Source organism: Miniopterus natalensis, chromosome 5, assembly GCF_054644295.1.
Source record: "Miniopterus natalensis isolate mMinNat1 chromosome 5, mMinNat1.hap1, whole genome shotgun sequence".
Lineage (NCBI taxonomy): Eukaryota > Metazoa > Chordata > Mammalia > Chiroptera > Miniopteridae > Miniopterus > Miniopterus natalensis.
The window spans coordinates 54,152,331-54,296,509 of NC_142085.1; the positions used below are offsets into that span (position 1 = coordinate 54,152,331).

A 144,179-nucleotide genomic window follows, 5' to 3' on the forward strand; every position below is an offset into this window, starting at 1 on the left:
GTTAAACTCATCTCTGTGATTTAGCCTTTAAGGCTAACTGTTTATATATTATAAATAATGAAAAATAAATAATGTATTATAATTTAATTCATAAATTTAAAAATGCAGTTTTGAAGTATTTTTCTTAAGTAATATAAATATTTTCATTCTCTCAAGAAAATGTTCAAAATATTTCACCAAATGTGAAGTTTGCAGTTTTAACACTCCAATACCTATGATTTTTCAACCGTATAAAGTCCCATGTAAATATTTAAAGTAGATCTTTTTAAAAAATTGTTTGTTCCTGTATATACTTGAAGGTACAGTATTTCCAGTTCTGGGTAAAATTACAATAGTATGTCCAGTTGAATTGCAACAATCATTTATACCAATTTTGCTTGTACAGAATTTGAATTGTTGACTAATTTGCAGAAAATAATTGCAGTGAAGGGTGTTAATACAAAGTAAACATTTCTTTAGGGGACAGTGTAGGAAAACATTCATTTCAATATTGAACTTCAACATTTAATATTTTACTTAACATGTGTTTTATGTTATATTTGTTATAGTAAATCTAAGTAAGTATTGTGCTTTAGGTTTCAATCTGGTGTTTGTATAGGATGTTTTCTATATGATTTTAAGTAGAGTCATTCAAAAACTTTACACCAAATATTCTAGGAAGGAAAAGTCACATTGTTGTCTACTTTACTTTTCAAGTAATGTATTTATTTCAATCATAGTTGAGTCATATTGTAAATAGACTATAATTTTTCTTATAAACCATAATGTGAATGTTTTTTGTAGTAATGTATTTTACTTACATTATTTTAGAAAATACCAACAATGAGAAACAAAAAATTTGTTTTCTATAGTATTTTTTTAATGTTGAGAAATTATAGTGATGAGAATAAGTAATGAAATAATTTCCTTTTTATTTTGGTAAATATTCTTGATTGCTAAATCATTTTTTAAGAACTTAAAGTAACTTGCATATTATTAATATTAGAGAGAAACGAACATAATGTAAACTGATGAAATAAAAATCTGAGTTGTACGTTATGGTAATATTTTTACTTATTACTCAGTTCTCTGGGCTTGACAACTTAATTGGAAATTTTTTTAAAATGAGTGTATAATGGGTAGTAGTAATCATTTTCCTTTGCATTGAACAGTTACAATAGTGGATTAACAACAATATGTAAAGTACTTGAGAAGGATATTGTTATATATTTTAACATGAGGAAGTATGAACTCTAAGAGTGTTTGTAATGGATAATGTTCATAAGTTAGGCAATTTTATAGCAGGAAGTACATATATTTTAAATAAAATTATTGAATCACTTTATATGCAGATAGATATTTTGCATTTAAAATAGTCAAATGGTTAATTGCCTATAACATTCTCTCTTTTTTGGAAAAGATAAATTGTAAGAAAACTTTGTATACAAATTCATTTATTTCATAAAAGACATTCTACAGATGGTTTAGCTAGGTTCAGAAATTCATTAAGTCATTGATTCATTTTAAAAATGTATATTAAAGTCCTGGCTGGTCTGGCTTAGTGGTTAGAGTGTCAGCCCATGGACTGAAGGGTCCCGGATTCGATTCCAGCCAAGGGCACATACCTCGGTTGCAGCTTGATCCCCAGTCCCGGTCAGGGCGTGTGCTCGAGGCAACCAATTGATGTGTCTCTCTCATATCGATGTTTCTCTCTCTCTCTCTCTCTCCTTCCCTCTCTCTGAAAAGCAATGGAAAAAAATATCCTCCAATGAGGATTAAAAAAAAAAGTATATTAAATACTAAAGAATGCCAGGATTAAAATGATGAGATAAATATATACAATCCCTGCCACCATAGTGCATAGAGTCCGTTTGGGAGATAGAACATTTTCTTGGGCTATTATGGTCAATTACAGTTTATAGTATGGATGGTAGAAGCATTGTACTCAGTGTGTAACAATGCGAAAAAGATCTAAGTGAAGATTAAAGTGATGAATAGGTATTATTCTAGTGAAGGGTCAGGGAAGTATATTCTAGCATATCACAACTTTAATTAAATTTTTGTTTTTTAATATTTGCTCCAAAGTATAGTATTAAATACACCTGTGTATAAAATACAAATAGCTGGTGTTTGATTATTCATGCATTTAAGGAATCATTTTAATTCTTTATTGTTATTTCATTTCAAATAGTCACCTATAGTAAGACTATGAACATTTAGTATTATAAATAATTTATGTAACATTTACCTATCTCATTCCTATCATAGTTCAGTAAACATTGGATGGGTTGTAATCATTTAAACTTAATTCTTTTTCTTTTATTAACTCTTGTTTTTGAAAAATTTTATACCATTACTTAATATCAGTGAAATATATCAATGTCTGTGATATAATTCCATCTTTTCCTTTGAAAAAGGATGATAATATTCAAACTATAACAAAAAAAAAAAAACTATATGTGAGTTTGGATAGTGAAAAATCTGAACATACTTACCTTTCCAAATGATTGGCTCATTTTAAACCCAGAAAGCTCATAGTTAGAGCTCTTAAATAATATTATGCCATTTGATTTCCACATTTAAAGCTACCATTTATAATCTATCATCTGAATTATTTAAAAATTGTTAGCAGACCCCATTGTTTTTCTGTATCTTTACAATATGTTGGTGTGAACTTTTCTGTAAATATAAGCAGAGAAGATTAAGCAGGGCAGTGGGCTATTAGAATAGAAAAACATGAGCTAGGGTTTTGTTGAAATTTTGTGTAATATTTAAATAAAGCCCTACTAAACCAAGTGTACAAAAGAAAATATAGTCTCAATGTAAAGGAAAGCTCTATTTCAAATAAGTTTTAATAAATTTTGTTAACAAGGTCTGTCATCATCATCTGTCTTGGTTGTAAACACAGGATAACTGAAGGATTTAATGTAGAGTTTCACATGCCTTTTGTTCACATTCTTCCTCTATTCTTTTTAAATCTCACTCAGTGGAATTGTCATTCTTTATAAGAAGAATCTCGGGTCAACATTCTCTATAACTCTGCACTTGGAGAAGCCTCCATTTAGGGTTTTTAAAAAAAATCCTCACCCGAGGATATGTTTATTAAATTTAGAGAGAGAGGAAGCGGGGAGAGAGAGAGAAACATTGATATGAGAGTGGAAACATCCATCAGTTGCCTCCTGTCCATGCCCTGACTAGGGATGGAACCCGAAACCAAGGTATGTACCCTGACTGGAATCAAACCCGAAACCTTTTGGTGCATGGGATGACACTCCAGCCAACTGATCCACACCCACCAGGGCCCTACTTAGTTTTAAGAAGAAAATTAAATTGCAACTTAAAGAATTTGCATATAATGGCTTGTTTTGTGTGAGTTGATTTAGTAGATATAGCATATAAAACTTAAGAGAACAAAGACAACCCTGGGTGGTAGCAGGTGAGTGGATACATGTTCAAACAAATCTATTTTCCAAATCTTAATAACTGACCTGAGGATAAAAATGATAATTCAGTGGTCATCAGGAGTTTTTTTCCAATTGCTATACTTCATTACTGGGTGAACTCTTCATTGCAAGTTTTATTGTATTGTGACATTGCTAGGACATATATTAGAAGTGTCAGAACTTACTCATATGTTTTAAACAAGAACTGTTGTTGCTTTTTAAAATCTGGGTTAATGTATATTAGATACTTTTATTTTTAAAATATACTTAATGATTAAATGAATTATTATTAAAGTAATTTTTTCTCAAAGAATATTTGACTGTAACAGACTACTATCAATGTTGTAGTACCATGATTAGATTCTCATGACTTATCTTCTAAAATATATCTGAAGAGAACAGTCAAATAAGTTCATCAGGAAGCACAATATTGTAAGTTAGGTTGATTCTTAACTGTCATTAAAAAAAGAATGGGATTCTTGAATTATAGTATAATATTAAACATTTTCAAAAAATTTAATTGCATCGTTCATGAGATTGGGGTATTTGACTACATCTTAATGGTCTTCTTTAAACCAGAGTCCTTTAATAGGCATGAAAGGCAAGTTTATGCCAATTGGTTATCTATCTAATTTTCTAGGTGAGTCTTAAGTTTGACTTCACAGAGTCAAAACCTAGGCATTTTATTGCTTTCTAATGAGCCATTAAGCTGATGAAGAGGCAATTAAATAGGCAATTAATGTAGTACTAACTTGAGCTTTCTGGTTTTAGGTTCTTCAGAAGATGATGAGGTCATTCAACCAGGTTTCATCAGCCCCAGGTTAGTCTTTTTTTTCTTCCCAGTAAATATTTTACATAAATTTATGTTTGGAAAGATCACTAGAGGCATATGAAAAAACTTGACAATCTTCAAGAATTCACTTTGGCAAGATGGGTACCATATCCTACTGTACTCCAGATCACTCTGTCCTAACCAGAATGCATGGATGAAATCTTGTAATTAACTCTTTTTCCTCCTGATTTTAGCAGCACTGGATTTTGTGATTATTTTTTCCATAACTCAAGAAAAATAGATAATAGATATTTGTATGCTTATGTACCTGAATGAAGAGTATTTGTAGCTTGTTCATTTTTGGAACACCCATAGCAAATAGGCTCTCACAAATATAGGTTGAATTAATTTAAAGATAGAGACTTTGTGCTGTTTTCAAATAACTTAATATAAATAGCACAATATGTTAGATATTTTTCAGAGAATTATGGAATTTCACTAACCTAGGAAAGCTCCATTTATGTTGATTTTCATGAACTTGTATCATGTTTGTTCCTCATTATACTGCAAAAATGAGTCATTTGAACTTTTAATGTATTAAACCTGGACTCTTTTTGGTATATATCCTTTCATTTGTTTAGGTGTATTGTAAAACCTAGATTTTTGATAAATGTTTTCTTAAATTATTGAAACTCACTTAAAACTTATGCTATTTTCAGTATAATTTTATTTGATAATGTAATACTCTGGCTTATGCTCTGATGAATTTAATATTTTGGTTCTGTTGACTGATTTATGAAAACACATTTAAAAGCTGTGGTATCACCAAGTTTATGATCATTAAATAAGTACAAGTAAAAAGATGTTATTCTGTTATTAAGCTTATCAAAATTTAAGATTGGTAGGTAGCAAGAGGAAAATAGTAGGGATCAAAAAGTTTAATGAGGAAACCTCTGATAGGCATTGCCATTTGACAAACGCTTTCCTTTTTTCTAGAGTGAATCCTTTGACATGGAGATGATGCTCTAATGAGTATCATGAAAAAGAAGATTCTGAAAAGTTGCTACAATATTTTAATTTACCAACTAGTTTCTGATAACTATAGATTGTGGTTTTTCTGTGGAGGCAAACTGGAGACAGTCCAGATACCTTTTTCTTTTCTGTTGGGAAATAATGTTAACACCAATGTGTTAAGTGACTGCAATAAAGTTTCATGTCTGTGTTTCCTTGTGATTAAAAAGGGGTTGTTCGGGAGAGGTTCCACTTTCACCCAAAAAGAAAGGTTATTTCCAGGGATTACCTTTAAGCTGAAATACTTGAACATCAACTGGTCTAGTCTCCTCAGTTTGCAGATGAGGTAACAGGTCAGAGAAGCTTAGTGATTAGTAAGGTCAGCAAATGGCACCAGAACTCTGGTTTCTAGTTTCTAGCTGGATGCTCTTTCTCCACAGATTTGCTTCCCACAAAGGCATCTTTAAAACCTGGAGGTTTCTTCCCACTTCCCTCATCTTTTATTCCCCACTGTTCTTTTCCTTCCCATTTTCCACCTACCTACCTGCCCCCTTTCCCAAATAAAGCCAAAGTGGAAATATTAAAGTAAATACCTGGAAAACAATCCACCCTCTTATTTCAGTTGTTTCTTTTGATGAGATTAAGTTATAAATAACCAACTTTCACTCATTGCCTTGGAAGGGAAAGATTACATGTTTACATTACTTAATGTCACTTCTATAGACTCAGAATATTTACTGAAAAAAAGACGTTTAAATTATAAAGCATACATGTTCAACTCATTCAGATGAAAAATACTCATTTTTTTCATATAAAAAAATGAAGCTTCCTTTTGTGCTGTTCTGGCCAAAATAACGTAGTGTTTATTACAAAATGATTTTTCTAACCCATTTCTGTCCTAATTAAAATCATTTAACAAAGTATTTGTTGAGCACAGTTCAGGAGATACTTGGGAATAGTAATAAAAATTTTTATTTTTCCTTTTTGTTGGGGGAGTGTGGTAAAGGAAAAGGATTTTTTTTCCTATTTCAGTTTTTTTTAAAGAAACTCTACAAAATGGTGCTTCTAAAATAATGCCCTTTTTCTGAATTTTATTGCGCTAAATACTTTGCTGAAACATAACTGATCAAAAAGAAGAAAACATTTGCAAATTTTTTTTGAAGTGAAAACAATTTGGAAAATTTGTATACTAATCAGTTCCTGTATTTCCATAATTTTATTTAAGTATACCTGGAGAAATGTGTTAAGATATTTAAAGAAGAAATTTAAAGAGATTTACAACTGTGTAAAAATTCTCAAATGGGAACAATTGTGCCAGAACAAAAATGCCAGAGCATTTTCCTTCCAGATAAGGAAATTAAATGAGAACGGAATTTTACTCTTCGAGAACAAAAACAAAATGCCCCCCTATTCTGAAGTGCTTGTAGTATAAGATCAAGGCACCCAGCCCAGCACTCCTTTCATTTGATTCCGTATTGTAAGAATTTCAAGAAAGTTATTTGCCAAGTAGCTTGCTGAAACCGCAGTGGGAGGGATTGGAGACAGTTTGCCCGACGTGCAGCTTTGGAGCTGGAAACCTCAAGAGACCAGAGAGTGGGTTCCCTAAAATCGCCCCCCGCCGCCCCCCACCCGACCCCCTTGCCGGACTAGGGCTCTTCCTGACCCTCCAAAGACGCGCGGCGATGTTTTCGGGGCTGCCCTAAAGTGCGGGCGCCAGGAGTCTGAAGACCTTTTTATTTTAGGCAAGGCTGAGGCGGGCGAGGGGAGGCAGTGGTCACTTTCTCGGGTTCTCCTGATTCCTTTCCCCTTGACTTTACTTAGCTTGGATTTCCGAGACTGGCATCTCACACACGCAAAGGGATCACACTAAAAACGATTATATCCAAAAATGCAGTAAAAGTAGACTGTGCCAAGTGTCTTCTTCCATCGTGGTGAAGGCCAGGGTTTCCTTTGTTTGGTGTTCGGGGGTGGGGGGTGGGGGGTGGGGGGAGGACAAATGTAAAAATCCATTAATTAGCGAGCAATCATTAGCCTCCTTCGGAAGGGTTCCACTTCTTGAGAGGAGTTGGTGATGTGCCGAATAAAGGGAAGGCGACTGGAGAGAAAAAGGGGAGAGGAAGTGTCGGGGGTGGAGGTTTGAAAGGGCAGCTCGGCTGGCCTGGGGGTCTCGGCGACCCGGGGCGCGAACTGCGCGTGAAATTACAGGGCTTGGAGAGCAGCTCGGGCTGCAGAGCCGCCTCGCCGGCCGGGAGAGCCGGGTGGAGCCGCTCGCCGCGCCGCGCCCCTCCTCCTGGGCTAAGAACCGGAGCATTGTTTCTGCTTTGATAGAAGTTACTCGTTGCTTATAGGAAAACAACCACGGTGGGCTGTGGCACCCCTTTGGGCTCCTTGCATTATGCTGTTGGAATTAAAAACAAAACTAAACAACAACAACAACAAAAACGGCCGAGAACGTGTACTATGCTTTTTAAATGGCGAAACCTTAAGTTTTGATAGCCAATGATAGGTTATTTCCTTGATTTTTACCCCCAGTGAGTTAAAGATCTTTGTAGCTATTTGAACTCATTTTAAAAATATTTTGGAAGAACTATGATTAATCAACCTACTGAAACATTTGGCTTTCACAAATATAAAACATGCGTTTTGAGTCAAGCACAGGTCTTTCTGGCACTAAAAACAAGTAGGAAATGAGAAAAAAATTAAAACCAGAAGACTTCAGGAAGGTGACAAATTGGAAAGCATTCTAGGAGATTCATAGGACCATTTTATGTGAAAGAAGCATTCTATGAGCTTAAAGAGATTATGTTGAGTTTTATAAAAGGATCTTAGGCTCAAAAGATGGGGGTGGGGGACAGAAAAGACGAATCTATGTAAAATACAGTGACATATCCCTGAAATGGTGATACTTTGTTTCTCACTGTGTCTCCTCCCTTCACTTTTCTCCCCAATTTCCTTCCCTCCTCCTCCCTCTCTTCCCTTCTCTCCCCCTTTGCACCCCCCCCCCCAGGTATGTAAACGCAGTTGCCCAAAATTCTTTGTGAATGAACATTAGAGGATTTCTCAGAGTTCCCATTTGGAAAAAGCCTTCTACACAACTTGAAAGGCTGATGTCCCTCTCAGGAAATGAATGAGTCGATAACCTCTGACACCAGTGACCAGTCCAGTGAACCCTACCTTAATTCCACTAATACTGGAGGCCCCCAATCAGGCAAGACTGAATCTCCTAACCAAACCATGCTATGTGGTTCAGTTATGGTATTTCACACTTTACATCTGTATTGATATGTTTGAATTTCATAAAATTTAACAATAAACAAGGATTCAGAATCCACCTATATATTGTTTCTGGTTTTATTAAACTATTTTCTACTTAAACTTACAGATAAAATATCCTGTGCTATAAATACGTGTCAGTGACAAAACTAAACTGCACTGGCCTGTGAATTTTATGACAATTGGTTTTACATGAATAGTAGCTTTCCCCCTCAATTTACATGAATACGCTTTTCCAGGTTATTTTTCTGTTAACCAGATGTTTTTGTGTTTTTTTAAAGTCTTTCATTTAAAGTATTTTTAAACGACACATAATTTATTTTGGTATTTTCTGTGTTGTATTATGTGAAATGTTTAACCTGGAATGAATGCCCTTGTTAAAGTTACTTCATTATAGGTCAATGTAATCAATTGCTTTTTTATTAAAATAAAGCCTAGTAAATGTTTTGTTAACAAATTTTTTGAGAGCGTTGAGCTTTTGTTAACCCTTCAAAATCATTTGGATTTTCAGGCGTTTTCTTTCCTCCCTACCGTAGTTATGCCCCCCAAAGAAAATGAGAAAACTTTGCCCCCTTTCCTGAGAAACAACAAAATAAATAGACAAAAAATCTTTCCAAATTCATCAGTCTTGAGTGAAGCCTTTTACCACAAAAACACCTGAAAATAGCATATATTTATATACATCCACTTATTTCAGATCTGAACTGATGAGTATAAAATGATATTAGTTGTTTAGTATGGGGAGGTGTGCATAGATGCTGTATGTGGATTTTCAGAAGCTCCTGGATTCAGGCTCCCTGCATTTCAGTTGGTGTGAAACAGTGTTCGTTAGGAGTGTTAAGAGTTAGCAGTGTGGACATGTTTGGAGACACCGGAGGGGATTGCGGGTTTGGTGGGGGAGGGTCAACTCGGTAGCTTTGCCTAAGGGAAGTGGTATCTGTACAGTTTCTCCGTAAACTGCTTGTTTAAGAAAATGGGGGTGGGGTGGGGGAAAGAGTCGTGGTGCGTTTAAATGTTTAAAAAACGGGTGATGTTTTATATTTTAAAGGAAATAAGGCATTTCTAGTTGAACTATAGTATTTATTGTAGCATTCGATGAGGGCGGTAACACTGGTGGTGTCAGTATCTAGCAATCTGCAATCATTTGAACCGATTTGAAAGGTAAAGGGAAAGCGTTTTCAAACTCGGGCGGGCCGGGGACCGGGCGATAGGAGCCTAATCCGTTATTAAATTTTCGCTTATTCGACTCTTGTATCCACTGGAAGTTGACTTTTAAAATGTCACGGTCCAGTCGATGTTATATGAATGTACCCTTCTCCCTCCCGCTCGCCTCTCTTCCACCCCTCCCCCACCAGCGCCCTCCCCCCCTCTCCGGCTCTGCAGCCGCCTCTGCTGGCCGCGCTCTTCACCTCCCCGCCTGCGCACCCCTCCCCCCCTGCCCTACCTCGTCTTGCTCTTGGGGAACAATCGCCACTGATTGAGGTTCACTCTATGTTAAGCTGGAAAACTGGGCTGTTATTTAGGAAGTCATTAATCACATCTCCTCCCCCGGAAAGAGATGGCGGAGAAACCTGTGAAGTACAATTTCTTACCAGCCCCCTCCAAAATGTTCCGAAATGATCAACCTAAACACAATTTGACTACGTGAAGGTGGATAGGGCAATTTTTCCAGTAGGATTTTATTTTAAATGTGAAAATTGTTAGGGCACATCCAGGCAATCGTGTGCTTTTGTGTTATTGTAGGTGTTTATTATCATTATATAAACTTTCATGGGGATGTAATTAGATTTGATTAGATCTTTTGTAAATTGTATATTTTCCTCTTAAGAACTGAATTAAATAGGAGACTTGCGTCCAAAGCAGGTTTAGTGCTGTCGAGCCGCTGAATTTTTAAGGGGGGGGGGAGCGTCACCTCGGTTGCTTTATTTAAATGGCTTTTCCCCCTAAATGAGATTATTTGGACAGGCTTGTGTGTCAGGCACGCGTGTGCGCGTATACGGCTGTGCCGTTTTTCCAAACGAATCACAAGGACCCTCCATTGTGTTTAAGTAAAAGCACGAAATCAGCATTCTGATTTATCGTAAAGAAGCGTCCCAAATTGTCTTTAAGATAACGCGTTTGAGGTTTCCCTGTTCATTCATAAATTATTTTGATGTCAGCATAGATGAAATGGCGATTGGTTATCTCTGCCTCTTGCCAGCCCCTTAAGGATCCGAGGTGAAATTAGTAGCAAGAAAGCATGTAATTGACAAAGTCACGTGTGCTCAGGGGGCCAGAAACTGGAGAGAGAAGAGGAAAAAAAAAATCAAAAGAGGGAAAGCACATTAGACCATGCGAGCTAAATTTGTGATCGCACAAAATCAAGATGTTAGACTGATGCAGAAGATCACTCCGTTGCAAAGGGAAAGTTTTCATCTCACGAGTTCGGAGCAGAGGGCCCGTGGGGCAACATGGCCGAAGGTTAATTTTCTTTTCTATTGTTTTACTGTGATTTTCTCTCTTCCTTTCTCTCCCCCCTCCCCCCTCTCCCACCCTTCTTTGCCCGTCTCCCCCTTCCCGGTTACACCCCAATACTGGGCACTACCCCACCCTCCGTCGCGCGAGGGGGCTTTCTGCAACCTATTGTTACCGATCTCCAAAAATGTTTTGTACCGCCCACACTGATTCACAACTTGAAAAGCTTTCAGGGGGCTATTGTTTGAATTGTTTGAGTGTGATTAAGCGCAGTTTCAGTTAGTGAGCCCAGGAAAACTTTGATACACCTGCCCCCTCCCCCATCCCACCCCAACTTTAATGGAAAGTTATGGGGGGAGGGGAGGGCACATTGCAGATCACCCCGGATTCGCTGCCGCCGCGTGGGCACTGAACTAGTTCTAACCATCTTCGCGATTCCTCTTGCCTCCTGGTGCCCGCCCGAGAGAAAGAGTTTTCGCTGAGAATTTCTCTTTGTCAATGGGATCAGTGCTAAATCAGCAATGTGCAAGTAAAGTATCTCATGCTGTACTGTAATGTGTGGCTGAAAAAATGGAGTTTAAGTGAAAAAGTACACGTATGTACAGAACCGTGGAAGTGGATGTGATCAATAGAACAGTGTGGCTCCCCCTCCCCCGCTTCCTCTTGGAACCCTTTTCCCTTTCAATATTTTCTTTAGACGAAGGAATCAACCATTTAATCGCGTTTTTAAAAATTTCCTTCTCTTTCCCTTCCCTCGCCCCCAACTAGTTTTTTTGTGGTTTTGTTCCCCCCCCCCCCTTTCTTTTTCAGTGAACTGTATGGCAATACAGAGTGACTGACTTTTTTTGTCCTGTTCTACTCAGGCGGGGCGAGCAAAGGTGGTGGAGAAGAGCCCGGGAAGCTGCCGGAGCAGGCAGAGGAGGAATCCCAGGTTTTGCACGGAACTGGCCACTGTAAGTGGTTCAACGTGCGAATGGGATTTGGATTCATCTCCATGATAAACCGAGAGGGAAGCCCCTTGGATATTCCAGTCGATGTATTCGTACACCAAGTAAGCCAAAGTTTTTACCCCCCTCCCCCTTCACCTTTTCCACGTGGAGGAGCTGATACAGTAGTTTTGTTAATGGCTATACAATAATGCGTCCTTAGGTGTACAGAAAGACGAAGTTCCTCCTTATAGTCACAAGTTGATACAGTGTTTAGGATATATGCATGGCCCCCTTCCTGGGTATTTTTCCTAAACAAAAAATGAAATCAAATTTGACTGCTTGGGTGCTGGTTGACTTTATTAGCAAGTTCCCTCTCCACTCGACAGCGAAGTTGCAGTGCTGTAGTTTCCGGTGTTATCCGTTACAATGTACTCTGTCGCCTACGCCTGGCGAAGGAGTAGGTAGATGAATGAAGAAACGGTGGCCGTTTTAAGTTTTAAAAAAGCGCAAGTTTGCTGTTAAAAGAAATCTGTAGGTCTTCGTATTTTAGACATCTCTAGTCTACTAGTAGTTTCCCCTGTTGTTTCATCTCTGCCTGCCCGGTGGTCATTTGTAGATGTAAGTCAAAATAATTTGATTTTTTCAGTAAAATAAAGTAGAACACTGTTGGTCTAGTATGGATTTGAGTAAATGTAAGAGTGGATGCTTAGTAATCAAACATTTTAGAAATGTGCTTCGTGTAGGAAGGCATACGTCCAAGGATACTGTCTCTTTAAGAGACTGAACTCAAAAAACATGTGGCCAGAGGCGGCTCTAGCTTGTGTGTTTAAAATGTGCTAGTCTGCTACTTGGGGGTAAATTTCCACCATTGCTTATGGTGTGTTGTAATTTTTTAAGATGCTTAATACCAAGCAGAATGTTATTGCTTCTCATTTTAAAATTTTTACGCAGAAACAAATTAATACCTCATCCCCTTTCAACCCGCTCCTCTCTATTACTTAATCTCTTTATAGTAAAAAAGATATTTACAGTTTGCAAGCTTGATCATTTCATCAAAAGAAGTTAAAGAACTATTAATTCTCTGTAATAATTCTTAGATAGGAGTCAGGGGATTAAAGAATAAAGAGGTTTACTTTGTCTTGACATCTAAGTTAAAAAGAATTCAGTGAATGGCTATCAATATACTACAGGTTGACTGACATAGATACACGCAGGAAATAGTCTGTTTGCGTGAAAATTATATATTTTATTTGATACTATGTTGCATGTTCCTGGTAATATTTACAACCTCCTTTCCCCCTAAGGAATATCATCTCCAAATTAAGTATATAAACAATAGAAACATATGAAACCATTCTGTTTTGATCTGTTGTCCTGTGGTGCTTGGTAGCTTCCTGACCTTGCTGTGTGGTGTGTGTTTTCCTTTCCTAAAGGCCTGGCCATCATTATTGGCTGTTTATATGTGGAAGGATCAGCATAATCTGTGAATTGAAACAGGGTTTAAATACATAAATAGAAGTGCACAGACAGGCTACTGAATTTTATGCCTCCTACTCTATATTGCAAAATGAAGCCACATTTTCTGCTTTTCTCCTTTCTAGACTGAATGACTGAAATCATTGACAGATCCAGTTCTGTCAGGCTCTGGCTTTCCCCCCTTTGAACCTTCTTTAGGTTGTTAAATTGTTCTTTACGATCTCATAAATTTGTTTTATAGATGAATGAAAAAAATAGCCCTTTTCTTCTTTGATCACACCTTGTTATAATTTGGTTTTCTATGTTTACCTTTAATATATTCAAATATTAGACATCTTATTAATCAATATTAATGTTTAGAACCATGAGGCATCTGAATTTAAGCTGTTTAATGGTTACATGTTGATAAACATTCCTATATCCACTAAATTCAGAAATATTATATTGCTGAAAAAGTTTTATAGAGAGCCAACAGTTTCTAGTGTACAATAATTGATTATTAAAGACTTGCTTTAATCTTCCGTTACACATTATGTGTTTACTAAAAAACAATATTAAAATGACGTGATAAAATGCTCTTTAAATATGTGTATTTGTACCCTTTAGAAGAATATATCTAGATACATTCTTAGGAAGAAGTATGTAAAAAGTCAATAAAACTTGAGTATTGGTGTTTTTGTGATGTAAACAGCCAGGCAGTGATAATCTTTAACTTTAAAATTAGAAAGTGATATTTTAGGGAATTTTTTTGGATGATTACAATATTCGGTTTTAAAAATATATCTAAGTGGGGGTTTTACCTCAGGAAAAATGACTTAGGTATCAGTTGCCTTATTTTTTTGCATCTTCACTTTGATTCCTGGGTTTCTGTCTTATATTTTGACTTAATATATAATTATATGAATAATTGTTTAGAAGGCAGGCATCCTACTGATTTTAGCCAAGCAGCTACAAGTTACATTTTAATGGTCATAAATGATGTGTGTAGGTATCATGTGAGCATTGCTTTTGCTTTTACAATCAGAAAAATGATCTTATTTTAAATTCAGGACAAATTTATAAACATCTTTTAAATATTTTTAATTAGTTTTGCTGCCATTTTTACTGTCTGAGCATTTTTGAAAACATACTCAATTTTATGTATAGTTATAAATTAGATTCACTCCATTATGTCTTTATACTCCTATGTTATGAAAGAATAGCCATGGATATTTAGGAGGTTTAAATGTTTTCCTGGACCAATATGTACTCATTATTTTAAATATATGACAGCTGTTTTTTGAGTGCTCAGAAGTGTATGTGTCATTGGAGTTTTAAAAAATACTTGAAAGTGTGCTTTTAATATTATATACTTGGGGAAATAAAAATTAATTTTAGTTTCTTTAAAGTGGTATTTTAAAAAATTCATGCCAAGTCACCCAGGATATATACTTTTTCTTTTGAAAATACTGACTGGAAAGAACTGCACATCAAAAACAATTAAGTTGCTAGGAAATGAAGAAAAAAATATATATATGTAATATATATAAATGAAGAAAATGTATACATATATTTATATATATATTAAGTAGATTTGTTCATTGTTACATAGATCTATTTAAAACTTGTTGACAATAATACTATCAAACTTCTATATCTCTAATGTCACCAACTCCTCCAAAAGAAACCCATAACTTAGGTATTGTACTTCTCTTTAGACTATTTGATAAATGCAGTGAAATTCTGCTGTCTGAAGATGGTGTATGACCATTGGTGGTTTAAAACGACTGTCTCATTTGACTTCCTAAGGTTAACCTGTGATGTGATTTAAATGGTCTTATTTTTATGGACTATTAATGAATATATATGTATTCTGACACATGTCAATACTGAAACATTGATTCCATTCAATAAGGAATATTTTATTTTTACAAACTTAACAGAAATATATAAATATCGTATTTGTGAATTTTGTCACAGTGCACAGTCTTTGAGCTGTTTCTTAAAATATTTAGTATTTGACAATTTTGATGATATAGTTTGTCAATAAGATAAATTTGTAGGAATATCTTAAGAATCCAATAGGAAATAGATTTGTCTCTCAATTGAAGGAAGGGTATACATGGTTATTACAGATTTGTAAGCCTAGGTTTCTGCTAAGGTAATTTCATCAATGAGAGTATAATTATTTTGTAAGTGCTAATAATTAATACTCCTATCAGTTTACTATTATTAATACATTTTTTAAATGTGCATCCACAGTTAGATTGTGGGCTAACATGTTTAAATTATATAGAAAAGTCTCTGTCAACTTCTAGAAATATTATAAGTTTTTAATAGGTCTTTAAATAATGATGGTTCTTTAGACAAATTGCATGGTAATTAAATATTAGAGCTTTTCTGGGGAAGGGCAACATTCCCCAATAACTACCTGTTGATATTTGCTATCCTCTAAGTTTTCCTTACATATATTTTGACATTTATTTCCAAAGTCATTATTTCACCTAATAAGATAAAAGGAGCATTTGAAATTTATTTTGTTTAGGGGAGAAATAGAATCCATTCTCCTTATTGCCCTCTCTTAAGCTTATTTGCATAGTAATATTTCTTCACTTGTTGGTTACATTTGGAATTCTTGGCCATCAAATATGATACAAAGAATTTTTAACATAAATATGTTCCTTTTTTTCACAATGTATGTAAGAATTTTTTTCAAAGACAAGAGTAATTAAAAATGATTGCAATTTACTATTGCTCAGTAGGCTTAAATATTTTTTAATAATTTGGTTTGGAATTTTTCATTTATCTTTCTAGCATTGATGTTTTCTTCCTATGCTCTGTATTTCTGACTTTTAGTTTGATCTTTATGGAGGATACAAATGACCATATTACAAGGATTTTATGTTACTTTTATTACTTTACTTAGAAAACATCTCAAAGAGTAATGGAAATAGAGAAAATAAGAATAATTATTGTAGCTGAGATAAATTTAAAGCAGTTCATTAAGAGTATAAGATATGAAAACATTTGTAGATGACTAAATTTATTTTTTATTTATTTTTAAATTTTTATATTGATTTGAGAGAGAGAGAGAGAAAACATTGATTTGTTCCATTTATTTATGCATTCATTTGTTGATTTTTATGTGTACCCTAACCAGGGATGGAACTCACAACCTTGGTTTATTGGATAACACTAACCAACTGAGCTACCTGGTCAGGGCAGAGATGACTAATTTACATATGTGAAAATTTTAAGTGTTATACACAATTCAGTTGACATATCATGAAGTTCGTATCTCAACGTTTTCAATATTAATTAATTATAGAACTTATGAAAACAGAGTTACTTCAATATGTTCATATTTAAGGGCTTTTCATAGGATTTCATCACTAATTTATTACTATATCTGCTTTTGTCATAATTAGGATTAAAACATTTTTACATGCAGAGTAGATGTGGTTATTATTATTCTCAGGACTGTTGAATATTTTAACTTCAAAAAGCTTATTTAGACAAAGAGAAATATTAGAAATTTTAAAATGTGAATGTATAATGTTATAGTTCATTACTTAGTAAGTTATGCATTTTACTATTTTGAAAATAGTTCCTAAACCTATCAAATTATCATGATGATTTGCCCAGTTGACTAATTTGGAAGAAAGCCAAACAAAATGCCTTAATCACATTTAAAGGCGTTTAAGTCAACGTTTATAAGACTGTAATTGTTTTATAAAAGATATTGTATACTTTCCTTCTGATTTTCAAATACTGGTCTATTTCAAGACCCTGTTTATGTACTTCTAAAGTCTTACTCAATTTTAGCATGAAATGTGAATTGGGTATGTATTTAAAATATAGTCTTCCCTCCTTATTCTAAAGGTTATTGCTGTAACAAATATTTTCCTCTTTTTTATTTTTGAATCTTTTTTTTTCTTTTAAAGATCATTCACAATAAATGAAGGCAATTCAGCATAACATCTTTTAACCTATCTTTGACTCATCTCAGAGTTCTTGGGTTTCATAAGAAGTTAAAAACTTTGTTACCTACACTAAACATGGTAGACTAAAAAGTGTGTCCTTCATTGTAAATTTTGTTACTTTGGGGCAGGAATGGAACCCTTATTATTTGAATTTCGTTGGATTTTTTCTGTTCAGAAATTATGTAAATATGTAAGATAGTTTTGTATATCTTAGTTGAATACTGTGATTAACTTAAAAGTTACCAGTTTAAAATATGGTGTATTGTGTTTTTATTTCTGAGCCACGTATAACCTAAACAAATAAAGTGATATTTCTACTTAATTAAACTGGAAATTTATTACATTAGATGTGATATTCTATAGACTTGATTTGGAATTAAATATGAAATACCTTGAGATATTTCTCAATGAATTTTAAGTAACAAGAAGTTCAGCTTGTTCAATATATAGTTGCTATAGGTTCTGGCATTGTAGCATATACAGTTCATGAGAAACTTAAATGATTCTAATTCTTCTCTAAAATAATTTGATTGTAACATCTAATATCAGAAAAGTTGATAACAATAACATATTCAAGAAAATACCTTGTAGATCAGTGAGGTACATATAGAAATGATCTTTTAATGAGTGTCCTGTCGAATGAGTAACAAGTGTTACCTTGCCTTTTGATACATCTCGATTAATCTTACCTTCTATCTAGCACCAACTGGAAGATAATCTGATGATTCCTCCCCCACCCCACCCATCAGTATCTAAGTAGCTGACAATTTGGAAATGTTAACTAAATAAGATTAATAGATAATTGATAGATTTAGTCTTTCATTTCTTTTTTTAATCAGCTGTACATAGGAGTAATCATAGTTAACTTTTTAGATTGTTGTAAGGAGTAGAGATGTTACATAAACTGCCTTGCAAGTACGTGTTGAATAAATAAACTAAAATGGAAACTAGTCTTTGCCACAATAAATTCATGTTAAGTTATATTCAATGACATATTCATGGTGGAAAATTAAATTGGTATCTTCTTTTATGTGCTCTCTTTAAAATTGGGTAAAATTACATAATATTAATAGCTTAATTTCTCTTGCAGTAAACTACAAAGCTTTTTATTATAATTTTATCATATGTAATATGGTTTAAAGTATCAGGATATAAAATGAGGCTTGGAAATATTTTTGTTTTACAGACATTTTTAATTTTTTGTTGTACCATGACTTTTTACCTGTGTATTCAGGGGTACATATCCAGTTTGTGTATTCTTCAGTATAAGTTAAGGAAAAATTTTGCTCTAAATAGACCTGCTGTGATAATTTAATATCCATTGCTGTATTAATAATTATTTAACCCTTGTGAGATACTATATAATGGTATAGAGTCTGGTTAAATAGATCAATATTCAAATCCTATTTTATTATATGTCTGAAGGGGAAGTAAGTTACTTTGTCAATGTCTCAGTGTCCTATAAATGAAGAGACAAAAATGTATTCACCTATGGAGGGTTGTTATGAGAATTAAGTGTTATTACACATGTAAAACCTTTGACACAGAGTTTGGGAGATAGTAAGTGCACAACAATATTTGTTTACATAGTCATTACAAAGTTGAAGTAGTGTGGTAGAGCGAGGGAGAAAACATTGGAAATTAAGATTTGAGTTTGGCTCTGCTGCTTGGTTGGTAGTCACTATTGGCTAGTCACTTCCTCGGAATTTTAGTGTTTTATGGGTAAAATGTTGTCAATTAATATCTTTCCTCTCTATTTTTGAGGGATAAGCTAAGAATCAAGTGATATAATATACATGAAAGTAATATTAAAACTGTAACAATCACAGGTTTTAGTTTTAATCTTTATTTTGAGCACTATATTTTTATTAATACTTTCATAATGTAAATCATTGTCAGAATTTTTTTTTTCACTTAATTTTAAAAAAGTCCCCAGCTGAGGTTATTTTTTCTATTGATTTTTTTTGTTTGTTTTTTAGAGTGAGTGGAAGGGAGGGAGGCCTCAAGGGAGAGAGAGAGAAACATCTATGTGAGAGAGACACATTGATTGGTTATCTTCCACACCCCCACCCCCCCCAACTGGCCTGGTGATCGAATCTGCAACCCAGGTACATGCCCTTGACAGGGAATCGAACCTGCAACCTTTAGGTGCTCAGGCTGACACTAACCACGGAGTACATGGGCCAGGGCAATTGTCAGAATTTTTATTTTTTTAAATTTTTTAAAATGTTTTTTTTATTGATTTCAGAGAGAGGAAGGGAGAGGGAGAGAGAAATAGAAACATCAATGATGCCCTGCCGGGCTTGGCTCAGGGATTGAGCGTCGACCCAGGATCCAGGCGATCGGGGTTCGATTCCCAGTCAGGGCACATGCCCGGGTTGCGGGCTTGATCAATGACTCTCTCATCACTGATGTTTCTGTCTCTCTCTCTGTCTCCTTTCCTCTCTCTGAAATCAATAAAGATATATTTTTAAAAAAAACGTCAATGATGAGAGTCATTGATCCACTGCCTCCTGCTCGCCCCCTACTGGGGATCAACCTGGCAACCCGGGCATGTGCCCTAACTGGGAATCAAACCGTGACCTCCTGGTTCATAGGTTGAAGTTTAACCACTGAGCTACTCCAGCCAGGCAGAATTTTTAAAAGATAGTGAGCCTGTGTCATTTGTTTTATTTCTTGCCTTGTCAGCTTTGTTGAGGTATTCTGATATAGAATAAAATTCACAGCATTTAGGTATACAGTTAGATGAATTTGACAAGTTCTATAACCAACACCGCAATTGTGATACAGAACATTAAATCACAGAAAGTTCCCTTGTGCCCATGTGTAGTCACCCTTGAAGAGCGAGGCTCAACTGTCCTATATGATTATTGGTATGTTATATTACTGATTAACTGACCTGGTTCCTTTCAACTTCATCTTGTTAGATATGGCTACTATCTAGTATCCTTTATCAAATTCAATTCACATTTATTTTCACGTGTTTTGTTTGTTTCTTTTTAGTTATTTCTGCTTGGAAATTATCTTTACACAAGTAGTTTCTGTGCTTGTGAAAGTGAGATTAATTAGTATGCATTTCACTAATCTTCAATTTTAATTTCATTTATCCTTATGGTACTGTCCATAGAGTATACACTCATTGCTTACCTAACGGGAGGATTTTGGTTTATTGATGTTTATGTTTCTTGTGGGAAATTTAATGAATTTCCGTCTTAAATGAGTTTTTGTATAAATATTCTTAGAGGTGTAAATCATTTGACAAGAGGGCTTATTTTCATATAAAAGTATTACCTTTTTATGTATTCAACTCTTTTATTGATCACACACTAAGTGTGAACTATTGTGTGATTAGATTTGTTTTGCTCTCCAGCTTGCTATATATTTTTCTGTTTTGTTCCTTTTAGCAAATTTATTAATAAAAATTTTCCAATTCTCATTCTTTCCATACAGGGTATGAAAGGAAAGGATCATTTTTCCAATATATATTCACTTTATTTTTATATAACCTCTACACACGTAGTTGGAAATAACTACGATTTTAAAAAAATGTTAGTTTTCAAAGTTTGAGCTAAATACAATGATTTTTCATCAATCTTAAAATATATAGTTTTCAGATTTTATGCATAGAAACTATCTTTACCAATGCTTAAATCATATTATTTTATTATGTTATTAGTAACATACTTAATTTTTATCAGCTGCTTTTACCTTTTGTTATGAGTCCACTTTTAGAAATCAAAACCCACTGAGATTTATTACTTTTGTTCATCTTAAAATTGGCCTATATTTCATAATCTTGTAAGTTTATTTTGATAATAACTTTAAGATTTTTGTTCATTTTTATTGTGCTATATTATATAAAGACTATGTAAATTTAAAATTAATTTTACTTTGGGCATGTTTGTTTATGACCACTTCTTTCCTTAAGCTTTGTAAGCAATTCCCCAGGCCATTACTGATATGTTCCCAGATATTATAATGCCGAAATTCTTTTAACAGTTTTTCATTCAAATGAATTATTTTTATCCTTAGTTGAATCTGTAATAGAAAATTGACTGGTCATTTGTGTCACCTTAAATGATTAATAGATTATTGATATATGTTAAAACTTGGAATGAATTTCACCAACTTTTTACTCAAGGTTTGATTTTAATAATATATCATTTTGCTTATAATATGGAAACACTGGTGCTTGGAAACTAATTCCACTTTTCAGCAACTCCTTTAAATATATTAAATTATATTAGAGACACATACCTAACAGTTCAGTGCATTATATTTAAAAAGATAAACGAATGAAATCTTTTTTAATTTTAGCAAGAAAAAAGCATCTCTTTTTAGAATTGGTTAAACTTTGAGCCAGAAATTTAATCACAGTACTGACCTCATTTTTTTTGCTCTCTAATTAAAATTTTAGTTCAATGCTAAATGTAAGGACAGTTGGATTTGCATGTTCGCTCCTTTCACTGTTTCTTCCCCAAGCCATTGAAGAAATCTGAATGGTGAGGAATTTACGCCCTTTGGCTCAGGTTGCAGACCCACTTGATCAAGCCTGAGAAGCTGGGGTCAGAACTATTCATCGCTTATCTTTTTCTTGGGCCACTTGTAAATCCTGCCTTTCTGCTCTAAAAAAAAAAAAAAAAAAAAAAAAAAAATCTCTTTATATTAGACTTATAATAAAGCCAGGAGTATAAAAAAAAGGTTGATGCTTGATTGTGACTGCACATGGGTTGATTTCACTATTTTTAGAAGTTTTTCATTGCATTGCAGCTTATTTCATGTATACAACTTTATTTAAATGCATGTTATTTCATAAGATATTTTAAAACTATTCTGTTGGTAATGAAAATCTCTCAGGTTGAGATTTTACACCTTTGAGATGTAGTGATTACTTTTAAGTAAATTGAGTTAGTTAATTTTAATCAGATCTATAAAAAGCCCCAAAGTATTTTGTTTTGATGTGGTTAATTTCCAACATTTATGCTGACACTTAAAACTTGTCTGAATCAATTATAGCACAAGTTTATGAACTGTATCAATATGGTGTAAAGAGTTTAAATACAAACCCAGGTTTAAACAAACACAAAACACTTTGTTCTTATCTCAGCATCCTTTAAAAGTATACAGCTCTGGTTCAGGACCTCAGGACCACCCATTACCCTGGACATTGGATACTCCTATTTATTCAAGAAGCTTGTGAAGTATCTGTGTGCCAGTGGGGGATGGTGTGTGTATCTGTGTAGGAAATCATAGTTAGGTGATTTTACCCCAACAAAAGCTGCAACATTGTTTATAAACTGAATTATGTCCCAGTAAAATGTTCTAGTTCTAAAATCTAATTTCAATTAAATGCTTGTTATTTTTTGTAAGCCTTGTTTGCAGTTTTCACATTTTTGATGCTTTCAGAAGGCTAAAGTGGGCCCCCATTAAGATTAACCTCAGTCCATTACAGCTTTTGGCTTGCAGGCCCCACCCATTGGCCTTGGACAGCTAATACCAAGCTTTTGTTTCTTCCTGTAGAAAGGAAAGGAAAGAAAACTGTTCTTTCTCTTTCATTGTGTAAGTCACGTGACTTCCCTTTTAGTTACAGATAGTGCTGAAGTGAATCTCAAAATGAACAGACTATCAAACTTTTATGTTTATATGAATGTTTATTGAAACCTGCCTCTTAAATCATATTTTTTATACATTAAAATATTTGTTTTGAACCACTATACCTTATTTTACGTTCATACTGTTGTTTTTAGGAAGCTAAAAAAGATTACTAAATAGGTTTTTTACATAATACTCATCTTTTTATCTACATTATGTATGTTTCACAGTGTACTTACTTTTCTATCAGTTATCTTTTAGCATCATTTGAGGTTTTTGAACCGTAGCTTATTTCTCAGAACTCAGTGTAAATAAGTAGGGGTGGTGGTTGAGATGATTTTAGAAAGGAAAAATTGCTTGTAGGGTAAAAAGAATCATGTTTTATAGGACTGCATGCAAATATAGGAAAGAATTAATTGAATATATATTTTTGCTCTTCTGTGTTACCTCTCTATAATAATAAGCAGTGTAGCTAGCTGCTAGGGAAAAAATGCTGTCTAACTCTTAGAATATTTTTATCAGACTAATATTTCATTATAAAGTTAGATAACATGAGGATAAATGATATTTATTCCTAATTTGGTGATGTAAACATGATATTATAATTTACTATTAAATATTTACTTTTTAAAATTATCATAATTTGTTCTTTAGCTATTTTTCCAAACATTTAAATTCTATTTTAGTAAACAGTATAGCTGTCCTCATATAATAAGTAAAATATTTGAAACAATGGTAGTTTTAAAAGAAATATCTTCTCAATGATTTTTCTATGTTTTTGGGGAGCATATATTTTCATGCAAATAAGTACTTTTAAAAGACTTAAAGGAAAAATACTATTTTTAAATCTTGCATGCATTTTAATTTAAAATACTGTGTTTCAGTAAAGTGTTGCAGACTTGTTATAGGTCTTAAAGGGCAGTGATATTTAATCCTATGATTTGCTATCGATCCAAGATGACTTGGTTAATTTGATTTGAAAATATGAAAAATTTGTTGAGATATATAGAAAAGCTTCTCCATTTCTATTCATAACAGTGGTTATCAGCTTTTCAGTAACTGGGATCTGGTCATGAAGCCTGGAATGTGCTGGTTCATGCTTTCATTGACATTAAAATTTATAGGAAGTGATTTATTTTGCATATGCTTTACAGTTGAACATTTCAACTTCAGTTTAATTGATTAATTGATGCAAATGTATATTAATATATTAGTTAATATTTATATTGTCACTAAAATTTTGCTTTGGGGAAAGTTTTAGGACACTACATCTTTGAAATATGTGATACTCCATTTACCATTTGGATAGCAAAGTATTCATAAAACATCAACAGTTTATTATTAACTACTGTATTAGAATCTAGTACTGGCAGTATTGTTGAAATAATCCATTTAGGATCTTAGTGTTATTGTGAGTTTAAAATAAAAAGATTAAGAAACATAAACCTAATTGTAAACATTGGTACAAGGTTTTTTTGTGTGCCACATCTTTTTTCTCACCCTAACAAAATCTGATAATTGAAAAGTGAAAAGTTGAGCGTTTTTCACTTTATAACTCTTTTCTTCCTGCAAAAGTTTTCTTTCACTTGTGTGGATAAAAGTAGTTTTTAAAGTGAATTTATATGGCTTTAAGTGTCTTCATGTTTAGTCAAAAGTACAAGTCTCATTTGTGGGAGTAACACCGTTTGGGATATTGCTACTTGTTTTCATGTGGTTTATTGTAAATATACAGTTGATGATTATTTGTTCTCTGGATTTTCTTTCTCTTAAAATAAACTTTATAATAAATGGGAAGTAAATTTTCACATCATTGAAATATATGAAGGGCCAAGTAAATATGGACATTTGTTTCAGTGCATATTCTGTAGTTTAAGGTTGGATATTTATTTTTTAAAGATAGCATGATATAAAAAAAATTTTAACGAAAAATGTTTGGGAAATTGTTTTACTAGGCAGTGACCACTCTTCCATCCGCACTGCTTTTACTTTTAAAAGTATCTGTTCACTATTAAACCACTAATATTCCTGAAGGTAACCAGGATTTCCTATGAGATTCAGTGTTCAACATATATTCAGTTACCCAAGTTTACAAAATTCAAACAATTTTTAGAAGAACCTCAGAAGACAAGAAATAATGTTGTCAGAGTGAGATTTTAACAGAGTAGAATTCACTATTTATATTTTCCAGTTTTTAACTAAATTGGAAAAAGAAATAACCCATGTTATTAAAGCATTAAGCTGTCCCCAGATTATTCCCTGCCCTAACATTATCACTTGATCTGCTCCCAGGAATTATTAAGGCCTAAGTGGTCTCTCTCTTAGTCTCCTTCTCCCCTTCTTTCCCCCTCCCCCACTCCCATTCGGGAAGGAAGCCCGAGGCCCTAGCTCTTAAGAGATACCAGGAAAAAGCAATCATTCAGCAGAAAGTGTCTGTCTTTAGCAGAAGTATCATCATCCCTTGGAGAAGAGTATAGTTGAGAAGAGGTTGTTAATATATATGAAGATAGCAAAGTTTTTCAAATTTATTCTTAATTAATTAGAATTTAGTTTTTGTATAGCTGGATATTGTTGTCATGAAAACGAAGTCTACTTTGTTCAGGTATTCGCAAAGTCAAATCCAGTCCTTCATCACTTTTCTCTCTTTACTTAGCTTTGGTTAAATCTTCTATACTTTTCCTAAAGGCTGTTGCCAGTGATTTTCCTAATATTGAAAAACAGAGTGTGTTCTGAACAAAAGCAACGGACATTTAGGCAATTTTAACATTTTTAAACACTTGTAGTATTTGTAGTATTTACCTAAATTTCCAAAGAAAGTATATATGAAATATTTTACTCTATATCATCTGTCATCTTTGTAAAGATAATGTTTGTGTGTCTAGCATATTTTTGCATAGAGGCTTTTTAAACTACAAACTGACTCATAAAGTAGGCTAACAATGAAAATAAATTGATATTCATAGGTCTGGAAATGTTTTCATAATTCTTTAGAGAGATTGTCATGAAATCTTTTTTTTTTTTTTTGGTATGGTTTCAGGATGAGTAAGAAAATGCAGATTCAGTGAGGAAAACAATATGAACTGAAGGGCCCAAGTTTCTTCCATTGTGCTCACAATGTCTATTTCTGCTAGCATTTTTTCATCTTCAAGGGCAATCCCTTTACTTAGCTCCATATGCATTTGTTCAGGTCTCATGTACTGCTTGACTCTAGTTTGAAAACTAGGACAGAATGGTCATGGAATCTTACAGTTAGCTTAAAGAGGATTTCAGAAATCAATTTATATCTGAAAAATAATAAATGAATATTACATAATACTTATGTTCTATGGAATAAACCAAAGATATTTTGAAATTCTTAAATGTTATTTAAGTCAAGGGTAAATATAAAAATGTAACAGCAAGTATATTTTAGGGAATATAAAAATGGTAAATATAAGTAATCTTTTCAGTGAATAGCTTTAAAAATCATGCTAGCTTGTAATCACATACTCCTTTCTATTGGGCCAACCCCTCACCAGATCAAGAAACATTTATATTTGTTTTAGCTGCTTGCTAATACTAGGTTGCCACCCCTGCCATTCCCTGGGAGAGACCCCAGTTTGCTACTATTTGATCCTATCTCCCGATCATCCAAAGACCCTGGTATAAACTCTCCTCTACCAGGTCTTCTGTTCTGCACACAGTACTGTGTCTTTCCCTTAAGTTTACTTTTGGAAATCCTTGACCTCTTTCAGAATCTAGCCCCAAATTCAGGTCCTTCTTCCTTTTTTTTTTTTAAATCCAGTACTTTTTCTCGTGCTTTTCAGAGAGAGTGGAAAGGAGAAACATCAATTGGTTGCCTCCCGCACGCGCCCCAACCAGGCCCGGGGATCGAACCTGCAATTGAGGTACATGCCCTTGGCCAGATTTGAACCAGGACCCTTTAGTCTATAGTCGGACACTCTAACCACTGAGCAAACCGGCTACGGCTCAGGTCCTTCTTTCCTGAAAGCCTTTCCTTATCATTCTAGCTAGAATTGTTTTCTTCCTTCTTATAAACTCCAAAACTCTTTATAAATGGGTCACTTGTCACAGATAGTCTTATGTTATTTTTTGTTTTCTTGCTGTCCTGCTAAATTGTAAATTCTGAGTGGAATTGTTCTACCAAATTTTGTATTCCCTACAATATGTAGGTCCATTTCTTTTCATATAATCTCATTAAAACTTTAAAAAAATTATTATTTTTAATCCTCACTCAGGGATCTGTTTTTTATTGATTTATTTTTTTAGAGAGAGAGAGAAACATCAATCAGTCGCCTCCTGCATGTGCCTCAACAAGGGATCAAACCTGCAACCTAAGTATGTGCCCTGACCAGGAATTGAACCCTTTTGACGGACAAAGCTCCAAACAGCTGAGCCACCTGGCCAAGGCATCAACTCAAAAACAATTTTTAAACAATAATAAAAGTATAACATTAGGAACATTGTCCCCTATCTGCCATTAGATTAAAAAATATGGATTATAGGGAACTAGCTAGACTTCCGTTGTTCAAGAGAGCATATGTGAATTCTTGTTTAAAAAACCCTAGTGTTCAACTTATACTCAGTTTCATTTTAATTTTACTCATATATGTTCATTATGAATTGAGTTATATATGATAAACGGTATTTGTGGACCAGCAACATTTTTAGGCTTTGTCCCTTTATTACCAGTTTACTACTAAGTCTAAAGTGTCTAGTTTATTGGAGGCGAAGGACTTATCTGTCTAATTCTCATTTTAAATCCAGAGAACATTGACATGAATGTTCAATAATGTTTTAAGTGGCAATATCATTAAGGATATGAGATGGTAATAAATTCAAATAGTGGAGACCTTGAAGTAAGATGGACCTGAGTTTGAATCCCAGCTGCACTGCTCACTAGCTGTTTGAATTTTGCCACATTACCTTAGATAGGAATACTAATTTTTTAAGGTTGTGAGGATTCGAGTTAATGTATTTTTAGTGTCTAACCTAGTGCCTGTAAAGGGAATAAAGGGTATCCTTACTGTAATCTTTTTGTTTTTTTAATTTTTAAAAAATATAGTGCTACGGTTACTATAATGCAGAGAAGGATATCTGGTATAAGGATGACAGAGCCAAGACTTAGATAAATGGGAAACACCACACAATATGAAACTTAATGGAAGAAAGGGTAGCTATCTGCATCTTTGTGAATGACAAAAGCAAGCAGCATAATGGGTAGGGGGGTCTAGTCTTTCTTGATAGCCATTTGTGTGAGAAAGGCCTAGGGTTTTTATACTAGGTACTGGTGGTTGCATACCTGGTATTCCTTCCTTCTTTCTGATCAAAACCCCAATTCTTTCTTCATGTATCCATCTGTCTCCCTGTGTCCCTGGGAAAGATTGACTCCATCCCTAACAAAAAGGGTAGTTCCTGTCAGTCTGAGTACATGGCATTCTCCTCGCAACTATTGTTAAGTTGGCTTATTCAGTCTTGGGGGAATATTTATTTACATTTTACTGCTAACAGACTGTTATTTTACTTATGTGATTCTTACTTTCTCTCTGCCTTTATTCCATTTCCTTGGGCAGCAGAACTGGGACCGGAAAGTTAGGCAATCAGATAAAGAAGCTTTAGAGTTAAAGGCCGGCATATGATAATAATCTGACGTTAGGGTCTTCCAGAGGTGAGCTGCTGCAGGTGGGTCACTTTCTAAAGGGCATCTGGTAGAAGACAGTCTTCATCAAGACTTAGTTCCATCAGTTTACTCAAGAAACAATTATTGAACACTTAATATATGAGATACAGCAATGAGCAAAACAAAATGAATGGAAATGCCTGCCCTTGTGCACCAACTCCCACTCCCCTCATCTCTTACAGACCTCATCTCCTCTGTAAAATTTGGGAACATAGACTAAAAATATTTAGTGTATGAGACAGCATCTTTAATTTTTTTTTTTTATCCTCACCTGAGGATATGTTTAGTGATTTGAGAGAGAGAAAGAGAGAAGCATCGATGTGGAAGAGAAACATTGATCGCTTGCCTCCCACACACTCCCGGCCTGGGGATTGAACCCACAACCTTTTAGTGTATAAGACAGTGCTCCAGCCAGCTGAGCCACCCTGCCAGGGCCATGTTCTCTTTAAATGTCCCTTTCTCAACAGTGATTGATTCATTATCTGCTTGTCCACATGTTTATTAGTTGTCACCCATGTATCTTCTTTATTCCCTGAGATTCTCTCCCCGCACTCAAACTGAATTAACCTTTTCATATCATGTCCACGTACATTGTTGGCCATCCTACTCATTCACTCAACAAAAGAGTAGGCACAGCCCATCCCTAATCTGTTATTAATTTTATTCCTTCCATATATTAAAAGATATGCCTATTGTTATTTTCTGCTATGTTTCGTGCTATAAATTTTTTTCTCTTTTCTCCTGGGTGCTAGGCCCATTCTTAACATGATGCTAATCAGAACTGAGGTTGAAAGCCACAGTGGATTCGGAAACATCTAATTTCAGCTAGCAAAAATACAGCATCACCAAGGATGCAGGACATATCCTTCAACACGATAAAGTCACCTTAGCCTCTGCCTCCTTTGTGCTATTACTTCTCATCTTTTCTACAACACTGCTATTTTAAAATCTTTCACTCATTTTTCTCTTCTCACCACTTTGTGTGTGTGTGTTTTTCTCATCTTTCTCAACTTCCACCCCCACTCCCTCTTCCTGGTGTAAAGAGCTTCTGTAGGAAATTGATAATGGGTGTCTTTCTGCTTCAAAGTCTTTAACACATGGAGCTGGCTGCTAAGAGAAATTGACCAGGTTCCTGTGATCTTGTCAGTTTCTCTGATTAATCAATTTTCCTTTACTGGAGAAGCTGCTTTTAACAAAAGAAAAGTAGCTTGAAATTTCAATCATTTCCCCATTGCTGCGTAGCTTGTATCTGTTCTTCAGTTCCTATCACTTTACCTTTGTGTTATAAACTTTTAATTCTTGGCTTTCAGTTACCTCATTTGTACTGGAGAGTGAAGAGCCAATTTCATGAATTTTTATCTCAGTGGTTCCAGCTAATTCTAATAGTTGTGCAATTTAATTTATAAAGCTGCTTGCTATTCAGAAGGCAAGAATTGCAAATCAAAATGAGTATATTTCTTTCCTCAGTCTTGTTGACTTTCCTGCAAAAACCAAGGCAAAACAGTTCCAAAGCACTTAGAATGAAATCATGCTGTCATAGAAACGAATGCAATGAGATCCAGAGAAACTATATTGCTTTTTATAGAGATATTTCTTTAAACATGGCATGTTCTGTTATGCTTAGGTACAGAGTTAAAAGAATTTGTCTTGAGGTCATGGACAAGTTTGAGCAGCCAAGTTAGCCTGAAATAGTGTTATAAGATCTGATGAGAAAATTTGCAAAGTGGCAAAATGCATTTAGAATATCCCTTCGGCATTACATAAAGGTGTTTGCATGTAGTAATATTATATATAGACAGGATTGTCATAGGAAGGAGTTAATTTGAATGGCCTTAGGCTCAGTGGTAAGATTGAAGGATGGCAAATGCTCTTAAGCATGTTTTGCAAACAGATACTTCGATGGTATATTAGTAAGTGTTCCCTGGAAGGAAAAAAGTCCCTTTTTAGTAAGCTTGAGAAATTCTTGGTTATACAAAATTCAGTCTGCTTCTTCATTTAGTATATGACTTCTCAGTGCCTTATTTATTTACAATTAGTCTCCACAATAGTGATATAGTATGTAGTGTTTTCCATAAAGAATTGACTCATGGGACATGGTTCCATGGAGGCAACACTAAGTTCTTAGCTGATGGCCAGTAATCTGTGTATTAATCAATATTAACATCTTTACTCTTTCACTCATAATTTATCATTAAGTTGAAAGAAATTAAAGGTCTTTAAAATATATCCTAAACATCTTTAGTTACATAATTTTATGTTATAAAGCCAGAGACATAAGTAATATTCAAGACATCCAGAAAAGCAGGGAGCAGAGTAGTTCATCATATAAAAATAGCCTAACAGATGAGCTAAAATCATGTAAGTATTTAGAAAATATCAAGCAATCAAATGGACATCTAAAAAAAAGAGTGAAGATAGCTCCAGATTGGTAAATGGTGGTAGTGGTGGTGATGGTGGCGTAGGGAAGCTGAAAATTGGCCAGGGTAGTTTCTGTGTCAGGTGATTTAAAAAAAGCCAATTGGTGTTTCTTTCCCTCCCTCTCTAAAATAAATAAAACATTAAAAAACACACAATAGGTGATACATGTTTGTCTTACTCTAGCAGCTTCTGGCTTCTGGCAGTGGCCTCTGGCCTGTAGCACCTGACTGGCTTTCTTTTTTTTCTTTTTTTGCATAGTAGTGAAGTTTGCTTTAAGGCAGCTACCCCAGTTACTCAACAGGATGATATGAGGTATACTCTCCTGGCAAACTTTGGTGTCCTAGAGCAGTGATTCGAAGCTTTTTTTTTTCAATTTGTAAAATTTCTGATCTGTAGCAGACTAAATACTTTTGTACAAATGCTTGCCTCATTTTATATACTTGTCATGGTCTAGTAAAGAACAGCTTAGTGACCAGCACCAATCCTCAGACCACACCAGTGCTTCTACCTTGCTCTCAACTTGAAAATGTCTCAGCACTTACAACTCCCTAAAGTTCTTCCTACTGGGAATGAAACTTTTTATTCCACAAGTAGAGGAAAAAATGATTTAAAAATATAAAATCTGTATCACTGATTATAATTTTGGTAATGCGTGGACCAGTAAACATTAAAAGAAAAACTGGGGTGATTTGGTAAATGTTTAATAATTGGCTTTCCCCCAAAAAGTGTGTGTTATAAATTTCACTGTTATAAAGAATGTAGAACACAATTTTCAAATAATAATTCATATATAATACTGTATTTTAAATTCCATGAAGCCAGTTGATTCTTACAGATTGCATTTGTTGATTTTTTTTTTTATGAACGCATATCTGTAGCCACAGATATAACTGATGAAAAAATGTAGTTCTTACATGAATGGTAAATGATTTTTTAAATACTAATGAGTAACACAAAAGTAAAACAAGAAAGACAAAGATGTATGTCAAAACTTTATTGTGAGCGACTACTGATCCAGAAACAGAATTTTGGAAAGTATTGATAAATAATATACTGTAAGAATATTTCCTCAATTTTTGTGCTATTTACAATATAACAGCTATAGTCATGATACACTGTTAAATTTAATCTGCATTATTAACATTTTCACCATTACTTTCCTAAGTGTCTAGACAATCAACAAAAGAATAAATAAAGCCTCGACTTACAGCATTTGCCAATTTCCATGGTGTAAATGCTTCCACCATGGCCAATATCAAGAGATCAATGTGATATTAGTGAATGTGGATTTGAGAAGAAATAGACTGTAACGTACCATTATGTAGTAATTCCATTGTACAGATTCAACACTGTAACCTTAAGAACATAGATAATAGTAAAATGTAGTAAAATTAAGAAGTAATGACTTGAGCCCTGGCTAGGTGGCTCAGTTGGTTGGAGCATTGTCCTGTGCACCAAAACTGCGTTTTTGATTCAGGGGCATATGGGAAGCAGCCGATTGATGTCTCTCTCTCCCTTTCTGGCCCCCTTCCTCTTCCTTAAAAGAATCAATGAACATATCCTCAGGTGAGGATTAGTGATGAGTATTTTTTTTACCATTTTTCATATAATTTATGTCATTGCATCTTTTTATAGTTTAATTTTTAATAATAGCTTTTGTTTAAAAACTGTCTTATGGATTATAATTATAAATCTAGAAGTCATCATATTTAGGTGGTGGTGAAAGTGAGGTAGAGAGCATCACAAAAGAAGAAAATGTAGAGTGGGAAGGATCCAGGCACAGAATTTTGGAAAGTATTAATAAATAAAAGAGATTAATGACATATCTATGGCTCTCTTTGTAGTGATTTAAAGATAAAAATATTTGAATCCACAAGATTCTTTCTTATGGAATTAAGGAGCAAATGTATATGCGCTTATAATAGAAAAAAGCAATATATAAGTAAATGTGTGAATGTAATATGAACTGTAAAAGTATATACTGAAACTAAGGTTGGTTTTAGATAATAGAGACTTTTTAGATGTGTGTTTTAAAGTAAATTTTAAAACATATAAATACATGTACTATATATATAGTGCGTGTATATATACATACATACATATATGTATAATACATATATAAATAAATGCCATCAGGAACACATCTGAACCAAACAAAATTGGATTTACTAACGTGACAGTGAGGGATGGGGCACATCATGTGGAACCTTGGAGTGTCTTAGTGAGAGGCTGTTATAAAGGATTTACAGGATTTGGGTTTATGTTAGGTGATTTAAGAAGGAGTTCACGGAAGCAGAAGTTTGTCCTGGATTGGATGCTGTCAATAAGCAGGAGTAATTCTGTGATTGGGTATCTTAAGAACTCCTACCTAGAAGGCAGAAAGAACATAGTGGTACCAACTGGAATTGGTAAGGAAGCAGACATATTAGCCAGAAAAGGAGAGTGTTTGACCATTTTGGGGGTTGGACAGTGTTCTTTTTGTCTCTGTTTAGATAAAGTCACAGAGTGGCCTTGTCTGATAGTGGCATTCTCCGAAATTGTTTACATTCAAAATAAAACGTTATGTCATGAACACCCTGGCAGAGCTGAGTGCCAAGCCAATTCCCAGCGGCGCAGGCCTCACTGATAGCGACAGGCCAGTCCCCGGCTGCAGCGGCTACTTTTTTCTTCCTCCGTCTCTAACACCGAAAGGGAGGAGGTTCGGCAAAGACTTGGTGGCAGAAACAAATGTTGGGTGTCCTTAGGAAGTGTCGTTGGGATACAGTAAGGATAGTATTGAAGGGAGGTGGAAAGTTAAGCAGAGACCAGATGGTGAATGGTTTTAAATGATAACTTTGAATATAGTTCAGGTAGATTCTTGAACCAGGTTATCGTATGGTGAAATTAGTATTTGTGGACAATACAACTGCCTTTTAAAATTATTAAAATCTAAAACTGATTTTAATGAACATTACCTTACCTATAATTCAAAATAACATCATTTTTCTTAAAGTATTTGTTCATATGCTTTTTTACATTATTATTTTATATTATGAACTTAAAAAAATTTTTGCTTACTGAGTTCCGTGTTTTTACCTTGTTAAAAAAGGATCATCTGATAGTTGTCTGTCAGTCTATCAATTTTCCCAGGACGTAAAAGGCAGTAATATAAAGAAAATGGGAAATTGGGGGGATAAAGAATTAATAAGCCTCTTTTATTGATAAGATGGTGTAAAGGAAGAGAAGAATTAAATACTCTGAACCCTTGATGGTGATAAAGTTGAACTGTATATACATGGTTTCTCAGTTAGACAATATTATAATACAGTAATAACAAAAGTATGTAACACCCACCACCACCATTTCTACAAGATATTCTAAAAGTTGTAAAATACACCTGATAAAATGATGACATGTTTTCATTTCAGGTTGAAAACTCTGGTATTTAGTGACAATGATAGAAAATAATGACGAGGGTAAGGCTTGCTAGTGGTATCGTACTCATGTTGAAATCAGAATTTATTATCTGCATGTAGCTGAGTTCACATCCCACAGAAATTAGCCTGAGAGCATTAGTGAAGGCTCACACTTCCAGGTTTAAGATCCCGCTGTCCCATTAGTGTTGGGGGTACGCATCGGAAGAAGCACTGGCCTTTCACCCTTAGCTACTCCCATGTGCCTTTGTGATAAGGTTGTCTTCTTTAGATGCCTTTTTAAAAAACTGTCTATTTACACAGGGTTAAAAATGAGAGAAAACTTCTATTGTTAGAGGAGACTGATTATTGAAAGATTGTTTTAAACCTTTTTATATTATAAAATTTAAGTGTGTTTGTTATCTACTTAATTTGTTTTAATCATATATAGAATAGTTTTAGATACAATATGTAATGTAAATCAAATCATACTATAACAATATTTAAATTAACATGCCTAATTCCTGGCCCATAATTTTAAGTGTTAAATGTTACAAAAATCCATAAAGAAAACTAGAAATGGTTGAAGTTCATTGCAATAGAATTTAACCTATCATATAATTGAAGTCCCAAGACTACATTCATAAAGCATAAAGTTCAACTAAAAGAGAGTTGTAAAATTCATTAATATTTTATCATTTTATTTAGATTTTTTAATGTTAAACTTTAACAGGGAATATATTTAATAATGTACATAGCCCCAAATAATTCAGGATTACATGATTCATCTAATTTTACTCTTAGTATCGTAGTTTAATTTATTGGTTCAAATATAGAAATAATAGTTATTTGTGATTTAAAAGTTTTTTACTTCACCATTTAGACTTAACTGCCTTTCTCTCTCCAAATTTGTCAGATGTGTCAAGTTACAACTGCATGTATAAAAAATTAATTTCTTCTTGCCCATGCATTTCCTCTTAGACTCCAGGATCATTCATCATTCACTGATATTGACACTTAAAGTCAATTTTATATTTAGATAAACTATTATTTATAAAACTAAAGATGGCTGTTTAATGAGCGAAAGCTTCTATTCCAAATATGTTTTAATTTCATAAAGTACAGTTTATACATTGAAGTCTTATGCATGTAAGCAAAGGGAGTAAATTATGTATACAGTAAATGTGTATGCATTTGTAGAATAGAATAAACAAGAATTTTTTATATTGTGCATTACCATGGATCTTTTTCCTATTAAGTGTATTTCTGTTATTAATTAGACTTAAATAGCTTGTAGAAACTTGTTAGGAAAGTTGAAAGACAAACTGCAAAGAAAATTATTTACGACATACACAAAGGGTAATATCTTTGCACTGTAAAAAAATCTTGTGAATTAGTAAGAAAAAAGGAAGCAACCTTGTAGAAAATGGGCAAAGGGCAGGAACGTAGAAATTCACAAAAGTACAAATATAGAAATTAAAGAAATGTAAGTTTAAAACAACATTTAATAGATGAAAGTTTGGCAAAGTTATTATTTTAATACTACCTGATGTTGGTGAAGTTGCAGAGAAATGGGCATTCTCATATATCTCCGGCAGCGGTATATTCTGATACAAGTTTCTACAGTATAATTTGGCAATACATGTTAACGCCTGTAAATAAGATGATTGCACACAAAGATTTTTGTCATAGCACGTTTCATAATAACAAAGAATTGAAAAAAGTAAATATCATCGTTAGGTTATTAGTTAAATATGGACATCCATGTAATGTAATACTGTAGCCAGTTTTTAAAAATGGTTCTTTCAAACTTAGATGCCAACCTGTACTCAGAAGTGACATTGATTTCCTTAGAAGTATTTTGAGAAGCAGTGGGTGAGGGGGTGGCCGAGCAAAACTCCATTCTGCTTCAACCAGAGCCACTTTATCTCTAAAAGGAGGTCATCACTTAACATTGTCAGTAGGTTCTTGGAAACTGTGACTTTAAGTGAAATGATGTATAATGAAACCAATTTCACTATAGGCTAATTGATATAAATAAGAATTAAATTCCTACAGTATATTTCTGGTCATGAAAACATCACCAAACTTCTAAATAAAGAACCAAAACACTTCAAAAAATACATTGAAATAAATGTGAGCTATACATACATTTTTAAAAGACTAATAAAAACAAGTAAGATGATTATTTTCCAACCCACTTAGTCTAGTTCAGGGTCATGGGTAGCCGGAGCCCATCCTGGCAGCTCTGGGCACAAGGTGGGACCCAACCCCGGACAGGATGTCCTTCCATCACAGGATGCACTCACACACACCTACACTCACTCAGACTGGAACAATGTGGGCACTCCAGGTCACTAACATGCACATCTTTGGGGCGTGGGAGGAAACCAGAGTACCCAGAGAAAACCCATGCAGACATAGGGAGAATGCAAACATTCCACCCAGACTATGGCCCTGGCCAGGAATCGATTTTTTTTCTTTTCTTTGATATTATAATGCAGCGATGTTATTAGAGGACCTGCTGTATTTGTCTTTTATACAGAAGTTTCAAATAAGAGTTTGCCGGGAAGAAGGGTAGGAGACGGGTACATTTGTCTGCTAAAAACACATCCTTAGATTATTCAGTACAATGGAAAGATATTTGTGTTACTTTGCTACATGAAAAATAGTGGAGTATAAAACATTGGTAGATCTCAGTAGTAGGACCTCAGTGTTTAAATAGATGTTTCTAAAAGTTCTGTCTACATCTGTCTATTTGCATATGAAAAAATGAAAAGTTTATGGATAATGGTAACAAAAATGGTAAAAAAAAAAAAAAAAAGGTAACAGCCCTGGCTGGTGTGGCTCGGCATACTGTTGGGTGGTGGGTTCGATTCCCAATCAAGGGTTGCAGGTTCAATCCTAGCCTGGTCGGGGTGCCTGGAGGAGGCAACCAATCCATATGTCTCTTTCACATCCATGTTTCTCTCTCTCTCTCTCCCTCTCCTCCACTCCTACTCTCTCTAAAAATCAATGGAAAAAATATCCTCAAGTGAGGATTAACAACAACAAAATGGTAACAGTCGTATGATGGGATTTCAGGTGTTTTTTATCCTCTGTGTATTTTTTTAATCTGCATTTTATAAAATGAATAGGAACTATTTGTGATAAGGGAAAAAAACAATAGCAATTACTTATAAATAACTTTTAAAAATGTTATCACGTTTACATGCAAAGTGCCCATTTAATGTTGGTGTGGTCTAAGTATAGAATTTTCTGCATGCCAGGTACTATTCTAACAGTTGACATTTATTAACTCACCTAATTCTTATAGCAGCCCTATATGGTTAGTATTACAGTTGACCCTTAAACAATACAGGTTTGAGCTGTGTGGGCCCATTTTTTCAATAAATACTGAAATGTATTTTCTTTATGATTTTCTTAACATTTTATTTTCTCTAGTTTATTGTTAGATTACAGTGTATAATTCATATAACATACAAAATATGTGTTAAGCAAATATTTATGTTTTCAGCAAGGCTTCGGGTCAACTGTAGGCTATTAGTAGTTAAGTTTGGGGGAGTTAAAAGTTATATGTGGATTTTCGACTGTGCAGAGGGTTGGCCCCTCTAACCCCCAAATTGTTCAAAGGTCAACTGTATTATATACAATGAGCTTAAGTAATATGATCAAGGTCATACAACTGATTCAAACTACTTTGATACATTGCCTCTTGTTTTCAAAAAATTCTGTCTCCTTGAACCCCAATTCATAGTACTAATTCCCTTAAATTTTAGAAATAGTTTACAGATATTAGATGTGAAAACATATAAGTTCACATGTTGGTATACATTTTATATTTCGTTTGTATTTTTGGTTTTCTATCTGATTCTGCTGCTGCTGTTGCTTCACTCACTGCCACTGTCATGTGCAGATGGGAAACAAGAGGATCTTCTAGGTTGACCAGATGCCAGTTCTTACGAAAACACTGCAGAAGCCTGTTTAAGGTAGCCCTGGCCCTGAGTTACTATGTTAGTTTTTAAGCAAAGTGAGCGCCACACTTACCTGGAAATGCACAGTGTCTACATGCCATGCCTCTGGAACACATATAAAGCATTTTCCCTAGGAACATACAAATCACAATTTCTTTGTTCTTAAAGATGAATTTCTTTTGGTATTATTTCCGGATCCAGACTTCCCACTGTCAGCAAGGATTATGCTTGATTTACTTATGGTAGTAACAGATTGTGTTGAGACAATCCCATAATCTCTCTCCCTTTTTTTTTTTTTTTTTTTACAATCAATGCTGTTTTTTTTAAAAAAATTATTTATTGATATTAGAGAGAGAAGCATCAATTTGTTATTCCACTTATTTATGCATTCATGTGTTGCTCCTTGTACATTTGTCCCCTGAACGGAGATCGAACCCACAACTTGCCGTATGGGGATGACTCTATAATCAACTGTGCTACCTAGCCAGGGCCTCCCATATTCTCTTATCTGTGACTCTGTGGGCCTTCTCAGAGCTAGATGAAAAAGCTGGGAGAGGTATGAGTGCATTTAGACACCAGTAATCCCTATGCCTGTGCTTTATTTTTGACAGAAGATAATAGTTCATTTCCAAAATACTGGTCTGGGTTGATGAGTGTCAGAAAAAAAAAAATTGTCAGGATTCTAAGGGAGAAGGGACATGTGTAAGAGAAAGGAAGAGTTATTAACAAGAGTAATGAAGTGTGCTGAATGAATGGGTAAAGAAGACAGGAGAAAATAAGTGTCGAGGAACTGTGCTAATGAAAATATCATAGACATTGAAACAGTATTATTCAAAGATGATGAGCTAATTAAGGAAATGTTATGATATCTCTATGAATAAAATGAGCCCTTTCCAAGTTTTTCTTGATATTAAAAATCTATATCCCTAGCTAGAAGTTATTTTTTTTAGCAAGTATTTAAATATAGAGAAAGGACAGAAGAGATAAAATACATAGTACAATTCTAAGTTAATGAAGCTCTTGCTTAATATTACATCTTTTTCTTTCTGTCTGGTTATTTGGAACAATTTGTAATAATGTAAAAATTGTAATGTGGCATAGCTGGGGCATTGCCTTACATGTATCCAGTGATTTATCCAGTGAGAGCATTAGAGCAGAATTGTGGAAGTTGTTTCATGCCTGGAAAGATCCCCTGGGGCTTTGTGACCCTTCTGTGATCACTGGAGCAGGCTGGGCACTTAAAGAGATCCTCTGATTTTTTAGGAGGACGGTTTGTTCATTTTTTTGCCCAACCTTGCACCAGCCATAAAGATTTTCTCCCATAGCATATAATACTCTGCTGTCTGATACATAGATTGGAAGATGAATGTGGTCGGGTAGTCATGTTAATAAAAAAATTTCAAAATAATATATCCTGTAGTATTAGCTATGTTAGTTCTCTTACATTATTAGTAGGACTGAGCAGTATATAAATGTTATCTGTTTGCAAACCTCCTTTGCAAAGTACTTTTCAGATCTTTATGATGTAACTCTAAGACTGCACTGTCCAAAATGGTAGTCACTAGCCTGTGTGGCTATTTAAATTAAAGTTAAAATACTTGGTTCTTTAGTTGCACTAACAGTTCCGGTGCTTAGAAGCCACAGGTGGCCAGTTAGGAGCTAACATCTTGGACAGCACAAATACAGAACATTCCTGTCACTGCATAACATTCTTTGGTAACCACTCCTGAAAGGATATATCTTCTGATGAGGTTGTTGATGTTGTCTCCAGGTGTAAGTTGACTGTAGGGAAACCATCGTGTTTTTTTCAAATTGGGCAGACGCCGTTGTTGTCGTCTGACAGTATATTACAGTGACAGTAGAGTTGCCCGTTAACTTTTTGAGGAAAGTTTCATTCAAGTTAATCAGTAATAGAGATTTACTGTGTTAAACTGTAAAATACAATAATGTCAGGCTTGTGGGAAACACTGTTTTATAGGTACGGAAAAAGAACATCAACTTTGAAGACAGGAAACATGATCTTGTCCCAGCTTTGCCATTAACTAGCAAGAAGACTTTGGGCATTTAATTTTCTAAAGTTAATTTGGGATTTAATTTCTTAATCTCTAAATTGTAGGCTTAAAATAAAAGGTTTTTAGACATCTCTTGTTACAGTAATTTTGGGTACTTTCGTTCCCTCAGCTACAACTTTTACTAAAGACCTGTAGTTTTGAGTGGAAGAGGCAATCCGGTAAGAAAGAGAAGGTATTGATGCAGCTGATAAGAAAACCCTGCCTTTATTCACATTTATTTTAAGACAGATCAGTTAGCTGTAGAAACCACTAAACCACTGCCCAGGAGGATGAGAAGGACTGTGTTGGTCTGAAGTTCTAGCAGCTCATCATAGATATTGCTCTCATTGTGTTAAAAAATTCTGCATAAAAACCTTCATTAGCAGAGGAGTCATGCAGATCTGGATTAGATAGCATTTCCTCAGATCACTAGTGGTGTAACCTTGAGCAGGTTAAGTTACGTGGCCTATCTTGCCTCAGTTTCCTGTTGAAAAGATGAAGTGATGTGATACCATTTTCCAGAGCTTGCAGTTCTTCAGAAAAGACACATTATTATAATAATAGGTAGGGCGGTCTGTCATAGAGTTGTACCAGGTACTATGAAAGCGGGAAGGAAGGCTGCCTAACAGACCCGCCAAGGTGAAGAGGAGAGCAGGGTGAGCGGCATGCGAGGTGTCTCACCCAAGCCCAGAGGAGGCGTGGGAGAGGATGGTGAGAGTTAAGCCTGGGAATATAAGCAGAGACTAGGAAGTATGCTCTAAGGCACTTAAACTTTGTGGGAACACATTGAGGACTTTAAGCCTGTGTAGATGAGCGGGGGAGCATAAAGGTATGGGGAGAGAGGAGCAAACCTGGACCTCAGCGCCTTCACGCCAGCAGCCGTGTGGAGAATGGATTGACGGCAGAGAGACCAGCAGGAAGCTGTTGCTCTAGGTTAAGTGAGAAATGGTGACTTGTATTAGGAAAAAGAAAGGAAGGGAGCAGAATCCTCAGGTGTTAAGGAAATAGAATCAGTATTAATTGAACTTGGTGAGTAGTTAATGTGGGGTTGAGGGAGATGGAAGTTTCTGTCTCAAGCAACAGGGTGGGTGAAGGTGACTTTTGACTGGGTAAGGAATGCATTAGGAAGAAGTGACAGGTGAGGTACAGTGTGCATGTTTAAGAAGCTATAGTTTGAAGCCAGACTGCCTGGTTTACAATCCTGGCTTTGCTGTTTATTAGCTTTGTGACCCTGGGCATGCTGCGTAGTCTCTTCATGCCTTAATTTCCTTCATTAGCTTCATTAACATGTGAGTTAATGTGTATAAAATGCTTAGAATAGTTCCTGGCAAGTAAGTGTTCTGTGTTATCAGTAGTAGAGATGTAGTTAATTTTGAGACATAATGAGGGAGAATCATGTTGGATAGATAAGGCTGGAGCATAGTAGAGAAGTATGAGCTAGAGATACTATAATGGAAGTTATTATGTAAGTACATAGTTGAGACTAAGGCAATATAGGAAGCTCCCCAGGGAAAGCAGCTATAGTGGGAAGAAGGCCGAGCAGGAACACTAAGGAAGAATGACAATTTATTGTGTAAATGTACAATGGAGTACTACTCAGCCATAAAAAAGAAGGCGATCTTACTCTTTGCAACAGCATGGATGGACCTGGAGAGCATTATGCTGAGTGAAATAAGCCAGTCAGAGAAGTCTTTCTAGACAAGTACTCTATGATCTCACTGACATATGGAATCTAATGAACTGTCAAACAGAATAGAGACAGAACCATGGAGAGCAGACTGACAGCTGTCGGGAGGGGGATGGAGGGATTGAGAAAAAAATAAAAAATAAAACAAAAACTCAAGCACTCGGAAAACAGAACAACAGTGTTGTTATTTTATTTTAAGCTTTTCGGTCTTATTTGCCATTTTTTCTTTGTGCTCTCTTTGGAATACTTAACCAGTTTTATAAAGCTTCTGATTACTAATCAGAGATGCAATTTCTAAGAGATCTTTTTGTTTTTAGGAGTATCCTGATTTGTTTTATGGATGCAATATAATCTCTGTTTGAGGATGTTAACTGTAAATTTTTAAGATTTCTTTTCCCAACATTGTCTTGTTTCCTCCAGTTTTTTTTCCTTTGCTTGTTTTGCTTCCTTCCTTTCACAGTGAAACGTCTGGTGATGCTTTGCTGCCTATTTTTAAGAGAGACCAGGTCATTTTGTTATGTGACAGTTTTACAAATGCTTTGACACCACTTGCATGGATTGCCATCCAGTATAATTTCCTTTCCTTCCACTTACCAACCTATAATGCCAAATATTTTAGGTTTTTTTGTTATGGCCAGAACTCACTTCTAGATTCCTGTTTCTGTACCACTCAGGACAGTCTAGGTTATGTTTAGCTAACAATTTCAAGTTTTTAGTGGCTACACAGTGAAAGTTCTTTCTCTCTCACACTACATGCAGTGTGGTCTGCCGGGCCTTCTACTCATGACCCTCAATTCAGGACTCAGTCTAACAGAGGCTCCATCATGAAGCATCGTTCCATGATTGCTGAGAAGGAAAGGAAAATAAAGCAGATTGTGCACTAGCTCTTAAAGCTTCTAACCCAAAGGACCCAAGCCACTTCCACTCACATTTCATTGGCCAAAGCAAGTCACGTGGTCACGCCTAATTTAAAGGTAGTGGTGAAGTGCAACTTGCCATTTGCCCTGAAGAAGAGGGTAACAGAATATGGGTAACAGCTGTAATGGCTACCACAGTGGTATTCCACTTATATATGTTCTATAATTTATTATTTATTTATTTATTTACCTATTTAATTGATTCACTTTAGAGAGAGAGGGAGAGAGAGAAACATCAATTGGGACTGGGAATTAAACCCACAACCCTTCACGGGACAATGCTCCAACTAACTGAGCCACATTGGCCAGAGCCTATAATTCCTTTTTTTTTTTTTTTTTTTTTTTTTTAATATATCTTTATTGATTTCAGAGAGAGGAAAGGAGAGGGACAGAGAGAGATAGAAACATCCGTGATGAGGGAGTCACTGATCGACTGCCTCCTGCACGCCCCTCACTGGGAATCGAGCTGGCAACCCAGGCATGTGCCCAAACCAGGAATCAAACCATGATCTCCTGGATCCCAGGTCGATGCTCCACCCCTGAACCATGCTGGCCAGGCCCTATAATTTCTTTATGCTCTTGCTATATTAATGGATTTTATAATATATGTGTCTTCCAAGAATGAGGTATCTAAGCTCCCTTCCAGCTTCATCTTCTATGGCTATATAATTTAAAACTGCCACTTACCCTTGACAATGTGTTGAAATTACTGTGTTCAATAAAATGTAGTGAAAATAAAGACATTACTATTCTATAAAATATGGGAGCTATTTATCTTAATAGCAATTTCTGAAAGAAGAAAGAGAAAGAAAGAAGGAAAGAGAAAGAAAGAAGATTCAGAAGCTTGAAAGAACTGTAGGACAATTTTGATTGTGTTGAATTACTGACAATATTTAACAATTGCTTGTACCATTGAATTATAAATGTCCAATTTCAATGTCTTAAATGACCAGATTCCTCAGCTGACTTAAGTAAGTGTTCTTTCTTGGTTGAAATAAACATGTATATTATAAAATGTTGTTTTTAAATCATGTTATTTTATGCTGTCATTTTTTCAAAAATGTCAGGACCTTTCTGTCAGGAAAAATCTTATTTCTATTTATTTCATTTTAGTTCTTATTTATAAAATTTTAGTTCAAGTTTTTATGTTCAAACTGTAAAAATTTTTATTGCTGACATTATTTCATGAGCCTAGTAATGTTGTAGCAGCACATTGCTAAATCAGTAAGCTTTCCCCCTGTCCATGCCTGTTTTTCATCCAAATTCAGTTTAGTAGGTTATTTTTAATAACTTATTTTCCAAACCACTAAGTTAGTGAATTTACACTAAAAATAAATTAGCAGCCTTATTTTCATTCTATATTTGAAAATGACATTGTTTCTTGACAGCAACCATATAAACATTTTGCTAAATTTCATTATTTGAAGCTCATGTATGTTTGGACAATTTTTATTTTCCATAAATGAGTACTTCAACATCAAATAATATCATAGTACTTGCTTGCCTTTGAATGATGATTTTATATGAAAGTTTTGTGCACTGTCTGCATAGTAGAAACAATTGAAGAATTCTTTATTGTTAGTATAATGTAACTTGTTCTACTTTGAGTGCAATAACTTGACACATTTAAGCTCTGCTTTTAATAAAGAAATAGAAAACTCTTTTAAAAAGTGGTTGAGGGAGAAATAAGATGGCGGGGTAGGTAACAGCTGCACCCGCCGCCTCCCGCAACCACGTCAAAATCACAACTAAAATACAGAACCACCATCACTCAGAGCCTCCTGAGATCTGGCTGCACAGAAGCCCCACAGCCAGGGAGCTGAAGCAGCACCGAGACCGGGAGGAGGGGCGGAGACGTGGGCGGATCGGGGCTGGATCCTGGAGACACGGCCGCGGGCCCACACCCGGTGCCGCGGCTAAAACCCGGGAGGGAATCTCGGTGGTGGGGGTTTCCCAGAGGAGTGAGGGGTCCCAGCCCCAGAGCAGGCCCCCAGCCCAGGGCTCCAGGGCCGGGAAGAGACGTCCCCACAACTCGGGCTGTAGAACCAGCGGGACTGTCCCTGAGGGTCGCGGAGGCTGTGGGAGCCCCAGCAGCTCCTCTCAGAAGGCCCGGCACGGACTCACTCGGACGCTCCCTCTGAGCCCAGCGCCGGGCAGCAGCCGGAAAGGACCCAGGACACTTGGGGAGGAACTGACCTGCCTGATATTGGGGCGAGAGCTGGAGGGGCGGCTTCCTCCCAGGCAGAAGAGCTGGCAGAGGCCGTTGCTCCTTTGGCGAGTCCTCCCCACACACAGCCGGCAGGCAGGCGCCATATTTGAATCGCCAGCACCCGACTCACACCTTTGGCCCCGCCCCGTGATTCCCGGAGGCCCCGCCCCTCCCCACCTGCAGCTCATCCAGGCCATTTCCAGGGGCCTCTCGAGCCTCATGCTTAGGACTTTCCTAAAATTTCTCAAACAAGCAGCAGCGGGCCCCATACAGCTTGATAAGCAGCCCCAGGCCTAGCACTAGCGGCAGCTGCATTGGCTCATAGCTTGGCCTCTCCTGGGCACCTCCAAGCCCAGCACAAGTAGCAGCCAACTACGGTTTGCTGTGTAGCTCATGCTGGGTGGCCCTGGGCAAGGCACTGGCACAGGCTGACTTTGCACCTCCCGGGAGGCCCCAGAGATAGTGCACCTGGTGATCAGACTTGACCACGCTGGGTTACAACCCTACCCCATCCACAAGGGACACTCAAGGGGCGCACTTGGTGAACACCAAAGCCCCACTAAAGTAAATCCTGCTCCATAGGGGTGTCTCCAGCACAGCAGCTCTCTGGCTGTAGCTGCAGCTGGTCCTCACAGCTGATTGGCCTGGGGGTCAGTTCCTCCCAGGGACACCAACAGCAACCAAGGCTCAACTACAACAGGACAGTGCACACAGCCCACACAGGGGAGCACCTAGAAGGCCCAGCTCAGGTGACTGGGGAGGCTGAGCCACTGGACCCTACAGGACACCTACTACACAAAGCCACTCTACAGATTCCAGGAGACATAGCAGATCTACCTAATACATAGAAACAAACACCTGGAAGCAGCCAAAACGTGGAGTCAAAGAAACATGTCACAAAGGAAAGAACAGAAGAAATCTCTAGAAAAGGAACAAAGTGAAATAGATCCAAGCAAGCTAACAGATACAGAGTTCAGAATTTTGTTTATAAGGATGTTTAAGCAAACTATTAGGGAAATAACTGAGAAAATTGATAACATAATAAAGTACCAACTTGAAATGAAGGCTACAGGAACTGGAATGAAGAATAATTTACATGGAATCAACAGTAGAGTAGAGGACACTGAGAATCAAATCAGCAGTTTGGAACATGAGGAAACAAAAAACACCCAACCAGAAGAGCAAAAAGAAAAAAGGATCCAGAAATATGAAAATAGTATAAGGAGCCTCTGGGGCAACTTCAAGAGGCCCAACATTTGTATTATTGGGGTGCCAGAAGGGGAAGAAGGAGACCAACACATTGAAAACCTATTTGAAAAAATAATTACAGAAAACTTCCCCTACCTGGGGAAAGAAATAGACTTACAAGTCCAGGAAGCACAGAGGGTCCCAAACAAGAGGAACCCGAAGAGGCCCACAGCAAGACACATCATCATTAAAATGCCAAAGGTTAAAGACAGAATCTTAAAAGCAGCAAGAGAAAAGCAGTTAGTTACCTACAAGGGAGCACCCATATGACTGTCAGCTGATTTCTCAACAGAAAGTTTGCAGGTCAGAAGGGAGTGGCAAGAAATATTCAAAGTGATGAAAAACATGGAACTACAACCAAGATTGCTCTTCCCAGCAAAGCTATCATTTAGAATTGAAGGTCAAATAAAGAGCTTCAGAGATAAGAAAAAGCTAAAGGAGTTCATTACTACCAGACCAGCACTACAGGAAAAGTTGAAGGGTCCTCTTTAAGAAGAAGCTAATGAACAAAGGAACCTGACAGACTAAGTAGATCCTGAGACATTGACACATGCAACAGACGATCATATTTCAGAGGGAAGGGGGGTAGTAGGTGGGAAGAGATTAACCAAAGAAGTTATATACATATATGCATAACCCATGGACACAGTTAATAACGGAGTGAAGGCCTGGGGAGGGGGTGGGAGCGAAGTGGAGGGGGTCAGTTGGGGGGGAAAAATGGGACACCTGTAATACTCTCAACAGTAAAGATAAATTTAAAAAGAAAAAAGTGGTTTAATGATTTGAGAGAGAGAGAGATTTATCAGCTGCCTCCTGTGTACACCCCCTACAGGGCATGGAGCTGGAAACCAGCAACCTTACAGTGCATGGGAGGATGCCCTACCAACTGAGCCACACCAGCCGGGGCTTGATAGAGTTTAAGATCTTAGTCCTTTGTGATTTTTTTCTAGTATTATCAACTGCTGAGAGTGTTGTATTAAAAACTCCCAGCTATTCCAACTGTGATTTACTCTTATCAACATAACTGTAGCCTTCTTATTGCTTATTGTTTTAATAGTATGTCACTTCCATCGTCTTATTTCTGATCTTTCTGTATCTGTATAGTTAAAGCGGCTCTCTTGTAAATAACACATGGTCAGATCTTGCTTTTTTATCTATTCTTTTGATCTCTGCATTTTAGTTAGAATGTTAAGTTTATTTACACTTAACATATTTATTTATATAGTTTGATTACCACTTTGCTAATTGTATGTGTGTGTGTGTGTGTATGTGCCTGTTTTCTTCCATGTCTACCTTCTGTGTTAAGACCTTTTTGAAATTCCATTTCAATTCATCCATTGGCTTTTTTATTTTATCTAAATATCTACCTATCTGTCTATCTATTTGCCATACCGAAGGTCATCTACATTTTTTTCCAATGTTATCTTTTAGGAGTTTTTTGTTTTGCTTTGTAAAATTAGATCGGTGATCCACTTTGAGTTTTTGTAAAAGGTAGAAGCTATGCCTACATTTACTTTTTTTGGCATGTGGAAGTCCAGTTGTTACAGCACCACTGAGATGTTGGATGTATTTGATAAGATCTGCCTGAAATATCTCACAGTTTGATGAAACAGGAGTATCTCAAGAGCTTCCATTTGATGGGAATTTGTTGTTCTTTACATTTACCCGTTATCTATTAAATGCCTCTTGTTTTCAGAAAGAGGCAGTAAAATAAGATGGCCTACAATAAAAGGACTGATTCCTTACAAGTCAACATATCAGCTAAAAATTTTTACAGAAAAAAAATTTTTTAAAGCTAAGGGATAAGAAATGAGCATGGCTTGAGCAAGAAGGTCTACTGGAGGCCTAGAACTTGTAGATTCTAAAGTGTAATATGATTATGGTGTTGAGGGACAATTGAAATAACCTACAGAATGTTATACTAGGCATCCTGGTATACAAGGGCTTTTGGTGTCAAAGATCTGGCTTGAGTCCTGGCTCTACTGTTTTCCTTGATTTCCACTAGCCTGATTCTCCGTCTGTTGGCCTATGTCCTGAGAGATTTTCTAACCTTTTACTTCCACCCCCACCTAATTTCACCAATCATTTTTAATTTTCTGAGAGTGTTTTTTAAATTCTCTGGGTGTTTTTGCTCTGTTTTATTGATGTCATTATTATCTCAAATATCTATGGAGACACTGATTGGATGGTATATAAAATTTCTTTTGTTCCCTCATTTATCTTGGCCTATTTTGATTATGCTGCATGTTTTGTGATTCTTGGTTGACCCTTCAGACATATGAATGAGGGGTAGTAATAACTTAAGGTTGAATGGGTGGGGAGCCAGCTCTTGCATCAGTGGCCTCCTAATTGTTAGAATGAATGGGGTCTGTGTGTCAGATCCAATATTTCACCAATGCCCAGATATTTCCTTCAGTCTCTTTAGAGAAGGACCTCACATTATTCGCCTTAGACTGTGAATGGTCTCACCTACAGCCTAAATGGAGGTATTGTAGATTTTTGAGATAGGAAACTAACAGTAAGATTAATTCAGAGAGAAAATGCAAGTGTGGGAGAAACTGGAACAGGGAGGAGACTTGAAATGTTAATGAAGCAATGTACACTTATCCAAGTAGGAGATAGTTAGGCCCAGAAGCAGGGCATTGTGACCCAAGAAAGCACTTGAGTCAGATGAAAAAATTGTGAAGATGGAACATATAAGATTCATTAAATAGTTTGGGTAAAACTAAGAATTGGAACCAGTGTGACTAAAAAAATGGAGGCACCTCTAATAAAAAATTGTCAAGTCAAGGAGAGAAGCTGATTTTTTGTGAAGAAATATAATGTGCTAATTCCTCCTCTTCTTTCAACAAATCTTTCCCACTGGTGTAACAGCAATTTTTGATAGAATAGCAAATTCCATTATAGTTTCTTAGAGATGTTATTATTTTTGTGTGATGTATTATAAATCTAAATTGCTTCATGTAATAATTTGGGGAAGGATGAATATGTGACAGAATTTAAAGAACTATTCTTTCAGAATATCATGAAGAATATACAGAACTTAGTGATCCATAAGGGATGGAAATTTAGACTTGGAAAGTCCAATATAAATCACCACTTATAAGTTTACTTATAAATCATACCTATCAAAAATTGTAAAAATGGAAAATGAAATCAAATTAAGTTGGCGATAGTGCCCCTGGACACTCAAAACAAGGAGGAGATCAATAAGTGATGGTGTTTTTACTGCAGAAACAAAACATGTGAACATGTGATAACCCTAGTTAAACCTGTGTCCATTCTCTTGGTTGCGGTAGTTGACTTCTGCTCCACTTCATCTGATTTGATAATCTGTGCTTTCTTGAGGGGGGAGTGAGAGAGGGAATGAAAGCAAAAGAACTCTATAATTAGTGAGGGAAAAGCTTAGCGGGGGGAAACAGAAGATTTGGGAATGATTTTTAAAAAGCTTTAAAAACATTAATTGTTTTTATTTTAAACACTGTAGGCAGTAGTGGTTTTAGTTGTGTGTGTGTGTGTGTGTGTGTGTGTGTGTGTGTGTCCCCGATTTCTACATGGCATCAGACAGCAGAAAAGGTGCTGCCAGTTGCAGACTTGCACATGAAGGATTTTGCGTGTCAGGTGACCACTAAAAACAGGTTATAAACCCTGTTTTCATGTATCATATGACTTTCACAGTGAATAGTTCCTTTTGTGTTGAATTTTGAAGTGTTGTTTTTATTTGTTCCATGTAATTATTTGGTTATATGTAATTACTGAACTGCCTTTTGAATCGTGGACTTGGGAGGGGTCAAGATTTTCTGGTTCAGCATTTCCCTAAGTACACTAGTCATCTGTGCTTATAAAGAAAGGGCTCTGGCATCAATTATGTCAGGAAATTGCTAGGTTAAACACAGATAAGATTTTTATTTTGGTGGTCGTGGAGGGGAGGGCATCTCAGAAACTTTAATATGACGACTGAGGAGAAACAATATATTTCACCACAAAATCCTTTCTTCATGGAGCCTTTTTTGGAACCATTGTTCCTCAGAACACATGTGGGGAAACTCAAATCCCTTAAATTTACAGGTAAATAGAAAAGAGATAAAATGACTCATTCAGAGCTGCAGGCTTACATGCTTAAAGAGCTGGACTTCAACCAAGGTCTTCTACCATATTTCATTTTGCTCCCTTTTGCCCCTAAATTCAGAAAAGTCTTTTAAAACGGCATGATATTTCAAATTAGAACTGTAAAATATGCACAAGGGACTTTGAAGAAATGAATGAATGATTTTCAATTATTTCTGGTATATTTTGAATTGACACATTTACTCTGACAAATGGATTAAGATCCAAAGAGCCAGTTCATATTTGTAACCAAGATTACACTTTTGTAATCAGGAAACTTTCTTTTTTGTGTGCAAAAATCAATTATCTTTTATGTTGTAAAAATCTATTTCCTTTCAAATTATAAAAACCTCACAAAGCACAATCATGTGTATTATCCAAAAGCCTTCCCACTTTTCCAGAAAAGGACTGGAAAATGACTGTTTATGATTTGTTGTCTGTTGTTCCAGATCCCATCTCTACATAAATAAACATGTAACTTTTAAAGATTTCTTGACATAGATGGCATTATGATAAACACTTCTTCTTTAACCTTAATTTTAAAAGTCAACAATGTTATATGCTTATCTTCCCACATTAATACATGTAGATCTTCTTTTAATGGTTCAATCATGTTACATTCTATAGCTCTACTGTAATTTACTTAATCTGTGATGGACATTAGGGTAGTTATAATTTTTTACCGGACAGTGCTGTGGTAAATTTTGATATAGGTCTTTTTTTTTTTTTTTTGAACCTTTGTGTGAGTATGTCTGTAGGAGAGTCGTTGAAGTGGAATTGCTGGGTCAAAGAATATGCACATTTAAATTTTTGTAAGTATTCCAGATTGCCTTTAAAAAATGATGTTAGTTTACTCTCTCACTGCCAGCATTGCAACAGGAAACTTTAAGATGGTATAACCTTCACTGAACTTAAACAAAAAAGACTTTATACTTAGTAATGGATAACAAAGAATATCTTGCTATATGTTAATGTTAAAATTATAGAGAAAATTTGTGAAGCATTGATAATCATGATCTCTTTTTCTTTCCCCCTCCCTCCCCTGCTCTTTACAGAGCAAATTATTCATGGAAGGATTTAGAAGCCTAAAAGAAGGAGAACCAGTGGAATTCACATTTAAAAAATCTTCCAAAGGCCTTGAATCAATACGGGTAACAGGACCTGGTGGAAGCCCTTGTTTAGGAAGTGAAAGAAGACCCAAAGGGAAGTCACTACAAAAAAGAAAACCAAAGGGAGATAGGTAGGTAATCCATTTCATTTGTTAGTTTGTGAGTTTATTGTATTTGGGAATTACTTTTGAAACTTTATTTATATATTTTGTTATGTTATTGGACTTTATATACTCTAGCAAAAGTAACATGCCACCACTATGTAGCTGAATGGAATTTTCCAGCAATACAGGCTGTCTTGCAATTTGAACTGCCTGCAGAATATACTGAACTGAGCACTGCGCGATGAGCACTGAATAGTCAGTCCCCTACCACCATTTTCAGTAGATTGTTCAGAGACTGCAAATGAGTTTGGAGTTTTCAACAGACAGAAATGCCTGTCTGTACATCCCAACAACTCACCTGTTTTTTAAATGAAAAAATATATACTGTTTTGTCTGTTTTTAATAGATAACTCATATATAGAAAATTCAAATACTATAACAAAATTATAAAGAAGTTAGGAAAAACATTCACTTGAAATCCTAACTAGAGGTGGGAATTATAATATACAGGGTGGGGCAAAAATAGGTTTACAGTTGTTTGTATGGAAAATAATACAATAATAAATAATAAGAATAAATTTTCACATACAACTGTAAACCTACTTTTGCCCCACCCTATTTATGCAGTTGTTTGAAATTTGCATTTCTTTTTCACTTAACAGTGTAAACATGGAACGTTTCATGTCAATTGTCAGCACCTGCATAGATTCCCACAATGCTCCAAATTTAATTTAAGCATGGCTATGTTAATGAGTATCTAGGCTATTTCTGGCATTTTGAATTTATCAATAACACCACAGTGAATCCTTACATGTACATTTTTGAAAAAATTGTCTGATTACATCCTCAGGCTTACTATCTAATAATGAAAAATCTGGATCAAAAACTGTGCACTTTAAAAGTTTTGATATCTGTTTCTAAACGTCTCTCTAGTTATGATGAAGGCCAATGTACAATCCCTTCTGAAGTGAGACTTCACTGAGTGATGCTAACATTTTAATCTTCCCAATTACATAGGTTAATAGGTGCCGCTCATTGTTTTCCTTTGCATCTTTTGATTGGGTTAGAAGTTAAATATATTTTTATATGTTAAATTTATTTTTAATTCTTTCTTCTATGAATTTTATTTTTCTTACCCTTCGCTTATTTTCCTTTTAAGATGTTCATTTGCTATTAATGATTTGCAAGTCCTTTTTGTGTATTTATAATTTAACCTTTAGTCTCAAATAGGTAAGAAGTATTTTTCAACTTATAAAATATATTTTAGCTTTAATTATAGTGACTTTTAAAAACTGTTTTGAACTTTTGAATTTTTATACAGACAAGTCTATCACTTATGACTTGATAGCTATCTGGCTTTCTAAACTACCAAATTAAAAATATATCCACCTATATTTTCTTATATAATTTTTATTAACTTATGTTTTACCTTTAACTACCTCTTCTCTTTGTATGTAATTTGTTTTTGAAGAGAGGACTGAAAGGATGTAGCTTTTCTTTCCAAATTGCTAACTAGTTATCCCGACAGCATTTATTGCCTCATCCACGTTTTCCCACTGGTTTGAAGAGCCATCAGTAAGAGAATAAATTCAGTTTTGATCTACATTTTTAGGAGCTCGTTTTATATAAAAGAAAGACCATGAAAATGTCTGTAAGTGAAATGATACACTTACCTGTTAAAGTGATTTTCTGCTCCCAAAGGGAGAGATAATATATATTTATGCATATAATTAAAGCGCAAAGTACAATAAAATCAGACAAAAGAAATGAAAATTTATAAAACTATTTTTCCATGTATTTTAGGTAAAATATTTAACAATATAGTTCTGACTCAAAAACTGTGTGCTGAATTGGAATCAGTAAGGGGGCGAGAATAATGGAGGCTGAAGGTAGAGAAGTGAGACCGCAGGACTTTCCTTTGTGAACCTTGAAACACCTTCCTGAGCCCCAGCTCAAATGCCTGCACTGTAAGATCATTGTAATAGAATGTCATTCATCATAAGGCTTTGATTTGGGGGGAAATGAAAGTCATTGCCATACCTGAATTTGAAAAGTAACATGATCTGATTTCCTTCCTTCAAGTGTCATTCTGGCAGCTGTGATGACAAAGTAGAGAGGCAAAGATTGAAGTTAAGGAGCAACTAAGGAGAAGTCCCAGTTATGCAGGAAGGAGACAGTGGTGGTTCAGACTGGGAAGACCAATAGAGGTGGTGAGCAAAAGTCCTGATATGTTTTGAAGGCAGAGGCAGCAGGATTTCCTAATGGATGAGGTGTGGACTGTGAGGAAAGGGAAGTTTTCAGGATGACTTCAAGGTTCATTTCACCCGATCAGCCAGAAAGATGGAGAGACCATTCATCGAGACGGAGAAGCGTAGGGAAGGGGGAGGAAATGAGAAATCTGGTTTCAAACATACTTCGTCGGAGATACATAGGAAGTCACCCAGGTGGAGATGTACATTAGGCAGATAGATGCTTGACTCTGAAGTTCCAAGGCTGGAGATAAAAATTTGGCGGTAGTCAACAAAAAGATGGCATTTACAGTTCTAAGACAGAATGAGACCCCCATCAGAGTGAGAATGCATAGTAATGAGAAGAGGAATGAGCCCGGGGGCCATTCCAGCATTGAGGGATCAGGAAGAGGACAAGGAATAGCAAAGGGCACTAAGTAAAGCAGGGAAATGGGAAGAGAATCGAGGGTTTTGTCTCAGAAGTCAAGGAGAGAACGATGTGAAGAAGGAAAGAGCATCAGGTATGATAAATGGTGCCAGTGGTGAAATGACTGAGTAAGATGACCACTGAGACTTGACCGTTTTAGCAGCATGAGAAGTCCTTAGTGGAGTTGACAAGATCAGATTCAGAGGCCTGGTGGGTGTGAATGCCTGAGTGGCTTATTTTCAACAGAAAGGAAAAGAGAAGTGGAGACAGCCATCACAGAATTGTTTTGACAAGTTTTCTGATAAATGGGAGAAGAAAAATGAAGCAGTAGCTGAGAGGAAGAAATATAGCATGTTTATGTGTCAGTTGGAGTGGTTTAGGAGAAGAGGAAAGATTGGACATGTAAGAAGGTGGAGGACAGTTGATGGAGTGATTTTCTTCTGTGGGAACAAAGATTAGGGTTTAAAGCACATGTTTCATTCTTTTGCAGGTGGCTGTCTAGTTTTCCAACACCGTTTATTGAAGAGACTATCCTTTCCCCATTGTATACTTTTGAGTCCTTTGTTGTAAATTAATTGACCATATGTATGTGGGTTTATTTCTGAGCTCTGTACCCTGTTTCACTGATCTATGTGTCTGTTTTTATGCCAATACCATACTGTTTTAATTACTATAGTTTTGTTATACAGTTTGAAATCTGGGAGCCTCCAGCTTTGTTTTTCTCAAGGTTGCTTTGGATTTTTGGGGTCTTTTGTGGTTCCATAGAATATTTAGGATTGTTTATACTATTTCTGTGAAAAATGCCATTGGAATTTTTATAGTAATTGCATTGAATCTGTAGATCAATTTTCGGGGAGAGGGTATGAGCATTTTAATAATATTAATTCTTCCAATCCATGAGCATGAAATAGCTTTCCATTTATTTGTGTTTTATTCAACTTGTTAATCAGTGTCTTGTGGTTTTCAGAGTACAGATTTTTCACCTCTTTGGTTAAATTTATTCCTAGGTATTTTAATCTTTTTGATGCAGTTGTAAATGGGATTGTTTTCTTAATTTCTCTTTCTGTTGGTTTCTGTTGGTATATAGAAACCAACTGATTTTTGTGTATTGATTTTTGTATCCTGCAACTTCACTGAATTCATTTATTAGTTCTGTTTTGGTTGAGTCTTTGGAAGTTTCAGTATGTAATATCATGCCACCTGCAAATAGACAATTCTACTTTTTCCAGTTTGGATGTCTTTTATTTATTTTTTCTTGGAATAAAAGTGGTGAGAGTGGGCATCTTTGTCTTGTTCCTGATCTTAGAGGAAAAGCTGAAAGGTTTTGTATGATGTGAACTATGGTCTTGTCATAATATGGCCCTTATGTTGAGGTACATTCCCTCTATATACCCACTTTATTGAGAGTTCTTATCATAAATGGATGTTAATTGTCAAAAGCTTTTTCTGCACCTGTTGAGATGATTATGTGATTTTATCTTTTCTTTTGTTAATGTGGTGTATTACATTGATGGATTTGCAGATGTTGAACCATTCTTGTATCCCTAGAATAAATCCCACCTGATTATGTATTGTTGAATTTGGTTTGCTAATATTTTGTTGAGCATTTTGCATCACTGTTCATCAGGGATATTGACCTTTAATTTTTTTCTTGTCATATCCTTGCTGGTTTTGCTGTCAGGGTAATGCTGGCCTCATAAAATGAATTTGGAAATATTGCCTCCTCTTCTATTTTTGGGAAGACTTGTAGAAGAATTGCTGTTAATTATTTAAAGTTTTGGTAGAGCTCATCAATGAAGCTATGTGGTGGACTTTTCTTTGTTGAGAGGGTTTTGATTACTAATTCAATCTCACTGGTAATTGGTGTGCTTAGATTTTCTATTTCTTAATGATAGGTTGGTAGGTTGTATGTTTTTAGGAACTTACCCATTTGTTTAGGATGTCTCATTTGTTGGTATATAATTGTTGATAGTAGTTGTTATAATTCTTTATCTCTGTTATATCTGTTGTAATGTCTCCTTTCATTTCTAATTTTATTTGAGTTCTCTCTTTTTCTTGGTAAGTCTAGTTAAAAGTTTGTTTATTTTGTTTGTCTTTTCACAATACCAGTTTTTAGTTTCTTTGATCTTTTCTATTGGCTTTTTAGTCTCCATGTCTTTCCACTCTGATCTTTGTTATTTCCTTCCTTCTAGTAACTTTGGGCTTAGTTTTTTTGTTACCTTTTGAAAATGGCTTTTTTCACTTAGCATAATGGCTTTGAAATTCATTCAAGCTGTCAAGTGTATTAGTAGTTTATTCCTTTTTATTGCTTAATAGTATTCCATTAAGTACGGGCATAACACTATTTATCCCTTTATTTGTTGAAGGGCATTTGGGTATTTACAGTTTGGCAATTACAGAGTCACTGCAAACATTTGGGTTCCACTTTTTGTATAACAAAAGTTTTCATTATCTTGGAGTAAGATTGATGGATAATATAGTCATAGGTATATATTTAACTTTAAAAGAAGCTGCCAACATTTTTTCCAGAGTAGTTACACTGTTTTGAAGTTCCACCAACAATATATGAGAGTTCCAACTGCTCTGTACCTTTGCCAGCATTTGGTATTGACCATATTTTTTATTTTAACTATCCTAATAGGTAGATATCTCATCATGGATTTAATTTTCATTTCCCTAATGGCTATCAATATTAAACTTCTTTTTATGTTTCTATGTTAGCCTTTTATTCTCTTCAGTGAAGTGTCTGTTCATACCTTTTGCCCATTTATTACTGTATTGTTCATTTTCTTATTATTGCATTTTTAGTGCTCTTTATATAATTGTAGATAAAAGTCCTTTGTCAGATATATGATTTGTGAATCTTTTTTCTGAATTTGTGGGTTGTCTTTCCAATCTCTTAAATAATCTCTCACAGAGAAAAAGTTTTAAATTTTAATAAAGACATTTATCAATTTTTTGTGTTATATTTATGTGATGTCCTGTTTAAGAAATCTTTGCTTAACCCTAGATTACAGAGATCCCCCCTCAATGTTTTCCTCTTGTAGCTTTATAGTTTAATGTTTTACATTTACATCTACAATCTATTTAGAGTATACTTTTGTATATGAGGTGTAAGTTTTAGGTCGAGGTTCATTTTTTTTTGTATATGAATTGTTCAAATACTGTCTGTTGAAGAGAATATCTTTTCTCTTGAAATGTTTTTAAATTAAAAAGTTTAATCTCATTTGTGTCATTTCAGGTTAAAAAAATAAATCTTTAAAATTTTTATTATATGCAATTAAAACATTTAACAAATTCAAATTTTGGTTCCATCACTCAAGAAAACTTATTTGTTCAATTCTAACCTGTATTCTAATATATATGCATATATGATAGAAACACATTTTGTGAAGATTTATGCCTTTGTTGGCAAGAAATAGAAAATAATTTTAAAGATTTTACCTTAATTTTGAGTAAAATATAAAAGTAAGTGGGAATATTTTTTCATTCTATCTCAGAATTGTACTGAGTTTAGTGTTCAGTTACTAGTGTCCAGTTCCCCAATAGCAGAATTATCCTGTTTTATTTTAAATCCTCCACATTTAAAATGTTTTCTTAAAATTTCAAATGAAATAATTTTAGATTTATTTTTGTTGTTTAGTTTTTCTTGTGTTCATTATCAAAGAGTAAAGAGATTGAATAACCCCTACAAAGCTCTCTTTATAGTAAAATGAAGGTTGTTGTTAATAAAAAGATTTTGAAACTCTGTATTTCTTCTCACAAACTGACGTACACTTGTTACGTTTTTATTCTTTAATAAACCATAGTTTACTATGTGGAAAAAGAGGTATTTTTTAACAGAAGGAAATTATGGGGGAAGAATATTTATTTGTTTGCCACTGTTGATTTTTAGTATTTATATGAAATAATCATGTCAGCCTATAACATATAATTAAATATTTTATATAATAAAATTTTAGTTTATATTAACAAATATGTTATAAAGAACATGTATACTTAAACAACTCATTTAGAAATCTTTCTATGTAGGTTAAATTATTTTAATTCTTAATAATTAAGGAATAAAAATCCATGTAATTTTAAAAATCAGTTGAAGTGCATGCGTACATACATGGTAGATGTATATATTGTGCATATACACATAGCTTCATTTTTTTATTGTTTATGGTTTCTTTTTTTAACCTCTTTTTTTATTCTAATTTTTCCCTTGGGTAGTGACTATCTTCTTTGTTCTCCTTAACCTTCCACATCTTTTGACCCAGCCACACAGTCCAAGAAGTGCTATTCACAATAATGCAAGTTTCCTTTCAACAATGTTGACTTGAGATTTTTAAAATAACTTAGAAAATAATACCATCGTTCTGCTGCTTTCATTCTATTTCAGGCAATATTTTATTTGCATCACCGCATTAGCACATGAGTAAGCTTTTTGATTTTCTGTATCAGTTGAAGTTTTAATGTATTTTGTTTAGAAAGGAGGGTAATTGTTATATAGTTCAGTATCAGTGCTTTTGGCTTGTAACTATAGGAAGTAACTTTCATATTAGATCATATTAGAAAGTCTTGTTCATTGATCATTTTTAAGATGCTCTTCATTTAGACTTAAAATTGATTATGAAGTTTGGCATTCCTTTTAGTCCAGTATTAAAATGATGTGAGAATGGCACATTATGATATATTTACTGTTTATGGTCAGAAAGACCAAGGTGAACATGAACAGAAACTCATTATATATATCTAAATTGTTCTCAGCTTAAAAGAGGTAACTTGCCCTTTTTTAAAAAAAAAAAAAAAGTAAAGATGTATGATAGTAAAGTTGTTTTTACAGAACAGTAATTTTATGGTTTCAAATTCTTTTCATTTACAAGAAGGTTTTGGAAGCCATAAGATATTGTTCATTATTGAAGGACTGTATATTTTCATTTGCGTATTTAAAAATATTTATTGGGGAAAGCCTGGGGGTGGGATGGATGCAGGGTGGAGGGGATCAATGGGGATTAAAAGGGGACATCTGTAATATTTTCAACAATAAAGGTAAAGAAACTTAAAAAAAAAAAACTTAAAAACATATATATTTATTGAATGCCCTCATTTACCTTAAGTACCCTCAAAACTTGTGGTAACCCTCCTCTACCCTGCCCTGCCCACCTCTACGGCAGTATAATATACCTTTTCCACTCTGTGATATAATTTGAAGTAGAGACATTTGAAAATGTAAATCAACAAATTCCAATAAATAACTGTTTCACCCTGATACTTGTGATTAGATTTAGGAATTTGCTGTTTTAGTAGGTTCCTATTGTGGAAGAGAAATCTCTCAGGCATGAATTGATAGTCCAGATCCTTTGAGGTCTGTCTATCCTGACCTATGACCCCTATTCTTACAAGGTCAACATCTGAGGGCAGGAGATTAAGGCAGTTTAAAGACCGGAATGGTAAATGGAATGGAAAAATTAGCCAGCACATTTTGGGTGCAAAACATCAAAGTCATCAAATAGTTTGCTTATTTTAAACCTGGCTTATGGGTGTAACAAGCTAATTTTACTATGTTCGTTGGAATCAGAAAAATATAGTAATTATAATTCAAGAATCTATTTATATAATAATAAATTTAAACTGTATAATATGAATTAAGTTTAAAATATCAGGAATTGTAAAAATAATTTGTCACAGTGTCAATACATTTTAGTCTTGTGTCTAGTTTGGATACTTAATTTAAATTTAAATTAGGAAAACATTTACTGTGGCTTTTAATACGAAATAGTTTAATTTATCAACAGTGTTGAATACAATATGTACACCTATATCCGGTGATAATTTCAGGTGACTCTAGGATTTAGTTGTAATCCTCTATGGTTGACTTTTAAGAAAAATCTATTTTTAAAAGTTAGAGGTAGAAAATAGAAGAAAGTAAATTGATCAGGCAGGGGCAGTTTGGTTTTTTTTCTCCTTTGTCTTTCTGAGACTTTGCTCTTTTACTTTTACCTCTTTCCCGAGACTTTGCCCTCTTAATTTTACCTCTTCTTAAAATGTTCCTTATGCCTTTTATTATATGCTTTTCATTGTAATTTCACAATATAGACCAGTAGATATCCGTCTTAGTTCCTATTTTTGGCCCCTTTTAAGCAATTCCTCAGTATCCTTTATTTTACATTTTTTGTGTCCTGGACAGCTGTGAATTTGCATCTTCTGCTTCCTACTAATGACAGGCAAAGGCTGGAGTTGAATAACTGAACTGTTGCATCTAAGTTTCCATTCATCTATACAGTGACTAAGAAAATTATTAAAACCAATAGAATACTCAGATCTCCTTAATTCTTCTGCATTTTTTATTCTACCTCAAATTTACCTTATTATAGACTTAATTTTAGGGTGGTTTTCCAAGTCCTTTCTTCTTGTGATTATTTGGCCAGAGATCTCTTAATGAGGCAATTATAGTTGTTTCCTTCATTCACATTATCTTAGCAGATGCTCTCCCTGCTGTGACCTCTGTTCAGACCTGGCAGACAATGTGCCATTCTCATCACCCTCTACGAGACATTGTGCGGGGCTGAGCTTCATTTGGCGCTGCGTAGGTCTCCCAAGGTGCCTGATGGGAATGGTCAGAAGCCAAGTGGCAAATAATCGCAATTGTAGGTTGATTTTCTGATTGCTGTTTTATTCTAACCATAATAAATAGTAAAATAATGCCTGTGGAAAGAAAAAAAAATGTTTCAGAAAAAACCCTAATAATATTTTGAGTAGGAATTGTGTGTTTAAAAGTAACTTTATACAGCTTTCTTCCTTTAGACTCTGTTCTTGGTGAAAATGAGAGCAAATATTTATTGGTTTCCGGACAAGGGATTATGAGAATTGGGTAATATGTAGAATTTTGAGTTGCTTTCAAAAATGCAAATTAATTTATCCTTTAATATTTAGTATGCATATTTTTAATGAACATCTGACATTGTTTGGAATGTCACTTTTGATCTCTAAAAACAAGCTCTGTCTGCTGTGGTGGCCAATCTGTTCCTGTGTGAATAAAATAAGGGCTGATAAAAATGAAGAAGAATAAACAGGAAATTTCCATGTTTACCGGGAAGTACAACGTTGTTAGCAGCCTCCGGCTAGACCTTTTTATTCCCCGTTAATTAAGAAGTACAAGTCAGTTCTGTTCTGATGAATCTGAAGAGCCTGTGTAGAGGTTCTTGTGAATTTACACTGGAATTTTAATTTTTTGAAATTTGTTTAAAATAAACAGATGAGGAGCTAGGACTTGAACTGTTGTCATATTATAAAAAGATTTTTCTTTTTGTTGGTGTAAATAGGATTGCCTTATTTATATTATAATTTATAATGTATGTAATAAGATATAAATTACAAGCTGCACTTATCAGCAAGAAGTAGTAATTTAGTCAAGGCAGGCTTTATTTTTGTAAATAATCAACAAGTTTCCCTATAAAGTAATATCGTTAACATATGCATTTTCACATAATGAAGGACCGTTTTCAAAATGTAGGTCCTTTGGATATAATTGGACAACAGATTTTAAAATTAGCAAATGTTTTGTAAAGGGGAAAATGCTCTTGTGATCATATTTTCTTAAAAAAAAAATCTAGAACAAGTCAAGCCAAGAATTCAGGAAATTTGGTCTCTAAAAGTTTGCTTTAAGTTTTGTTTTGCATGTTGCAGATCATTTTAAATACAGGGATTAATAAGGAATAAAGTCAAGTGTCCCCATTCTTTACGGGAGGCAGAGTGATTTGTTGACTCAGTAGCTATAGAAAATGTTCAGAATCTTTAGAAATGCTAAAAATGTACTTAAGCCCTTCCATAAAGGCTAAAATCGTTAGCTATTCCTTATATAATTATTTTTAAATCTCTCAGTTTTCAAGAACCTTATCCTAAGGACAACTGGATTTCATAGCTGTCCTCATTAATTGGAAAAACGGGATCTGATCATAGTTAGACAGCTTAATTGCCTTGTGCTAACTTTCGACCAGGGCTCTTTATACCTAGCCTGCTTCCTCCCCGTCCATCCTGCGTGATTACAAATAAAACCTAGCCGCCTTCTCACTGGCCATTCTCCACTGTCACAAAAGCCAGGGCAAGGGTAGCATTTATTTTTCTACGGGATCATTGTATGGAACTGCAAAATCAGTTCCTGCTTTTTTCTACTTTTCTGACTCCAGACTCTCTTCTGTGACATAAACATTTGCTTTTAGTCTCCTCAGTTTTAGTCGCCCACTCAGAGTCCCCTCTTGGGTTTATTATTGATAGTCCTGGAGATACTACCAATGCAATAAGAGAAGAAAACAAAATAAAAGATCTAAAGATTGGAAAAGAAGAAACCAAATGCTTTGTTATTCATAGCAATATGATTTTATATCATGGTTATCCACAGGTAAATTATTAGAATAATTGGAATAAACAAACAGTTTTAACAAGATTGCTAGTTATAAGTTTAACACAGAAATTGAACTAAGAGCAACTAAATTTTAGGAATGTAAGGACAATCCTATACGGCAGGAACTCAAAATTAGAAACTAATTTCTAAAAGGGTTTATTTTACAGTTGGAACATAAATCGTAATGTTCTGTACCTAGGCTGTACCTAGGAGTAAATCTAACAAACTGTGAAAGAGTTTTAATGGAGAAAATGATAAACTTATGTTGAGAGATATAAAAGCAGGCCTGAATAAATGCAGGAAGGTATTTTGTCAATGAATGGCAAGACTCAGTATTTTAAAGAATGTAATCCCCCACAAATTAATCGACAAATTCAATGTCATTCCACTCAGAATTCTCATGAGGCTAATTCTGGAATTGATTTGGAAGCTGATAGGGCCAATGGTAATCACAAAATTTTGTAGCTGAAAACCAAAGTGTGTGGGGGCTCTTATTGTCAGGTGTCAATGTTTATTATGCAACTATGGATTTACCTTTTCAAATAATTAGTTTTTATCTGCATTTTCTGGTGTTTTTGTTGATTTTCTGTTTCTTTACTTTCAGATCTTACCTTTGTAAAGTCTTCTACTTTTGTTAATTTTGTTATATTCTTTCAGTTTCTTAAATTGAATACTTAACTAATTATCAGTCTTTATTTTTAAATAATAAGGATTTCATACCATAAATATTCTTTTCAGAAAGGCTAAACTGTATTGAAAAGATTTTGATATGAATTTCTAATTATTTTCATTATTTCTTAGATAATTTACATTTTTTAATTTTCAATTTGCTTCAAGGGTTATTTAATTGTTTTTCACTTGATTGGAGATATAGTGGTCACTAATCTTTCAGGTATAAGTAATATGAACCAATTCATAATGGCTTAAGGCAGTTTATTCTCAAGCGTAGTCACTAAACCAGCATCAGCATCACGTGGGATCTTTTTAGAAATAAAAATTCTGAGGCTTCATCCAGATTTATCCCAGGGTATGGATTCCAGCAGTCTGTTGTTTTGTTTTAACAAACTCTCCAGGTAATTTTGATGCACTCTGAAGTTTGAAAACCACTGGCACAAGAAGGAAAAAATGAAATTTATCGACTCAGATACACCTGGATTTGAGTGTTCAATTCAAGTGCCAAAAGGCTAGAACTGCCAGAAATTCTAACAGAAGCCTAGGGTTGATTTTACTGATCTAACCATAACACTGATTCCATAGACTTGAGTTGTTTACCTACCCCTTGAGCTGAGGAGCGAGGTGAGCACCATCCAAACCCCAAGGATTAAAAGTAGAGGAAGGAGGACTCTCCCAGAAGAAAATCGAGGTGCTATTACGAAGTTAAGCAAAAACAACTGATGTCCATAAAACAGTGCTATTCAAAGTAGCCAGTCTGCAAACTTGTTTCCGTTTTCCAACAACACAAGGAGCTTATGCCATAACGTAAATCAACATGTTACTTCCTTTGTTGAGAAAATCTTGTTACAAAACAATGTCACCTCTTCTAAATATCCATGTCTTCGTTTGTTTAGAAATTTTCTTTTGTTATTTGTTTACTTGTTTTTGTACTTACTTGCTTTTCTCCCTCTGGACCTCCTGTTAGGCAGCTGTTGGTGCTCCTAAGTTGTCTTTAAAGTGGCCTGCCTTCTCTTTCATCATTTCCAGTCTCCTGTCTCGCTTCTTATTGTAAGACTGTTTTTGAGTTTACAGAATATTAAGTTCTCAGGTGTGACTATCTCCTCTTACTTTTTTTTCTATTCATTTTTAAATTTGAAATCACATTTTTAGTTCCAGAGAGCCTGTTTCCCTTACTCTAAACTAAATAATTTGTTAAAATTCTCTTCAGAAAATTTCAGTGGGAGCCACATTTTCTAAAAGTACATCTTTCTTCCTTAGGTTACATTGTCCCTATGAGTTAACTGTTTTTGTGTTTGTTTTTTTTAAATCTCCAATTGTGTTTTTTCTTCCCTTAACAAGAGTATAGAGCTGGCTTTTAGCATTTCTAGAGCAGAGACAAATCTCTTGAGCTCTGGAAGGTACAGTTAGTTTCTGCCATTTTGAGCCAGCAGTAAACAAACTATCAAAACATGACCTTTCTGCTGGGGGAGATAGGACGGAGGATGGATGGCCAGGCAAAGAGCCTCTCTATCTTTTCCTGCCCACTGAAGAACATACTCCATTTACCAAAGGAAAAAGGAAAAGAAAACACTGAGGGATAAAGCTGAATAAGAGATGCATGGAACCTAAATGGGGAAAGTGAAAACTATACATTGTTAGCATAAAAGAAAAGTTTAGTGACTCTAAACACATATAAAGTCTATTCTGGGGTGTAGTATGTTGCTTCTTTTGTTTTTATAAATTTTTTCCTAAATATGGTTGATTTTGTATAATGTTGTAATCAGCCACCTTACCAACTTCTATTGATTTTAATACATTTTCAGTGCATTTATGGTTTTTAAGTCATAAAATATTTTCACCTACAAATAATAATTTTGCCTCACCCATTATAATTTTTGGAGTATCCAATTTCATTGCTCTTTTATTTGTCAAGTTCTTCCTTTGTTTCTTACCCATATGATGATCAGATAAATATTGATCTATATTTTTTCTGGTTTATTTCTTTTAACTCTTAAATCCATCCAAAATTTAATTTGTAACTTTATATAATATGAAGCTTTATTCTCAATATCCCCATACTCAGCGTCTCCTGTTTGAACTCTTCCCATTGATTTGTGAAGCCTCTTCTGTTTTATAATGGTTTCTTCTCTATATTACCTCTAGTATTATGTTTCAGAGCTCTCTAATTTTACAATGTTTGTCCTACTTTTTTTTTCTACCAGTACTTTTAAATTCTATATATATGTAACACCTTATAGTACCTAGGAAGTAAATCTCCATTACTGTTTTAAAATATCTTGTGGCTATTTTCATTTATTTTTCTGGATAAACTTTAAAATCATTTTGTCAAATCTTCCTGTGAATACCAAGAGAATCCTATTGGTACTTTGATAGGAATACAAGTTATTTTATTCATGAAATCTCTGTGGTACCGGCAGCCTTTCAGTGCACAGGACGATGCCCAACCAACCAAGCCACACCAGCCAGGGCAAATTACTCTGTTCTTGATTCCTTTCCATCAGTCAGTAATACATGGAGTACTTTAAGGCCTAGGAACTTTCTTCAAATATATAGGCTATGCTTTAATTTTTGCTTTTTAACCTTATACATTATTATCAGTCATTGTTACCTACACGCTTAATGAACTGTACACTCACCATTCTTCTTCCATCTCTGACCTTCCTTCTGAGATCTTTTTTCCAATCTATATTGTTTGAAACTTTCTATAGGAACATCTATTTTTGGTAAACTCTTGTTTTCATCTGAATTTATCTTTATTTTACTCTTATTTCTAAAGGCCAGGGTATGCATTTTTAGTTAACAGATGTTTTCTCTCGGCATTTCAAAGGTATTTTTTACTGATTCTTGGGTTCCATTATTGCAGTTATCTGCCATCCGTCTATTGCTGTTTCTTTGCAGGTGATCTTTTCTATCTAACTACTTGTAAGATCTTTTTGTCCTAAGTTTCTACAGTTTTAATATATTGTGCATAGATGTGCATTCATGTTTATTTATTCTGCTTGACACACGTAATATTCCCTCTATCTGTATGTTCAAGTCTTTCATCCATTCTGGAAAATTTCAGGCATTTTTCTCATTAAATATTGACTCTCTTTTATTCTCTCTGTTCCTTCTCTGTTCCTTCTCTCTCCCCCTCTCTCTTTCTCTCTCACACACACATTTATATGATGTACTTTAGACAGTCTTACTCTAGTCTCAATATTTCTTTTAAAAAAAATATGTTTTTACTGATTTCAGAGAGGAAGGGGGAGGGAGAGAGAAATGTCAATGATGAGAGAGAGTCATGGATCGGCTGCCTCCTGCATGCTCCCTACTGGGGATGGAGCCCGAAACCTGGGCATGTTCCCTGACGGGGAAGTGAACCCTAACCTCCTGGCTCATAGGTTGGCGATCAGCCACTGGGCAACCAGCCGGGCTATTCTCAATATTTCTTAACCTCTCCTTTATCTGTCTATTCTGTACATGAAACTTCTTCAGATTTATTTTCTAGTTCACTAATTCTACCCTTAGCTCTAAGTTGCTGTTTAATAATTCCACTGTTTTAAATGTCATCAGTATCATTTTAATGCCTAATAGTTCTGTTGAGTTTCATATTTTCAAATACGCCTGGTTAATTTTGCTAGTTTCTTGTCGATTATTCATTTTGTTAAGTTATCTTTTATTTCTTTGTAAACTTTGTCTCTAGCTATTTTATTTATTTGTTTGTTTGTTTGTTTATTTATTTATTTTTACAATTCTAATAAAGCCCTTGGAAGTCTAAATCTGTACTTTGTTGTTTCTGCTGACACTCACTCATGGTGGTTTATTTCTTAGTGCCTCATGATCTTTAATTATGAGCTCATACACATTTGATTATTATCTATGAAAATAGTACACGCTAAAACTGAGAAAACTTTCCTTTAGAAGGAACTGTGTTTGCTTCTGCCTAGAGCTATGACTTGCCACAGTGCTGACCATTATAACTAATTTCAAGGATCCCTGCCTTGGTATAGAAGTGAGTTCAGTTGCTGCTGGCCCATGACTCAGTCTTTTCACCTATTAGACCATTAATATCATTTGCCCTCCGGGCAGTCATGCCTTTACTGTTTGCTTATAGCTCACTGCTTCTTGCTCTAACTTTCCCTCTAGATTTCTTTGTGGGGGCCATTTCCCTTATTTTCTGCAAGCCTGGCAATGTGTAAAAAAAAAGTGTGTTTTTCCCAAGTGTTCTTTGAAGTACTTGATTGGTGATACTGCTGGAAGCAGAAGTTGTTAACATTCTCTTCAGCTGTTTCTGATCCTGTAGCTTTTTAAGTCATCAATTGAGCTTTTAGTTTCACTCACTTATTTTTTCTATTTCTAGGTATTTCATATAGATATTTGCTTGGTGATATCTTAGAGTCTTTTGTTCCTGGCGATATTTTCAATTCCTTTTTATTTCTTTAAATTAATGGCTCTTTACCAGGGTGGTACCATCACACAGAAGGTGTTTGGAAATTCGTGGGGGAAATTTTGGTCATTCATTTTCCATACAAATGACGGCATCTAGTGGGTGGAGGCTAGAGATACTGCTAACAATTCTTTAATGCATAGGACAACTACCCACAACAAGAATTATATATCCTAATATGTCATAGTACCAAAGTTGAAAAACCCCACTGGAGCTGTATAGTAAGTCTTGAAATCAGGCAGTATCAATCCTATAATCTTGTTTATGTTTTTTCAGAATTGCCTTGGATATTCAAGGTCCTTTGCATTTTTGTATAAATTACATAATGAACTTGTCAACTGAAAATTTGATTGGGGTGGCGTTTAATCTATGGAATAATTTGGTGAGAATTGACGTCAACCAATTTTAAGTCTTCAGATTTATTAACCTGATATATAGCCATTTATTTAGTTTTTTAAAGTTCTCTCAGTAATGTTTTATAATTTTTAGTATACAAAGTCTCCCGTAGATATATATTTTTAATATATTTTTATTGATTTCAGAGAGAGAGAATGGGAGAAGGAGAGAGAGAGAGAAACATCAATGATGAGAGAATCATTGATTGGCTGCTTCCTGCCTGCCCCTGCTGGGGATCGAGGCCCCAACTCCAGCATACGCCCTGACCTGGGATCGAGCCGTGATCTCCTGGATCCTAGGTCAGTACTCAACCACTGAGACACTCGGGCCAGGCTCCCATATCTCTTGATAAATGTATTGAGTATTATGTATTGTGATGCTATTGTAAATATTTTTAAAAATTTTGTTTACTACTTGCTGCAAGGATATAAAAATACAACTAGTGACTAATATACTTACCTATTCACTCCATTTTTTTGTGGATTTGTTAGGATGTTGTATGTTAACAATTGTGTTGTCTACAAATGAAGATAATTTTTTTTTTCCATTTTTATGTTTTTGGGTTTTTTGTTTGCTTTGCCTTATTACTGGCTAGCTAGGTACTTCAGTAAAATGTTATTTAGAAGTTGTGAGTGGATATCTTTGCCTTTTTCTCATTCTTGGGAGGAAAGTGTTCAGTATTTCACTGTTAATTATGATAGTCCTTTGTCAGGTTGAGGACGTTTTCTTCTGTTTCAAATTTCTGAGCCTTTAATCATGAATGAATGTTGGGATTTGTCGGATGCATTTCTCTGTGTGTATTGAGGTGACGAGATGTTTTTATCCCTTTTATTTATTTATTAATACAGTGAATCAATTAGTTGACTTTACAGATGATAAACCAATGGTATATTTCTAGGATAAGCTCTAGTTGATCATGACACATAATCCTATTAACATATTGCTGGACTCTTTTTGCTAATACCTTGTTAATGATTTGTGTGTCCATGTTCATGAAAAATACGTGTAATTTTATTGTAATATATTTGTGAGGTCTTGATATTAGGATTATTTGGATCTTATACATGAGTGCCCTCCTCATACTGAAAAGGGTTTTTGTAAGATTGCATCATTTATTTTTTAAACCTTTCTTTAAATGTTTGATAAAATTCACCAGTGAAACCACCCGTCGGCTCTGTACGTAGTCGGGGTTGTGGTTATCAGTTCTGAGGGGAGAATTGTTTTCCCGTCCTCCCATGTTGGGGGTAGAAAGTTTTTCATGCCGTCCCTTTCTTCAGGGCAAGTTTCTTTTTCATTTTGAGCGCAGTTTGGGAGGGTGGGCCATCCTAGCTGTATGGGGCAGGATCTCTTATTAGACTCCCAACTTCCAGACAGGTTCTGGCCTTTGTTTCCTGACCCCTCTGCTCCATCACCCCCCTTACAAGTTCAAACCTGAGGGTAACAGGCGTCTCTAGGTACCTCCAGGGTTGAGTTTGTTTCAATGCTCTACTTTTACCACTCTAGTTTCCTGCTTTCTCTTAGTTTTCACTTCTAAGCATTCATTCCTTACTTTCTTGCCTGATCAAAAGATGTTTTTAAAATATTTTCTCCAGTATTTTTAGTTGTTTTTAGTGGGATGGTCAGAGTATTTTTATATTCTACTTTGAAGGGAATATAATTCATTGATTTTTTTTGTGTATGATTGATTTTAAAAATTTTATATTTTTTTAGCTCATGTGAGTATTTAAAGTATTTGTCATTTTTCTTTCTCTTTTGTGAGTCTTCTTTTCAACACCTTTATCTGTTTTGCTGCTGGACTCTGCCGATTTTCAAAAGACTGTGGAGTGTAAAGTTTTGGAAAGGGCTGCTCCCGCTCTCTGAGGAAGTCAGTCCCCTCGGCAGACCCAGGCCCTAAGACGCGCGTTTGGCTTGGAGGAAGCTGTTTGATACTGGCCCTGCGTGCAGCTCAGTTTTAGTTACTTAATTCTTTTGTGTTGTTTGTATGTTCTACCTGAGACTTCTTACTAAATCTATCAACCACTTTTGTGATCATCTTTTTTTTTTTAATCCTCCCCCGAGAATATCTTCTCCATTGCTTTTCAGAGAGAGTGGAAGGGGGAGAGAGAGAGGCATCGATGTGAGAGACACATTGATTGGTTGCCTCCCACACGCACCCCGACCGGGGACAGGGGTCAGTCCTGCAACCGAGGCACAGAATCGAACCCGGGACACTTCAGTCCGTGGGCCGACGCTCTAACCACTGAACCAAACCGCCTAGGGCTGTGACCATCTTGTTTGATCACTGCTGGCCAATTTCCCCAGTACAGACTTTTCTTAACCTAGAGAAACCCCTTTCCCTGCCTTCCCGCCTCTCTGACTGCTCTTCCTTAGACCCCCAACTCGTTCCTCCACCTGAAACTTATTAAACAGGAGTACTTCTGCAAACTATCTGCAGGCCTCTTCTCACTTTTCACATTTTGCTGGTTGACTCCGTCCCACGGCTTTAACTACCATCTGTGCTTTCGGTGGTGTCTCCGCTGTGATTGCAACCTTAGCTGCTCCACAGATTTCAGACCAGCAGCATCTCCTAAATGCTCATCAACCAACAGTGAAGTTCAGTTCTCATTACTACTTCTTGGAGAACCCCTTATAGTGATACTTAAAATTGAGTCAAAAAGACTTGTCAAAAAAGATAACTAGATAATGGGAAATGGAGCGGGTTGGCAGCCTTGGGCCTGGGCGAAGAGCTTTCTGTCCTCGGTCACGTGAGGGCCCTGTGGGGCCTGTTGCGTTGCAGTATTGACTAGACTACGTGACGGTGATATTTGGTGCAAAAAGTCGGGTAGGTGGGAATTCATGCTTTGATTTCCTTTTGACATTAGTCACTCTACACCTCACCCACTTTAATGATGTTGCCCTTTTGGTGTTAAATACTCTCTTTTTCACCTTGATGTTCTAACAGCTCGTGATAGTTGGTGACTGAGTAGGCCAACTGGGCCGGTAGATGTGCCTGCAGTGTCAGTTACCGCCCCATGGCATGAAGACAGGGGGCCAGAAATCTCTCTCCAAATGGACGAGATGCTGAGAAAACTGTTAGTAGGTGTAGGAGAGTTGACCCAAGAGTAAGCTTTATGTTTCCATTTTGCTTTTAAAGGACAAAAAGATAGTGAAGATTTTAATAATTCCTTTTCCTTGTCTTTGAACCAACCAAGTAATGTAAACACTATGGATGCAATGATAAACGATGGAACTTGTAGGAAAATCAAAGACTGAAAGAGATATAGAAACTAAGGGTCCAAAGACCTTGAAGGGGTGAGCTGGGTTTGAGATTACAGGAAGACATCAAAGTGGGAATAATTTTTCAGTGATCAGCAAAAAGAAAATAGTTTGTTTAAAGGAAATGGGTTGTCTAAAGGAGAGATGACAGATAAGCGTAAGTTTAGATCTTGGTGAGTCCAGTAAGGTACTGAGACTAAGACAAGGAAATAATGTCAGAAAGACAGAAAGAAAACCAATACAAAAGAGTATCTTGAAAGCTAAATGAAAGAATAGTTTCTAGAAGACAGGAGTCATGAGCAGATTCCCCATATGTAAAACTGTATTATACACAGATTAATGTCTAAATATAATTTTCTTCATCTATAAAATTTTCTGATAGAATTTATTACAACAAAGTTACTCTTTTATTTTTGTGGACTCCAAGTTATAAATCAGAAAAACACCATTTCAACAGTGACCTACATACAGGAAGAAATGCATGGCATCTGCAACAAAGTAAGTTAATTTACTGGTATCACATCCAAATGCAAGAGTAGGAGATGGTAAAAAACATCAGTGGACATGGAGTAGTAAATGGAAATTAATCATAGAGCATACATAGGGTAGGCAGAATATCATTATTAGCCTAATTTGTTCTTTTTGCTATTCTTAAAAGGGGAAATATATTTTAAACTTTTTCTGTTATTTGTATTGCCCCCCCCCCCCCCCCAATTCATGAGAACTTTAGTTTTTCTGCCATTAATATCTTACCACTAGTGTGGTGGAAGTGCTTTAGGAATAGAATATCCAAGATTAGGGAAAGAAACTGTACCTACAATTTATATAGAACTTCATAGTTTGCTAAGCAGTTAAAAATATCTCATTTGAGACCAACAGCAACCATGTGAAGTAAGCAGGAATTATTATCATCTTTTAAAAAGGATTCCTGGGTGATGAAACTTACTTATGGGTGAGGAAAGCTGGAGAAATTAAGTGATTTATCGTGGGTCACTGGAGCTATAGGCTGGAATCCTGGGCTCTCTGTGACTAGGTTTGTGGTCCTGAGCAATGGATATATCAATTTTGAAACTCAATTTTTTTCAACTATAAGATGAAAGATTTTTAAGATATTAAGTTATAAAATATTTCATATACTGCTTAATAACCTTGGCATTTCTAGGCTGGCTAACTTGCCTTTCTGAACATAATCTCCAGTTTTCTACTTCTGCCTTCTTATCCATGTCACAGATTCACCTGGCATGTTTTCTCTTCCGTCTGTATAAACCTAAACTCATATTTCATAGGTTTTTAACTAGCTTGTCATAGCCAGGCCAACTCCTTTACAAAACCACTCCTGTTGCTCCCAATAATTGTGATCATGTCTTCTTTTGAAAAGATACAACACTTCCTATCTCTTGCACCATTTATCAAATTCTACATTTTATTAGCTACCAATATACCAGGAAGAATAGTCACCATCATTTATCATCTGAGTCCAATGGACCCTTTTGAAACATATTTTTTAAGTCATTTTCTAAATAATTTCCAAATATATAAATAAAGGGATGGTGAAAAACATCTGTGTTGGATGTCATCATGGCTCATAATTTTGTTGAAGACAGGGTAGTGTTTTCTTCCGCCTATAATAGACATTGATTAGAACAATCAGTTCAATGAGCTTTTTCATTTCTGTGCTATTTATCTCAAAAGTCAGGGCCTTTACCATTTGTCCACTTATTAAACCATATCGTTTTAGCAAAAATTTTTTCTTAAAAAAATATTGTGTGATGACATCTTTCCTAACTGGATTAAAATTTTCCTTTTTGTTAGGAAAAAAACCAAAAATTATTCAGTGACTGTTTCTTTTGTCTTACTAAAGTCAAATTCAAAGGATAACCAAAGGAGATGAAAACCCTGTGGTTCAAATCCTCAAGGAATTGTCTTCAAGACAAACCAATTTTACCCCAGCTGGTTTGCCTCAGTGGTTAGAGCGTCGGCCGCTGACTGAAGGGCCTCGGGTTCAATTCCAGGCAAGGGCACGTACCTCGGTTGCAGGCTTGATCCCTGGCCCTGGCCAAGCACGTGTGGGAGGCAGCCAATTGATGTATCTCTCTCACATTGGTGTTTCTCTGTCTCTCCCTTCCACTCTCCATGAAAAGGAATGGAAAAAATATCCTCGGGTGAAGATTAAAAAAAAGCAAACCAATTTTGGCTTATAGAATATGCAGACATGAACTTGTTAATGTGTAGACGCTAGTGCTAATGGGTACCATTAAGAGTTTTTGGACACGTGTAAACACTCCAGTGTCTGTCCAGAGACCTATCTGCTCTTCTCATACCTACACCTTCTGTTTTCACCTCCACCCTTGGCTTGACAGCGATCTCTTTTTTATATCAGTGGCCATGTGTTCACAGGATCATAACCTTAAAATGCTCAAATTGAGAAACAAGATTTTCTTAAGGGAGCAGAGAGCAGAGAAAAGACCTGCAGGACTACCTTAGCAGCCTGGCCGTCAAGCTGTGGTCACATAAAAGGCCGCGTGACACGAAGGGCGCTGCTGCCCATGAGGAGGGGAAGAGCAGCCATGAGGCCAAGAATACCTTACATGACTTTACCTGAAGTTTTAATTTTCAGTGTCAGACCTACACGGAGAGAGAAGATAACATCACGGTTTACGGAGGTTATCCGAACCTAGTAGCAATTTTCCTGGTTCAATTTTCACCTACCTACCTACCTGGCGAGCAGCTCAAGAACTGCTGATTCTGGTAAAGGGCGGATGTAGTGAGTCACGGGAAGACCGCCCGGCAGGAGGGAAGCGGACAGGCCGCTTACTGCCGTCTGCACCTCACGGTTTCCCTCAGCAGCAGCGGGTGCTGGAACAGATCAGGTTTATCGATCCTTAGAAGCCTCTCCTTTGGCGATTTCAGCCCAATAGTTTTAACTCCTTCTGCTTCCTGAGTAGTTACAGAGATGGTTTGGCACAATCTCCTCTTGCCCCTTCCACATGAGGAGCTCACACACCAAGCAGCGTGCTCTAGGGCAACAGGTCTCTGTGAAAATTTTTATGCTATTCACGTAACTTTGTGTATGTGGAAAGTGTACTTGTAGCTCTTACTAATTCAGTGATACAGCAACAATTTAGTAGTAATATTAACTTAGTAATACAATAATAAGGAGGTGTCTCGACACTGTTTCTTCATAGAAACTCATACTTCCAACATTATTACTTACATCAAAGGTAACCCAGTCATGGTAACTGCAAAGCTTTGAATAACTGTTTGGCTAAATAATAATAATAATAATAATAATAATAATAATAATAATAATGATAAAACTTGGCTAAAACCAGGATAGCATCTTTTAATCTAGCCCTCTTTTGCCTCCAGCTTACAAACAACCACTTTGCACCCCTGGAACATTGTCTAACCCTCTTCTGTACAGTTCCTCGGTCACACCACTGACATTGATCCCTGACCTGTATACATCTTTCTTTTCTTTGAAATTTCTCATGCTGTCTCTTCCTTCTGTGTTTTAACAGAAACGAATGTGTGATAAAATATGAGCTAGTCACTCTTTTATTTTGCAGTCCTTATCAGTATACCTAAGGTTTTTATTAATGCCTAAGGCAATTTTTAAATGTATTTAAATTCCTTCATATACTGTTTTGGTGTTTACATTCACTTCTCTAGATCCATTATTGCTTCACTTATTAGTAATCATGATCAAATTCCTCTTTTAAAATTTCTTGTGCTTCTAGCCAAATGTTTACTAGTTAGTAAAAAAAATTTTCAATGTACATGTAAAGAAAAAGATATCACTTTAGAATAATTTGTGAAGTAATGCCAACCATAAAAATAAGGCTGTTTTATAGGCCCGGAACCTAAAAGAAATCATGGGATGAGCAAGAAAGAAACATTTATAAAAGTTGACACAGAGGCAGTATTGGAATTGTATTTCTTCAGGCCGAACCAGTGCTTATTTACAGCAGATGTCACACCTCTGACACCGGCGAGCGTGGAGTGCTCTGGTGTAAAGCAGGCAGCTCTGGGGGTTTTAAATTTTCAGCCTGGCTGCTATCGTAGGTCAGGGAACCAACATTTTTGGATCGCACATGTGATCTGATTCTTTCATCTAAGCAAACACCTAATTTTGACCATTTCAAGATAAGTTAAATATTAAATGTCTTTCCTTCATATGTGATACCAGCACTAACCTTCTAAAAATATGCGATAGCCTGAAGTGTGACCAAATACGGTAGATAAACTGACCTAGGTTTCAACAAAGATTATATCAAACCTACAGTTTAGATGGTTACAACTCTACCACCTCAAAAATGCATGTGGCTTTTATTTATTTATCTATTTATTTATTTAGAGAGAGGGAGTGTGTGTGTGTGTGTGTGTGTGTGTGTGTGTGTGTGTGTGTGTGATGACCTGACCTGGACATTCCTCCTTAGTTGTGTTGGGATCATGAAAGCGGTGCTGACAGAGTGCCCACTGCCTGTGAGACTGGGCTCTATTTCATAACAAACTTTGCACTCCCAAGGAATGGGAGAGCATTAAGTTATCTGTGTTAGTACATTCCTCTCCTTCTTTTTCACCTTTTCCATTAGCCAGAACAGATTGCCTGTCTGGGACGTTCTTTGTCACTTAAACCAGAGATAACATTTCTGTTTCAAATACAGCTTTAACTTATGACCCCAAATTCATTATTAAACTCTTTCTTAAGTTATGGTACAAAGTAGCAAACTCTCAGCAAATGGTTTGTGTTCCATGGAGTTGCCACAAACTCGGCCAACTTCTTTTTTACATGATGGGGTAAAATACAAAAATGTCTGGCTTATAATTATACCTGATTGACGTGTCCTTACATGAAAAAGACTCCCTTTGGCCCCATTTCTCCAACGATTTCTCTCCCCTTCCATGTCCTCTTGTCTTTTAAAACTGCTACGTGCTCCATCCCTGCTTCTCTGGATACCCTGCACTGCCATTCATCACGTCTCTGTCCCCCACATACTCCATCTCACCTTGTTTCTATGAGATGATGAAAGGGTTGTGAATAGAGCTATTGCTGTATTTTAGCTGGTTTTCAAGATACTTTGGTGCATTTTTAGCTGGGGTTACAATATAGATGACAGACCATGGCATTAATCAGAAAGTGTCCAAAAACTAATAAACATAAGATAATCCAAAATGCAGTCAAGAGAAGATATCAAACATGATAAAATATATAACTGTATATATCTTACCATTCAGCCAACGATTCACATATATTTCATTAGGGTCTAGTACAAAGTTGTACACGTAGTAGATATTAAGTGCTTGTATTTTTCATTTGAATTTATAAAATGATTGCATGGGCATGATAAGTAGTTGAACCCACTAACAGACAAGGGATTTAGATAACTTCTCATTAGAGAACCAGATAATAAACGAGGTTAGAACAATAGTTGGTAAGTAAAAAAAAATACTGCCCTTTGAACTCAGTGCGGATCCCAGATCAGTTTAGTAAATGATCTAAAACTGAGGTTTGGAGGAGACAGAGCGTTCGCCCCCTCCGTCAGCAGTTCTGGAGTTTGAGAGCACATTCGCTCCGTGCCCGGGCAGACCGGCCCTCGCTCACTGCGGGTACAGCGAGGCAACACACAGCCGTCCAGGCATCTACCGTTTATCATGCGCCAGAAGGAACTGAATGGCAACTGTAATGACTAAAATATGCGTTTTAAAAATAATATTGCAAACCTGCCCTTAGGGTTGTAGACCATCTATTACGGACTTTCTTTTTCTCTCAGCATAGAAAACAGAGTGAGCAGTAGTTACTTTATCAGCGGCAATACGTAGTTTAAATATTAGAGCTTTAAAAATCCCATGGGTAATAGATTTTATTAAAAGCAGAGATCTTGTTATATGATTGTATCCATAAGAACCAACAGAATTTGGCTATTGGGAGAGATGTTTGCACGAGTATATCCACACTAAACCAGTGTATGTGCTTTTGAGAACTATTTTAGATGCAAGCAACAGAAGATGGAGAATTAAAAGAGTTGTTATGGGAAATCAATAAATGTTAATTGGTAATGATGGTTGAAGTTTAGAGAAAGCTTCAGTCGATTCAAGAGCTGTAAGTTATCACCCATTCTGATGACATGTGGGTGCCTACACATCTTTGACTGATAAATGAACCAAGAATTGAGTGATGGCCCAAGAAAAAGAGCAACCACTTCTGAAGCTAAGCTCAGTAGATCTGCAGTGTTTTTCTTTGAAAAATAAGCAGGAGTTGGTGATGGTAAAAGGTTGCAGGCTTTCATGCCATCATAGTCAAACGTTAGGCAGGCATTTTTAGTTCCAGTAAGGAAATAAGATACATAAATACCTTTCCCCCTCCCTCTCTTCTTCCTGACGCATCAGTGACCTGTTGAAACAGTATTTTGGGGACATTTATTCTGTTTGAGCCACAGTCCTCTGGTTGAGATTAGAGAGTAATCCCTCGGTAAGGTTTCGGTGCTAAACTCGGGCTGGTACACAGCTTGGTTCTCAAGGAGCGTCACGCTCCTATCTCCTGGGAAGCTTTTTAAAAGTACTGGTGCCTAGAGCTCCACCTCAGAGATGCTGATTGAAAACTCGATATTTTTACCACTGTACTTAAGAAGAATATATAAAATTTTGTTTAAATGTTTTATTGTTTAGTTGGCTTACAGTCTTAGGAGTTTGGATATAAGAGGAATGAAATAAACTGAAATCCGCGTGAAGAACAGGTTGCTTTGACAGAGCCGGGAGACCGCGTTCACTGTCGAAAGGCAGTCCCAGAGTTTTCTGAGTCTCCTCTCGGTACGTTGGAGCAGATTCTGTGGAGTGAACACACTGTGCCCCAGGGTAAATGTGGATTGTTGGGAGCTCTCAGAACAACATGGGGTGTTCCTCCGGCAGGTTGGTCTTAGAGCCTGTGTCTCTTACCCTCGGGGGACAGCGGGCCGACGGCTTACATAAGCAGCTGCCCTGGCCTTGTCCTTTCCTCTCTCGGGTTCGTGATGGCATCTCCCGCCCACCCCCCTCTCCACCAGACTGGGACCCAGCGCTCCCCCTGTTTGGTTGATTAACACACAATCGAATTAGATAACATATTAGAATAGAAAACTGTAGACTTAATGATTGCTATTAGTATTATTTCTGGATTTTAGGCTGTATCAAGATTAAAAATGTTAATCTCTTCAGAGTGAGTTATCTTTCCCCCAAATTAGTTTCTGAAATGCTTTCCAAACTGGCTTGTCTTTAGCCCCTCTGGCCTCCCATTGGGCAACTTCATTGATTTTTTTCCCTCGCTTTTCTTTTCAAGATTTTTATGTGCTTTCCCATATTCTCCCTTCTTCCCGCCCCATCGCTTGCACTTTTTTCCCCTGTTATTTCTCTCCCTGACGTTGCTTTACCTACTATTCTTTCAACATGTCCTTTCTCTTGAGAAGCTTACAGATCACTGTATCTTTATTCTTAATGCCTCCACCAAGCCCCAAAGAATACAAATTTACGTTTCCAAATAAATTCTAATAAAGCTAACACTTTACAATTACTTAGAAACACCTAAATTTTTATCCATTACATTTTTAGACGGACAATTTTGCCCCTGTATTTCTGGCATCACCCTTTGCCCAATTTTTTAAAATCACTTTTGGGATCCAGGGGAAATACCCAGTTGATGAATCGTTTCATTTAAGCTACTGAGGTAGCATCTGAAAATCACTATCTCTATATCACGCCTATATAATCTAGTGGTCTTTAGTTGAGCTCAGTTCTAATCGTCATTGCTGGTGTCACTTGAAAATATAACTTACTTATTCAGTGTTTTGGACCCCCAAATGGTAAGTTTTTCAAGAACCTTAGCAGATCTAATTCTGATTTCTGAATCAGAGTTTCCATTTTTATTATGGAATCCTCAAAATTTTAGATACGTTTTGATTAACTTATTAATTAATGTAGGTGATTGGGCTTAGTTTATTGAACCTCACATAATAATTTCATAATATAATTAAATATTCCTAAAGATATGAATCTAAAAGATTTGTTTTCATTTATTTTGCCATTTTAGGTACTTCTATATCTATTGTTAGCATTCTCCTTTTAAAAATTTTAATCTTATATTGATAATCTTTTAAAAAATTGATTCCAATTTGATTGTCTATTTTCCATCTTCAGCATCTTATGAGAACTAATACATGTAGAATGTGCTGTGCCAGTTCTTTAGAATTAAAGTATAATTTTATGAAGGATTTGATAAAGTTCTAAGAGTAATCTGAACGTTTTAATTTATTTTTATGTTTAATATGTAAGAAACGACCCCCTGTGCCACTGGTTCATCATTTTGTAAAATGCTTAACATTAGTTGGGCTGTCGAAACACAGAATATGGTTCCTTTTATATAGCCTTTCGCTTGTGAGTCTGTCCTTATACAGGGGTGGGCAAAAGCAGGTGTACCGTTGTAATACGAATAAATAATACAAGAATAAGCTTTCACCTGCTCGCAACGGCACACCTGCTTTTGCCCCCGTATTCCTTGAGCGTGTGGGCGCGCAGGTGCACGCGTGCCGTTTTTATGCCCACATCGCAGTGTAATCGCTCCAGCTGAGGAAGGCAGCCGCGTGGAGGTGTGGAGCGGGGACAAAGGAGACTAGCGCCCTGCAGAGCTTCTGGGGAGTGTGTTTGTTCCCATGGTGGCGTCAGTCCCTTGAGCAGGAAGGGGTTTCAGAACGGGGTGTGATCCGCACTCAGGAAGAGTGACTGGCACTGAGGATTAAACAGGAGGGGAATGGACGCCGCTCCTCCCCTTTACGGCTAAGCGTGTGGACCCCGAGTGCAGATCCTTTCGGTGGGGACGGCAGGCTGGCTGGTGACAGCACACGTCGGAGGAGCCGGGGCTGTGGGGCGACTTAACCATGCGGGCCAAAACGCAGGGAAACCAGAATGATGCAGTATCCGTAAAAATAACTTTTAAAACCCAAATGTAATAACAGGTGTACAGATAGGCTCTGATGGAAGACCCCATTTGTGAAAGTGGAGCCCTGACACCGGGCCCTTGGAAATGAGCGGGCAAAATGGTCTGTAAGCTGGGGGGCCCCGCGCGGACCGCAGTGACCGGTGAGGCCGACGGGCTGCAGGAGGCCCGCTCCCTGACCCGGCCTGTAACCTGGTCCCTTTCTTCGGAAATGAGCTCCCACCTGATGTCATCCTCGAGAAAGTGAATGTAACTCAGAAGGGCCTATTTTATAGTTGGGCAAATTTAACTTAAGAACTCACTTATCTATTAAAGAAGAGAGCTATATGCGAAAACATTGTTATAAGTAATATGGTTATATTTGTGAAAGATGCCATTTTTTGAAGTGTGTTATTTTGGAGACCTGGATTTCGGGCATTAGTAATTTTTATTTAAACTTGCATTATCTTTTAAAACACATGGCTGAAACACTAGTGAATCTTTATTGTAATATTAATTACAAAGTTTTTAAAATTTATTATATGAAGGTATGTAATTACACCGTAAATAATTTAAGTAGAAAACGTGCTTTACATTTTTTCCCTTTAAATTTTTGAGAATATAATTTTCCCCTTTGATAAATACTTACTAATATTGCAAAGGATAAAAGGCCATCTTGTGAACGCACTATTCTAACATCTATGAGGCAATCTTGGTAACTGGAGAAGCAAGCTGTAGTTATACTAGTTTCTGCCAAGTTTCATCTTTATAACTTATCTCAGGAAAGAAAACACTAAGCATTCTACGTAAACTGCTCAGTAGGTTAGTAGTAGCTTAGTAGTTTGTCTTTGAAATATATGCTAATATAAGTTATTAAGCTTGCTGTTCTGTCATACACACATGTAACGATAATGATTTGTTGTCATAATAGTCTTACGCTGTCACATTTACCACTTCCTTTGCTATTTTTCAAAAAAACTTTGTGACCTGTTGTTTGTGTTTTGTAATGAGAATTATGGAGTCGTAAATGTATTTGAAAATAAATTTAAATTGAAAGCCCTTAAGACATTTCATTTGGAGACAAATCAGTAAGCAAATTCTGTACTCAACAAGTAGATTAAAAACCTTCGTAATTATGAAATTTTATTTTCTATTTATGCTGTTTTGTTGTTTTTAATATAAAATTTTAAAAGAAAATCTAACCGGAATTGAGCAAATATATCTTCCAAATAATTTACTTGCTCAGCTTTTAGAAGCTAAGTCAAATTTTCAAACATCTAATACGAAGCCATGCACCCAATGTGCATTTAAATAGTATTAGGATGGATTTATGTTTATTTCAATTTAGAAGAATTGCTCTAGGAGAAAACTAACTTCTTAACGAAGGAAAAGAAAGTAAATTCTTTCCATCACTGAACTACCGTCAACCTTTTAAAATCCAATCTAAGTAGTTAGAAGCTTTCTTTCACAGCCTTCTTCTGATTCAGATACTATTGCTCTAAAATTACTTGGTAATTTGCCAGATATCATTCACCGTAAACATCTGATTTTTCCTATATATCAGGTTTCCCTGCATTGCTTAATTGGTACAACGGCAAAAAATTCTTCCAGTCAACTGGTTTCCGTAGTCAAAATAATTAATACCCAAAGAAAGGTTAAACTGGTAAAACTTAATTTGCTCTATAATTTTCCTAATTGCTGAGCGCATTATCAGTGCATATCACGTCAACAGCTGTATTTTTTAACTCTGTTTAAAACTAGCTGGTTGTGGTTTTTCTGGTGAGCATTCACTGCCCTCTAGTGGGCTAACCTGTTCTTTTACAATAACCTGTCAGATCTTTAAAAGGGGTCATTTCTATAGGGAAGCGACTAAAATATAGTCTTTTGTGGTTTATGTTGACTGGTGTGTCAGGTACAACTAGCTCTACGGCTTTGCTGGAGCACTTTGGCGATGATGGCCTTTGAAGTGGCCGGGGTGCTAAGCAGCGTTACGTACTTCAGAGGGCACACAAATAGGCTGAGCTCGTTGACAGTGTGTGTATTTCGGCGTCTCCCTTGCATACATAAGACATTGTGTGACACGCACTGCCTGCTTCTAAGACGTTGTCATTATTCTTGTTGCAGATGCTACAACTGCGGTGGCCTTGACCACCACGCTAAGGAATGTAGTCTACCTCCTCAGCCAAAGAAGTGCCATTACTGTCAAAGCATCACGCACATGGTGGCCAACTGCCCGCACAAAACTGCTGCGCAGCCGCCCGCCAGCTCTCAGGGAAGACAGGAGGCCGATTCGCAGCCGGGCCCCGCGGCTTTCCCGCGGGAGGCGGCGGGCGGGCCTGGCCGCTCACCGCCCCTGTGTCCTCAGGAGGCCAGGCCCGAGGTCGCAGAATGGCCAGGCCGGTCCCCTCAGGAAGCTTCCTCCACAAAGTCAGCCGCAGCACCCGGAGAACAAAGCAAAAAGGGGCCTTCTGTTCAAAAAAGGAAAAAGACATAATCCTTCTCAGTGCACCGTTTTCTCCCCCCGGTTGGAAAGTCTACCTCATGCAAGTACAGGGGAACAGTATTTCACAAACAGCAGCTGACCTGGGATTTTTAACTACTGTTGAGGAACTGTGAATTTTTTTAAACAGACAAATCACTCTAAGCAAATTACACTTGAGCAGGGTGTCGTGTTTTATGTAATTCCGAGAATGAGAAACTGTGTGTTCCTGTATGTGCATGTGTGCGAGGGAGCGAGCCTGAGTCTGTGTGTGTAGGAGGATTTGTATCGGGATATAGACATGTATATAAAGAGAGTTTGTCTTTATATATGTGTGTGTAGAGGTTTAAGCACACACCCTCCCTCCCAGAATTTGACATCCCCAAGAACTGAAAACTCGTGGGAAGCATTTGATCTAGATGGTTTCGAAAAGAACCCCTGGAGTTTTTTTTGAAATACCACACCCTTTACGATGACATAGAAATAAACACATGACTGTTATCTTTTTGTGTGAACCAAAGGATACTTCAGATCTCAGAGCTGCCAATCACATGGTACTAAAGGTTTTTTAATCATCAGTTTCCCCAAGTTTGGGATTGCCTTTTTCTCTTGAATATCTATAGAGTGTCCCAAACCTCTTTGAAGTCAGTACCTTAACCCACATGCCTCTGACTGCCATAAGCTTTTCGAATCTGGGATACATAACTCCAGAAGAGACAATGAATGTGTAATTTCTGTGCCGATATTTTAATGTTTTTAATTCATGTATTTTGATTGTAAATTAGATGCATATTAACAGAAAGGAAGGGGGGAGGGCAATGTAAAAATGTAGTGACTTGATTGTTTTCGGCGGTATTTTCATACCAGCTCATAATCTTTTACATGTCGTGAGGTTTTTTTCAGGGATTGTGGCAACAGCAGCTTCCCTTCCCTAAGTCAGTCCTTTTGACCATCACTTCGAGCAGGGGCCCTCCCTGTTGACTACTGAAGACCTTGGAGGAAAACTCCAGTCGTTTGGTATATATTTTTGGTGGCTATTTTAATTCCCCCTGGAGCGTTATCTAACTTGTTTCTAAAACAAACAGAACAGCAGAGAGATGGATAGAATGCCAGGGTTGAGGGTAAACATTAAGTGGATGCTCACCATTGCCCAATATGTATTGACCTTGAACAAAGTAAAAAGTGCAGTGTTTGGTGGCAGGAAACTAGAGCGACGAGCCTGGGGCAGAGATACCGAAACCTCTCCTACCAGAGAGCTGGAAGGGTTTTATGCAGGAAAATGGATGCTGAAGGAACCTGTGTGGCGGATTTAGGATGACCGCGCAGTGATGGGGACAGAGGTGCCGCTCAGGCTGGTCTCAGTTATGTTAACAAACGGGCTCGGGAACAGCCGTAGGGTTGGTCCCTTTCAGGTTTCAGTCGTGAGAATTCACTTTGGCGTCATCCTGGTTGTAGAGGTTATGGGCACCTTCCTGAAACATCTCCAGGGAGGTGCCAGTCATAATGCTTAACATTGGCAATGAATATAGTTTTGTATGGTGAGCCTGTTGGTGTAAGCTCAGATAATCAAAAAGGAAAACAGCATGGCTCGAATGAGACACGTCCTGCCGAGCGGCCGCAGCCGCCTCCCCGCCCGCGGTGCCGTGGGAGACGCGTGCGGTGGCTGCCGTCCGGCGAGCGGGGCCTCGGGGAGAGGCCCGGGGCTGGGCCGCTCGTGCTTTGCAGCTCAGCTTGAGTTCCACGACAGTGTTTGTGAGGATCTCCACCGTGTGTACTGAATACCAGTGTGCTGTGGTGCAACGCTTACCTTTGACGATATTGAATGTGATATAGCTGTAGAGAAGTCCTTCCTTGCCTTACGTGAGGATTGTAAGCGTATTTAAATTATGTAGACAAATCAAAGTGGCATTGCTTGATTTTTAGCAGGTGTAATAAGCAGGTTAACGGTAAAAATGCAAACCATAATAAGTCACTTTGAAAATCCAAACCAAAGTTCCTTGACCTTATAGACATAGGAAGTTATGGAGTTGAGAATTGGACATTCCCTGTTTCCATATTTAAAAATACAGAGCTGAGATCATGGGGTGGTTTTTTTTTGTTGTTTTTCGTGTGTTGGGTTTTTTTTTTAAATGTATAACTGTGGACCTATGGGTGCAATTTGAAGTCATTTTAAGCATTTTGCCAGACTGAACTAAGAGCACATACCAAACCTATCTTAGGATTAAAAGTTGGGTTTATTTTTTATATAAGAATATTATCACTATTACATAACATACTCAGGACAAAGAACTTTGCTCAGGGAACATACCATAATGATGATGTTGTTGTTTCTTTACAGAATAGTCTACAGTCCTGCTTACTCAAAACAAACCAAATAACTCCGACCTTTATATAAGTATTATGTACTGATGTTGGTAATAACTACCTCTGTTTAACATAGATCAAAATCTCTGGACTTAAGATATCAGCTCTCCTGTTTTTATTTCACGTGAAAAGTACCCTAAGGCAGAATTCCCGAACTCCTTGTATATGTGAATGTCACTGATGCGAGCACAGTGTCCATTTACATGGGTGAAATATAATTCTGTTTACAACAAGAGGCTACCTCATGGTTGACGCATAGCACACCTTGACGCCGCTCCAGCCTCCCAGCGGCCGGCAGTTCTCCGGTACAGAACCTTTTTATCGGATAGATAGCAACTCACAACTGCATGTTTCCAACAAACGCTTGTAAAGAAGGAAGCATCTCGTTTAGTTAGCAAAGCCCCCAGGCATTTCCTTCAACGTATCACGTGCTTCGTTGAAAGAGTGACGGGCACCCCTGCCCTGACACAGAGCGGACACAGAAGCAGTCCTGGGAATAGCTGCTTTGCCCCGAGGGCGAGGCGGGAGGGGAGGTTGGTGTGTGAGTGTAGTCGCGCTGGGCAGACAGTATAGAAGATGCCAGTCTCCTTCCCTGTGGCTGTGCTGCCCCGAAGCCGAGCGTATTGCGGCATTATTGCCCCAGGCACACAACTGACCAGCACTGGCTTGCCAAGGAGTGGACATAGTGGGTGTGCGGTGCCATTTGTAGCTACTGAGGGGAAGGGTCCGCGTGAAGCATCAGTTTACAGGGGTTACTCATGGATTGGGCAGGAGGTCTGTGAATTAGTTGCCCCTTGACCTCACCCCCACGTCAACACAATGTAATTCCTAAGAAAGATGCTCCACCCGCCTCTCAGCCCTGGGAGCTGTTCATTTGCAACATGGCAGGTTGTAGTGGAAACATTTTTATACTTGCATCTCTCCTCTTTACTAGAAGACTTTGGATGTATTTTTACAATGGAAAGATATAGAAAGATTTTTACCTGCTTGTAACTTGGAAGTTTGGTGTGCAATGTAGGCAAAAAGATCAGGAAACATCACGTTATTAGCATCAATCCACCTACAAACATAGGGCTTTTTATTGCCGATTTTTTTTAGCGTCTCTGGCCCAGTTGTATTTTGCACCAATGTGGCCCCAAGTTAATGCTAGTTGTATGTAGTTTTTGAATAGACACCCATAAGTGTTAATAGACCTTGTAACATTCACTGTGAGATGAATTATACAGGACATGGGAAATCTCATTAAGTCTTAAAGTTAATTTAAATTAATTTATCTGTTTTCTCTAAGAAATGTTTATCATAAAATATATATGTGTGTTTCCCCTTTGGTTATAAAATTCGGGAAAGTGTGTACAAGTGCAGCTGCACTGACCCTAACCTTCTAGTTGTCTTAATGAGATCTGTTTGTTTTAGAGAAGAACAACTTGTTAAAAGCATCAAATTCTGTCTTGCAGAGCTGTCATCGGCCTCTTTAAGATGTGGTGGTTGTGTGACCTGTGTCATAGTTCAGTTAGAGTGAGAAGTTGGCCTATGAAGCGTTTTTAAATTTTATATATGGAACAAAGCTGCAAAGTTATGGCGAAGTACTGTACTGTGAGAAACTATTGCGATATTTAATACGTTTGCTGTGGCTCAACACTTGTCAGTTACCGGCTTGAAAATGATGGTGTTGACTACCTCTCGAATCACTTACATCTGTCAACCACTGGCATCCACCACCAAGCTGGCTTTAATTATATGTATGGGGATTTTTTATTTTATTTTTATTTTTTGGTATTAACAAACCCTAACCATCCTAGAGACCAAAGTGAACACTGATTTCTATGTCTTTAATACGGTGTTTTATCTAGTGTTTTTAAATTATCCTGTGTAGTATTTAGATTGCCTCTTTGTCCATTTTGACTCATGTTGTTTACAAGTGAAGATTAAACAAGACGCTTGAACTATATGTTTTTAAAGGACAGAAAAGGAGGTATTTTGAATGGCATTTCAGCGTGTACAGTCGCTCTGATGGGCTGAAGTGCTGTTGGCCTTTCTGCAGACTGCAGGTTTTATATGCTCATTTCATGCCTAATGTCTTATTCTGTCAATTATGGATATTTTGAGGTCTGAAAAAATTACTTGATTAAAAATAAAACATATAACGTTGGCATTTATGACGCGTTGTGGAGATTTTTTTTACGGTTTGTATGATTGCTCAATTAAATGAATGGGTAAAAGGACAGTATTCACCAATCTGAGTGTAAATTAAATAGTTTTAACATATCTTCACATGGAGGTGATTTAAATAAGGGCCTTATGACAATGCAGAAGGTGAGCAAATTCAGTCTGGGTGAAGGAAGGGAGGGAGGGAGGAAAAGTGGGTTCTGTCAGCACCAGGAATCGTCCTGGGTGAGCTGGTGTGGGCTGTGCAAGCTTGTGAATCAACACACACACTGCCTGTGTTCAGGAAAAGGCACCTGAAACAAGTGTTCAAGCCCTTTTGGACAAACCATTTTACAGTTTTCCTACAATTCTTCCTTGTTAATTTAGAAGTATTTGGAAAGAACAATGAAAGCCAGGTTACGCGAGTACCAAGCATCTGAGATGTGAAGGTGGATTTGTCAAACTGTGAGCAGTGTGGAGACCCTGCAGCACACTGGGATGAAACCCGAGTTCCCTCCGTTGGCCAGTCTCGCGGTTACACTCACTTTCGTTTCACTTCACACCTGGACGAGTCACTGTGTGGGTGGGGGGCCGTCTACTATGACTCCTACTTTTTGCTCTTGTTGTTAATTGTGGTAAAAACACATAATTTACCATCTTACCTATTCTTTAAAAAATATGTTTTCATTGATTTCAGAGAGAGGAAGGGAGAGGGAGAGAGAGAGAGAACATCAGTGACGAGAGAGAATCTGCGATCGGCTGCCTCCTGCTCACCCCCTACTGGGGATCAAGGCTGCAACCCGGGCATGTGCCCTGGGCGGGAATCGAATCGTGACCCCCTGGTTCATGGGATGACAGTCAACTACTGAGCCACACTGGCTAGGCTATCTTACCCATTTTTAAGTCTGCTTCAGTGGTGTTCTTTATACTCACACTGTTGTGAACATTGAGCGATTCACTTGTAGGATGTGAAGGTCTCTACCATGAATGCTTGTGAGGGCCTGATTATATAAATGTTTCAACCGTGTTTATTTTCTTCAGTAATTGTTATTTAAAAGAGTAGCTTTTTGTTATGAAAGTAACACTGTACTTTATTGTAGAGAATAGGGAGAAGCTTGAAAAATAAAATTCATACATAATTCCATCACCTGGAGATAATATTTTTTATTAATTTCAAAAATGGAAAACCTTTTTAAATTACTTAATCCCATCAGCTAGAAATAACCATTAACTTTTTTTTTTTTTTTGGTTAATCTTATTCTTGTCTTTTTTCAATAAATTGGACACATTTAAAAATAAAATTAGGTTAGATTATATGTGGTTTGGAACTTTACACTTTTCCTCTTACATCATATAATGCTTTGTCGTTAATAAAAGTTGTTCAAAACGACATTTTTTATAAATGCACAGGTGGTTTGAGGAAGTGAGATTAAGGGGAAGCAAGAACGATGGGCTTGATTTGGGTGGGTGAAGGAAGCCAGTCGGGGGCAGGAGAAACAGCAGAAACAAAAGGTCAGAGTTGGGAGTGAGCAGAGCACAATTCGGTCAGCAAAGAGATGAATTTGGTGAGACATAAAAACATTTTGTATAAAAAACATTTGGATGCATTAGACGGCAAGCAGTGCAGCCGGACCTTGAGGGGTTCCTGACTGAAAGAAGGGAAATGCACAATTGAGGACCACATTAACTGAAAGTAAGAATTCAGCAGATTAGTTTAACAGAACGTGAACTGCTGAGAGCTTGGGGGGGGGGGGGGGCTGCAGAAAAGCCACAGAAGATTAATAAACAGGAAGACAAGCCAGTATCCAGAGTTATGGACAGAAAATTTTTAATGTACCAATATGGGTGGAACCAAACTGCGGTCTTAAAAAACAACAACATAGCCTATACTGCTTGTTTGACTTGGGAGTGAGAGGGAGGGTAAATGCAATCAATGCAGCAGTTAGAAAAAGCAAGAGTTCAGAAGTTTTCAAGATGAAAAAATTCAATTGCTTTTTTTGTTTGCTATTTTGTTTTATGTCATTATGGGGGAAATACATAAAATAACAGAAATATGCAACAATGTGGACAAGCTAAGGTGTTAACAAAGTTACTACAATTATTTTAAAGTTGCTTCCTTAACAAAGTTACTGCAATGTTATTATAGTCTTGCTTCCCAACTTGCTTGCCAAAATGGTAGCCCTGTTGGACTTCTGCTCCCTCCTTACACCCCTGATGGTGGCTACGGTTCCCAGCACCTTGCTGTTTGTTTTTAAAATGATATCTTTATTGATTTCAGAGAGAGGAAAGGAGAGGGAGAGAGAGAGAGAGAAACATCAATGATGAGAGAGTCATTGATCGGCTGCAGCCCAAAACCCGGGCATGTGCCCTGACCGGGAATCGAACCCCATCGCCTGGATCCTAGGTCGACGCTCAACCATTAAGCCATGCCTGGCTGGGCCCCAGCACCTTGCTGTTTGAATCCTAGTCAATCTGACAAAACAGGCAGACAGGATAGATTTAATCTGGATGCAAGGAAAAAGCAGCCCTTTGGGTTTATACTTTAATAGTGTCTTCTTATGACCATATCATTGACTTTTTAAGGATACAAAGCATTCATTTGAAGGCAGAAGGAATAGAACCAGTGGAGAGAAACAGGAGGCTTTGGAAGATGGCCTAACTACCTACTTTCAGGAAAGAATCTGGGCAAAGGACTTCTCACCACTTCTTTTGGCTGCTTTCTAAGTGGCATTTCTGTGTGTGGGGGGGGGATGGGTACTTAATTTTGGTATTTTAATGGAACTTCCTAGACTGTCACTGAAAACGATAATCTGAATTTTTATAAATATTTAGAAATACACAAGCATATTTTGCTGGTGAACCCACATGCTGATTTAGAGAAACAGTTCACCACATTTGTCTTCTCCAGGGAGCTACACCGGGGGAAAGAAGTTACAGTGTTTAAATGATAGAATTTGACAACTAAAATACAGGCAGTCCAATCTGCATCTTCAAGAATTGTTCCTTTTTCTTAATAAAGAACAAATGTAAGTGCCCGGCTGGCATGGCTCAGCGGTTGAGCATCAACCTATGAACCAGGAGGCCACAGTTCCTTTCTGGGTCAGGGCACATGCCAGGCTGCAGGCTCGATCTCCAGTCAGGGGCGTGCAGGGGGCAGCCGATCAATCACTGTATCAATCATTGATGTTTCTCTCTCTCCCTCTCCCTTCTTCTCTCTGAAATCAATAAAGACATACTAAAAAAAAAATAAAAAAATGAACACATGTAAGTCCCATTCAGGATAACAGGAAGCCCCAGAGCCCTGTACGCAGAGCCCTGCGTTTGCACCACGCCAGTCTGTGCCACTTGGGAAGGCCTTCGTATGGAGCCTTACATGAACTTGGCTTGCTAGGCTACTAAATCCAAAAATTGCAATTTATCATTTTGTTTTCTTGTTATTTTCATGCTCCTGTTTTTTTGTTATTTTCATGATCCCCGCCCCCAAACTCTATGAGGTTCTCTTGTCTGTTTTGCTTTCTAGAAACAATTGACATCTAAAAGAACAATTTTACTGTTACTCAAATATCATTTCTGTGATCCTCAGTTTAGAAATCAGTGTATGTTAGCCTTCCTAGTTCTCTCTCTCTCTCTCTCTCTCTCTCACACACACACACACACTCTCTTTCTGAAGTGGTTTTAGGCTCCCTGGAAAATGGTAAATGTTTCTGACGCTGCCTATCAGGCATGTTACTTAACACAATTTCCACTTAAAACGTTTCTTGTCTTTAAGATACATGTATGTCCTTTGTTTCTAAAACTAATGAAAGTTTCTTGAAGATGTGAGCTGTTTTCTGAAGGTTAAGGGCCTCAATGTCTGTTTAATTTCTGAGCTGCTCAGCATCTATAGCTATCTGCCTGCTCCAGGTATACAAATTCTTTAAAGTACCAACTCCAACCCTGGGGTTCTTACTTATAAATGCCATGGTTTGTTCTGCATTTATCAAGAAAACTGGACTCAGGCCTAAGTATTATAGTGGCAACAATGCTGCTCAGGTTGTAAGGAAATCAAACCATATTATATTTGGCTTGGTTTCAACACACTTATTACTGACACGTGATCCTTTCTCACTGCTTTTCCACATTTTCTTTAGAAGTGTGGCCTCACCACTGGCATGTCAGACAGGTTTTATTGATCACTCCTTTCATTTAGATTATCAGATCACCTATTCAAGCCATTAGTTACCTCCACATCGGCTCTTCAGGTTTTCTTATTTCTTCATGAAATTAATTCTCTGTAAATAATTTTCACAAGCTAGTCCAGATATCACTTCAGCTAGTTCTGTGTTAAACTTACCTCTGACACTCACCCAAAGCAGTCTATTTGAAACAATAAAATCTAATTATGACCTTAATGAACTTTCTCATGGTAGAGAATTTGAAAAATGCGAAGGAGAGGCTGAAATGTGAGAAGTTGTCATTGAAGCATCTGGTGGTGTCTACTGCTCACTGTGTCCTTAGGTTTGTATTTTCCTTTTGTTTGTTAATAGCGCACAGCATTCATAGGGAGATATATCTGATTGCCAGGGGAAATTTAACATGGAACGAAACATTTGTAAGCACCCCTGGAATGTCATTTAGTCCAATATTCTGTCTTCATCTAGGATCACACTGGATCATGCCAGACGGTTATTCCCAAAACCTGCTGGAGGAGAGTCACCAAGTTCCATGAGCACCCCATCCAATGTCTAAATGTTCCAATGCAAGCCCCAACCCTGCCCCAAAACAAAACAGAACAAATCAGCAATAAAAAGAACTGTGAGCCAAGATCTGAGTATTTAAGAGATCCCATTTGGAAGGCCCATATTCACAACCCATAGTGCTTCTTTTTAATTAAAAATTATTACTTAATGGAACACTGTCCCAACTAAAATTTTCTCTAGGGTGTCTATAAAAGATAACCTAAATAACATAACACAATCCTTTATTTTTTAAATCCTCACCTGAGGATATTTTTTCCATTGCTTTTTAGAGAGAGTGGAAGGGGGGGAGAGAGAGAGAGAGAGAGAGAGAGAGAGAGAGAGAGAGAGAGAGAAACATCTATGTGAGAAGACGCGTCGATTGGTTGCCTCTCACACGCACCTCAGCTGGGGCGGGGAATCGAGCCTGCAACCAAGGTAGGTGCCCTTGGCGGGAATCAAATCCAGGACCCTTCAGTTGAGGGTGGACACTCTAACCACTGAGCCAAACTGGCTAGGGCCAACCACAGTCTAAATAGCATGTCCTAATGCAGTATGTTGTGCATTGTAGTGTAAGTTGTGGGTCTTTGGAAGTGTAGACATTTCTTTTGGTGAAGATGAGGTTCTGACGTTTAAGAAACGGTGAAGAGCTGTAGTTAGTAATTCTGGGATTCAAGGACCAAGTAGCTGCATTCAGCTGCCGCCCGGTATCACCAGAGGGCGCTCTTCTCTCGCTCTGAACCCAGTACTTCCCGCCACCTCAGCTACTGTTTCAATTTCTGAATATTTCACGTTTGATAAACTCACCTAGGAAAATTCCTGCCCTGGAGAATATGTCATTCTAAGAAATGACTTTATGGGCTCTTGTGCAGAAGACAGAGGCTGTCAAAGTGGAGTTCGTGGTGCAGAAGGGATACCGATATTGGTAACGTGTCTAGGACAAAGTATTTTATCTGAGTACTTCTAGGTCTTGTAATAAGAAACTTCAAACATGTAAACACATTGCATTAAATACTCACACTACATTACTGCCCCATAAGTTTCTCATCCAGATTTCAAGCTATAAGAAATACAAACTTATAAAATTTTCATTGGAGATTTTCTTACTTAAAACTTAGAGATTATTTTTCAGGTCGGTGCTCTAGAGCTGCTTTCAGTGGGGGAGGGGAGGCGTACAATTTAGATAAGATCTTTGCTGGGGCAACATGTAATGCAAGCCCCCAATTCTTCACATGAACTGACAGATTACTTTAAAGGGCAATACCAGATTTTAATTTTTCTTTTTCTAAAAATATGCCTCCCTCTATAGATACATGTACAAAAATATAAAGTATGATATTATTCTTACTCATAATGCATATCAATACTAATAAGAGTTACAAGAGATCAGATGAGAGAAATAACGGGCAGCACCTTGGAAAAGGTTGGCTGGGTCCCCGAGATAACAGAAGCAATTTGAAGAGACATGAGTTCAGAGCAGGTGAACACCTGGTGGTTCTGTCTTACGCGCCCCTTGAGGGGTTGTGCCTGAGGTTTGCTCCGTCTTCGCGCCTTCGAAGGGACGTGGTTTCGCTCAGCCAGTCTCCGCGCAGATGGCGTAATTACATGTAACCACCCACAGGCCGGAGCAGCTCTGTGTTTTCATCATTTGCAAAAAAGTATCAGGCAGTAAATGGCTCCGATCATTCCCCCTGGGGGCTGCTTGCCTGTAAAGCTGGTTTCCCGTGCTGTGGAGGAGCCGTTTTGTAGTTGTGGGACTTAAACTTACTCAGGTGCGAGGTAGTTTAGCTCAGTTCAGGCCACATTTGGCTCCGCTGGCCTGTGGTGCGAGGAGTCAGAGCGGAAAGTCTCAAGTCATGGTGCTTCCTTCCCTGGGGAGCCGGCCCAGCTGCCGCAAGCAAGGGGGGGCGGAGGAGCAGAGAGGCCTGGCCGAACCCCGGAGAGAGGTGAGCACTCTCCCGCGGAACGGAGGCGGCTGCGAGACGGCCAAGGTCAGTGGGGATAGCTTTCCCCTGGTCAATAGCAACGATACATTGTATCAACCTAGCGTCTAAGGTCCCGGGTCCAGGGGCGCAGCCACCCAGAGCAGGCTGGTCTAGCGGGCGCTGGAGCTGTGGGAATGGCCCCGAAGTGGGATGACGAAAAGGCCGAGAGCAGATTAAGAGCGTGGTTGGGAAGAAATAGGTATCTTGGAGTGCTAAGATGGACCCAGGAAGGTGCCCAGGCCAAGCCTAAGGTTGGGGCTGCTTGCTCACTGGCCATGCGACCTTGGGCCAGTCACTCGTCCTCTCTGCACCCCCCTCCTGCCTAGAACAGGATGCTGACGCCGGTCCTGCCACTGTCATGGCCCTGTGGGGTGTTCAGACGTCCCGTGGGTAAGGGAAAGGGCTTTTTCAAATTCAACAATGATCTGAAGGGGCTTTAGACTTAGGCGACATGGCTTATTGAGTAAAAGAATTAACTCCTTTTAGGACAATAAAGATGCTCCTTCCATTTGGGTCTAGTCTTGGGGCTGGTCGGGGCAAGTGCCAGCTGTTAAGAGCCAAGGGATGGGCTCGCAGTGCTGCTGAAGGTAATGCTCAAGGCAGGTGGATACAAAGTTGAAATCTATGTATCCCCACAGTGCAACTCTGAGGGCTTCTCAGTGCAGTTTCCAGTCGACACTGTCTGCGCTGCTTCGTGGCTCTTTTCAGAGCGGAAGGCAGCCAAGACGCAGGCCTGTGGAATTAGGTGGACCCGGCCCAAAGCACCCCCCCGCAGGTCTACAGGGACTAACCCAGAGCGATTCCCTGACCTCTGAGGGCGGCTGAGTCAACCCTGGCCTTTGGGCGTGGAGTCAGAGCCAAGGACGACAGCAGGTCCTCAACATCATCGTGTGGTTCAACACTGAGGACTTACTATATACATAAAAATGAAATTAAAATACACATATTTTCTACGTAAGAAATTTATTTGATTAAATGACAATACGTGAAGATATTTTAAATACTAAGGCTCTATTCAAACAAAATGTAAATTTATTATAAAGTAAATGTTATCAATGTCAATGGCAGCTAAAAACAGTTTCCTATCAATAATGTGACTGTATAAAGCATTCATAAAATCTTCAAGTGCTTTAAAACCAGGTTGCAAGTATAACACAAGAACCTGTCAATAGTACTTAAGTGCAGGTTTCTTAAGTGACACTTCCAATCTGTCATTCTACACAAGACGTCTGGGGGTCTGTGACAATCAAGTCATGGCCACCCTCAGTGGGGACACGTCGTCCCACACGCAGAACTGAAGCCGTGGTTACGCCACAACCTCAGGCTCCCTATCCTTTCAAATCCTTGGGAATCTGAATTGAGTAGGTGGGTATTTCTAGTCCCTCCAGTTAAGGATCATTAGAAAAAGAGGTTGGCAAACCAGGGTTGGAGAGTGAAGGGAGGGGAAACTGAGGCATGACAAGGTCAGGGGTTTCTACAGAGCAGCTTTAGAAATGACCAAAGAAATGATTAAAAAAACACGACCACAGTAACAGTGACTCCTCGGAGCTGCAGCCTGGGGTCTGCAGGGAGGTGGGGACCAGGACCCTGAAGGTCGGAGCTGACCACCATGCCGGAGTTCCCGGCTGGGTCACCACCCACACGAGCACGAAAATCTTCACTGGAGGGCGAAGTCATCACCTGGGTGCACCAGGGACAGGGCAGAGTGTGTAGGTTCCATCAACTTTCCCCAACGGTTTTTCCAGCATCCAAGTGACTGTTTTGGGGCCAAGATAGGGCCTGGGATGCAGGAATCAGCAGCTGCCAGGTATAAAACCAGAAAAGCTGTGGATGTGTGGATGGAGGAAGAAGGGGTGTCTCCTTCTGTGCACACTGCTGGCAGCAGAGCACGAACGTGTCCAGTGACTCAGGTGGAACGGAACCCTAGGCAGGTACGGAAAGATCCCAGGAAGCAGAGGATGCTAATGACACCACAATCATAGAGCACCCATTATTACTAATTTAAGAGAGATAAACATCACCGAGGATCTCTCTCTAGTGTCTGTGCTATTCTTCTACAAATATAAATATTTATGAGGACTTTCAAAACATTACAAGTGATACACACATTCTGGTATAAATGTTACACTCCGGATTCATAGCACAGACTTGATGTCACCGTTAAACATAGGTTTTGGGGTACACACAGAATAATTTTTGCAGACCATTTTCTGAACCTTGGTCACACAGCTAAGTGACCACCAGAAACACAGGAAGCATCTTATTGGTGGTTTTTGGCAGCAAGCATTTTTTTGTCTGTGTATTTACGCCTTTTACAAAGATACACTTGCTCACTTGTAGAAACAAATTTAAAGTCATCCAGGGGAGACCTTCCACTCAGCACTCCTTTCTGTTTCCTCGCTGCTGCTCCGCTCTCAGGCCTGCGTGGGAGGGCTCCTCAGGGCTGCGGCCCCTTCTCCGAGGCTCACGGTCTTCCTCAGAGGGCTGTGCTTACGAACAGTTTCATGTTTCTCACTCGGGCTAAGTGGCTCTTTGAAGATTCCTAATCTTGGGATCACAGTCTTATCAATGGCGCCGAATCATGAGCGAGCACGCGCACACACACGCATTTTAATAAAACAGTAAATGACTTCCTATCACCCCATGTTACCAGTGTGCTTTTAAAAATGTTTGTTCCCAGCACTACAGAAAATAACCTCCCAGCACACCCAGGCTGGTCACTGGAGATGACCCTTTCCTGTCTGAGGTGACAACACGGGACACACCTGAAGGTGGTGGGGCAAGGAAAACCCCAAGGTTCTGAGTGCCCACGGGACACAAAAGCGCGGCCTCGGCGGGGTCTAAGCTGACCGCCTACTTAGGGACGGGTGTCCCATCTAATGGCTCTACAGACGGCTAATTACTCTGATGCAGGTGCAGGCTGGCGTGTCCGCGGCCTCGGGCCACCAGGACAGGAGAGCAGGACCAGCGGTCGCTTAGAGGGATACACGTGCCCTCAGGGGCAGAAGCGATAGCTCGGCCTAACGTCTCTTCACACCTGAAAGCCAAGGCTCGGCCCCTCGCCCGCTGCATTTCCCTCCTTCCCAAGGCAGCGTGCTGAAGGGCGCTACAGGGGCAAAGGGGACGTGGCTACGCCGGCATCTGCTAAAGGTGCTGGGACCGGATTCCCACCTGTGGAGATTCTCAGGGAGGGACCGAGCACGTAAACTCACTCAAGTGAAATTACTAAAATAATTAGCTTTCATAAAAAAAGGATCTAGGAAATGTCAGAGTAGCTCATTTACCTTCTCTAACAGATACTACTCCTTGGCAAGATGCTTCTTTTGGCTCGGCTCCCCTGAAAATATTTTCATTTTCATTCTTAGCCAGTTAACATCACAGGGACTGACCCGGAGCTGGTTCCGTGGACGGAAAACCAGCACCGAGGGGGCTGCTGCTGCACAGCTGGTCGGCGGGCTTCGCCTCGCTCAGTGCCACAGCCACACGGCCCAGGCCGGCCGGCCACTCCGGCCCGCTTCTCATTTCCCAGCAGCCACGCGCCACCGTGTCCTAAAACATGGTTCCGGCGGAGAGGAGAGTGCAGTGAAGGCCCTCACAGTGTTACCGAGGCCGGGCCGGCCGCGTCCACCCTCGCAGCTCAGGCACTGGGTGCCCGTCACACGGTAAAGAGGCATCTATGGCTGGAGGAACAATCTGAAACTTCAGAAGCCTGACCACAGGATGGAGCTGCAGTCAGTCACCTCATTCTGTGCCCTGCTTGGCCACCTGACTCCTCCCCGCCCCGCCCCGCCCCAAGTGAAGTGCTTTCCCCACCAGGGTGTGTGGGAGGAGACGGCTCCAAGCCCAGGTGCGTGGCTGAAGGCTGACACCGAGCTCAGGGCTGCTCCCACCTGTTATCTTTCCAGCTTTAGGTTTCAGACCAGTGTATACACAGCATAATACAAGGGTAATGCGAGCGAAGTCCGGTGAGTTTTGTTCAATATCAAGCTATCTACACAAGGTCTGAGTAAGTAAGGCGATCTAGTGGGGTCGTGTGTCTGGCCCGGGAGAAAAATAAACACCAGTCGAATCACATCTCTGTTTAAAATTTTCCATCTAAAAAAATCAATTGAGCAAAGCCTGAGATTCCCTGCTTGTTAATGCTACTTCAACCTCAATTTCAAACTCACGCGGTTCATTAAAGCTATCAAATGGACAACGCCACCGCCATGGGGAGAAAAAACTGCCTGTGAGCAAGACGAGCCACACTTGGATGAGGCATTTGAATTGACAGAACGCTTAAGATTTTTTAAAGTTGCAATGACAGTGTATCTAGAAAATACTGTGAAAATATGTATCTCAAAATAGAGCTAAGTTTAGTCAGAAGGCTCAGGAAAACAACCACTTAAAAAGCTGACCAATAAAAAGGAGCACTAATAACCTTCCCATTTTTGGCTCCCCCTCACTTTCCTGCCCTCAGACCGCGCCCGTCTGGATGCCCTAGAGCAGAATAATCTAAGAGCGGTGAAAAAGTGCTGGTATTTCTCAGGGTGTCTTCAAGACAACTTTCGTCTTGGTAACGACTCTTCTCTCCACTCAAGGCAACTGATGGACTTGAAATGCTTTTGGAGACACAGGTTCGAAAACCTCATCGTCTTCTGCCCCTTCTTCTATTGGCTTCATTTTGGCCGAGGCTCGCTGGTGCGGGGACGACACATCTGTCAGAGACACAGAAAAGGAAACCACTCAATGTGCAGCCTGTCCTGATGTTGGCAGGATGTACCAATTTCAAGCTCCAACCGGAAAATAACGCCCCCTGGGAATCTATCGCTGGTACCAGGAACTGAGTTTCCCTTAACACTGTATTTTCAACTCATCGGTTCAGCAAAACCACCAAGTCAGGATGTGGAGCCAACCCCACTGTGTGCGCCTGTATGATATGAGCCGCTCAAACACGCACGGCTCCCAGCGGGCTGCCCTGAAGTCTGTTTAGACTCAGAATGTTCTTGCATTAAGGTCTTACATAGTGATCAGAGCCCCTGGAAAGCTGATTTAACTCCTAATTTCCCTAAAGTATGGTTTTAGTCTAAAACTACAAAACCTAACACCATCTAGAGCACCATCTAAAAGAACAGTTCTTGTCACCACCTGTCCAGCCACACCCTGGACTGATGTGGAGATGGAGAGGGGAGCAGGGGCCACACGGGACAGGAGGAGGTCCCAGGCCCGCAGGAGGGAAGAGCCAGGTGGAGGAAACGCGATCTTGAGTAGCAGGGGCATCCCAGGGCCTTATAGGATGCGACTTCGTCAAAGCGACCAAGCAATAAAAGAGTCATTCAGTGAGTCCTACCTAATTCACTCACACATTCACCAAAAGCTTACTGAGCATCTACCATGTAAGGAAACCATGCCTGATGCAGAAGAAAAATATTCTCTAAAAGTAAGAGAATGTATTATAAATAGGAGCACAGACTCCTCCAGGTGCCTAATGAGCAGCTCATGTGACATCATAAGCATAAACTCCCCTCCACAGAGCTCCCACATTCAGGGTCAGGGTCTACCCGGTCAGGGTCTGTGTGCCCCACCCACACCTGTGCCGCATTCTTGCTGCCGGCTAGCAGGGCGGAGTGGCATTCAGCAAATGCTGAACTTGGGCTGGGCGCAAAGGTTATGATGGAAGAACCATGGGTGAAATCTGACTCTTCAAATGTCTGCTGTACAGCGAAGGCGAGTAGCAGGATCCTATAAAGACAGGAATCAGAACGACTGCAAGGAATTTATTCAGATCAGCCGTTCATCCTTGGCGAGAGTCAGCAGCAGCCAGCAGGGCGGGTCAGCCCCGAGAGCAGGCTGCAGTCGGCAGGGGGGTCAGAGAGCAGCAGGAGGCCCCAGAGCACGGGGCAGGCAGTGTGCACAGAGGCTCAGGAAACACTTCCAGGGTTCCAGTCCCCGCTCTGCTGCTTCCTAGCTACGTGGCTTGTGCTCCATTACCCTGCCTGTCCAGGCCTCCTCCGCGGCCACATCTGTAGAAAGGAGATATTCACAGGATCTGCCTTATGGAGCCGAGCCGCTGGGAAGATGAAACAAAATAGTCATGGAACGTGCTTAGCTCCGCAGGGTGATGGGCACATAGAAAATGTCACTTATTATTAACAATACAGTCACTGCCGTACATCTGGGGAAATGCCGCTCCCAGCAGCCACTTCTTGCCACATAAGCAGCGCAAAATTATGCAGTCCTAGGCTCTGGGGTAGCTTATGTGTTTGTTGTACATACGCAGAAACTGTTCACTTTCAAACACTTACAGTCAATTAAAATACTGTGTTTCTGGGAAGACAACTACTGACCAACTACAGGAAATAAGCCTGTATTAAAATGGCCCAAGAGCTTAATTCAGGGCACAGCACGGCAGTCCTCCCAGGCAAGGTCTGTGTATCCTTTCTGACGCAGGGGACACCCAACACCAAACACAACCTCCAATTCACAGGTCCGCTCAAGTGGCAGTGAGTACTGTCTGTGTGACCTCGGGCAAGTTGCTTCACTTCTCCGTGCCTTGAGTGCCCTATCTGTAGAACAGGGGTAATAATAATATGATCTACCTCACAGGCTTTAGGATGAATTAATGTCTTCATATTTGTAAAGTTCTTGCTTAGATCAGTGCATGGTATATGATAAACACTTTGTAAATATTTGTAAGTCAATCAAACGAGTGTATTAATAAGGTCTTTGGAGGGCAATAGCCTAAATAATTAGAAAACTTGTTAAAGTTCATCATGGCCCATAGGGATGGCAAAGAAAGGAAACGGCGCTTGCATTTCTCAGTCTGAACGGCCCTGAATGCAGCACAGTTGTCTTTTTTTTTTTTTTTTTTTTTTTAACAACAGGCCATGGCTTCCATCATATTCCTAGCCTCAAGTTATGATTGAGTCTCATGAAATATTAACTCAAGCTGAGAATTTGCAATCAGATAAAACCCTCAGAACAAACAAGATGGCGTGTCTAAGAGCATTAAACCAAATCAATAATGTAGAGCATTTGGACATAACTGTATGCCTCACATAACGGAAACACGTCCAGGTTATTCTGACTGGGGGAGTGGGACTAATTGATCTCTAGCTTTGAAGCCCATCTATCAAACCAGGGGTGACAATCTGCATGTCCCAAGGCAGTTGTCTACACTGGGGACAAACTGTCCTGACCTCTCCCTGCCTCACAGTCGCCGCATCTCCCCACTGAGAGGAATGAAGAGAGGACCCAGGGCCCAGAACAACTGGAAATGACCCAGTGAAAACTTTCTAAGAACGTTCAGTTTCTCTGTAAAAGAACTTACGTTCTCCCCACTATATTTGCCTGGGAAATAAAGAGCTGCGGTGGTTACTAAACAACATTACAAGACAGTCACGTGAGAGTCACCCACAGTCCTGGGCTGGCTGCCAGGGGTCCCAGGGCAGGCCTCCTTCCCTTCTAGTCCAAGCTCTGGCAAGCTCACTGATCCCCAAATCCAACCCATCCTTTCCCTGTTCTCCTCTTGCTTTTCCTTCCACCTGGAATGGTCTCTCCATTCCCATCCCTCCCCCCCAACTTCCTATCCATTCCTCAAGGTGGAGTTCAGACCCAACCTCCTACTCAACCTCCTTCACCTGTCGTCTTCCCTAATTCCTTCTGTGGGGGATTCTATTCCTCTGAACAACCACAGCCCTGACACAGCCTGCACCACACTGTGGTCACACGAACATGCATCTCTCCCTTATTGGAGAACAACCATTCTGAGGGCTGTAACCACAGCCTACCCTCTCCTGCAGCCTCTCAGGAGCACCCCTTACATAGCCAGGCCCTTGATAATTACTTAGTACATGAAAAAAATCCCTCCTCTGAAACTGCACCGGGACTTCAGAAAGCTGAACCTGAAGACATGGGAGAGACACGGGGCCACCACATTCAATCCCTGATGGATTGAACCCCCACCTACTAGGAAGGCACCAGCAACATTCACGAGCAGTCAGGTCTTAGGTTACAGTAAACCCGCACTATGGAAAAGGGCTGTTATCAGTACACTTATTCTGTAGCATGTTCCGAGGGAAATCACTTTCAAATAATTGGCTGATATGACAGTGCTCACAGCAAAGAGTACTGTCCACCAAGTAAACATCTGTACTATCATTTCTACTTTATACCCAGAAGCTGAACCTGAACAACATGTGAAAGCAAACAGAGTGGGGGAGCTGCCGTGGATGGATGCCTTTCTCACCAAGGGGTGAACCACTTCCAAACACATGCTGGCAGGATACACCAGGTGACCCTAACAGCCCCACAAGACTGCATTTTTCTGCTAAAGTTCTTTTCACGTGGAGAGTACTAGATTCACTTTCATTTCAGGCTTTGTGGCTGGATTAGAACCCACAAGTCCCCAGGTCCCAGTTCCCACAACAGTGCCTGTTGCTCTTTCCCCAGCGGGCAGATGCACCTGAAGCTCTGCAACAGAAACTTGGCCCCCCTGTAACTGCCAGAAGCTCCCCAGTGACAGCTGTCTGCTCAAGCCCTTGGTAGGAATTGTGGCCACAGAGAGTGCCCACACTCTGTAGCAACCTCAGCCTGGCCTCCTGTGCCCTCGGGGGACAAGCAGAACGTTCACCTGGCCCCACTGGCCACCTTCACCGCCAGAAGAAAGGCAGACTTCCAAGAGCAAGGACCTCACCTGGTCCCTAGACCTGGTGTTCGCCAACCTCACCAGGAGACCTTGGTTCAGTGGAAAGACTCAGAGGCCATCACGACGCTGGGAGGAATCATTATTTTGTCCAATAAATCCTAACGCAGCTTGGAGTGTGCACAGAAAGAGAGAGAGAGAATTCTGCTCTAAGGGAACTATTTTACACCTCACAAGTTGAACATTAATAAATTCTTTCTACAAGTTTGCCTGGCTTTTTCATTAATTTTAAGCACTGGTGCATCATCAAATGTTTGCCCAGAAGGTCCAGTATCTTACCTGGACATGAGAGCATGAGGACAGGAGAGGGGAAGACAGTGAGCTTGTCTTTAGTTAAGTGCTTTTCAATTACTGTTGGCCCTCAAGGACATTACCATGAGGTCATGTTCCCTGAATAATATTTTTACTTTTCATTTATTCAGAATCTGAGAGAAGCATATAATTCCATATCCATAAATTTCCCAGAAAACTGATTTTTAGCCTTCTACTAAAACTACTTTTACAGTTGGGAGACAAAAGTGGTAAACTTTCTCCTTTGGTACTTACTATAATAAAAAAGAATTAGCATTATTTTTTGCTATTAGCTATAATCACCTTCCAATGGGCTCAGGCTGCCAATGAACAGAGTTTGTTATAAAAATATGCAAAACACATAGTCTGAGCTGCAATCCAGACTTATCTGGTGTGATATTGTTAAGCAGTCATGTCAAGAGATACTGTTGCTTGGGGGATGTTTCATATGACACCAGGTAGGAAAAACTTCTGCCCAAAAGACTTACACGTCCCTTCCATGGATACCAATGCATCCAGAAGGCACAGCTGGCAGAGCAGAATTTACTGTGAGCTGTACCCCACATTCCCAGTGGGTTCAGGTGAGAAAGGGAACTGTAGCACCAGGCAGCAATTCTGAGGGTAAGAAAGAGAAACTCAGCCTCAAAAACATGGGCTTGAGTAAATGTAGAAGACTGAGACCTTGAACAGCCCCGGACACCTCCACTCATGCCAGCAGAGCACAGGGGAGGTGACATCACGGACACCCACAGGGGATTTGGATCCGGGAAGCAGTCTTTCCTCCACAGACCTGTCCACACAGCAGCTAGTGTCAGATGGGACAGAAGCTTGCTATCGACACCCTTGAGGGGTCTTTTGCAAAGCGCAAGTTGGTGGAGGGTGGGCTCAGGCTGTCTCGCCTGACTCTTTCATCTTCCTAAAGTCCCGAGTGAGAGAGCCACAGGAAGTCACAGGATGTAAATTACGGCATAGGGAATATAGTCAACGAGGCTGTAATAACTATGCGTGGTGTTGGGTGGGTACCAGGCTTATCGAGGGGATCACCTAGAAAGTGATATAAATGTCTAACCACTATGCTGTACACCTGAAACTAATATAATATTGAATGTCAACTATACCTGGAGAGAGAGAGAGAGAGAACCACAGGAACCTTTTATACAGGGACCAGGAAGAATTTACATGACAGTCAAAATTCCATTGTGAAGTAATGGAGAGTAGGGAAGAGAAATTGCCTTTGACAGCTTTCTGTCCTTATTAAACTTATCTCTACTGCAGTGTGCTCCTAATTCTGAGGCCCGAGAGCCTCTCCTAGCAGTCAGCGCAGACAGACATACCCGTCGTTCTTAAATCCAGAGGGAAGGCCGCCCTTCTAGGGAAGAAAAAGCGGCATCAGTTTGATCTTCGGCTAAATGCAGCACCTCGATGTGAAGTTTGTCGAGTGACATTTCTTTCTGCTTCAGAAACACGCTTACTAAAAAGGAGCAGCACGTCTGCAAACTCTTCAGTATAATGTAAGATTTCCCCCCTCCTGTGTTAACTTTGATGACATTTCCTTTATTCCTTTCAAGGTGTTTTTATTTTTATTATTGTTAATCGTCTGGCCAACTGCTTTAGCAAGTGATTAAAAATCTTACAGGGGTTTAGCATTTTAGTTATATAATTTCTGATGAATGGGGATGGGGAAGGATTTACTGGCTTCTTTGCTAGAAAGGATTGTCATCCATTTTCCACCTTTTGACTATTTATGTCAGAAAAATTTTGTTAATTAAAAAAAATTTTTAGTGAGGTCATATTTTTGAATAAAAAAAATTAAGTTTGATTGAAGCTTTCTGAACAATGATGCTGAAGAGGAGGTATGGCCTTTGTATCTAATTCTCTTAGAGGGAGTCAGCACCGGCAAGGAAGTGCACAGATTGGGGCAAATGAGGAGGTGGGAGGAAGTGTTAGTGGCTCCCACAAGGAGGTTTCCTCTGGCCCAGGGAGTCATCCTCAGGCCAATTCCTGACTACTCAGAGGGGTGGTCAGGGCCCTGAGCTGCATGCAACAGGTTTGAGCAGCCAAGGAACAGGGAAAGTCCTGCAGCCCCTTCCTGTCCCCAAGAGGAAGCTACAGGGATGCAGAGACTGTGGACAAACTCAGAACAGGGAAGGTGGTCCCAGGATGGCAGCCACCAACAGACCCGGAGAATCACCTGTTCAGGATGAGGCAGGGGGAGGGAAGACTGAGGAAGGTCTCAGGCCAAAGGGATCATGGAACTGATGAACTGCGGGAGTGGAGATGTAAGACAAGGAAATGTAAGGATAAGGGGGGATGCTCATGAAAACAGAAAGCAGTATGAAAAGGCATGGTTCAAAAAGGAAACAACTAAGAGATTTCAATAAGAAACGAAACAGATTTCACCGAAAATAATAAATAAGAAGCTAGAAAATAGAGGGGATATAGTGAGTAAGACGGCCTTACAAGCAAAGCAACGAAAAGAACTTTAGGGAAAAGAGGAAGGTCGAATCATGGAGTAAACTGTGGCATGATTTCTGTGCTGTGTACAAAAGCCGAATCCTTTGTACTTGATATTAAGAACAGTCTCCTTGGAACAGAACAGGAATCATGACATTGGACCCCAAAGGAAAGAAATGTAGTCACAGCCAACTATTTTGTTTTGAATATACATAATAAAATCAATATTTTTTTATTTGCTTTAAATTCTGTGAAACAGCCCATAGACGAAGACCAACTTACAGTTACCAAAGAGAACAGAGTACTAATACCTCTGAACTGTACCCTTGAAAATAGTTAAGATGGTAAGTTTTATGTTATGTGTCTTTTATCACAATTTTTTTTTAAATGAAAAGAGGAGAGAGAACAGAATGTATATGCTCTCAACCTTGATTGTTTAAAAGTTAAAGAAGAGCCCCCAACAGTTTGAAGGCAGAAGGGGAAAGAATTAGAAAGGGCAGTGCTGCGAGTATCCTCACCTTTAAAAAGGCTCAGAACGGAAAAGAAATGGAGGTTTGTTGTGTTATATAATGTTATGAAGGTAAAAATAAAAGAATAAAATCTAGTGACATCACCATATTGAGCAGACGAGGGAAGGGAAGTGAAAATTAAGTCAGGCGAGTAGATACAGGTTAAGTGGCCACATCAGTAACAGCACATTATTTCATATTCTGGACAAAAATTGTTCCAATGTGATTGCTCCTGGGGAGCAATTAGTTTGGAGGGGTCAGTTCTTTTCACTAAAGATTTTAAAAAGATACTTGATATCTATGTGCATATAGTAACTTGAAAATTTTTTAAATTTTTTACTAGAAGATGTATAACTGTATAAAATCCCTCTACAGGCATCTTACAGATGAGAAAGTGCTGTGTGAAGATACAGACCACCTAAAGGATTGATGAGGGCGGGGTTCTGGAGACAGCACAGCCCCTACTGGCTGGGGACCGAAGACACAGAGGAGATAAATGTCATGCTCCTCAACCTGAAAGGGGAAAACGCAACACTGGGTGGTGTTGAAGATTAAAGGAGGTCAGGATGCATCAGCTGCTACAGCTGTGATCAAATATCCCCAAACAAGTTTACGCTCACATGTGGGTATGGGTGTTTGTAAGGAGAACACCAAAGAGAGAACTCAGAATAAATTTCCACAGGTCTTTGCTTCAGGGCTAGCCGAGTGGCCCTGACCAGGCTTCTTCACCTCCCTCTGCGGCACTCTGCCTGCCTGCGATGGGGGTGCTGCTTTTCACCAGCCATCTCCGTGGCTCAGAGAGCTGTTTGCGGCTCTTCCCCCCTATTCCTGCTGCCTGGTCACATCTCCTCTCCACCTGTCCGTATAATTCATGCAAAGCTGGTTGTTTGTGAGTCTACAGTTGTTCACAGGGGGAATGAAATACAAATCGAGGTGAGCAGACTATTTCATGAAACCAGCCTTGAAACTAAGAATGCTGTATTGGCTTTTTGTATCTTTCCAGGTAAATAGAAAAGAGAGCTGAGAGAGGTCCTTATGTCAGATATGCTGCCAGCGTTTGCGGAGAGAATACCAACCGGACGCAAGCTGACTGAAAGCTTACCTGGGCGACTAGGTCGCATGGAATTAGTGGATGATCCAAAGCACCATCTCGACATTAATAACAAAAAATACTTGAAAAGGTTTTATTTGTCAGTAAGAACTATTTCTCTAAATATTTTATAGTATCTTTATAAAAATCATAAATGTTAAGTATAATTTCTGGGGGGTGGGGGGGAATACATGGTTTAAAATAATGAAACCTTTAAAAGATGAGGTCCAATGTCCAGACTGCACTGCCTATATTTCCTCAGGATTTAAAAAACAAAAGACCCGAACAATATATTATTTGACCCCAATTAACTAAAATAAATTCCTGCAACTTTAAAGGAAACACATTATGTCCACCTGTTGCCATGACAGTGCCTATGTTCAGCACCACTGATGACGGATGGAGCTGCCAATGACCGTCTGTGTGTGTGTGTGTGTGTTTTACACCTTGCATGTGGGAGCTAAACCTCATAAGGAAGAGAAGGTGACAGGGTACCTGATAAGCACCTTGGTCCAGGGCAGGGAGAAGCAAGCTTATAATCCGTACGAGAGCCCTAGGTCCTCTCACACGTTCTGAACACCTTGTCCCTTCCTGTCGTCCTACGACACTTCCAACCATGAAACTCAAGAACAGGAAGCGAGCAAGAAGAGTTACAGTGACTGGACTATGAGCTACTGAATAAACGGGTAGGAACCATTTTTTTCTTGGGCTATCTCGTTACTCCACCCTCTACCCTTCAAACGGTAACTTGATAGTAACAGAACCTGGGTAGCAGACAGCAGTGACCTTGCTCTGGATTCAGCAGCCGGCGAGGTGTAAACACAGAGCACAGCATAAGCAGTGCATCGGCGGAAATGTCTCTGAAGGGATTCCCCTAACGGTTCCCTCCACCTGTTTCTGAGCTGCATTTCTGTTGAGCTGAACATGTGCCGCGTAACACTGTGAAGCATGTTTGTCGCGTTATATCCCATACTGGTCACCAGAGTCTATGCGAGTCCCTAGATCTACCTACCAGTAGACAGGAAATATGAGAAATATCTTCATCACCACCAGGAGGATGCAGTCAACAAAATGCCAGGACGTAGGGGATTCTACGGCCTAGCTACTCAAAAGTGTCGTTCAGGGATCAGACGCAGAGGCAGTGCGTCCAGTGGGATCTGTTAACTGGTGGACTCCGGGCGCCACCCCCGTCTGCGTTAGAGTCTTTAATAAGATTTCCCCCTGATTCATATGCCCGTTTGCGTTTAAGAATCAATGTCCTACAGGATAAACAAAAAAATCCAAAACAAAACAAAAATGCAGAAACACACACACACAGACACACACAAAGAAGAAAGGGAAGCTCAGAGTTTAAAGAGACTTTAGAGATGCATCAACCAAATGCAATGGGTACATGATGATTTTGATTTGAAAAATAATTATGGAAAAGTATTCATACGGGTTTTAATGTTTCTATCTACTTCTTTGAGTTAATGACTAAATGGAGTGATGTAAAAGTTGCTTAATTAGGAAAATATATAAATTTTTAATTTTTAGAGAGTAGCACTGCTGGTGATTCTGTGAGGACATGCGAGATAAAGTGAAAGCCAACCAAAAGCTGAAAGACTGGAGAATACGACTGGTAAATTTTAAATGTTTCTATGTCGAATAAGGCAGAACGTTTCACTGAAATGGAAATTCACCAGTCTAGGAAAACCTATTTGCAGCACTGCTTGGTCCTAATGAAGGACGGGAGGAGGGTAGGTTTCTCCAAAGCAGCAGGCTGGAGGGGAAGGAAGTGGCTCTGGGCAAGTGCTACCTTCTCGCTGAGTGTAGGTGGCTATCTGCAGAGCGGAGAATGATAACCGTGCTGTGCCTCCCTGGCAGAGCTGTCAGGTTCAAACGCAAGAACGGGGTGGGAGTGACCTGTAAACTCCAAAGCGCCAGTCAGATGTTATATGCCTTTTTGTCTTTTCTTTTTAAGACACAGAGGCAATGTGGTCTAACAGCATGGGCTTGGGATTCAGACAGGATACCTAGGTTTGTATTCCAGCAACTCCCTCTGTGGAACTGGAACAAGTGAAGAGCATCTCATATTTCCCATTTCCTCATCTGTAAAATGAAATAATACTCACTGGGATAGACCTGTGTTATCGGCAAAATACCTGCTTTCCCTCCCCCGTCGGACCCCATCCCGCACAGCCCCTGCAGGAGGACTGAAGGTCCATTTGCTAATGGCCGCTCCAGCCAAGGGACGCCTCTGGTTCAGAGGCATGAGCAAATAGGAATGAGTACAATTTGCAAATATTACAAAGATGACTCCAAATCTCAGCTAACCTCTTTTCCAGATTGCAACCACTTGTTTAGTCTTTCATGAAAATACAGGCTAAAAACAAATGCTTAAATGTATCACGTGTGAGAGTCTGGAGACTAAGAAATCCCTGAAAGAGCAGTAAGCCGTGACTATTGTAAAGCTCAGAACAGTGGCGAGGCTTAATTGCAAAGTATTTAACAGAAGGCCACAAATTTTGTTTTCCTAAGAGGAGCTAGGAACTATAGGTGTCACTTAGTAATGCATTGAAATGGCATGTGCCACTTCTATGAGGGAGCTCCAAGAGCCATAGCATGATTCTACCATTCTCTTCCCTCTGCCATGAGGGGCAGTGACCCGGACAGTGACTGCTCCTTCTGGGTCCCAGAGTGAGTTGGACATGGGCCTGCAAAAGGACTCAATGTGCATGTGAGCAAGAAAGCAGCCTCTTCCTCACAGCTGGACATCTGGGGACTGTCAGTTAGTGCCTGTCATCTAGCAACAACCAATCTACCTCCCTCTGTGCACGATTATAGTGCATATTAAATGTGGTTATGTATGGAGAGTACCTGAAAAAATAATAGCTGCTCTTGTCAATTACCGTTTGTTCCCTTCTCCCCATTAGCATTCATGAAGCTGATACCACTGCTGAGAGCAGCTGCCAGGCTGTCCCATTTGCACATCAGAAACTCAATAAGAGCTTAGTCACTAGTTTTAGGGACCTACCATTTGCTAAAACCTAAGACATACTCAAAATGTGATAAATTTTGTTATTTCAGCCTAACAGCCCTAGGAGATTGATTTTGCATTCCATTTTACAAGGAATGTAATTTGTAATGGAAAGGTAGAAGGCATATTGACGGGACTGGCAAAAGAAAAATAACAGCCTTCAGTAGTTCTGAGTGAAAATATAGGCAAGGACACAAGAACTATCCAATTTTTTTTTTATTTTTATAATCTTCACCTGAGGATATTTTTTCCATTGATTTTTAGAGAGTGGAAGGGAGGGGGGAGGGGAAGAAAGAGAAAGAGAAAGAGGGAACAGTGATGTAAGAGAGACACATCTACTGGTTGCCTCCTGCACCCACCCCAACTGGGCTGGGGATCCAACCAGCGACACTTTGGTGAGCAGGCCACTGCTCTAACCACTGAGCATGCCAGCCAGGGCTAACCAGTTTTTAATGAATTATATGCTAGAGTGAATTAGTAATTCATAATTAGTATCAGGGTCATGCTCAAGGCCTAACGTCTTTCATTCAACTGCAGGAGTGAAGCCAAGAGACTCAGAATGAAGACTAGTCAAAGGGAGCTGCTATGAGCGTGGATGTGGATGTGTCGGGCAATTCACACACATACACTAAAAAATATGCACACATATGTAGCTAGATACATCTGTATCAGTATGTATAATCTTTCATAATAAATCTGAGGCTAAACAAATAAACAACATACGCAGGTTGTACATGTTGTTTGTACAGCAATGCAGGAAAGTCTAGTTAACAAGGGAACAAGGAAATTAGACGTGAAAATGGGACCCTGCACGGAAGGGCAGCACACTTTTTTACAAACACGGAAGCCGGAGTTACCCCTGCAGGGAACGACTGGATTAAACTCATGGACAAGAAAGAGGGAAAGAAACAGAGCAGGAGTTGTGGCCAGATCCAGGCCTGTGCTGAGATAGGACAGCTCCAGTCAGATTAGAAATGTCGTGTGACTTTCCCCAAGGCATACAGCTAATAACAGAGCAAGAACCAGGTCTGATGTACAACACATGTGATCAGTCCACTGAGCACCAGAAAATAGGTTTCCAGAGGCGAGTACAGTGCAGATGTTAATCTTGAAAACATGTTTTAATTCTATTTAAACAACACACATAAGCTTTTTCCCCCCTAAAATGTTTTTACCCCAAAATATTTAGATTATACAATAAAATACTACAGAAAAACAAAACTGATTTTAAGACAACAAATGCTCATGGTATACACTGCTGGTTCTCGGTGCTTCTTAAGCAAGAATGTAGAACTAAACAAAAGCAAGAACTACAAAAATAAGCTATTCTATAGGAAAAATAATTCACATACAATATTTAACTGTCATTTGCTTTCTGCTGACCTTTCTTAGTAAGTAATCACTATACATGTAATTAAGATGAGTCCATTTGAAAATGCTTACTGACCACCAAACTGTTTCAATACATTTGGCATGCTAGTAGATGGCAAGCTTCAGTCAACCTCAGTTACTTTCAAAAAGTAACTCTGGAATAAAATACAACCATTTCCAGTTTCTTGTTTGTGTTACTCCTGAAATCTCCTTTAGGTCCGCAAAGCATTTCTATGTCCAGACTTTGCGTTGGAAGCTTACGCCAATTATAGGGCCTTATCAATCCTTTATCAGTTTAATCTATGCAATAGTTAAAATCCTTAATCCAATTTATCTAAAGCATCCAAAGTTACTAATGTACATAAACAGGATTGCTGAATGTGTATCTATATTTACCTAAAAGTTACTCTGGGTTAACATACATTTGGAAATATTAATAGTTTTTAGTTTGTGCAATGGAAGAATCTGTCTTTTTTGCTATTTCATGTGAATTTGTTCAAAGTTCTTTCACTATCACTCTTGGAATAATGCGTAAAATAATTTTAAGCATTTAATTCTTAAAATAATCTAGCTTCTCTCATCTTACTTACTAATCTTCAATACCTATGTCATCAGTGCACTTAAAATGTCTTAAAACAATCTAAACTATGGAAGGATCTTGCAAAACCTCCCTCTTGGTGGTGTGTGAATGAGGAAACTCACAGGGGTGTTGAGTGGCCTCCTTCATCCTCAGGGATATTCCATTCCCCAGTCACCTGTTAACTCCAGATGCTCACACTGAGACAACCAGCCAGCAGTACAACACCCAGCACTTGCTTGCTACCATTTTTAACACCTGGCTGGGTCTGGGCTTTCACCGGGACTATAATCATGAAAACAACAAAGCTGAGTATCCAGCCAACCATAAGGACTCTCACATTATCCCAGTGAACCAGTATTTAAGCAAAGTACGTGGCAAAATAAGTGAACACTTTCTGAAACAGAAATAAGAGTTCTAAAGGTGGATTTTAGCTGATATGCAATGCGGGGGGGGGGGGGAAGCTAGGAAAAAATCGATTATTTTTAATGATACCTTTAGGTTGTCAAGTAGTTATTTACAAAGCTATTTTTCTGATCCAAGTTACCATTTATTTCCAGTGACATCCATCAGGACCTGGGAGTAGTATCAGCTTTGGGATAACTTACGGAGAGAGGACGTGCTGGGGGTGCCCCGGAGGAACTGGTGAAGGCCGTCTTCGCTGTCGCTGGTGCTGGCTATGTTGTTCCTCATCTCCAGCATGGAGATCTGTGTGCAGAGGCTGAGCTGGTGTTCCAACTTTTTGGCCTTCTAAAATGCAAAGTTTCAAGATTTCTGATACCTATGGGACTTAGATCAGACATTCCCTATCAGTAGCATTTACTTTTCCTTGAAATAAAAAGACTACCTGGTACAAAGTGAGTGCCCTATAAGTGTCCGCTATAATTTTTACTTTCTGATATTACTATAAATACCCTATCATAAATTCAATATACTCAATAGCCTATTTATTAATCTTAAAAAAATAATAAGCACCACCCTAATTTGATAAACAACCTGGACAAGATGACCTTAAGAGAGCACATACCTATACTCATAGTCCTTGGAGCACAGTACTTATAGTAGAAAGGATGTTTTGCAAGTTCTCGTCTGTGATCGTTTTAATTTCCTTCTAAGCAAATGCGGGGAAATAAATATTAAATTGCAAATTGTTGAAGATCTACACAGCTCTGAAATTCCGAACTGAATTGCTACGGGCCTCCATCCCATACCCCTCTTGTCACTTGAGGGCTGCCTGGGAAAAAGTATGACCAGGAGGATTTGCAAGACTGGAAGACCCCATGGTTAAAATGCAAACTTCTTGCTCACTGGGGTCTGTCAGCGGTTCTCAGTCTGCAATATCCCCACTGCCCTGCCTTCCCTGGCTCACTCCAACCCCCACTGCCTCGAATAACTCACAAACCACCTTCCTTAGATTTCTTAAAAGGCTCCTTATGAAGAGGACAGCACCTCATTGCCATCAGTGGAGGTCCCTGACATTTAGAGAACCTCACTCAGTAATGGCAAATGTGATAACTACAAAATATTTCCCAGCACTTGAGAAATGACTCCCTGAAGGCTCTCTAAAGAATAAGCATTCCCACTTCACTTAGCATGTGGCTAATTAATGAAAATTCAGGAAACTATATATTGCATTAAGTGAGGTGTACTTCACTATGCATATTTATTTAGCAAAATAAACACGCTCAGAAAAACACTTACTTTATCATTTAAGGTGGGGTCATTCAACGAGTAGAGCTTATTTGTAATGTCTTTTCCTATAAGATACCTAAATATTTCATAAAGGAAAGGTTCGGATTCCAGAAAGTAAGTTAATCTTTCTCTTGACCAGCATAAGAATCTGCAGTTATCGTCTGCAACAATGGTGACCTGAAAAGAAACACAGAAAGAAAAAGGTACATCTATGTTTATGAATTATAACCACAGTAATTTCGGGGAAGAGAAGAGCAGAATAATTTGGTGGATGCTATTACAGCAATGATTTGTCATACCAGTTAAATTAAAATAAGATCCATACAAATAAGCTCCTATAACTATGTGTAAAATTATGTTTAAAACCAAGCAATCTGCAGACTAAAGAAAAGCAAATTCTCCGGGTTTTGTTGTCGTTTCACGAGGTGACAGAAGAATGGCCACTGTGTCCATAGCACTGCTATAGAGCGTATTAGGCTGATGTTCCAGTTGGACGTATAATTTATGGCTAAGTATTTCTTTATACCCTGAAGGTTACAACAGAGGTTTAAGAATACAGCTTCAAGCAAAAAAACCCCAAAAAACTGAGGTAAGATTCGTGAGACCAAGTTACAGATGAAAGGCCTTCTCCAGCCAAGTCTGCCAGCACACACTAGAGGAGAAAACCGACTCATGAATTGGTTTTAGGGCCCAAGCTGTTACTAACAAATATGGCTAGCGAGGGACCTTCTCTGATCTTTCAGTCACACTATGTCTTGAGTGTGATCTTTCAAGACTAGCTCCAATGTAGCCCACTGGGGACACACACAGAGATCAGCACTGGGAAACGATATCCTTTCCTTGAGTCTTGTGACACAGAAAAGTGGGAAAGCACTATAATTGCACTACATAGAGTTCAGTGTTCCTCGAATTAATCCTTTCTCCAGAGTGGGGGATCATGCCCTCACAGCTCAGGGTCAAGAAGCTCTTCCTTCCACGCAGGTCCCCTCCCTTCAGTTAGTACTTCTCCTCTGAGCTGCATGTGGCACTCACAGCACTGAATCCTGGCAACTGTCTTTCCTGAGCACAATGGCAGGAGGGGCTGTGCAGCTTCATGTCAGAATGTCTGTCTTTAACACAGAGTGTGCTCAGTGCATGTTTACTGAGTGAAGCAATTATCAAATGAACATGAATACTGCTGAAGGCAGTAACCATTTCTCTATCTCAACATTAAACCCCAGGCCTATCCAGGTAGGAAATTAAGAAAGGTTTGTTTAATTGATATGAAGCAATATCTGGGCCTCAGGGCAAATATTTCAAAAGGAGCTCTTTCCCCTTTGCTAGTCACAAAATTAAACATGTTTCAGATGACAGGGGGTTACTTATGTCCACTAACAGAGACAACAGAAAAACCCAGCTTCTCTCCTTATGTCAATAGCTGAAATCAGAGAGTTTGGCCACCTTAAAAAGTGGTCAATATGCCTAGAAAGAAATTAGCAATTATTTATTATCTTAAAAGTAGGAATCTCCAAAACCAAATACGCTGGATTTAAGAAATGTATTAGCAGCTCTGTGACTCCATAAAATACTAAATTCCATTCATTCTTTCAACATTTATTATTATGAAGGCACTTAATGCTGACACTGTTCAAGGCACTGAGATTACAATGGTGAACAATAAAGACAAGATCCTTGCCCTGTGAAGCTTACATTCTAGTGAAGGAAGCTGATAATAAATAAATGAAATACGGCACTCTCGGGTAGCAACAAGTATTTGACAAATACAGAACAGGGGAAAGTGGTAGAGAATGACTAGGGAATCACAGTCACATATAATGCCACTCATTTTATATAAGTATTAATCCTCAAAATTGCCTTTAAGAAAAGACAGGTAATAGTCTTCCCTATTTTTCAGATGCCAAATGAGAAGCACCAAAAAAGCAATTCACGAACATACGTTAATTAGTGGTGGAGTGAGCACTTCCGGCTTTCAGCCCGGGCATATTTTCCCACCAGGCCAAGCCCCTACCCAATGTGTCCAATATTCTTCAAGGTGACCAAATAGAAAGTAATCTGGCCTAGTGAACAAAAGGCTGGCTCACAGAACAGCTGAGCACATGTCATAAAGTTGATATTCTAGTGGAGGAAGCCAATAATAAGTAAAAACATATGACAAAAAAGATAAGATTTATAGGATGAGAAGTGTAAGGTCAAGTCAGCCCTTAGGAGCTCCCGGAAACAGAAGACGGGTTAAGTAAAGGCAAGGGGACTGAATAATATCCTACAGGAGTGATTAGAGAAAGGTGAGCCCAGGTACTCACAGCGGCCTAGCCACGCCCGGAAGTGCTGAAGAAAGGGTTTGCAGAGTTGAGGTGCCTGCATTTTGCAAAGCTGTCATCCATGACTTTGGAAAATATAATTCATGTACAGTGGGACATGGAGTTAAAAAAGGAGCTGGAAATCATCCAGGAGAAGAAATTGCATCTAGGTGATGGATAAGGCATTTAACTTCTTTTCAATTGTTTTAATAAACCTCATTTCCACTGAGGCAATGATACTTTTAATATGATATTATATTTTGCTTATTAGCAAATCCATTTCTTATGAATGGGTTGAAAAATTCTTTAAACATGGTTAAATTATTATTAAGTTTAAACTTAACAATAGTATTTAAATCATAAGCTATTGCTGCAGTACGTATGAGTAACTCATGAATCCATAAGAGCAAGTATTTAGTCAGAAGTGGGTAGTCAACGATTTCCTGTCACAACAGTCAAGTAAAATATTTTAATGAAGAATTTTTAAATCAATATTGGAATATTTAAAGCTTCTGAAAAATAAATTTGCTTCTTGAGGTGTTAGGGTAACTCAGCAGTGACGTACTTCAGTTCTTATGAAGAATTTTACTGAAGAAATGGAAGACATGAAATCATTTCTTTCAGGTAGAGCTCAACTGAGCATTTGTAACCGGGTTTGCTGTGATTACCTCAAGGTACTGGATCAGTCCCTCTCTTTAGAGTCCACACCACTCTACACCCTCACACAATGAGAAGATGATACACAAGCCCAAGAGTGTCTGAGGGAATTGCTGAATGGGCTAGAACCGGAAACAGCATTCTGGCAGTATGACTGCTTGACCGGCCTCAGGGAAGGATTTATTATTTTCTTTATGTGTTGTACATTTCACACACCAGGAACATGAAAATGTCTTAGAAGTGGTCTATTCAGCAAATTCTCAATGAGTTCTCATAAGCATTAAAACACAGCAGAGTCACAGAAAATAGCATGGTGAAGGCTTAGGGTGATGGGGTGTGGGTGCGGGAAAGGGGTCAATGGGGGAATGAAAGAGGACATCTGTAATACTTTCAACAATAAAGATAAATTTTTAAAAATACAGCAGAGTCAAAACTGGCAGATTAAACTGTTTCACAGCTTAACCAAAATATTTATTTAATACTAAGACAAGGTTTCATTTAAATACAAGTTAAAACTTAGTGTTCATTTATTTCACAAGAGCTCGGACATCTGCCTCCAAGGCATTCTCCTTCCCTTAAATTCAATAAGCTTTGATTTTGGGGCTTCACAGCATAGAACGTGCTATCAACTATGGGAAGGCAAAAGAAAAAATGCAAAAGAAAAACATGTAAGTGGCAAAGCTCACTGAATATAAGAGAACTGCACAAAGAAGAAGAAACGGAATATAAAAAACTGTACCTTTTATAATAATGATACTCAAAATTCTATTAAGAGTTCTAAGTTGCAACTTTGGTCTGGAAGTACCAAAACGACCGTAAGCACCTAGGGAGCAGCTGTAAGTTCAGAATTTGTTTTCTCAACTCTACCACTGTGTCTGTCACTACAGTTACCACATGCACCTGAACATTTGCCCTGCAATCTCAAGGGACAGTCAAGTCCACCTGCCTTTCTTTCCTCCTTTCATCCTATTGTACAATTCATTAGTATCCCTACCAAAGAATAAATTGAAATAAAAATGTAAAGGAAGTAGCTCCTTGTTCAAATACTTTTAACTGTTCAGAGTTAGAGAAAAATGAGACTAGTAGGTAAAGAGTATGTGAGTGGAACAGGTACCACTGACAATTTCAAGTGTCCTCTGCCATGGGCACAGGTAGTAAGAAGTTGGCCCTGGGAACACATGACATTTTCATTTGGGAACTTGCTTCGGTAAGAGGCAATATGCTCCTACACAGATGTGCAACAGCTATTTTCACTCTTGAATAACTGCCAGTGGGAACATTTTGTACACAATCTCTCCAGAGGGCTCACTCTGATGGAGTCTGCACCAATTGTACAGGATACAGGCTCAATGATGCTGGAGTGATTGTGATCCACTGCTCAGTTAGGAAAAGCCACGCCAGACTCTATGCAGAAGAAAGCTGACTGGTGCTTGGAAAGGCTGGATACATACCCTTCACCCAGCTATGGTATGGAATCTTCACAGCAATTATCAGGAACATTTACCAACTACGAAACCCCAATCCCAGTCCCCAAGAAGAAAGAGTACTGTAACTACTGGTAGAAATTCCTTTTTTTGTTAACTTAATTATAAATAAAATAATCTGAAGTCCAGGAGAAATGATAGTATATGTTATATCCCTTGCCTCTCAGGGGCCATTTGCTTCTGGAAATGAAGGAGGTTCAGTTCCTAGCCTCTCCAAATCCCACCCTCTTCAGGATCATATGAGACTGAGCTATTGTGTAAAAAGCACTTGCTACTATACACGGAGAAATGAATGCAACAGATAAAATTTGGGCTTTGGAAAATGAAATTGTAAGGCGGTCAGAGGAAAGACGGAGAGAGGAAAAAACTGGCCCTGTTCTAGTCTGTAGACAGTGCTGATTGAGGACACAGTAAAATCTCGGTGCATAGCTGACTCTCACAAACACAAGATGAGAGTGTCAACTACAGAAGCCCGGATATAGCATTTGCTTTCTTCCATAGCTTAGGCTCAAGCAGCTCAGGAATAGCACTGCACCCAGTTAGTGAACTTATCTGAGACCTTCTAGTAAGTGCACATCACCCTAACAAGTTGTACTGTTACTCGGGCCAGTTACTCAGGCAGGGTGGGAGTAGGGCAGGGCAGAAACCATTGCAAATAAGCTAAACTGCACGTCTGTAAATTTTCCCTTTAATCTCCATGCGGCATCCCAAATTGTACAGCATCCAAATTGTATAGCATCTAAAAATGAGACTTGAAAATAAGATCTGTCATCAAGAATCACTGACTTTTCCTCCCTTAGGCAATAACATCCCCTTCTATTCCATTTCTTACCTACACAGGTTTACCCTCTTGCTCAGAAGCAGCCCTGCTCAGAGATATTCTCTTACTGCTGTTTATCTAGAGGCTGAGACTAAAGGAAGCTGTCATCCATTTTCTTGGTTACTTCCCTACCAATAATGAGGGGAATAAAATAGGAGGGCTGGGTACTTAGGGAAAGAATCACAACGAAGAGCCACAACATGGAGCAATTTTTTTTTTTTAAGATACAAAAAGAATCACATTGAGTGGTCCATGTTCAAATTGTTATAACTATGAAAAGCTTCATTCTCTGACCTTAAACACATTCATTAACTATAAAAGAGTAAAGTGATTAGAATTTCACAAGTATTAACAACATAAAATTTCCTAGGGCAAAGCCAGTTTTCTGTTTTTCCCAAATAAAAGCAACCAATTACATGTTTTAGAAACACTGATTATCTACAACTGACCTTTTCCTTCTTTCTGTAATAAAAGTATCAGAAAATTATAAAAATGCAAATTAGCAAAAAGAAAACAAAAATAGCAATCAAACTCAACAAACCAGAAATAACAGTGTTAACACTACGCACAAATTAGGATAAATCTTTCTAGACTTCTTTTTGTGCACATATATGCACATTTAAAGTAATATATAAATAAGATCATATTATATATACCACACTGTAACCTCTTTTTTCAATAAATCAAGGCCATTTTTCTATAATATCCTTTGGACTTGAATGAGACATGAACTAGTTTCAATCTTCTTTAAAATCAGGCCAGATTTTAAAAGCTGTCATCACAACACAAAAAAATGTAACTATGTATGGTGACAAATGTTAACTAGACTTATTGTGGTGTCATTCTGCAATATATACAAATATTGAATCATTACGTTGTACACCTGAAACTAACATAATGTTATATGTCAAATACACCTCAATCTAAAATAAATACACAAATAAAGTAAATATCCCCCCCAAACCCATGCCAAACATACCTGGAATTTTTCACCTTTGTGCATCTGAGTTGATCTAAACTCAGGAGAATCTATAAAGGCACAGGGGTAAATGTTATGCAGAAAATGTCCTCGATATGAGACCTTCATTCTGGTAACAGAAATTAATGTTAATAAACATACAATATTTCACAAAATAGCAATGACAATCCTTAAAATCTCCATAATCTTACGGGTTTTGATTTTATACTAAAGTTTTAAAGACTCCACAGATGACTGACATAATTAAAAGTACTTCCTGAAGACAAGTGCTTATTTCAAAATAAATTTCACCAACAATAAAATAAAAAAGACAGGTTCCAGTATTGAACCAGGTATGTGCCTTCCAATGGCTATCCTCGCTCTGACCATACTCAAACTCAGGCACTTCTGAGAGAGAAAGGGTGGTATTAATTATTATGCTACAACAATATACACCAGGCTCTCCCCAGAAGACTGATATTCCTAGAAGTTATATTTATGATATTCAAAAAAATAATCACCCCTGAAACATGCACAAGCTTCCTGATCTTTAATGCCTAGTTAAAACCTACTTCAATTCTGACTCATTAACTTTAAAGTAAAGGGTCAAAAAAGATTAACAATGTTTACAATAGAAAATCCTCACATCAACAAGGTTGAGAGCGGCTAATTCCAGGTAGCTAACATGTTGCTCTGTAGTATTCCAAAATGCAGTCGTGCAATGAAGGTTCACCACCAACAAACTCTGTGCCCGCTTCCTCCATTATGTGGCATCACTCCCTTCCACTCATTTCCTACCCAAAGGCCATGAGAAGATCACTTACTTTCCCTTCAGGAGAATGCTCAGACGGTCATCGACGGAGGTTTTATCCTCTGAAGCGTAAGTCTGGCCCTTTGTCAAGGTTTGGATCATACAAAACTGCCCAGTTAATCTTCTGAACAAATCTGGAGGCACGCGGAGTGGTTCAAACAATCGCCGGTAGATGCCATGGAGTTCCTTTTCGATCTTGACCTGAAACGCAGCAACACCGAAACCCTGGCTTCTGTGCTCTAAACCCAGTCTTGAGAATCAGTTTGTAATACATACCATCACCCTTCCGTCTTTCAGTCAGCGGGCTCTTACACAGAGAGTAAGTGGTGATATAAGTGTAGATGCCAAAAGGGCACTTTTGCAGTTAAACAGAACTGAGAGCAAATGGGAAAGGTTTGCCCTTTTGATCAATCACATCTCTTCCTACGTGCTGTAAAGCAACTGTGGAGGTTTTAAATGTTGTTAGCATTCACCTTCCCACTCTAAGCATTTTCTGTAAGTAACACAAAACCTTTTCATTTTTAGAACAATATTGTTTCAAAGAAAGAAATTACACTAATTTTGAAATATTTAGCAAGAAAACAAACACACAAAATAGGAATCAACGTGGAAACACATTGATGAAAATACATACAATAAGCATTTTACTTACACGTAATCATTTAATGCATCAATATAGGAAAACAAACATCCACAGCTGCAATCATTGTAAATCGCTAGTATGTTTATTAAAGTCGCCTATAAATAATTAATTTTATAAATAAGCAAAGATATTCCCAAGTGACATCTGAATATCAGTAGACAAAAGAAATAATGAAGTTATGTGATGAAAAAGAGACCATAGTGTCAGGTTGTCTCATGTCTAAACTGCCCTAATGATTTAAAAAGTTTAAAAAACTCATTTGTATAACACATTTCATGATATTCAAATGTTTCACTTTCAGGCATATATAAACAGTAAGTCTCATCTGGAATGATATTAAAGGGTCTAAAGGTGTTAGATGCTCATTCTCAAGTCTGAACAAAGTACTCTAAAAGCTTTTTAGCTTTAAAATCTCTTGCTTACTAATTAACTTTTAGTAATTACCGGTCTTTTCTTGTACAAAAGATATGAAAGATGCAAAAGGTTGACACCGAGGAACACAGAGTTCCAGATCACGATATCCAAGGCACATCGGTAGAGAGTGGCCCACATGATGTAAAGGGAGCATCCTGTTGAACAACAAAATTAAATATGCAGGTGCTTAGAACAGCTTCAGCATGAAGCTTAATAAATTTGTAAAATAAACTGAACACATTCTAGAAATACCTAAGCGAAACACTGCATTAAGTTTCATTTTTTGTCTGATTATCAAAAAAAGAAAAACATGCTTTGTTGCATAAAATTTGTCAAGTTAGAAAATATTTTTTAAAACAGGAAAAATATCCACAATTCTACTACTTAAAGAAAACCACGATTGACATTACCTCTTTATTGACATTATAATACTTCTTTACAGTCTTTATGCATTTTTATCTGATGGCAAAACTACCGTATAGAATTTTAAAACCTACTTTTACTTATTGCAATTTTCCCATTATATTAAAACTCTTTGCATATGTAGTTTGTTTTTTTGCAGGTGAATCTGGAATTGTTTTTACTTTTATGATACATTATTAAAATATCCAAAATAATTCTATTGTAATTCTGAGTGTTAACAAGTCATTAACTCATATTAGTGTAAGAAGTAGTTTGGATTACAGAAAGCTACTGACTATTTTAGAGGTTTATTATCAGTAAACTATGGACAGTAAATAAAATAATAAAGTAGTGTCCTTTGAATTCATCCAAGAGGAAAATAATTGCATTTGGTTAGCCATTTGGAGTTAGAATTATCTTTACAGATACATTTATCTTATTTAAATATCATAGCAACCTTTTGAGATAAGGTTTATTACAATTTCATTTTAGAGATGAGGTAGCATATGTAGCTTTTAATGACTGTAACTGATTAAGCCATAATTTATCCAACCATCTCCCTACCGGTGGACAGACGAGATTTGAGGTATAATTTTTGATAAGAAACCAAAACATCTTTATATGTAAAAATTGATCTGCTTTTGTGACTGTTTGCTTAGGGGTAGATTACCTGACAGTAAGTCAAGGGAGTGAATTTCATAGCTTTTGATGATACTGAAGAATTGTTTTTTAAAAGGTTTCTAGAAATTTGCAATCCTACTAGTTGGGAATGTAAGTATCAAATTGTCATTACAAAATTTTTAAACTTTTTTTTAATCCCTACTCAAGGATATTTTTTCCATTGCTTTTCAGAGAGAGTGGACAGGAGAAAGAGAGAAACACTGACGTGAGAGAGACACAAGGTATGTGCTCTTGACCATAATCGAACCCAGGACCCTTCAGTCTGTGGGCCGACACTGTAACCATTGAGCCAAACTGGCTAGGGCAAAATTATGAAACTCTTAACTTGATAGTGAGGAATTTTGTATAATATGTATAATTATATTTTGCCTTTCCATGATTTTTGGTGAGTTGAATATTTTACCCAAATCTTCTAACCATCTGAATTTTAACTTGGTGGTTATCCATTCATCTATGAGAATCTTCCTAGTTTTTCTTATCCATTCTCTTACTTTAAATAAAGTAGCAATAGCTTCTTTTGATTAATACTATGGTGAAAAAGTTAATATATATATTTTAATTTAAAATAAAATTATCAATATGATACAAATATATCAATGACACTCACATAAAAGCTAACCTCCCATGTTAAAAAGTTACTCACTTGCAAATTTTTATTTCATCAGAATAATTTGGGGCATCTAAATAACATAAAATGTAAAACTTTAAATGTTCTTTAAATATTTCATAACAAAATTTGAAAAAATGTAAAATATTATTGAAATGAAACAAGGTAACCTAAAGGAAGGGGTGACTGGGAAGCTGGAGGACCTGAATTATAGTCCTGGTTAGGCCACTTTGACCTATAATCCACCAGGAGATCACGGTTTGATTCTCGGTCGGGGCACATGCCCACATTGCAGGCTTGATCCCCAGCAGGGGCTGTGCAGGAGGCAGTGGATCAATGACTCTCTCATCATTGATGTTTCTCTCTCTCTTTCCCTCTCTGAAATCAATTAAGACATTAAAAAAAAGAATCACTGGCTAAAATAACAAATTCAATTGTTTTAGTACTTTGATGTGAATCAATTTAATCTGCTTCATCGGGATACTAGAGCCAAAGAAAGTTTTAAACTGTTGTGTCTGAGTAATTGCTCTTATTGTTAATGTTGCTTTGCTGCCCATAGCAAGTATATGCCTACTCAAATAATAATATTTAAGACTATATAGTACTTACTATGTGCCAGGCACTATTGTAAGTCAAATGTGTACACACACTCATTTAATTCTCACAACAACCCTAGGAGGTGGTTATTATTTTTACCCTATTTGACTCATGGGGCAACTAAGGTATAGAAAGGTTTAACCACTTCCTCCAGTTACACAGTTAGCAAGTGCTGGAACCAGGATTCAAATCACACAATATGGCTCCAAAATCCACACTCCTACACACAAATAAATTTTCTGATATCTGGGAAATTCAAACAACATATGAAAACATACAAAAGTTTATCTAGAGTAAGTAAGAGAGCAGTATGGCATATGAAGGCCTATGTTCTAAGTTACTTGATATTCTGCTAAGTCAATAACGCAGGCATATTTTTGGTATGCTACAGGCCTGACAAGGAACTCTCTAAAGCTCCCAGTTACAAAACCCATCTGATGTCAGTTTACAAAAGTGACATAAAAATCTCACGTATCTTACCTACAGCTAACAGCCCCCTAAGAAGTATCATATGGAGGTGAAAAGTAGTTGGAACAACCAACCCAACTGCAAAAAAAATATTTGCTACATGAAAAACTAGATGATGTATCTCTCTCCAGTTTTCACAAGTGGTCTCATTGGAAGGCACAGGTGTAAAACCTATTGAAGCTGATTCTGCCAGCGGGCTGGCCTCAGTATAATTCATCTTGAAAATTCCTGTAAAAACAAAAAAAAGGACAATCAAAAAAATGGCAGCTGTATTTTATCACCCCGATAGGTGTTATATCAAAATTATTTCTGTGAACTAAATGTTGGTAAGCAGACTTCTCTGGTGATTATGAATTAGAGAGACCAAAATCACAGCTGTCACATACTGAATCCTTATCTGTTAAATGATAATAATTCCTTTTTTTTTTTTTTTTTTAAATATATCTTTATTGATTTCAGAGAGAGGAAGGGAGAGGGAGAGAGAGAGAGTTGCAACATCAATGATGAGAGAGTTGTCACTGATCGGCTGTCTCCTGCACGCCCCCAACTGGGGATCGAGCCTGCAACCTGACCGGGGATCGAGCCTGCATGTGCCCTGACCAGAAATCGAACTGAGATCTCCTGGATCCTAGGTTGATGCTCAACTACTGAGCCACTCCCGGACAGGCAATAATTCCTCATTTGATTTTATGATTAACATTTGACTTTATCATTAAATGAAATAAAATATATAAAACACTGAGCATAGTGCATAACTCTTCTCTGATATATATGTATCTGTAATATATATATATATCTGTATATAAACATATATGATGGTGAGGGAGAGAGGAACAGTGGAATTAGCTAATCTAAAAGATAATCACCAATGTTTATAAACTGCAGCAATTACAAAGTTATTTAGCATAGCCTTACATAATATTTCCAATAGTGACACGAAACCCAAAAACAGGAAAAATAACTGGAAAAACTGATTTTTGGGAATATTTTGAAAAAACTAACACCTTCATTTTTAAATATGAAGGCTTAGGATATTTTTATATTGTTGTGAAGGCATTGTATCACACATATATACACTATGTTATCATATATGTACATAATAAATACATTACTACAATCATTTATATATACACAGAAAGATATAACATTTACTCCTTTTACTGTCTAATTTAAATCTCTATTTTCTTTGCCATAAAAATCCCAGTTGGTTGCACCTCACAAATTGAAATGCAGTAAGCTTCCATTTTACTTATATGTAGATCATGAATATATACTTAACAATTTAATATTAAAATCTGTAGCAAATACATTTCAAAGAATATATATTTTACAAAAAGTGGCACTGCTTTCTGATCATATTACCTATCCTCCACCTTTGATACCTAAAAAACTCTTTCCATGCCCTGGCCAGGTGGCTCAGTTGGTTGGAGAGTTGTCCCGGCATCAAAAGGTTGCAGGTTTGATCCCTGGTAGGGGCACATACTAGAGACAACCAATCAATATGTGTCTCTCACATTGATGCCTCCCCCCCCCCCCCCCGTATCTACCTCTATCTCTATCTCTCCCCATCACTTCCTCCCTCTCTAAAAAGCAATGAAAGCATATCCTTGGGTGAGAATTAAAAAAAATATGTTATTTAAAAAACACACAACTCTTTATATTATTAATTATACAAATTGGTCCCTGACAAAAATGATGTAGATTTACAGAATAAGTGAATTATTCTATTTCAAGAAAAGAATTTCAAATGGGAACCAAAAATGCCTTTAAATTTAATTTAAAATACGTATTTCTTTTCAAGTAAGGTCATGCAATTAACCATACTTTTCCATTCATTTTTTCATCATACTAAAAGTAAAGGTCTTAGGTGGGAAAATGATTGGTATGGGTTGGGCATTTGAAAAGGATGTTATTAGACAAATGTGTAAGAATTCCACATCTCTTAAAGATGATAAAAAAAATACACACATGAACTTACAAATTGTGAATGAAATGATCAAGTCAAAGATCTCTTCACATAATTCTGAAATAGCTCATAAATATAAGAGAAATAGTTGACTTAGTATTGATTTTCTGCAAAAATGAAAGAAATCATAAAAATTCAACCACTTTACAAATGTTTGAATCAATAAAAACAAGTAGCCTATTGGGATGGGGGCATCATTATTTTAATAACTCTACTTATACAAAGTTCGCTTTCAAGGACCAAATCAGAATTAATCTCAGTTTCTGCAGGAGGGAGAATGCTATTAAATGTCCTGTACGACTCATAAGCTAATGCCAATGCCAATGTCAGCTTATGCATTAGCATCACATAAGCTAACGGCAACGACCATTCCTATTGCACCTTAGAATGTGCTTTCACTCCCATTGTCTGATTCGTTCTTCTAACCACCCTGAGCTCTCCGTGAGGTAGGGACAGTGTCATACTCATCCACGTAGAGAATGCCAGAGGTGAGAGCCATACAAAAGGGACACAAACAATGCGGGACCCAGTCAGAAATCAGGTTCAGTCTCCCCAAACCTCAGCAGTAAAGACTGAGAATGCCTGGTCCTGGAGTTCAGGAGGTCTGTTCTACACCACAAGCCCCAGAAAGCCACCTAAGCCAGAGAAAGTCACTTCTGCTCCTTGGGTCTGCTTTTCTCTGGGAACAGAGGTGGCTGGACTAGAGGCAGCTGGACCAGATGGTCTCTGAAACCTCTTCAAGTTTTAATAGCCAGTGCCTCTAAAACACATTTATATAAGTTAATTAATACATGCCCCAGTCCCCCCCCACACACATCCACCTGATTACACTTGTATAGCCACCTAATTCGCCACAGTACAATTTCAAGCTTTTTAAGTTCTTCAATTAGCACTAAAAGTACCAATTTCTGGTCCAAGAGAAATGATAGGAAAACTACCATCTGCTGACCCAAGAACCAGGGAAATAATAGTATATACATTTTTAAAAGGTGAGATCATCTTATGACATACTTTGATGCACTGTATAGTCTTAAAGATACGTATACATACAGTTCATATGTTTACTTAAATTTCTATCTGTATTTATTATATTGTATGATAGTTAACATTATATAATATATACAATTTACTTTTATATTTACTTATTTTCTATTGTTTATATATATTTATCTGTATGCCTATTTTGAAATGCCAGTTACCTATTGTCAATAAATATTGGTAGGATCTTGCCAGCTTCAGCTCCCTTTGATCTGCATTAGTGGATTTAAGTGTTTTTACACTGAACTATCCTGATGCAGAGAATGAATGGTTCTAATGAGGAAGATGAGACCGGTAAACTGGTAAACGTTCAGATTAATTTTTATTAAATTGAGAAAACTTCTTTCTCCTATTAGTTCTCGGAGTCTAATTCTTAAAATTACCTGGTCTAGTAAAGTCCTGTTTATCTACTGATTTTTTAAAAAGTTATCTTTATTGTTGGAAGTATTACAGATGCCCCCTTTCCCCCCACTGACCCCTCCACCCCGCCCCGCTCCCGCCCCGGCCTTCACCACACTGTCGTCTGTGTCCGTGGGTTATGCATGTAAGTTCTTTGGTTAATCTCTTCCCATCGACAAATAGGTGTTTACAAGGCTAAATGGCTGATTGCTGAAACTAACCTTAACCCTTCACCAAGCTACAAAAAGGAAAGATAATAGCAATGAGCAAAAGTCGTGCCTGTGTACTCATTCAGCACACTCTGTGATTCCAACTGAACCTCTGCACATCTTCGTAATCCCGAAGGGCATTACCATTACGTCGCTAAGAGTCTTTTCACTCTTAAAAATAAGCGGTTTCTGTGCCCTGTCTGGCCCACAACCGGTTTCCCAAAGCCTTGTTCCGAGGGCGCGGCGGCGGGGGTCGCTGGGGTGGTGGGGGTGTCGAGGATCTCGGGATCCCTAGCCACCTACATCCCCAGGGGCCCCGCTCACCCGGCTCCTTAAAGAAGGGGTCCGCGTCCGCTGCTCTCCTTGACCCGGAGTCGGGGACCTCGAGGGATGCGCGCCGAGCGCCGCGTTCCTCCCCAACTCCCAGGTCCGGGCGCGCGGCCAGAGCGCGCCGCCCCGGCGCACGACCCCGCGGCCCTCCAGGGGGCGAGGAGGAGCTGCGGTGGGTGCGGGCGGGGGCCCGGCGGGGAGAGGAGAGGCCGAGCTCACCGAGGATCCGCCCGAGGCAGAGCGCGGGAACGGCACCCGATGGGGCCCAAGCGCCGGGGGACGCTGGCGCCCCCAAACCCTAGTGGCGGCCGCTGACACTTAAGGGTCTAGGGCCTCGCCGCCGACACCCAGCGAGAAAGAGCGGCTTCCAAGGACAGGGAACCCCGGGAGGGCGCGGCCAGCGGGGCGAGGGCGGGGCTCCCGGCCACCGAGGCTCGGAGCCCAGGCAGGCGCCGCCCGGGCCCGCGAAGTTGCTGCCAGGGGAGCAGGGATCCAACTTTCGCTTCCCGATTTAGCCTCGGGAGCGCGAGGCTGCGAACAGCCGGGCTCGCGGTGGCAGCTGTGCCTCCCGCTCCTTACCTGGCCCGTCGCTGGCACGGAGCGCGGGCGGCGCTGGCCAAAGTTCGGGGCAGCAAGCGGCGGGGCGCGGGGGGGCGCGGGCGCGGCGGCTCGACGGGCGCCCAGACGCAAAAGCCTCGGAGGCTCGGCGGGTCCGGAGGCTCCGCGCAGCGCGTCGGGGCCCCGCGCCCGCAGCCGCTCTGACTAAAATAGGCATCGCGGCCGCCGCCGGGGCTGGGGCCGCACCGCGCACGCGCCCGGCGCCCCGGCGCCCCACGCGGGCGGAGCCCCCGCCCTCCGCGCGGACTCCCCTCCGCCGCCGCGTCGCACAGCCGTGGTCCCTTTGAAACACCCGCTTCGGGCTTCCCTCGTCTCCTCCCCACGTCTGTAGTCTGCCCGTGTTTGGACCTGAGCGTGGGTCGGGCCGCGTCTTCGGACCGGCGGAGTCGGTCACTCATCCCCACGGGGTAACTCGAGCGGTAGGGTCCCGCGGGGAGAGCAGTGAGGATAAGAAATGAGAACTAGAATCTTCCTGTCCCCTCAAAAGTCGGTGCCCCGCGCCCAACTCCTTCCCGGGACCGCCGCCCGCTGCTCCGCCCAGGCAGCGCGGGGCCCGAGCGCGCGCCACGCGCGTCTGAGCCCGGCGGCGGCGGGCGCCCTGCTCCGCCCGCACCCGGGGCGCCGCCCGCGGGGACCCGCCGCCGCCCGAGCGGGGCGCCGCGAGGGAGGGACTTTGCCCCAAGCCACTGTTTTGTTTTCAAAGGAGAGCATTGATCCGAAATTTGCATTCCCAAGGCGACTCAGGGCCCTACCCTGTAGGCGAAGCTCCACCGAATTTGCCACGTGAATTTGGTAGAGTTGGGACCCTAACGTGGAAAACAAGATGTGAAAGTGTGCTCCAGTCAACCTTTACTGTTTATAGAGGACAACTATTTGGGTAAGAAATGCAGGGCAAGTTAATGAAGAGTTGGCATGAGGGGAGGGCCGGAGGGGAAAAGACAAGGTTAGGTGGGCAGTCACCGTTTCCACCCAAGTGACCATTATGGGACAGAATTTGTGCCTGTTTTTAGAGCCTGAGGTCCCTCCTGCCAGACTGATCTAAATACACAAAACGCTCCAGGTACATTATAAAGTGAGTACCGAGGAGTGCCGGGTCTCACCAGTGAAGGGGCAGTTCAGCACTGTGTTCAAGATCTAGGCTGTAGGGCTGAGCAGACCGGGTTTGACTCCTGCCTCTGCCAAGGCCAGCTGTGTGACCTTTGGGAGTTACTGAGCTTTTCTAGCCTCAGTTTCTTCTTTTGCACTATGGGGCTACTGCTGATGATTGCACTTGTACCTCCTAGGATTGTTTTGAAGACTAAATGATTTCATATATATATATATACATATATATATACACACATATATATATGGGGGTGTGGGGGTGTGTGTATATATATATATGACTGTAGTACATAGTTCAATGTATGTGAATATGTTATAAAGCTCCTCTAACATGTTTGAAATTGGCTATAACTATATAAGATTTATTTTCAAGGCTGCTTCTTCAGAGTCTCTTTCTAGCTGCTCTGCCTGCCATTTTGATAGCTACACTAAATACATGTTAGGACACAGATGTAATAATAAATGTGCACAAAGAGCTTACACAGATAGTCATTGGTGACATATAATGAATACAGGAAATAATCTAAAGTCTAGCTGTAGGAGACCAAGTATATTATAGGACATCCAAACACTCTTGTTATAAGCAGGCATTAGAAAGAACTTCTAGAAAGATAATAAGGACACAATAATATCTATTAATTACATAGAAGAGAGATAAGAAAACTATGGCCCAAAAGCCCAGCCTACTGCCCGTTTTTGTACGTACCGTGAACTAAGAGTGCTTACATTTTTTAATGGTTGAAAAAATCAAAATAATAATAATATTCATGAATGTGAAAATGATATGAAATTCAAACTCAGTACCATAAAGTTTGTTTATTTTTTAAAATATATCTTTATTGATTTCAGAGAGAGGAAAGGAGAGGGAGAGAGAGAGACAGAAACATCAATAATGAGAGAGTCACTGATCGGCTGCCTCCTGCAGGTCCCAGACTGGGGATCGAGCCCACAACCTGGGCATGTGCCCTGACCGGGAATCGAACCCCGACCGCCTGGAATCCTAGGTAGATGCTCAACTGCCGAGCCACACCCGGTCAGGCAGTACCATAAAGTTTAATTGGAACCAGCCGTCTCATTCATTTATAGCTGCTTTTGTGCTACAAGGGCATCATTGAGGGGCTGCAACAGAAACCATAGGACCCTGCAAAGCCTTAAACGTTTATTATTTGGCTCTTCACTGAAAAATTTTACCAACCCTGACTGATATAGGGTGTACTTTGAGCCAGGCACTGTTATAAGTTTATTTATTTTTTTAGATACAGCAAGCCATTGAGTCTTCACAATGGGCCCTATGAAGAAGCAGTTATTATTTTTATCTCCATTCTATAGATGGGACACTGAAAAAACAGAAAGGTTGAGTAGCCTGCTCAGGATCACACAGCTTTTGAGGAACTGAGCCGGTATATGAACCAGGTCTAGTTCTAAAGCTTGGACTCTCATTCACTAGCTACACAGTTCCTGCCACCTTCTAACTCTGGCTACGTCGTCTCCCATGGAAAGATGTTAAACAGAAAAAGGCAGGTTACAAGGGTGTGTAGAATATTACCAATCATCCAGGATGATGAACACTAAAATGTTTATATTCCTTACCTCAGAGTGGTGAGATCGTGATTTTTCTTTTTTTTCCTCCCTCCTTTCACCCATCCCTCCCTCCCTTCCTCCCTTCTTCTTTCCTTCTCTTTCTCTCTTCTTCCAACTCCTCCTGCTGCTTCTCTTGCTAAATTTTCTACAATGATTTTATAACAATTTTAAAACATTTATTAAAACAGTGGAGCCCAGGCTTTGACTTTTGCAAACAGGAAAGCCAGACTTCAGAGGTATGGTTATGGAGCCATCCAAAAGATTGCATTCTTTTTGATAAGAGCACTGGATTCAGTATCATAAGACGTGAGTCCTGACCTTTGATAGAGTCTGTTTTCTCTGAGTCTGTGTTCCGTAGACACAGGGACTGAACTAAACCTAAACTCTTCACTGTAACCCATCTAAGAAGTAAAAGCATAATTTTATAGTTAAATTTCTTATCAGTGATATAGGAATACCAGCTCTATACATTTCAAAAGAAGAATTCTAGACACAGAAACTTGGGTTTGGAAATGCCTTAGGCCCCTTCTTCTCCTCCAGGATCCTGGTCATGGAAGGGTCCAATTGAAAGAGTCTCAGCACTATTTGAAAACTACTAAGGTACAAGGAGGTAACCTGCACAGGATAGAATGCAACTGTGCTCCACCGAGCCATCCCTCCCCTTCCTCCCTTTCCTAATCCCTGACAACCACTGATTTTTTAAATTTTATTTTTACCTTTTACTGTATCCATAGTTTTGCCTTCTCCAAAATCCTACAAAGTTGGCATCATATAGAATATTGTCTTTTCAGACTGGCTTCTTTCGCTAAGCAATATGCATTTGAGGTTACTTCATGTCTTTCTGTGTATTGATAGCTTCTAATATTTCATAGTAGGAATGTACCACAGTTTGTTTATTTGGTCACCATTTTTTAAGAATGTCTTGGTTTCTTCCAGTTTGGGGCAGTTATTCCTAAAGCTTCTGTAAATATTTGTGTTCAGGTTTTCGTGTGGACCTGTTTCCATCCCATTTGGGTAAACATCAAATAGTACACTTGCTATATCATATGGTCAAACTATGTTAGCTTTATAAGAAAGTGCCACACCGTCTTCCAAAGTAACTGTGCCGTTTTCTGTTCCCACCAGCAGTGAATAACACAGTTCCTCTTGCTCCACATTCTTGCTAACATTTGCTGTTATCACTTTTTTTAAAATGTTAACCATTCTAATAGGTGTATTTTTGCTTTTTAAACTGACTTGGTTGGTTTCTTTGTTCAAAATAATCAAACAGGTAATGCATTGAACTGGTGTTTTACATCTTAGCTAAATAAAAAACAGGGAGCAGCATCTCAAAGCAAAGGGGCGTAATCTTTTGTATGACTGTTGTATCCCAAGGCCCAGAGTCTTAAAAAAAAAAAAAAGGGTAAAAGAATGTCTAACTAGCTCTAATACTAAAGTCAGGGAGAAGCTCTCTAAAAAAAAGTTGGATTACATTTGACTCTTGGAGCTCTTACCCAAAGGGTTCATTCAACAACTCTTAAAAGAGACAAAACACAACTAAAATTTCACAAAGTGTCCCAGAAATTTAAGGGTACAGTGAATTATGAAGGCAGTCAAAAGAATGGAGGCTTTGGAATTAGTATCTAGATTTGAATCATACTTTTACATTTAATAAGCTCAGAGAGTTCAAATCATTTATCAAACTTTTCTGAGCCTCAATTACTTGTATGTTAAACTGGGAAAATAATTCTTAGTTGACAGGATTATTTTGACCTTTAGAGATCATGTTATAAAAAATGCCTGGCATCCAGCTTTGGTAGCTTAATGGTACATCTGTTCTAGCCTCCTTATAGTCCTCTGCACATGGTACACAACCAATAAAAATGGTCAGAATTTCAATCATCAGAATTCCCTAGACTGATGAAATAGTTGAAATAGTCTATGCACACATATAATAGTGAAGATGCAGTTTCATTTTCTATGTATTTGCTTGTTTTAACTAGATGGAATATAATATACACAAGACTGGTGTTTCAAACAAAACTTGTACGTTGCAAAACTTTGGCACATGCTAAAATGTCCCGTGGTTTGGGATTTCCCTGGAGTAGCCAGAAATGAGATGTTGGCTTCAAAAGCAAACTCATGAAAAATGCAATAGTTTAGATTCTAGAAACCGGGCACTTGGCAGAGCTAAGTTACAGTAATTCATCATCTCGAGGTTGGCAGAATGTGTATATAGTGACTGCAGTGTCAAAAACTAGCGGCCTGATATTCATTCTGTCCTCTCCCTCATAGCTTTTCTTCTACAACAGAAGAGTTGCACTTGTGAACTGTTTGTTTTAAATATTTCCAATAACAAATGAAGGCGTAGATGAAGCATTTAATAAACTTTCCTAATTTTTTTAGGAAGCTGTTTCAAAGAAAATAAAATTTATTCTAAGTAATTAAGTACAACAGAATCTCTTAAGTGTCAAAAGAAGATCAGAAAAGTAGCTCTGAATTCACAATCTATCCCAAAGAAGCTTCAGAGCTGGAGCTCAGGTTGGATCCGCAAAACAAAACTGGATCCTGGGTCCAGGCGGGTCCCCCTGGAATAGCAGGTTGAAGAGTTTGGCACCAGCCGCTGTGACGGCCTCATTTGTGTTGTGTTTTTTTTCCCTTCTAGAGGGTCACAGAACCCTGAACCTATCTGTGAGTCCCGCATTAAGCACCTCTACTCTTAGACAAGACACATGCAACCACCCAAGGATGATACTTTTAAAGGTACGGCTTTCTAAGTGTGTCAGTAACTTCTTTATGTGAAATATTTGGTGGTTAAAAAGGAGAAGTTGTTAATGATAAAAAATAACTTTTGGCAATTCTTAATAATATGTAATCTGATGACTTCGATAAGATTTTGATTGAAAGTGACGCCATGGAATGACTTTTACTGTGTATCTGGTCAAAGCAGAACTTTCAGTCACAGAGATTCTACTGAGCAATATCATTCTCTTATGTAATTAATTCTCAAAAAGGGATGGTTTTGGAGGCAAATATGAGGCCTGATAATAGTCAGCCTGGTAATTAACATCGACTAGAAACAAAAACCTAAAGCAACACATTATAAAGATGGAATTATAAAAAGAAGTTGGGAGTAATGAGGCTGCCATCCGGCATTAATTGATGTTAAAAAGCACTCAGGGTTCTCAGGAGAAAAGAATTATTTAAATGCAAATTTTTATTGTTACTACTATTTACATTGTTGTAATGAGTTTATAAAAATAAGACATCTTGCTAGTTTAATGCATATATAAAACCTAATAAAATTTATGAGCCACATACCAGCAGTTTTATCTTTGGCATAAAAAGTGGTAAACAAGATGAAACAGTTTTTTTGTCCAAGATCAAATATATTCAGAACAATTTAAAACCACACAAAATGATTATGGTGATATTGGGTTTGAAAACTACAGAAACCCTCACACATTTTCATGGGAGAAAAAAAGGTCGTACTTTGAAAAGATACAAATTTTATAGCCATTGAGTCTCTTTAGAGCATGGAAAGAGTGGAAATACCTTGGGTAGCACATTTTCCGACAGAACACCATGTTGCTTTGCATGCCATATACAGAACGATTCCTGTGCAGTTTTACTGCATACTAGAACTTAGGGATTTCTTAATATTTTTTTTACATCAACTACACCACTTTAAGTTATCCAAAGAGGAGTGTAATGAATATATTATAAGCTTAGAAAATGGCATCTAAAAGCAACAGAGTGTTCCAATGTGAGTCAGGAAATCTTGCAGATGATTTTGTATGACTGTTTAATAAATAAATAAAACTTCTAATACTCAGCAAATTGATGTTGAGTAGGAAAAATTCTGGTAGAAAATATTACTATGAATGACCATTATAAGATGCCATATGATGAAATCATTAAGAATGCCTTGGCATTTAGTACTTACATTATTAATGACTTAACTTGTTGGTGTGGGTTTTAAAGTGATATTACAGAAATGTGATTCCCCAGAGCAGTAAGTTTCTATCTTTATTACGGCATTTATCACTTGCTACCTTTTATATATTTATGTACAAGCCTTGGTTCTCCCTCTAGGCGGTAATTTTTTGAGGGTAGGAAGTGTGTCCAATTAATCTTTCATATCTCCATGGTACCTAGCATGTGATTCTCAGATATTTGGAACTCAGTAACTATTAGTTGATGGAATAATTGAATGCATTTGTTTTCAAGTATAATTTCTCCAATAGACGAAATGGTACATTTTTTTAAAAAATTGTGTTTTTTACAACTTAAATTACCATGAATGGAGGAAATAACAGAAGAAATATATACCAACATGTTAATAGAAATTGTGTTAGAATAGTGGAACTCTTATATTTTTCCCCTTATTCCAACTTGTTTATAATATGGTCATATTATCTTTCCAAAAGAAGGAATAAATAACAACAAAATGACGCATAATATTCTACTTGATTAAAATCACTTTATTAGAATTATATCGACCTCTCTACCATAATGGGACATCTGACTCCCCTGCCCACCCTCACACTCCCCACCACCACCTGCCCCTCCTTCCCCTTCCCATCTAGCTGATTGATAATGGAACAGGAAAAAGATGGAAAAGATAGATTTGGAAGGAGTGGGAAGAGATGATGGTTTAACCCTGAGTGCATTTATTCATTCATTTAGAAGCACTGAGTGGTCTGATGGGTGGGAAATGCCTGGGTCAGGGTGCACTAGTGGGGGAAGAGTCCAGAGACCCTACTCTCAGAGGCAAAAGCAGGACCAGCCACACTCCAAGGCCATCAGTGCAGATGCCCAGAGACCAAGTGACCAAGAAACATTGCAGTGGATCCAGGGAAGACTTAGAGGACAGAGAAAAGTCAAAACACTTCTCCCGCTCTGCCATGCATCCCCAGAGCAAGGAGAGAAGCACAGAGAGAATGAGGGGCTCATTTTAAATGACTGTTGAAAATGGAAAGAAATTACTTTTAAGTTCTAGGATCACATGTTTTCTGCCACTATAGGGGAGAAAGTGTGAAAGCAGCGTGAGATCAATGGCTGGTTGAAGAAAGGTGTGTTTAGTAGGCGTCTGATCAATTTCTCCTCAGTTTATACCAGATGCGTATTTTATTCATTAAAAAATAATAATTTAACCAACAATTGCTATATACCAAGCACTGGACCAGGGGTGATTTTTTCACAGAAAAATATAATAGAAGTATGGAGACTGGCTTTAAATGAGGTCAGAAGTGTTCCCAAACTAAACATTTTTTTGAGAAAAATGAAATACAAAGATCAGTCTAAGCTAAATCAGCTTGCAGATTTTCAACTCAAAGAATGACCTTGGAACCAGAAAACTAATAACTGTGCATTCTGAACAAGTGCTGCTCAAAGTCACTGCAACAGTATCTGGAAGAAAAATGTGGCTTTGAAAACCATTTAAAGAAATAATAGTTCTGCATCATGCAGGAAAAAATGACATTATTACAGGTCTTACATTTTATTTCATGAAAAAACTTCCAATAGCATTGCATCATTGAAGTCAAATTGGGAGAGGGATTCGGTGTTAAAATTCAAATACAGATTCAAGAACAGATGCAATTACTTTTCTTTCACTCGACAAATATTTACAAAGCAACTACCATGTGCCAAGCACTGTTTCCAAACGGTGAGTAAGATGTAGACCAGTGGAAGAAGTCCTTTTCTCAGAAAAATAGATATTGTGCTGGTGCACTGGCTAAACTTTCATCTCAGCTGAGCCAATTTGTATTCCACAGTAATACCCTGTTCTTCAGGAACCCCTGCTTATATCACACACACAAAAATATCTATCTGGGAAACCTTACTGGCTGCTATTTGAAAAAGCTTCAGTTTACAAAGTTTCACTGTACATAAAATTTTATTCCATCTTAAAAGGGAGAGAGAAATGACACTACACAGAGCACTGAATTAATTTCCCTATAAATTAAGTGCGGGAGATGGCACCCTAAAACTTGGTGGTCCGAGATAAGGAAGGCTACTCAGTAAAATTCCTGGGACAATCCCAAATGAGCCATGGAAATATCTGAAACGAGACATATTTAAACTGCATCAAAGAAGCTTGCACATGCTCTTTCATGATATAAATTTATAGCCATTTTAATAGTTATATTTAATTACACATTTCACTTATAAACCACATTTGAGCTCAAGCTAGTTGCTGAGGAAGGAAGGTTCATTCTTGGACCCTATACTGTCACTAACAGGCCCAGCAGATGGGTCACTAGCATTTTGGCTTTGAGCTTGCTTTCATTTCAAATTGGGGACATTTCTCTTCACATCACTGAGGAACACGATGGTCAGTGTAGCGTGGAAAATGCAAGGACACTGATTTGGAAGAACTGGCTTAAGTTTAGTGTCACCATTTACTGTGAACCTCCCTAATCTTTGTCCATAAAATGGAATTCTTCCCAGGAGCAAGTAAATGAAATCACGTGTAGGCACGTGCTTTGTAAACTATAAAGTATTAAAAAGATGTAAGATATTGTCTTGTAATTATGTAATTTGGGAGATCATTTTATATTTAATAAGAATAGTAATCTCATGTTAGATGACAAAACATTTGGTGTTATATTAAGTGGAGCTAAAATCCTACTATAAAATTATGTAAAAACAAATATTTCTGGAATCCTATAAATAAAATAAAATGACATTTATTAAGATCATCAAAGCTTGAATTAAAATAGAATAAAGGTACTAAATGAAATAAGCCAGTCAGAGAAAGACAAGTGCCATATGATTTCACTTACATGTGGCATCTAATGAACAAAATGAACTAACAAGCAAAATAGAAACAGATTCATAGATACAGAGAACAGACTGACAGCTGTCAGAGGGGAGGGGAGTTGCGGGGCTGGGAGAAAAAGGGTGAGGGGGTTAAGCAAAGAAAAATCCTCATAGACACTGTCAGCAGTATGGTGATTACCAGAGGGAAATGGGGGTGGGGGGCGGTAGAAGAGGGTAAAGGTGGGATAAATGGTGATGGAAGGAGACTTTACCTGTAGTGGTGAGCACACAATACAATATACAGATGATGTATTATAGACTTGTACACCTGAAACCTATGCAATTTTATTAACCAATGTCACCCCAATAAATTTAATAAAAAATTGAAAAATAAAAATAAAAGAAATAGAGTAAAGGGAAAAATTATAATTCAAGATATAAATAATCAGTTCTTAAGGGGAAAATGAAAGTTCCCTGTCAGTCTTAAATAGCTAGCAGTTTTTTAAACTACTCAAATTTAGCATAATAATAAAACTTCAAATTATGTTCAAATCATGCTGATATTATATGCAAAAGTTCAACCCAGCATTAAATGATGGAAATACTCATGGTGAGATGACTAAGAGATAAAGTAACTATTATTTCAGTCTTGCCACATCTTTTCATTATCGTAAGATTTTTGGTCTTGAAGAAACAAAGTTCTATAAAATTAAACTTGTATTTTATTATAATTGGTCTATATGATACTGATATTAATTTGTATTTTTTATTGATATGTATGGGTTAAATTTTCATAGAATGAAGACAAATAATGGAATTAATTGGGTGAGAAATCCATGGTGATTTCTCTAGTTTGTGTAAAAACTGTCATTTACTAAAAAAATATTAATTTGGGACCACCATTTCTGAAGGTTAATTTCTTCTATAATCATGTGCAATGTAATGGAACATGCAACCCAGTTAGAAAGTGCACGCCAGTGCCACTTATATATTTATGCCCTTGGTCAAACCAGGACTCTCAAGTACATAATGTTGTATGATGTGTTGCTATTATAATAATATGAACTATCTGCCTGGCATGTTTTTCTTATGGCTCTTGCCGGCTTAGCTGAGGGATTTCACTTTGTAACTGCTCTGTCAAACCAGTTCTGTCCTGGTTCTGTGCAGTGTAACAATATGACACCAGGAGCTTACCCAGATGAGCAGAGAGCAAATACTTTCCTTCTGCTCCTCTGTTGAAGAGGAGAGAGAGTTCTTCACCCCATGTGCTCAGAGAGCATCATAATGTTTTTTATGGTAGATTAATCTCAGCACCATGAGCTCCTAGGAGTGCAGAGTCCAGGGCAAATCATGTTGCTCCCTTCTCATATTTGGACAGAGGTAAAATCGGGTTCAAAGGACCAGCCCCCTGGGGGGATGGGAAGCCTTCAAATATCCAGGTGAAGTGAAGACTGCAAGAGGGGCCTGAAGGCCCTGGGAACCTGCCTGAGTGCCTGGGGTAGAGGTGTTTATGGGCTCTTTTTAAGCTACTCCCTTTACCCCTCAGTCTATTTCTCACAGTCTTTCCTGACCATGACATTTAGGGCAGAAAAGCACACAGCAGTCACCCCAATTCCTTTAAGTCCTAGGGACAGCTCTTGGCCAGGGCCAGCTTCGTGGCCATAAGACCTGCACAGTCACAAAGAGCCTCGAGCTTACAAGAGTCCCACGCTTGGTTTAATGCTGCATTGTCTCGGTCTTGAAATTCTTAATGCTTTTTGAACAAGAGGTTCCATTTATTTATGCATATGCAGAGCTTCTATACAATGCCATAAAGCATTTTGAACTCAAGAAAGTAACTAGTTCCTCATCTTTTTGCATTTTTACCCATAATAATCAAATCAAAGGAATTTAGACCTGGAACAGTTAGGCTATTAAAATTATCCCAATTTTTAATAGAAATTAAAATTTAAGTGCACTGTGATACTGCACTTGAGGGGTACTTTCCCAGGATATCAGTTTTTTCTTTCCATCTGGGTTGTTTTGAGATAGTGTAATGTGATTTGCTAGACATTTTGAACCAAACATGCAGAGTAGATACATAGAGGTCCCTACAGGGTTTTGATTTAAGTGAGAAAACCTGGGTGCAAACCAAGGCGTTGTATAATAGCATATCTGTTCATACAGAGGGATGGTGCTAGCCCCCCACAAAAGTGTGAAGGTTTCACAGCATCTCTTTACCTCCTCTTTCAGCAGTGCCTTTATCCTGTCATGTTTGTACTCCCCCCTCTTCATCCTAAAAATGGTTAGATTTCTGGAAAACTTGTATATAAAGTCTTCTCTCTCTGCCACATTTGAGTGAAAAACCTTCATTCCATTTATGTGTGGCTTTGTTCTCAGTTGACGTTCATGGTTACAAAGCTATGTAATAATTAAACCGTTAAACTATTAGCTGGTACTAACATAAGGTGTAACTTCTCCTAAAGGAGCTTTATTTTAATATTTAATACCACAAAGTCTTAAAGACTCAAAGAAATGAATTTCTGCCTTGGCCTGTTTTGCTTAGTGGTTAGAGCATTGGCCCTTGGACTGAAGGGTCCCCGATTTGATTCCAGTCAAGGACAGGCACCTTGGTTGCAGGCTGGATCCCCTGCTCTGGTCTGGGAGTGTGCGGGAGGCAACCAATCGATGTGTCCCTCTCACATTGATGTTTCTCTGTGTCTCTCCTGTTCCCTTCAATTCTCTCTAAAAAGTCAATGGAATCTCCCAGAGCCATTGCAAAGCCCTCTGACAACCCAGTGCATGCTTCCTGAAGGCCTTCAATTGCAGCAGACAGACAGCTGCCCTCTGTCTGCTTGTAAGAGCTGCCCTTGATGGCCATATGTGTCCAGGAGACAGAAAAAGCCCTCCAGCTTTTCCTCAGTTCATGCTGAACTTAAGTAGCTCAGTAGCTCATCCAGACTGATGATTCAGACATTGTCGAATTGTACCACTTCTGGCAGAAAAAGCAGTGTGCTCTGCATAATCCCAATACTTCCCCATCCTCCTTGCTGACTTTGCTTCTCAGGTCACTGAGAAAATAGAAGGGATTATGACCAAACTTTTACAAGTTCCCACAACATCTCTCACTGTCTTCCTATGTATTCTGCCTTCTCTCCTTACCAGTGATTAATTGTCCACGTTCCTGTTTTAAGGTCACTGGATCCCATCATCACTCACCTGCTCAAGGTCATCACTCCAGCAATTCACTCCTGTCTTTGGAATCATTCCCACCAGCATACCAGTATGCCATTGTTTCTCTTATCTTCAGAACAACAACAAAAACATCCTCTCTCTTGATGTCATTTCCTGCTCAGGCTACTGTCCATTTCTGTTTCTCTTTGTATTAAAAAACTCCTTGAAAAACTTGCTTATACTTGCTCTTCCAAACTCTTTCCTTTCCTTTCCCCTCAGCCTACTTCAGCTACGTTTTTGTTCCCAATGACTCCACTAAAACTGTCCTCTCAAGCTCACCAGAGACCTCCATGCTGCTCAACCCAATGACTTATCCTCAAACCTCCCATCACTTGTCTGCCGAATTTGAGGCAGTCCGTCACTCCCTTCTCCTTGAAACACTCTTCACTTGGCTTCAAGGACTCCACGCTCCTGCGCTTCTTCCCACCTCACTAGCTGCTCTTTCTCATGTCTTGCTGACTTTTCCCCATCTCCCTGTCCTCTTAACAATGGGGAACCCCAAGGAAAGGTCCTTGGACCATTTTTCTTCTGAATTGACACTCCTTTGGTTATCTCATCTAGTCTCATGGCTTTAAATATCATCCCTATGTGAAATACTCCCAAACGTTTATCTCTAGCCCAAACCTTTCTCTTGAACTCTAGACTCTGTTTACTTCAGGGTCTAGTTGGCATATCACACCATGACTTATTCGGCCCCACCCAATCTGCCCCAAATCACCTCTTTGCTTCTCTCCTTAGCGCTCAATCTGCTCTAGCCATGCTGCTCATGTGTTCTCCTCTCTGCCCAGGTTGCTCTTTCCCCAGATATCTGTAGGGATTGTTCCTTTGCCTCTTTCAGGTTTCGTTTAAACATTACCTGCTCACTCAGGGCTTCCTTGACCATCCTATTAAATTGCAATACCCCTTCCTATCCACCTCCCCTGATTTATCTTTTCCCATGTCACTCTCTCTTTCTAGCTCTAGGTTTTTCTGATTTATTATCTGTCTTCCACCCCTAGAATGTAAGTTCTGTGAGGAATGGGACCTCTGTCAGTTACCTGATGTATCCCCACTGCCCAAGTCAGCACCCAAAGCCATGATAGGTACTCAATATACAGTTGTTAAATTTATGATGATATATGTTTCTCCCAAAGAACATGGCTTGCATGTGATGTTCAAAAAAACAGTTTTCCAAAAATAGGGATAGGATCTGAGGATTTGTCTCTTTCTTAAGCTCTTCTTTATAACGCTGCAGGAATGGCTGTCAGACTCCCTTATTTGTTTGGTGGGTGGAGCATTTGCTTGGAGTCCCTCACGGTCCCGTCAAACCATTCATGCTTGCCCTTCCAGCCGAACGTATGAAATAAAATGCTGTGTAACATTCTTACTACTTGTTCACAAGTATTCTTTTGACTCAGTAATTATTATGCATTTTTGTTTTCCATGAAGTGCCTCTTTTAAAATGTGTTATTGAAAGATTACGCTGATGAATGAGTAGCAACAGAATAGTCAAGATTGGAATATTATCATTTCTCGCATTTGTTCTGCTTTCTAGTCATTAAATAACTTCACATTTAAAATAAATAATTGCTCCCTCACCACAATAATGCATCTTGCTTTCAGCAGAGGTTGTAGCAAGAAGTGAATTCTGGAAGTACTCATGTGTTTCCGCATCAGCCCCCCCTCCTGCGAGTCCCTGCCGGAAGCAGTGCCTAACCCAGTAGGGCAAGAGAGCAGATTTGAATCCACCTGAGGAAACGCTTGAAAATGCAGAATTTCATTCTCTCAGTTCTGATGCAGAAAAGGGCAAACGCCCGTATTCATTCTGCCCCCCAGTTATTCAAATAAGAAATACAGAAAAATTGGTAAAATTTATTCACAATGCACAAGTTGAGATGAATAAAAGAGCTGGCAATGGCATCTTGCCTCTGAGTTTGATTTATAAAAATATTAGTGAGCTCAGTTTTCTATATTTAGCTATTTCATTTGGGGAATGATGAAGAGAGGTGTTTTGTTTTTTTTAAATATAAAACTTCCAACTTCGATGTCATTTATCACAGTATTGTCTGGAATTGCGACAATGTCCTATCAGGGGTGATCTGGGCTTTTCAGGACTTGTCTCCTGAAGTTGATAGAAGTTGGGTAACCGGATATCGTAGTGGTATTTTTTTCCTACATATACCCTATCATTCAAGGCATAGAGTTTATCTGCAATGTCACTGCCAATTAAAACTGAAAACAGGCGGGAGATGTAA

At 38.4% G+C, this 144,179-nt stretch overlaps 3 protein-coding genes and 1 long non-coding RNA gene across 6 annotated transcripts in view; 2 read left to right on the forward strand and 2 right to left on the reverse strand.

The window, feature by feature from the left end:
• The window catches only part of LOC107542782 (uncharacterized), a 9,708-nt gene extending 4,292 nt beyond the window's left edge, over positions 1–5,416 (forward strand). Inside the window, exons 2-3 of the long non-coding RNA XR_001603748.2 lie at positions 4,194–4,242; positions 5,191–5,416. This is a non-coding gene — a long non-coding RNA (uncharacterized LOC107542782). The remainder of the gene's footprint in view (positions 1–4,193; positions 4,243–5,190) is intronic.
• A 4,762-nt stretch (positions 5,417–10,178) lies between these two features.
• On the forward strand, positions 10,179–84,675 carry LIN28B (lin-28 RNA binding posttranscriptional regulator B). Of its 2 annotated transcripts, none has more exons than XM_087817535.1 (4): positions 10,179–10,938; positions 11,796–11,983; positions 51,627–51,811; positions 82,652–84,675. In XM_087817535.1, the coding sequence occupies exons 1-4, from the start codon at positions 10,929–10,931 to the stop codon at positions 83,019–83,021; spliced, it is 753 nt and encodes a 250-aa protein (XP_087673661.1). In that variant the 5' UTR covers positions 10,179–10,928; the 3' UTR covers positions 83,022–84,675. The 2 variants fall into 2 exon arrangements, with proteins under 2 accessions (XP_087673661.1, XP_087673660.1); XM_087817534.1 differs by lacking the exon at positions 10,179–10,938 and adding an exon at positions 11,042–11,461.
• A 13,326-nt stretch (positions 84,676–98,001) lies between these two features.
• On the reverse strand, positions 98,002–129,457 carry POPDC1 (popeye domain cAMP effector 1). Of its 2 annotated transcripts, none has more exons than XM_087817536.1 (8): positions 129,262–129,457; positions 124,753–124,968; positions 122,016–122,140; positions 120,942–121,129; positions 120,139–120,247; positions 113,911–114,078; positions 112,818–112,959; positions 98,002–98,912 (listed from the first exon to the last, which is right to left on the reverse strand). In XM_087817536.1, exons 1-8 carry the CDS (start codon positions 129,455–129,457, stop codon positions 98,791–98,793), a joined length of 1,266 nt encoding a protein of 421 aa, XP_087673662.1. In that variant the 3' UTR covers positions 98,002–98,790. The 2 variants fall into 2 exon arrangements, with proteins under 2 accessions (XP_087673662.1, XP_087673663.1); XM_087817537.1 differs by lacking the exon at positions 129,262–129,457 and adding an exon at positions 128,677–128,743.
• A 14,173-nt stretch (positions 129,458–143,630) lies between these two features.
• The window catches only part of POPDC3 (popeye domain cAMP effector 3), a 3,624-nt gene continuing 3,075 nt past the window's right edge, over positions 143,631–144,179 (reverse strand). The window contains exon 3 of the mRNA XM_016217497.2: positions 143,631–144,179. This exon is cut by the window's right edge and continues 80 nt beyond it. Coding sequence (XP_016072983.1) covers positions 143,972–144,179 — 208 coding nt within the window. The 3' untranslated portion in view covers positions 143,631–143,971.

What these genes read in the sequence shown, in the direction of transcription:
- POPDC1 (XM_087817536.1), bottom strand. Translation starts at nt 129,457, where the DNA reads ATGCCTATTTTAGTCAGAGCGGCTGCGGGCGCGGGGCCCCGACGCGCT. An exon ending in CCGTGCCAGCGACGGGCCAG is followed by an intron (nt 124,969 to 129,261) that starts GTAAGGAGCGGG and finishes TTGTTTTTACAG; the next exon opens with GAATTTTCAAGATGAATTAT. An exon ending in TTTTGTACAAGAAAAGACCG is followed by an intron (nt 121,130 to 122,015) that starts GTAATTACTAAA and finishes GCTGCGTTTCAG; the next exon opens with GTCAAGATCGAAAAGGAACT.
- LIN28B (XM_087817534.1), top strand. Translation starts at nt 11,431, where the DNA reads ATGGGATCAGTGCTAAATCAGCAATGTGCAA. An exon ending in GCTAAATCAGCAATGTGCAA is followed by an intron (nt 11,462 to 11,795) that starts GTAAAGTATCTC and finishes TGTTCTACTCAG; the next exon opens with GCGGGGCGAGCAAAGGTGGT. An exon ending in AGAAAACCAAAGGGAGATAG is followed by an intron (nt 51,812 to 82,651) that starts GTAGGTAATCCA and finishes TTCTTGTTGCAG; the next exon opens with ATGCTACAACTGCGGTGGCC.